The sequence below is a fragment of the Elaeis guineensis genome, chromosome 16, assembly GCF_000442705.2.
Source record: "Elaeis guineensis isolate ETL-2024a chromosome 16, EG11, whole genome shotgun sequence".
NCBI lineage: Eukaryota > Viridiplantae > Streptophyta > Magnoliopsida > Arecales > Arecaceae > Elaeis > Elaeis guineensis.
In genome coordinates this window covers 26,124,828-26,269,006 of record NC_026008.2, presented here as the reverse complement: position 1 = coordinate 26,269,006, position 144,179 = coordinate 26,124,828, and the positions used below count along the sequence as shown (strand labels likewise).

Genomic DNA, 144,179 nt, shown 5'->3' with positions numbered 1-144,179 from the left:
ACCTAGGTTTAGCTTAGTTTTCATATCTGTTCAAAATCTTCTGTATTTTACCTGGTGAATTCAAAGATCAATTTCTGCAGCGTAACCAAACTTCTTTCAATGAACTCGAGTGTATTTTCTTGGGACAAATTAAAAATATGCTGTTCAAATTTTGGGCGCTTAATTTGCATATTCTATTCGAGAGGGACTCAGCGATAGTTATCAAATGGTTTTAGCATTTCTCGTCTCCAGATGCTGATTCCCGTCTTTTGCCATTGGACTGCCTCCATTGAGTGAACACTCTTCCTTTAAGGCGACCCGCATTTCGAAGGAGAAAAATAGCGCGGTGGAATGGGCTGTGGCATGTGTGGCCGGTCATTTATGAACTTTTTTGCGGACTTCAACTTGCAGTTCCCACTAAGCTGTTGAACATTTTATGGCCAACCTTGGGATTGTATTTTTTCAAAGGTAATGCAATAAATATTCTCTTTTTTTAAATAAAAACTGCCGCCCAAGGATCCTAGACGCACAAAATGGTGGGCGCTCGCCAGTTGTAAGCGATAAAAAACCTCGAATTTAAACCATAGATCTCGAAGCGGCGATTGTGCAATCCAAAGGTTGATTCGCGCCAAGGAAGGTGAATCCTTCTTTCGCAGGAAAAAGAAACAAACCCTACTTCCCAAATACGGCCTCCCAAGAGCCTCCAAGGGGTCTCCATCCTAATAAAGAAATCATTGCTTTTTTCCTCAAAACCCAAATCCCAGCCCTATCTGAAGAGAGCAAGAAAGAAGTCTTGGTCTCTCCACTGCAAGAAGATGGTTCGCTGCGTTGCCAAACTCACGGACGATCTCGTGGCCGAGATCCTTTCTCGCCTACCGACCAGGTCCTTTTTCCGGTTCCAATGCATCTCCAAGTCGTGGCTCGCCCTTTCCTCTGATCCTTGCTATCAGAACAAGTTCCCTCGTGCTGCATCTGGCCTCTTCTTCAATGTCCCCGATGGAGGCTCGGCGCCCATTCACAGGGCGAGGAGAGGTATACAATATATTAGCCTCTCAAACAATGATGATGATCTTGCCATCGACACCACTCTCATTTCTTACCCAACATATGCAATATGGAGGTCCTCAGCTCCTGCAACGGGCTGCTCCTCTGCCGCTCGTGGGTTGCACAGAGCTGGGGTCTAACCCCTTGCGGCGTTAAGGCTCAATCCATCTATGTCTGCAATCCCGCCACTAGCGAGTGGGTCATTGTCCCTAAGGCAAATGACACATATAACTACCACTACCTAGCTTTGGGCTTCGATCCTCGTCTCTCCCCGCCACTACCATGTTCTCTGCTTCGACTTCTACAAGATCCTTAGGTTTATGATCTTTTCGAGTGAGACAAACGAGTGGGTCGTCAGCGAAGTCTTCGACGGCAAAACTATCACGAACCACAAGCTACTTTCTTCCACGGAATTTTCCACTTTACAAACGGTCTGAACCAAGTCTTGGGAGTTGATCCGGAGGGAAAGATCTGCCGCAGAATTGAGCTGCCTGAATCTGATGGGATAGAATGTCTTGGACTCTCAGGAGGTTATTTGCATTACATGCTGCAAAGCAAGGATGAGATAAAGGTCTGGATGCTCAAGGACTATTCTCATGTGGAATGGGTGTTGAAGTCTTGCATTAATATCAGAGCTATGTTACAGAACCATGGGATCTTTGAAACACAAAATGTTCATGGGATCTCTGAAACACAAAATATTCATATCTTGGAATTTCATCCAGATGTTGATGTTGTTTTCCTTCGAATAAAGCAGAAGATCTTCTCATATCACTTAAACAGCGGCAGATTGGAAGAAGTTGGCGACTTGTCCTATATATACGGTCCAGGATGTGCTGTTTATTCACCCCGCTTATCGAAGGGGTTTGGCGATGAGGTTGCCTAATGGGATGGACGAGGGACAGGTTATATGCATTGTTCTTGGCAACAGATCAAGACGTGTTAGAGGTCTGTAAAATTTACCATCTATTGTCTTGTGGTTTTCACCTACTTGAATCCTGCCTTCGTAGTTTAACTGTGAAGATATTCATCAATCGTGGAATATATGTTATTTGATGCGGAACCAGCGCACCTACATCATCATTATTGTTTTGTCCTGGAAAAGATGAATTATGTGACTTGGCATTCCATTCTATTATATGCTTCATTCTAATTAATCTCTTATGACACAACAAAAAAAAACTAATGAATAATATGTCAAACAGATAATGCCTTCCTATGGCTCTGTTGTCCTCTGTTATTTTGCTCTTTCCGTTATATATATAGACACACACATATATTACAAATTAGAATGTGGAATTGATCGAACTGTTGTATTAGATATAATTTGGGTTTGATAAGAGTGCTCCGTCATAGATTCGGAAACTCTATAAGTTCTTTAATCAGGGTCTGATTGGGTTCATTATTGTAGGAGTTTACTACAAATCTTATATTAAGTATCTTCAAGATATTCCTTATTACGCTAGTTGGTTATAATTTGGTTACATTTATTAGATCTAGACTTGCAGCATTAGACTTGCCCAGTCTCACCACTGCGAACTCCCTCATAATGACTCGAGCATTGGGCTGGAATCTTTTCATCCACGAGGGGTGAATGGGTCAAGAAGCGACCTGCTGGAGACCTGTTGCCAAATAGCATGGTACATCACACGCTATTCTCTTCGGTGGAATTTTCTGTGAGACAAATGGTTAAAGAAACTCTTGGGAGTCGATCTTAGGGAAAGATTCGTTGTGCAACCGTGCTGGCTGGATGACCTCATGAGAAAGAGCATGTTACGTATTCCAAGAGATTTTGCGTCACATTGTGCAGGTGAGGACCGTATGAAAGTTTGGATCCTGGAGGACTTCTAATACACCAAATGATTCCTAACATGATTTGTCATATCAATGCATACTAAACCATATTGATATTGAATCGGTACATGATAATGAGAGTGTACCGATTCTCAGTATGACTCTATATACTAGATGTACCAACATTTTAATAGAATGGTATTGAAATGGAACTCGATATCAAGATGGCGAATCTTAGCTTTTGGAGCATCATGTTGCTATCAAACATTTATTTTTATTTCCATTGGGAGCTGGTCTAACTAAGCAATCAAGCTAGCTAGTGTGTTAGAGGGCTCAATAGGGTGTTGTGCAAACTATAAGAGTTGGCCAAAGATCTCAATGGATAATGATTGCCAAGACTCGGATGTGACTGCTGCTAGGTCGATCGTGCCCGAGTGGTGGCTAAGGGAAAGAGATTGTGCTTAGACCTTCGCTCCAACGCCAGACCTTGTCCTGAAACACCATTGATGGAAGCTTTTTTATCGGACGGTGTCCGGGATGGGACTTTCTGCTGTCTAAGTCACATAAATTTTAGGAAAACAGCAGAGGTGTTGTAAGAGTGGCAAAGTGATGAGAACTTAAGCAATTAAGATGTAGAGTTTAGGATTTAGACTTTAGGCTTAGACGTAGACTTGTTTGAAGAGTCCCTTGGAGTATCTTATATGGGCAAGGGTCTGTACTGATCGCTATAGAATCTTAGGATGTGCGAATTGGCTAATTTGGATCATCATTCACATGTCTGAAAGATATCACATAGATGATTCATCTATGCACCAATTTTCATGCATCCTATGGTCATGGAAATTATTTGTGAGTGTAGAATGATTGTAGCTAAGTGGGGGGAGATCTAGGCATCTCCATGCGCCTTTCGACCGACCATGTGGTGGGAGTAGATTGGTTGGGGTGAAAGCTTCTTAGGGAGCTTGATTGATCGGTCTACAATGCAGGTGTAGCTAAGTGGGGGGAGATCTAGGCATCTCCATGCGCCTTTCGACCGACCATGTGGTGGGAGTAGATTGGTTGGGGTGAAAGCTTCTTAGGGAGCTTGATTGATCGGTCTACAATGCAGGTAGTGATCAATTCTAAAGTATATCACTTTCCCCATTTTTGAGTTAGATAATTAACTTATTGGCTCGGACAAAAAAAGTAGAATAGTTGATGAGGATGACTAGCTGACATGAGTCATGTACCCATTAGATACCTAAGAATTCTTTTCATAGCAAAATGATATGACCCCTTAGGATTAGCTTGATATCTTGCACACATACAAATACTAAACATTATATCAAGTCTACTAGTAGTAAGATAAAGTAAGGATTCAATGATGAAGATGACTAGCTGATGTAAGCCATAATCCTCTAGTTATTGCTTAATCCATAAGATTTCAGCACAATAATTTTTGACTGCAGTATACTCACCTCAGTAGTGGATAGTGCTATCGAATTTTATTTCTTGCTAAATCATGAGATTAAGTTCACACCTAATAATTGGCAAGTTTCACTTATATTTTTTTTATCTAATTTATATCAGCAAAGTCAGTATCAGAATATGCAATCAAATCAATTGAAGAATTTTTAGAGTACCATAAGCCTATTAGACACCTAAGAATTCTTTTGATAGCAAAAAGATGTGACTCCTTGATATTATATTGATATCTTGCACATATACAAATGCTTAACATTATATCAGATCTACTAGCGGTAATAAAGTAAGGATCCAATAATATCCCTATAAAGTTTGTGATCGATACTCTTACAGTTTTCATCTTTGTCAAGCTTACATGAAAGACTCATGGGCATACCAAGGGGCCTAGTATTCTCTATTCTAATTTTTTTGATTATTTTCTTAATGTATGTACTTTGGTTGATGAAGATTCCCTCCTTAATTTGCTTGATTTAGAGTCTGAGAAAGAAATTTAGTTCTCCCATCATTCTTAGCTCGAATTCTCCCTACATTAATTTTGAAAAATCTTGATAAAGAATTTCATTAGTAGCATAGAATATAACATCATTTACATATATTTAAATAATTAGCAAGTCTTCATTTCTTTTCTTCAAAAAAAGTATTGTATCTGCACTTTCTTTTTGTAAAACTATTTTCAAGTAGAAATTTATTCAACCTCTCATACCAAGCATGAGGTACTTAATTTAAATGATAGAAGACTTTATTTAGTTTAAAAATATGATTTGATAAAGTACGATTTTCAAAATCGAAAGATTGTTGAACATACACTTCCTCCAAAATAAAACTATTCAAAAATGCACTTTTAAAATCCATTTGATATAATTTGAAATCTATGAAAGATGTAAATATAAGCAATAATCTAATAATTTCTAGTCTAGCAACAGAGGCAAAAGTTTCATAAAATCAATATCCTCTTTTTAATTACATCCTTTAGCTACTAGCCTAGTCTTATTCTTTACGAGTAGTCCATTTTCATCGATCTCCTTATCTTCATCTCTTTCTTTCGAGTCTTCACTCTTATTATCTTCTTTGGCCATAGACTTGCGAGTGATGCTCTTTCGCTTCTTTGCCTCTCCTTCAATATTTTGCTTCATGATTAGCTCATAAGTCATGAGAAAACTAAGAAGTTCTTCAAGGAATAAGAGATTGAGATCCCTAGCTTCTTGAATTATTGTCACTTTAGCTTTCTAAGCTCTAGAAAGAGACTTGAAAATTTTTCGTACAAGCTCACCATTAGTATAAGATTTTTTTAAACTTTTAAGATCATTAATAATATCAGTAAAATGAGTAAATATTTTAGTTATGGATTTATTGGACTCTATTTTGAATAATTCATACTTATGTACCAGCATATTAATCTTGAATTTCTTAACTTGACAGCTACCATCATAGGTGACCTCAAGTCTGTCCCATATTTTTTTGATGAAAATATAGATAGAAATCTTATTAAATTCATTAGCATCAAGAGAGAGATAGAAAATATTCTTGGCTTTAGCATTTAATTGAGCTATTTTCTTTTCAAGATCATCCCAATCCTTTTCAAATTTGGGAGTGGTGATACCATCTACTATGTCAGTGGGTGTGTATGGCCCATTGATTATGATACTTCAAAGATCATAATCTAGTGCTTCTATGAATATGCATATGCATGCTTTCTAATACATATAGTTAGTACCATTAAATAAATGAGTCTATTTGTAAATTGTCCTTCGATAAGGGACACACCTTTAGATCGCTAAATCAATAACTGAAAGAGTACCAAGGCTCTGATACCACTTGTTACCTAATAAGACAATCTAAGAGAAGGGTGAATTAGGTTTTCTAAAAACTTTTACAAAATTAAAAGTAGATATGTGCTCAATTGAAATGAGCTATGTGAGAGTGTTGTGGAAACAATGAATATAATGAATGAATATGCAGAAGTAAATGAAGTGAAGTAGAAACAATCAAAACCATAAATAAAGAGAAGGTTTTTGTGGTTTGTGTCAAACTCAACACCAACATCCACTCTTCAAGTAATCTATTGAAAGTTTTACCTATTATCACCAAGATTACAGCTCAATTATTTTATCGAGATCATACTTAAATCCTGTTGACTTTTCTTAGCCATCCTAATCAAAATCTTTTCTTAAGCTATTTCTTTGTTTATACAAAATCTAATTCTAGACTTGGATGAGCCTGTCTCCTAAGTTTTAATCCTAATTGAAACTTATAATACTAGAAAATTGAATACAATATAAAGCATAAACAAAAAACTTCTTAATGAGCAAATAAAAAAATTGATGTAGCTCAAGTTGAAGAGATGAGAAGCTTTGCAATCAATGCACCCTTCTTCCTCTTAAAAATCACTTGAATGCATAAGAAGCAGGTCATTGGAATTGGACTTTTCTTCTTGATTGCTCACTAAATGCTAAAATTGAGTTTTGGCCCCTTTTTTTTTTTTTTCTGTTGGTGTTCAATGCACTTTTCTTTTATTCTAGTTTATTCTCTTTGTTACTTAGTACTTTTGGCACCCATATGTCCTTATTATAATATCCAAAAAAGAGTTTCTAGCTATTAGGAGATGATAACTAGCCATTGGAGAGCTTTTGTGCAAAACTGCAACTTCTGAAAAACTAGCTATTAGAGCTTGTCAGTCACAGTGGAGTCGATTTGAACAGTTCAAGAGTTGACTCAAGTTGTCTTCGAGTTAACTCGAAGTCTTTAGAAATCAACTCAAGGACTAATCATAGAAAGCATATCTTTTATCTTTCTTGAGAGAATCGACTCGAGTGCTTCTTAAAGTCAACTCGAGGTCTTCAAAGATCGACTCAAGAGTTGGTCATAAAAAAATTGCTGTCTAACCTTCTAAGGTAGTCAACTCGAGGTCTTCAAAGATCGACTTGAGAGTTGGTCATAAAAAATTGCTTTCTATCCTTCTAAGGGAGTCAACTTGAGCTTTTCTAGAATCTACTTGAGGCCTGTGTCACTAGATGTTTGCATGCCAGAGTTAGCTCTTTAAGTCTTGGAGTCAGCTTTTAACCTTCTTCACATGATTTTTCATGGTGTGGCATTCTTGACCCTTGCTTCTTTGGATTCAAGATGGGAACCATGGAATTCTTTGAAACATAGCTTTAGCTTTCTGAAACCTCTTTTCAAAAGCTTAAACAACTTAATATTAAATATATACTCAAATATTTTATTCCCATCAAAATCAATTATAGGGCTAACACCAAGCTCTGATATCACTTGTTATCCAAATAGACAACCCAAGAAGGAAAGATGAATTGGATTTTTCAAAAATTTAAAACTTACTATGCATGAAACTTAAACTAGGTGAAGCAATGTGTAGTGGGAGCTATGTAGTATAATAAAAGTATGAAGATACAAACAATAACTAATGAAGAGAAAAGATGACATAAGAAAATACAAAAATTTTATAGTGGTTCAATACGAAACCCATCACCTACATTCATTCTCCAAGCCACACTTGAAAATTCTACTATAATCTTTTTTAGATTACAACTTGATTATTTTTTCAGACTCATAATCAAAAGTCAGTTGGTTTTTTTAATGAAAATAAATCAAAACCACTCTCTTAAGCCACTCATAGGCTTACACAATAATCATACTCTAATTCAAGGCTTAGATAGGCCTATCTGCAAGTTTCAATCTCAATTGAAACTTGTTTAATATAGAAAATAGGAGTACAATGTAAAGCACAAAGAAAAGCTTCCAAAAGGACAAAAAGAATGCCGATGAAGCTCTTAAAAATTATGTCAAGAAAGCTTGATCATAAATGCACTCTTCTTTTTCTGCAAACTACTGAAGACTTCAAGATTTTGGTAGTTGAAAAGTTAAAGCTCTCTTCTTGTACATACACTTAATGTTCCTTAGGTTTTCTTTTTGTTTTTCTCTTTTCCTTTTTATCTCTGGCTTTCTTGTTGCTTCTTTTCATTTTTCTTGCTTCTTCAATAAGTTTGGTAGCCATTTAAGCTTCTTAAAACATTCAAAAGTGGGTTTCTAGCTGTTAGAGGAAAAAAAAAATGGTCATTATAGCCATTCTACAATGTCTAAAAAACTAGCTATTATAGCTATCATTACAATCGAGTCAACTCAGATCAAGTAGGATTCGACCCGAGGTGACTATGAGTTGGCTCAACAAAAATAGGGTTCGACTTGAGATCTAATCTGAAAAATATGCCTCTTTGTCTTTCTTGAGAGAGTAATTGACTTAATAACTAGGAGTTGGCCTAAAGTTGTTCAAGAGTCAAGTCGAGATCAGATTGAAAAATCTAATTCTCTATCCTGCCTGAGAGAGTCGACTTAGCAAAAGTAGAGGTTGACTCACTGACTATGCTATTTAAATTTTGTATGCCAAAATCGACTCTTTAAAGCTTGAAGTCAGCTCTTAACTTTTTCCACTTGATTTTTCAAGATATGACTTTTTTGATATACTTTCTTTGGTCCTTTAATTTAGCATTTACATGAGACTTCTTCGGAGTGAACTTGACTTTCCAAAACATTCTCCATATGAACTTCAACAAATCATTAGTACCAAAATTATATTTAAATATTTTATATTTATCAAAATCAATCTTTGAATCAACATCTAAGGGTATTACATATAGATTGAAATATTTGATGTACAATACTATTCACAGTTCTGATTTCATCATAATTTCTTAGTCTTTTGACAACATTCAAAAGTATTCTTGGATAATATAATTCACCAGAGCTAGGTTGTATATAAATAATTCTTTCAATTTGATTCTTTTATTTTCTTCTAATCCATATTTTATCTTTAGAGTTTCACACCCTTTTTATTGAGAATTTAGCATATGTCAAGTCTCTAGTATCTTCATATATTTTGTTAATTTGCATCCATTATGTGACCATCATTTTGCCTATATCCTTTTTGCCAAAAATAGTTGTTAAAATCTGATTTCCATGATAAGTCATAATGTTCATCAATAGAAGATGTAAAATCAGCCGTTCAACTATTAGTTCTCTAAATGATATCAAACTGAAATAATCTCCATGTAGCTTCATATATCAATAAATATCTATAGTCTAGATATATTTTTATATATTGCATCAACTTGTTCATACCTTTGATCTCTAGTGTCATCATCGATCGTCATATTTTCTATAATTAGAGCTGTGCTCTATTTCGCACCTTTATTGAATATTTAAATAAATATTTAATTATTTTTGATTTGTTGCACCATTCAATATTAACATGTGCTTGATAACGAATTAATAAACTTAAATTATAAGAAACAACATATCTATTATCAAGCTTAATGCCATTTTATAGAATATAGTGTCCATTATTTCTTCTTCTATAAATGGTAAATCCATTTTCATCGGTCATTGTTTCCATCTGAATTTTTTTGGAGAATATTTTGGACAATGTCCCTTCAACATGCATAGCAATTTTGGATTATCTAATCCATATGGTTTGTACATCACAAATTTGTAATTATTTCATTTGCTATTTGATCACTATTTTTGTTAGGTATTTCTACACAAATTATAGAATCAATATCTAATATTGTTGGATTTTTATATTTCGAATCTAGCCACAACAAGATATGAATATGCGGCAAACCTCATTTCTGAAACTCTATCATGTATAGAACTACAAATAAGAAAAAAGATTATTGAAGACTTAAGTATAAACAAATATTAACTATTTTTCTATAATAAACAGCAAAGCACCTGCAATTGATTTTCCAAAATGATGTTTCTTCATAATATCAGATATTAATTCTTTAAGTTTTATTTTAAAAACTCTACTGACAATATCTAGCCTATCTTCAAATTGCTAACTAGGAATAATATTCAAAGCTCCTTAAATTTTTGGCTATTATGCATTACAAGTAAATGTTATGAATAGATTAGGATGTTCATAACATTTACAAATAGCCATTGTATTATGATAATTTTGGATCATAGATCTTGGACTTCCAATAAAATTTGATGATAATATGATTCTCTTTCTAATTATATTTCTATCAACATCTCTTCTTACAATCGCATCCTTAATATCTCTATAAATTTTTGATCTTAAATCTTTTTGACTTCTTCTGATATATGTTAAGCTTTCTTCTTTAATATATGAAAAAGCATCTACTATATATTATTGCAATAATCTACCTCCTCTTATTAGTATTGTTCATCTATTCATTCTTCATTGTAATCTATAAATATAAAATTTTCTCATTATTACACATTAACTTGTAGTCGAATATTTTTGTGAACAACCTCCATATCTTATATCTGTTCTATAACCATCCTTAATGAATAGAAATAAAATTAGATAATGCATATACAAGATGCGAGGATGCAAATCACTAATATATTTTTATCCTTCTATTTGGTGCTTAACAACAATATCACATTGTCGATCAAACTTGTCAAAGATCACTAATTATTAAACCTACTATTTTAGAACATGAAGGCACACGGTGTTGTGTAGCATCTCCTCAACACCTTCCCATCATTTAAGCTATATTGGCAAAAATTTTGATTCCTTGAAATGATCTCTAGCCATTAGAAAAGCTTCAATAATTTGATTCTCTTGATCAAATATATTTATTAATTCTTCTATTATTTCAAGGTCAACAGCTGACATATTAGCATTAGAACTCAATAATCTAATTCTATTGCTGACTTTATTTTCTATATCATATACATATAATTATGCAAATTGAGATTTTCCCCATCAATCAGAAGCAATGAATCCATTTGATGATGATTTTGACCATTGACTCAAAACACATATGGTCCATGTTTAGTATTCATTTTATTATCGATCTTCACCCTTATTGACGTAAATGCCAATATTGAATTACACACTGATATTTTCAAAATTTCGAAGCTCTTTTTCCTCCATTATAATTCAATTCAATAAACTATCTAAGAAAGTAGGGTTTTCTTAAGCAATGGGATGTATATCCTTCCTCCTCAACAATATAAACTAAATATAGGTGTGGATGTGTCATGTGATTTGTTATGCATGCTTTATATCCAAATAAAGTCCCTCAATATTGACACATATTTAGGTTCTCCAATATCTAGTTGTCCATTATATCTACCTATATAGCAAAAAAGGTACAATCAAAGATATCCTAGACCAGATCATAAGAGGAAAAAGAATTATTATTAATCAATCACCCATTAGAATGTTTGGAGGAAGATGCTATAGAAATATTTGGTTTAATTATGCATATGTTGCCCAGCTATGCAACCAAGATGGGGGGTGAATTGGGTTTCTAAAAATTTAAGCTTAACTTATGACTTTGAAAAATGTTTGACAAAGCTAAATAGATAGGGTGAGTAGAATTAATTCAAGGCTAATAGCAAGAGCAAGAATGCAAGAGAATAATGAAGAGATAAAGAAGAGCAATTAGACACACACCAAACAAAAGGATTCATAGTGGTTGGTGCCAACCTTGCACCTACATCCACTCCCCAAGCTCCTACTTGGAAATTTAATCCACTAAACTTGTATTCAACTCGAATACAAACGTCGAAACTCCGACTCTAGCTATTCCAAGCTAGTCCACTTGTTTTTGGGTACAAGCCAACCCAATAACTCCGATTCTAGGTTCGGATCAACCTTCTCTTCTTTTGGAACCCTTCCAAAATAAAAACAATAACTCAAAATGAGAATAACAATCAATAGCACAAATAAGTACAAAGAAAGCTCCTTTAATGAGCGAATATGACTTTAAATACACTTTACTCAAGAGAAGAAGACCCTTTTTGGATTTTCTCAAGGTGGTTGGAGACTTGAATGTGCACTTGAGGAGTTGGTGAGCTTGGATTAAAGGCTTCTTGAAAGCTTTGAATGAGCTCTTACTTAGGGCTGAAAAGTTTGCTTGAAATCCCTTTTTCAAAATCTCTCTCGTTTAATCCTCTTTATGATTCCCATCTTTTTGTCCCTTTATAGCTTTAAGAAATAGAGAAAATCATTCTAGACTGAAAAAGAGCCGTTAGACTGCATTAAATGAGTATTAAAAATATTTAAAATAGGTTAAAAACTAGCCGTTGTAAAAAAATCCTGTCACAGAGGTCGACTCATGAGTCGACTCATGCCTGGAGGTCGACTCATGGGTCGACCTCTGTGGAAAATCGTCACAGAAGTGAACGGGATCCATGGTTCTGTAAAACTGGCAAAAAGACCCGCAGAGGTCGACTCATGAGTCGACTCATGCCTTGGGGGTTGACTCATGGGTCGACTCATAAGTTGTGCCAAGTCTGTGCCGGCCAGGAAATTCAGTGTGCCAGTCATCTCATGTGCCATGAGTCGACTCATGGGTCGACTCATGATTTTCAATCATGCATATCTTTCAAAATACAAGTCCAAAATCAATAAAATTTTCACCATTGGATCACAAATCTTTTGTTCTATCATTTGATACTATCAAATAGGGTTTTGGTAAAATTATAATTTTGCTCCTGAAGAGCAATAAGTCTTTTTCAAGTGAAAATCATTGGTACCCCTTCAACTGCTTTGTAATCATCAAAATCAATCTAAGGAGCAACAATCTCTCCTTTTTGATGATGACAAAATATTTGAACAAAAGCATTTATATGAATCAATGATCATGAATTTTAATGAAATGCATTATAGGTAGTTTGAAGATAAATAGGAAATTTACTACCAACTTATAAGTGTATTTGCTTGAAAAGAAGATTGATTCTTTTGGCATGTGATACATGTGCCCATTTGCATAAATAATTTGCCTATTGCTTAATGATTTGAAAATTTGCTCATTTGATTATGTGATTTTGGTATCAGAGTAGAAAATTTATTTTTGTTATCAGAGCAAAGCAGAATTTACATTAGGATTTGAAAATTGCGTGTTTGAAAATATCTCATTTGCTCATTTGCTTATTTTTTAAATTTCTTAGCATTTTAAAAATTCACTCATTCTCATTTGATTATTTAGTTTTAGTATCAGAGCATGTTTAACAATTAAGTGTATCAATGTATGTCTAAGAATTAATTTTAAAGCATGTCAGAGCATGTCAAATTTTAAGATGTATCAGAGCATGTCTAATTTTAAAGCATATCAGAGCATGTCTTAGAAATAATTTTAAAGGTTGCTCAATTGCTTTGTTCTTAGCAATTCACTCATTTTGTTATCAATCATATTTTGATATTTTAATTTCTCCCAATTCACTCATTTTATTTTTAAGTCTTTTATTTATCTTTCTTTTGATACTTTTGCTTAGCAATTCACTCATTGTATTTTTAAGTCATTTAATAATCTTACTTTTAATACTTTTCTTTAATTTCTCCCCCTTTTTGACATCATCAAACATTGTTAAATCCCCCTCTTTTTTGAATACATTTTCTCTTTAGTGTTTCTTCAAACTTCTTGTGCTAATCATTAATGTTTACTCCCCCTGAATACAGCAATCATAAAACAAAATATGCCATTGAGTACCATAGATATGAATTAGCAACAAAGAGAAGATATATAATCAAGAGATGATTGATACCATTACAAAGAGTAGATATATAATTAAAAGATGATTAAAACCATAGTTGTTTCAATACATATTTCATAATATAAAAGTCAACTAGTTAACATCATTACATGGCCCAAAAGATAGATCCTAGAAAGAACAACAGACAGGACTAACAACAAGGATCTAGTAGAGCTCATGACTCTATGGATCAGAATCAGATGTATCAGAGATGGGGTGGGGAGATGATGGATCACGACCAAGGACTCATCCTCTATCCCGTCTGCCTCTGCCACGAGTGGAGGTGCTGGCACGAGTAGGTGGGCGAGATGATCCTGAAGGCTGAGAATGTTCAGAGGCCAAAGACTGGACTGCAAGAGAGAGCCTGATGGAATCAAGAACGTTCAGAGCTCTCGAAACATACTGAAGCAGTGCAGTGAACTGTGTAGAAGCATGCTCACTAGAGCCTCTGATCTCTCTCCTCAAGAAATCAAGACCACCCTCCAATACACCTCTGAGTCTGCCAGCCTCCGCAGTTAGGTCTGTGACCTCAATAGTGCACTCCTGTGACTGAGGATGGGCCAAAGCTAATACTTGCCCCTGCAAGTCAAGCACTCTCCCAGTCAGTCTCAAAATGTAATCCTCGAGCTGCTGAATCCGAACTGACTGATCTGAGATCATCTGAAATACAGTGGAGATATGGAGGATCAAGGTCTGATCAGATGCATCTAATGATGTGGATCTCGGTGCAAATGCAGAAGTGCTCCACTGACGAGAAAGCAAGGAAGCCACACGCTGAGAAATCTGCTCAATCTGATCATCAGCCAATCTGAACTTTGAAGGAGGTGCTCTGCTGTCTGGCTGCTGAACTAGTGTGTACCTCCTGGTGGACTCTGAAGGGCCAGCCTCTGGATCTGAAACAAACTGGATATCTGGAGATGCTGCCCTGAAGTCATGGAGAGGTGATGAGGGACCTTTTTCCTCAGCTCTGTCCTCAACTCTGTCCTCAGCTCTCTCCTCAGCTCTTTCTTCTGTACCCTTGATCCAACCACCATTAATCCTAGTGAATCCTATGCGGTGCAGAGTGTGTTGGTTGATGGTGTCAGCGTGAGAAAGCTTAGCAGATGCCTCCCCCTCAAAACTGACTCCAAACCTCCTGAAAACCAGTGCGAGAGCCATACCAAAAGGCAGATGTGCCTTGGATCTATTCAGTGTTTCTCTCATGGACTCAATCATTAAAGCAGGAAGGTTTAAGGGGGTTTGGGTGATCACATGAAACATTATACATATGTCTCGGCCAGAAAGGAGGTCATGTCTACCACTTCTCGGGAAGAAAAGCTTTGTCACTAATTGATGTAGAATTCTCATTTCAATTGACAAGATTTTGGCTTCTAATTTATTTAGACTTCCCGAGTAAGTTCCTCCTAAAATTACATTGTTCCCTTCTTTCTTCACTCGGAGTTCCATGTTAGAATATCCCTCACAGGGCAAATGCAGAATCTCTCCCAAAATAATAGGATCTAAGCAGATATCAATTCCCTTAACAGTAGAAGTTACTGTTCCATTGCCATAGTGCAGATTCAGATAAAACTCTCTAACCAAGTCTACATATGTAACTTCCTTGAGAGAATAGTAAAATCCCCAACCTTGGTTTTTGATCTTTGACCCAAAGGAGAAACCTTCTTTTTCAAAGAATCTAAAGTCCACATTCTTGTCGGTTTCTACCTTTCTGTCAGAGAGAGGAATTTTGCTAGGGCTAAGAGGAGACTGAGAGGGACCTGGTGCAGATGCTGAAGCTGGAAGGGGAGCAGAGGAGGTCTGAGAAGCTTGCCTTTTCCTGCGGACGCCTTCTTCCAATGCACGGACTGATTTCCTTCTTTGAGGGAGTTTCATCTTTGGGGCCATTCTCACCACAAGAGCAAGCAAGGTGACTCGGAAGATCAAATGGGTGAGGAGAAGGAGGGTTACTAGAGGATGGAAAGGGATTTTGGCAGAGAGAAATGACGATTTTGAGAAGAACGGTGGAAGCTAGGGCACGCTCCAACCGCTTCAATCAAGGGAGAAAGATGCGAGAAGCTCCTTTCCCAAGGGGTGATTTGAGGTGGAGATGTGAAGAGAGAATGATCTTGGGCTAAATCCTTGGTTTTGGAAAGAACGAAGATGAGGACGACGAGTCTTGGAGGGAGGAAGATGAAGAAGGAGAAGGGGTCGGCTCATGAACGGGCTTTAAGTTAAAAAAGGAATGAACCCGTGGAAAGTTGGCCAAGAATTTCAAGTATGCCATTGGGTCGACTCTAGGGGGTCGACTCATGATTCACAAAATTTCAGAAAAAAAATGAATAAATTTCGAAAAAATTCAAAATTTTGAGAGAAAAAATTTTGCTCAATGACAGGTTGTGACAATGATAATCTTGAGCTTTTAGGTCCAAGAGAGATGATGAAAATTGAGCTCAAAAAAATTTTGACATCGATTCTTTAGAATTGGAGAAACATTTAGGCAAATGGATCAAAAATTCCTAGATTTCTCCTAATTTCATAGAATCTATCCTCACTAAGGGCCTTTGTAAAGATATCAGCTAATTGATTTTCAGTGCAAACATATTCAAGAATTATATCTTTATTTTGAACATGTTCTCTTATAAAATGATGTCTTATTTCAATATGTTTAGACCTTGAATGTTGAATTGGATTTTTAGTTAGATTTATGGCACTAGTGTTATCACATCTTATGGGTGTTTCATTAAGTTTGATACCAAAGTCTTCGAGTTGTTGCTTAATCCACAAGATTTGAGCACAACAACTTTCGACTGTAATGTATTCGGCCTCAGCCGTAGACAGTGCTACCGAATTTTGTTTCTTGCTAAACTAGGAGATTAGGTTAACTCCAAAAAATTGGCAAGTTCCACTAGTGCTCTTTCTGTCTAATCTACATCCAGCAAAATCAGCATCTGAATATCCTAATAAATCAATTAGTGAGTCCTTAGAGTACCATAATCCTAGAGTTTGAGTACCATTTAAATATCTAAGGATTCTTTTAACAGCATTCAAGTGAGACTCTTTAGGATTAGATTAAAATCTAGCACACAAACAAACACTAAACATGATATCAGGCCTACTTGCAGTTAAATATAATAGAGAGCCAATCATACCTCTATAGTATTTTAAGTCTACATATTTACCTTCTTCATCCTTGTCAAGCTTGCACGAGGGGCTCATGGGTGTGCCAATTGGTTGGGAGTTCTTCATTCTAAATCTTTTGAGTAATTCCTTGGTGTACTTGCTTTGGGTGATGGAGATTCCTTCCTTTGTTTGTTTGATTTGGAGTCCGAGGAAGAAAGTAATTTCTCCCATCATGCTCATCTCAAACTCTCCCTGCATGAGCTTAGCAAAGTCTTGACAAAGAGATTCGTTAGTAGACCCAAAAATAATATCATCAACATAAATTTGTATAACTAACATATCATTTTGATTTCTTTTAATAAAGAGGGTTGTGTCTACATTACTTCTTGAAAAATCATTATTTAGTAAAAATTTGCTTAGCCTATCATACCAAGCCCTAGGTGCTTGTTTTAATCCATATAGAGCTTTATTTAATTTAAAAACATGATTAGGAAAAGCATGATTTTCAAATCTTGGGTGTTGTTCTACATAGACTTCTTCAGCAATATATCCATTCAAAAATATACTTTTGACATCCATTTGAAATAATTTAAATTTCATAAAGCAAGCATATGCAAGTAGAAGTCTAATGGCCTCTAATCTAGCAACAGGTGCAAAAATCTCATCAAAATCAATTCCTTCTTCTTGATTATAACCTTTAGCAACCAATCTTGCTTTATTTCTTATTATATTTTCATGTTCATCTAATTTGTTCCTAAAGACCCAATTTGTGCCAATTATTGAATAATTTTTAGGTCTTGATACTAAAGTCCATACATTATTTCTTTCAAATTGATTAAGTTCCTCTTGCATTGCATTAATCCAATTATAATTATTTTCAGCTTCTTCAATAGTTTTTGGTTCAAGATGAGATACAAAAGCACAATGATTAAATACATCTCTAAGTAAAGAACGAGTTTTTACCCCATGCATAGGATCACCAATAATTAGCTCCTTAGGGTGATTGTGAACATACCTCCATTCTTTGGGTAGGTCATTTGTACCTTGAGGTTGTTCTTGATGTTCTTCACCTCCCTCTCCTGTTTGTCTTCATGTTCCTCATCCTCTTGAATTGTTGAATCTTTCAGAGTGATCTCCTTCATTCCTTCTATAAGAGGATCTACATCATCAACACCTTCATTCTTCCTTGAAGGAAGATCGTTAGATTCATCAAAGACAACATGTATGGACTCCTCTACTACTAAAGTTCTTTTGTTAAAAACTCTAAAAGCTTTACTAGTGGAGGAGTAACCAAGAAAGATTGCTTCATCTGATTTTGCATCAAATTTTTCAAGTCTTTCTTTACCATTATTTAACACAAAACATCGACAACCAAAAATATGAAAATAAGCAATATTAGGTTTTCTTTCTTTCCAAAGCTCATAGGGTGTTTTCTTTAAAATTTGTCTAATCAAAGCACGATTTAAAATGTAATATGCTGTGTTGATTGCTTCCGCCCAAAAATATCTTGGAAGGTTGTTTTCACAAAGCATGGTACGGGCCATTTCTTCTAAGATTCTATTTTTCCTTTCTACTACCCCATTTTGTTGGGGTGTCCTAGGAGCAGAGAAGTTATGGCCAATTCCCTTTTCATTACAAAAGTTTTCAAAGTCTTGATTTTCAAATTCAGTTCCATGATCGCTTCGAATATTTTGAATTGAAACTCATTTCTCATTAGTGACTTTTCGATAAAATTTAGTGAAAACATGAAAAGTTTCATCTTTGTGTGCTAAAAAGAAAACCCAAGTAAAACGAGAGTAATCATCTATAATTACAAAACCATATCGTTTTTCTCCTAGACTAGTGGTTCTAGTAGGTCCAAATAAGTCCATATGCAAAAGCTCCAAAGGTCTAGAGGTTGAAACAATATTTTTGAATTTAAATGAAACTCTTGTTTGTTTACCTAGTTGGCATGCATCATAAATTCTATCCTTTTCAAAATTTAATTTTGGCAAACCAAGAACTAATTCTTTCTTAATTAATTTTGAAAGAGAATGCATGCTAATGTGTGCAAGTCTGCGATGCCAAAGCCAACTAGTCTCATTAACTTTAGCATTCAAGGATACTAGGCATTGCATGTTTATTTTGGCTAAATCATTTAAATCTACCATATAAACATTACCATGTCTATGTCCAATAAATTTAACGCCATCATTAATAGGACTAGTTACAATGCAAACAGATGATTCAAAAATAACCTTATATCCTTTATCACAAAATTGACTAATGCTTAGTAAGTTATGCTTTAAACCATCTACTAACAAAATATTTTCAATATATTTGGAGGGAGTGATACCAATGTTACCTATACCGATGATCTTTCCTTTGCCATTGTCTCCAAAAGTGACCATCTCTCCATCCTTAGCATCAAGAGTGATGAATTGAGATTCATCACCAGTCATGTGTCTCGAGCATCCACTGTCAAGATACCATTTTCTGTTTCCTCCTTGGGATGCTAGACACACCTGCAAGCAAAAGTCAAGTTTTTATTTTAGGTACCCAAGCTTTCTTGGATCCTTTTTGGTTAGTCATAATGGTTCCTTTTGAAACTCATATTTTCTTTACAGTTGAGTTTGCAGACTTGTTAGAGAAGCAAGTGTATGACTTATGTCCTACTCTACCATATTTGAAGCAAGTAATATTAGAAGACTTGTTACTTAAAGAGTTTACATAAATATTTTTCAGATATTTTTGTTTCTTCAAGGGGTTATAGCCAAGTCCAGCCTTATCATACACGGCTTTTTGATTATCAAGAATCATATTGAGTTTATTTGAACTCAAGGTGAACTTTTCTACTATTGGTTTTAGCTTGACAATTTTATTCTTTAAGCTTTGATTTTCTTGAAGCGGGGTGGATTTTTTAATTGAAATATTTTCAGTTTGTTTCAATAAAGATTGATTTTTCAATTTTAGATCTTTGTTCTTCATCTCTAGTTTCTTTAATTCATCAACTAAATCATAGAATGCTTCATGTAATTCTTCAAATGTAAAGTCACTAGGAGTTTCAGAAATTATCTCATTTTCGTGTGCCATAAGGCACAGGTTGGCTTGTTCGGTTGAGTTTTCCTCGTCGGAGCTTGAGTCATCACTCGCACTCCAAGTGGCCATCATGACCTTCTTCTTGTACTTCTTGGGACCTTTCTTCAACTGAGGGCATTCGGATTTGAAGTGTCCCGGCTTCTTGCATTCGTAGCAGATAAGGGGTTGGTCTTTCTCTTTTTCTTTGCTCTGTTCTCCTTTTGTGAATGGCCTCTTCCTCATCCCCTGTTTCCTTTTTCTCAAAAATTTTTTGAATCTTCGGGTAATGAGTGCCATCTCTTCATCCTGTTCTTCGTCTTCAGTGTCATCAGTTTCTTCATCTGGTGGAGCTGTGGATTTGAGGGCAATTGTTCTTTTCTTTTTGACTTCTTCCTCTTGATGTTGCTTCATGCTCAGCTCATGAGTCATCAATGATCCAAGAAGCTCTTCCAAGGGTAGAATGTTAAGTCCTTAGCTTCTTAGATGGCAGTCACTTTGGCTTTCCAAGTTCTTGGTAAGGACCTGAGAATCTTTCTTACAAGCTCACTGTTAGTATAGGACTTGCCAAGACTCTTTAAACTATTAATAATATCAGTAAAGCGAGTAAATATTTCAGTTATGGACTCATCATGCTCCATTTTAAACAATTCATATTTATGCACAAGCATGTTGATTTTAGACTCCTTTACTTGATTGGTTCCCTCATGGGTTACTTCTAACCTATCCCATATTTCTTTAGCAGATGAGCAAGTAGAAATGCGATTAAATTCGTTAGCATCAAGAGCACAATAAAGAACATTCATTACTTTAGCATTTAATTGGGCCATCTTCTTATCAACCTCATCCCATTCTTTCTCGAGTTTGGCTGATTCTTCACCATCTATAATTTTAGTGGGTGTGTGAGGACCGTTCACTATGATACTCCACATATCATAGTCGAGTGCTTGAATGAATATTTTCATCCGAGCTTTTCAATAGGTGTAATTAGACCCATTGAAAAGTGGAGGTCGGTTGGTGGATTGCCCCTCGGCTAGAGAAGTGCCGACATGAGTTGCCATAGATCTTTGGCTCTTTGATTGTTTAGATCAAAGAAGGGCTAGAGCACCGGGCTCTGATACCACTTGTTGCCCAGCTATGCAACCCAAGAGGGAGGGTGAATTGGGTTTCTAAAAATTTTAAGCTTAACTTATGACTTGTGAGAAATTTTTGACAAAGCTAAATAGATAGGGTGAGTAGAATTAATTCAAGGCTAATAGCAAGAGCAAGAATGCAAGAGAATAATGAAGAGATAAAGAAGAGCAATTAGACACACACCAAACAAAAGGATTTATAGTGGTTCGGTGCCAACCTTGCACCTACATCCATTCCCCAAGCTCCTACTTGAGAATTTCAATCCACTAAACTTGTATTCAACCCGAATACAAATGTCGGAAACTCCGACTCTAGCTATTCCAAGCTAGTCCACTTATTTTTCGGATACAAGCCAATCTAATACACTCCGATTCTAGATTTGGATCAACATTCTCTTATTTTGGAACCCTTCCAAAACAAAAACAATAACTCAAAATGAGAATAACAATCAATAGCACAAATAAGTACAAAGAAAGCTTCTTTAATGAGCGAATATGACTTTAAATACACTTTACTTAAGAGAAGAAGACCCTTTTTGGATTTCCTCAAGGTGGTTGGAGACTTGAATGTGCACTTGAGGAGTTGGTGAGCTTGGATTAAAGGCTTCTTGAAAACTTTGAATGAGCTCTTGCTTAGGGCTGAAAAGTTTGCTTGAATTTTTTTTTTCAAAATCTCTCTCTTTTAATCCTCTTTATGATTCCCACCTTTTTATCCCTTTTATAGCTTTAAGAAATAGAGAAAATCATTCTAGACTGAAAAAGAGCCGTTAGACTGCATTAAATGAGCATTAAAAGTATTTAAAATGGGTTAAAAATTAGTCGTTGCGAAAAAATCCCGTCACAGGGGTCGACTCATGAGTCGACTCATGCCTGGGGGTCGACTCATGGGTCGACCTCTGTGAAAAATCATCACAGAAGTGAACAGAATCCATGGTTCTGTAAAACTGGCAAAAAGACCCGCAGAGGTCGACTCATGAGTCGACTCATGCCTTGAGGGTCGACTCATGGGTCGACTCACAGGTTGTGCCAAGTCTGTGTCGGCCAGGAAATTCAACGTGCCAGTCATCTCATGTGCCATGAGTCGACTCATGGGTCGACTCATGATTTTCAATCATGCATATCTTTCAAAATACAAGTCCAAAATCAATAAAATTTTCACCATTGGATCACAAATCTTTTGTTCTATCATTTGATACTATCAAAACAGGGTTTTGGTAAAATTATAATTTTGCTCCTGAAGAGCAATAAGTCTTTTTCAAGTGAAAATCATTGGTACCCCTTCAACTGCTTTGTAATCATCAAAATCAATCTAATGAGCAATAATTTTGAGTATTTTTCTTTTGTTTTGTTTCTTCTTTCTTCCTGCTGCATCGTGTGGTACTGAAAAGATCTTGGGAGGTGGTGTCCTGGCCAGACATCCACCCAACACCCTGATTGGCTCGCCAATGTTGTCATGGTGAAAAAGGCTAACGAGAGGTGGAGGATCTGCATCGACTATACCGACCTGAATCGTGCCTGCCCGAAGGACAGCTTTCCACTTCCAACAATCGACCAGCTGGTAGATGTGACGTCCGGCCATCGACTGCTCAGCTTCATGGACACCTTCGTCGGATACAATTAGATTCAGATGGCACCCGAAGACGAGGAGCATACAGCCTTCGTGACCGCAAGGGCCTTTACTGCTACAAAGTAATACCCTTCAGACTAAAAAATACCAGAGCCACCTACCAGCGACTCATCAATAAGATCTTCAAAGATCAAATCGGGCGCAACATAGAGGTGTACGTGGACGACATGCTGGTGAAGAGCGCGCAGACTTCAGATCATGTCCAAGATCTTGAAGAAACTTTTCGTACTCTTTGACAACACCGGATGAGGCTGAATCTGACTAAGTGCGCCTTCGGGGTGACTTCGAAGAAGTTTCTCGGGTTCCTCATTTCTCAACGAGGAATTGAGGCCAACCTCGAGAAGATAAAGGCGATCATCGACATGCTGCACCTGGATACTAAAAAAGAGGTACAACAGCTTAATGGAAGGATCATCGCGCTCAGTTGATTCATCTCTCGGTCGGCTGAGAGATGCCTCCCGTTCTTTAAAACCCTGAGGCAAGCGAAGGATTTCTCTTGGTCGGATGAGTGCCGGCAGGCCTTCGAGGACCTGAAGAGATATCTGGCCTCCCCGCCGCTGCTTGTGAAGCCAGAAGTTGGAGAAACGTTGTACCTCTACTTGGCAACCTCCTCAGAGGTGGTTAGCTTGGTGCTCGTCCGGGAGAACGAGAGCCGAATTCACCAGCCCATATACTACACCAGCAAAGTGCTCCACGAAGCTGAAGCTCGATATTCAAAGGCGAAGAAAATGATATTCGCCTTGATCGTGTTTGCACAATGACTTTGTCCGTATTTCCAAGCGCACGCTATCGTGGTCCTCACTGACCAGCCCCTGAAGGCGATCTTACGTCGCCCCGACACATTGGGACGACTGGCGAAATGGACGGTGAAGATGAGTGAGTTCGACATTCAGTACCGACCGCGACCTGCCTTGAAAGCCTAAATTTTGACTGACTTTATTGCGGAATGCCCGACAACCGACCAAAATCGGAAGTCGAGCACTCCAAAGAGGCTGCAACCTCTGAATGTGACCCCGGGTCTACCTGGGTGTTGCACATCGATGGAGCTTCCAATGCTCGAGGGAGCGGGGCCGGGTTCCTGCTCACCAACTTGGAAGGAGTGGTTACCGAGTACGCCCTCCGATTCGACTTCAAAGCCTCCAATAATCAAGCCGAGTATGAAGCACTCCTCGCTGGCTTGAGAGTAGTGAAGGAGCTCGGGATCGACAGCCTCAGAGTCTTATCTGACTCTCAGCTGATTGTGGGATAAGTCAAAGGTGAATTCGAGGCGCGAGACCCGACCATGGCAAAATATTTTCAGAAGGTGAGAGATCTCGTGGCACATCTCAAGTATTTCGAGATCTTCCACATTTCTAGGTCGAAGAACGCTCGGACCGACACACTCTTCAGGCTTGTGACATCAGCTTACGACACTTTAGGCCGGACATTTGTGGAGAGTCTCGAGCAACCGAGCATCGACAGGGCCGAGGAGGTGCTACAACTGGCGATCGAGCCGAGCTGGATGGATCCGATCGTTCAGTATCTGACCGACGGAACCAGCCTTGAAGACCCCACGGAGGCCAAACGACTCCGGTGGGCGGCCTCCCAATATGTCATGATGGACGGCTGACTCTACAAAAGGTCATTCTCCCTTCCCTTGCTGAGGTACCTAGGACCGACTGACGCGGACTACGCACTCAGAGAGGTGCACGAAGGGATCTGCAGAAATCACTTGGGGGGCAAATCCTTGGCCTACAAGGTCCTACGGCAGGGTTACTACTGGCCCACCATGAAAAAGGATGCGACTGAGTTGGTTCGGAAGTGTGAGCCGTGTCAGAGGTACGCTAACATACAACACTGACCCACCAACCAGATCACTCCCATAGTCGCCCCGTGGCCCTTCGCCCGGTGGGGAATCGACATACTTGGTCCTTTCCCTCCGGCATCTGGCCAAAGGAAGTTCATAGTCGTCACAATCGACTACTTCACTAAGTTAGTGAAAGCCGAACCTCTGGCGCAGATCACCGAGCGGAAGATGTAAGATTTCGTCCAGAAGTCCATCATCTTCAGGTTCGGACTACCGCACACTATTATCACCGACAATGGACGATAATTCGACAATCGAGACTTTCGAGAGTTCTGTGCGAGATTTCATATCGCGCACAGGCTGACCTCGATCGGGCATCCACAGTCCAACAGTGAGGTCGAAGTAACCAACTGAGCCATTCTGCATGGACTGAAGACCCGACTGAATGAAGCCAAAGGCCTCTGGGTTGAGGAATTGAATTCCGTCCTATGGGCGTACCGAACGACACCCCGTGTCTCGATCGGAGAATCTCCTTTCAGCTTGGCCTATGGGACAGAGGCGATGATCCCACTCGAGATCGGGCTACCATCGACTAGAGTTGAGCAGTACTGCGAGCTGGACAACTCCAAGTATCGGAGAGCCGATTTAGACCTCCTACCCGAACTCCGACACGAGGCTCAACTCCGCATGGCTTCTTACCAACAAAGAGTGGCCCGATACTATAATACTAAAGTCAAGCCGAAGTTTTTCAGACCCGGAGACCTGGTCTTAAGGAAGGCGGAACTTTCGAAGCCCCTGGACCAAGGAAAATTGTCCCCAAACTGGGAAGGACCCTACAAGATAGCGGACACCTACAAGCCGGGAGCCTACCGACTGGAGACTCTAGAAGGAATGGCCATTCCCTGGACTTGAAATGCCAACAACCTGAGATTGTACTACCAGTGAACTCTGTGTGCCCTTGTTCGGAATACAAACTCAGTTTCAAAACTTCGGAGTCTAAAATCTCAGCTCTCCAATTGTGCATCGGCGCTCACCAGTAGTACGAGCCCCGACGCCCCGACTTGGGCCCAACATTCCATTGGGAACCTGCGGCCCGATCGCCGATGATGCGTCAGACTCTTACGAGCTCCGATATATCTACGTTGGTGGAAGGCCGGCGATGGCGATGAAACCCCCCTAAGTTGAAGCCACGCTCCTTCCACAATCGACTCTCGAGCAAGATGACTGGCTAACTTGCCGACTCGGCCCCGGCCAAGAAAGGCAAAACGCCAATGCGAACGACATCGTGTTCGCAACATACTGACCAGGTCACGACCGGTCGAATGGTATTCGACTTACCACCGTTTATCACACGTCGCGACGTATACGCCCGACAAAGATCCAGGCAACGGATGACCGACTTGTCATCACCGAATGCATCGGACACTATTCGACTATCGGACTCTACAGAATGATCGGGTCAAAGAGCTACGCCCAAAGGTCGGTCGACACCCGACTCGACAAACACGTCTGACTCAGGTCTGGGCAACGGGCGCTCGACTTAGACTCTCGACTGTCGGGTCGTAGGATAGTCAGGACGTCGATCTAAAATTGGAGCTTGCTCTACCTTTACCATGGTGCGCGCTACCGACTATCTCAGCTAACTACTCGGGACCTTACCGAACGTCCTAACAAGATACGTCGGGCCTACGACTTATACGCTCAGGGGTGTTTCGGCGAACATACATTCCAAGATGCATTTCAAGATGCATAAAGAAAAAGAAAGTTGAAAATTTCTCAATTTTATTCAAGTATGAACTGAATTTATAAAATTGGACCGAAGTCCGATTACAAGTACGTTAAGTAAGAACAAAAATACAAGATGCTCCGACTACTCATCGGAGTCAACCTCTTCAATCGGGAGGAGTTTGGGGGCGATCGGCGTGGCCGCTCGGGCCGGAGTAGCATCAGGGTTCGGAGCTGCCTCACCTTCGATAACCTGATCCGAGACGGCTTCCTCCACGACAATGTCGGCCACCTCTCCCGACATCGGGTCGGCCACTTCTCCTGTGACTTGGCCCTCTGACCCTGGGGGAATGACGCTGCTGAGGTCAAGTTTCGGGTACAGACCCTGGACTGCATCCCGGGCATCCTTATACCCCACTCGGTATGAGGCGAAGCCACTCTCCAGGAGCTCCTCGCGATATTCGTCGGAGCCGCAGAAGTCCTCCACTGCCCGACCTAGAGCCTCTCTCGCCGACTCCGCCTCTGCCTTCGCTATGTCTGCGTCGGCTTGGGTGGTGGACAGGTTCTCTTCAGCCTTGACGAGATTCTCCAGGCTTACCCAAAGTTGCTCGTGCTCGGCCTCGAGCTCGGCGATGCAACCATCCCGCTCGCACTGCAGTCGGTGAGCGGTACGACCCTTACGCCTGGCTTCCTCACGGGCCGACTGAAGTTCGGCCCCCGAGGCAGCCAGGGCATCGGTGAGGCGAGAGATCTCATCCTCGAGCTGGGCCTCACGGTCGACTGACTGCTTCAGCTGCTCGACCATGGTCGCCTTCTCGGCCTCGACGATCTCTGCCTTCTTCTTCCAGGCCGCGAGAACATCGCCGAACCTCCGATACCCGACCTCCAGCTCGGACATGTTGTAAATCAGCTACGAATAACAGGCCGATTGTCAAAAGACCAAGCTGATAGAAAACAATAATTAAAAGTGAAGAAGAGGAGCTCACCTGGATCACAGTCGGGAAGAAGGAAGAAAGCATGTCGGACATCATCCGACTCTTCATGATCTCCTGATCGGCCGGGAGAATGGTTGTCTGGCACAACCTCCTGGCCAAATTATGGTTGGCCAGGGCCGACGCTCCTTCGAAAAGCTGGATGTCGGACGACGTGGCTCGGTCGGCCGACCTTGTGTCGTCACCTGATGCCATCGGGGCCTTCCCTCGTCCGGCCGTCCAGGACCGAAAGTCAGAGAGAGACGGGAAGCTCGAGCTCGACTGGGTCCCTCCTGAGCTCACAGCAGCAACCACTGCAGGTCCTTTGGGCTCACGTGCTTCGGCCCGAACCTCTTCCGTGGGTGGGGGAGCCGACGCTCCTTCGACTGCCCCCTCGGCCAACCCTTCCTCGGTCGGTGCCTCAGGTGGCACCGTCGAAGCCGACAGGGCGACGATCGGCTCGTAGCCCGACGCACGTTCGGCGTCGGGCTGCGTCCCCATCACCACAAGATCGGTCGGCGATGCTATCTGAGGCCTCTTAGGAGGCCGCGATGGTCCGGCCCCGATAGCCGGCCTCTTCCTTGCCGCATGTTGCCGAATCTCGATGTCCGTCAGTCTCATTCTCGATGGCGTACCTGCAATTTCAACAAAAAAGTTAGTACAAATTTGGAGATAGACGAAAAGTTAAGAAACAGCCAACAGGCCGAACTATACCTAGGCGGGGGACCAAGCTCAAGCCGGCGTCATATAGAGCTTGTTCGGTAAGAAGCTCTCTCTGCTTCGGTACCGACATATCTTTGAGTCGGTAAAAATCCTCCCGATCGTCTGCCTCCACTCGGCTATTCTCATTCGGCCGAGTCAGGGGGTCCCCCCAGGGGGAAGAGAACCCCCAGAGAAGTGAAGAGGAAGCAAAGAAAAATTGGTTCTTCATGAATTGACGATGGAAGACCAGTGATGAAGGAAAGACCCTTCCGAGGATTGAAAAACCACCACCCTCGGGCTTTAGAGCGGGGTCGGAGCACAAAGAATGCTCGAAAGAGGGAGATACGAGGATTAGTCGGCAAAAGCCGACACAACAAGGTGAAGCTGACTATCAGTCAGACTGAGTTCGGTGCCGGTTGCACCGGACAAAGTCCGTAATAGTCCAAGATGTTCCGGACAAACTCCGAAATCGAAAAATGAAGATCGGTCCGGAGGTCCTCGACATAGAAAGCCACCTGGCCTGGGGGCGGGTTGTTAACCCGACCGTCGGCCTCAGGAGCGAACAGCCGAAACTGCTCCGGGATGCAGTACTGTTCCCTGAGCCGATCGACGTTCGACCCCGAAAGTGAAGAAACCTCCACCTCCGAGGTCGACCGAGAATCGTCGGTCGGGTTCCCCGACGGACTTCCTTGAGGAGAGGTTCTGGCCATGATGCTAGTCCCAAAGAAGAAGGCTAAGGGAGAAGAAAGAAGAAAATGTCAAGGAAGCGAAAAACAAGGAGACAAAGACAAAGGCTTTCCAAGGAGGAAGGCAGGGACAACTACGTGAAACAAGGGGACCACTCGACCAGAGTCTCGGCAATGAAGCTGTGAAAAGTGGAGTTTTGGATGTAGGTGACCCTGTATATATAGTACCCCTCGACGGTCGGGATGAGAGCACGCCCAACGAGGATCTTTCAGATCTTGACACGTGGCAGCATCTGGATCTTCTCTCGGTTCGACGATTCGACGCACCTGCCCCAGATCAAGCCACGTAGCCCCCATCCGCTTGAACGAGTTCGGCCCAATGGCCCTTTGCCACATGGCGAAAAAAACTGCGTCCCAGGATTCACTAACCGATGGCGGTTTGCGTTCCCGAGGAGACGGCGGAAACGGCGGTTCCTGTTCCCAATGGGATGCCTGATACCAATGAGATGTCTGACGCCTGACCGTTCATCGATACGGTCGCCAGAGTCGGAGCATGATGTGATGGATATCCACTCCTTTCGTCCGAAGCCGTCGCCCACGCGAAAATGCTGGCCAGCGCGACATCCGACTCAGGAGTGGGGGGGACAACTGTTGGGATATACCGACTCACCCTCGGGCCTGTCCGACCGACGTCCGACTCTACCGACCGCACCGACCGACGACTGCCGACATTATCCGACTAAAGGAGTCTCGACCGGACAGACCCATTCTATTCCCGACTAGCCGAGCGGCGGAGCCCAGATTACCGACTCACCGTCGGGAGAGGATGGCAGCCGACGTCCGACTCCCGCAATGTGCCAGACCGGCCGACGGTGTTCTCGGACCTTCACCCGACGTCCCGCAATCGAATACCGACGTATGGTCGGTCAACTCCCCCAAACGTCGTACGACTGCTATGGGCCACTATCCTGACAAGGACATGCGGCATGGCCGCCCTTGGGATATCATCCTGCTAAGGATATGGGTCAACCCCAGTGATTTGACAGCCCACGGCGACTTGACAATCCGCGGCGATTCTGACAGCCTCCGGTGATTTGACAACTCTCCAGTTGTCTGCGCCATTAATGGCAGGACCACGCCGCGCCCTACTATAAAATGGAGAAGGCAACAGTGTCGAAGGAGAGATTCTTTCTAAGCTCCTGGACTCTCTCTCTCATTCTCTCTCTCGAGCTCTCTTCCGCTGAGCCCCTGATTCTTTTCTACTGTTGCCTAATCTCCTCTCTGACTTGACCGTCGGAGGATCTCTGCCGGAGGCATCTCCGATCAGTGTGGACTTCTCTTGCAGGTGCTCATTTCCGACGATTAAGCGATAAGGGGATTGATCGCAACAGGTACTATCATCCCAAACCACAGAGCATCACTCCAATTTTTTTATACAAAAACAACACTCCATTTCTATAATGTTTTTCCCCAACAACGTGCAAAATCTACTCTCTGTAACTTGAAATGTAATTTGAGAAATAATCTCTATCCGGCCATGTAAAGTTAGAAATAAGATCAAAATAAGGTAATATATACTTAAATGGACTAAGGAAATAACAATATTTTGTTAATTTTGTACTGAGGAGAGTTCATCACCAAGGGGAGAACGCCCAATTCAAACCTATCAAATTTTGGCTAGTATGCGGATTACTATCAGCTGAGGGAGAGAGAGAGACCTCTTGGGGGCTTCCTCCTTCGTCACCATTCGCGAGTCTGCACCTCCGCTGCAGCATGCTTAACGCGCACGGAATGGGCACGGAGAGAGACTCGACGCTCCGCGTAAGCCCAACACGCACGAGACAACTTCCCCTCGAAGCAGAAGGACCGACAGGCGGATGACCCCGCAACACCCGAACGTAATCCGAATCCATCTTTGGTTTGGTGCTTGGCTCTGACTACGCTTTCTCGAGTGGGATTCGGGTTCACGAAATCAGAAGGCTCATGTCATACACCCCCACCCACAGCCTGGGTCCATCTAATTGGCTTTCCCCCACACCTGATCCCCAGTTGGTTGTCCTTCCAAAGGAAACGCTACTGACACAACTCAAATTGAGTTTTTGTTCATGTCTCCAGATTTTATCCGAGCTTTGTGGTTGGAATACAGTTGGCTACGTGCTGGGCCAGGACTGTAACGTAAGCCGCGCTATCGCGTTTCGCGGCCGGCGACGACCAAACCGACCAAACAACGATCAGTGGAACAACAAGTCAAAAAGCGGTGTTTCCTAACGTTCAAGCTTTCCCTTTCCCGCATCCTTAACCACAAAGTTTCCTCGCTCATAAAGTCCCCTCCTTAGTCATCATCATCCCAAACCCCAACCCTGAATCCAGGAATAGGTAAAAGAAAAGAATGGCCGACGGCGAGATCATCGTGGTTCCCTTCCACGGCTCCGGCCACATCTTCCCGGCCATTGAGCTCTCCAACCGCCTCGCCTCCCATAACTACCGCATCGCCCTCCTCCTTCCCTCCAACCCCTCCGATGTGTCTCTCCACCCTCTGATCCGGATCGTGGAGTTCTCCATGCCCCACCCTCCCGGTTTTCCTCCGGGACCACCACAACCATCCTCCTCCACTTCTTCTCCTTCCGCCTCCCCATCTGGGACCCACTGGTCCTCCTTCGCTGATTTCCTCGCCAGGCGATTTGACAGCGATGATCCGTCGCCTCCCCCGATCTGTGCCATCGTGGACGTGATGATGAGCCAGCTCTTGGACATCTGCCGTGAATTCGAAATCCCGGCCGTCAGTTTCTTCACCTCCGGCGCCTGCACCACCGCTCTGGATCACGCCATGTCGAAGCTCTCAACGGAGGATTTAGGCCCCGATCGGACAGTCACCATCCCCGGCTTGCCGGAAGAGATGGCTCTTACCTCCCAAGATTTCAACAACCGACCGGGCCATCCGGGTGCTCCACCGCCGATGTTTGGACCAGACCATGGCGGTCCACCACCACATTCCGGCCCCGGCCGTGGCGTCGTACGCCCATTTGGTCCGCCTCCTCCGTTTGGACCCGGCCATTTTGGCGGTCCGCCGCCTCCGCTCCTACCGGGAGACGACATAGCTCCTCCACCGCCACCAGGCCCTGGCCACCATGGAGGCCCTCCGCTGTCACCAAGACGAGGACCGCCGCCGCAGCCTCCATTTGGACACGGGCACTGCGATGGACCTCCCGCACCGCCCACATCCGCCGGCAGTGGTCCACATCCGATGCCACAACTTCGACCGGGAGATGGAGGCGCTCCTCGACCGCCACCGCGGGAAGGCCATGACCACCATCCGCCGCCGGTGCCAGGACACGGGCACTTTGCTGGCCCTCCGCCACCTCCATTTGGACATGGCCACGGTTGCCGTCCTCCACCGCCAGACGTTGGTGCTCCTCCGCCTCCGCCGGATAGAATAGGCCCACGACACCGTGGAGGTCCCCCGGGTACGAGCCTCGCCGATATGGAGAGTGCGATCGCGTTTCTCTTCAACACCTGCGATGATCTGGAGCGTCCGTTCCTAGAGTACCTCAAGAAGGAAACTAAGAAGCCGGTGTGGGGCGTGGGCCCGCTCCTCCCGGCCGCGTTCTGGTCCGCGGCCGGCTCTCTCGTCCACGATGCGGAGGTCCGGCCCAAGCGCGACGACTCCACCGTCAGCGAGCGAGACGTGCTCGAGTGGCTGGACTCGAAGCCGCGTGGCTCGGTGATCTACGTGTCCTTCGGCTCTATCGTGGCCCCTAGCGAGGCGGAGCTGGCTGAGCTGGCGGCCGGTCTGGAGGAGTCGAACCGGCCTTTCATCTGGGCTGTCCAGCACCGTGCGTTGCGGCACGACCCCCGGGGGTTCCCGGTCCACACCGATGGAAGCTTCTCGGAGCTGGAGGGGCTGGCGAGCCGGGTCGGGGGGAGGGGTCTGGTGATCCGCGGGTGGGCGCCGCAGCTGCTTATCCTAAGCCACGGGGCAACGGGGGACTTCTTGACGCACTGCGGCTGGAACTCGACGGTAGAGGCGCTGGGTTGCGGGGTGCCCATGCTGACGTGGCCGGTGCACGGGGACCAACACCACAACGCGAGGCTGGTGACGCGGCGGCTCCAGGCGGGTATCGCTATCAAGTCCGGGTCGGAATCGGTGAGCAAGAACGACGTGGTGGGGGGGATCGAGCGGCTGATGGCGGGCGAGGAGGAGGTGAGGCAGCGGGCCGCCTCGGCGCGGGCGATCTTCGCCGGTGGGTTTCCTCGGACCTCCTCGGCATCCTTAGACGCCTTCCTCGATTTCATCCCGCCGTTATCTGATCCAAAGTCATGACCCTTCAGTCAAATAGTTAGCCTGCTTTAGCGTGTTGGATTTTGCTTTGACAAGTGCGCGGCATGGTAGAACAGCTTACATGTTATGTATTGTATTGGATGTGCATGTTAAGAGACGGTTAGCCTGTCTGTCTATGCTACTACATCGAATCTTGTTGCAAAACCTTGTACTAAGAATAAATATATAAATAAACAAACTTGTATAAATAGTTAGTGTAGCAAGTTGCCGAAGAATCATTCATTTTTTGAGTCCAGAGTTCCATTTACAATAACACAAGATACCATTCTAATGGTCACGTTTAGCATCAAATTATTTTGTTCAGAATTTTGAATGGATGCCGTACCCCTAGCATTTATCCAAACTTAGATGCTTTGTAGATATGCGACAGAAAGAAGCAGAAGCTGCAGCAATAAAGGTCTTCATATGCTTGCTCACAAAGCCACAGAGACTAGGACTTGCTTCAAAATAAAGGCCTCTAACTATGACATTAATAAACATAACCAACAACTTCCTATGCAGCCAAATCGCAATTCAATTTTGCATAAGAACAGCAAGCTTCCCATGTATCGTCAGCTGCCTTCAGGTACCCTTTTGAAGGGCCATCAAAGATACCAGTCAAATTTATAGACGAAAGCAGTAAAGGATGGTAAGCTGTACTTGATAGAGAAATAGGAAATAGATGCCTCTTCTATCATGGTATATGTGAGACAAGCAATGCCCCTTTGAATATTTAAGTAGATGAAAAACATAATGTATAGATGACTCTGCATAACATGAAGTAAAAATTTTATATCCAGATGGATATCGCAATGTTGTCCGCAAGCAGAAAAAGACGGGTGTTACTTCAACATATGTTACAAAATACCTTCATAGGTAAAAATAACCTGTTCAGTCAAACCTTGGACCTCTTATCTCACTAACAGTATAGGAAGTGAAGGACTTGCATGATCTTCAAAGTGCAACATAACATGTATAGATTATTTGGCAGGAGCCAAATTGCTGCATTGAATCTTTGCGTGGAGTCATGTATGCCATTACTAATGGCCCAGGAAAAAAAAGAATATCAGGTTGGGGGGGAGTCTATAATCAACTAATGAATTGAATCATCAGGACTATTGTCAAGCCCTGAAATCATCGCAGATGACAGCTCAAGATGTGACACTCTAACTGCACCAATAAGCTGCTCTGGAAGCTCTTCAGAAGTGTTTGCCTGTGGGTAATTTATAATTGGCAGATGGTTAATATTCTCAGACAGACATAATTAAAAGTTAATATCTTAAACAGGCATGCTAAGAATGATGCATAAATAATTGAAGGCCTTTTCTTTCCGATTCTTCTTGCGCATTGAATGTGAAGCCCTGAGGTCCCAACAAGTGGAGCAATTATACCCATTTTGCTACCTCCTAGTTACAAGTTCATTACATATTTTCATCTAGTATATATTGAAATGAACGCAGAGAGCATCAAGGAAGTATTTCAATAACAGCAAATGTATCTTTATCATATTCTGAACAGCCTTAGAAAAGTTAGCTCTGCACTGGCCCCACAACCCAGAATTCCTGGGATGCCACAGATCACCTATTGTAGGGACTGAACTATCCTGTATATGGGTTCAGCCAGATAACCCAACTCCACTACGTCAATAACTTCTTTCAACATATGATTCTTACTGCTGCTCCATTTGCTTATAGGATATCCTTCAGATATGACAGCTAGGCATTGAAATACCCCCAAAATAATGGGACAGTTGGAGTTGATTGCGTTAACTACACTTAATGGCTTCTCATATTTAAAGAAAGAAAGAAAATAATTTGCATGATTTAAAGAGTTTAAGTAAATTAGCCAAAGAAGCCTCAAGATGTATGGAAATGACAATGATGGGGAACCAAGATTGCGCCATGGTGCATAAAGTGCTGCAACTTAGGGATTTTTCTTGGATCTAATTTTAGTTGTCTCTGTATTTTCGTTTTATTTTAGTTATTTTTAGTTTTAGTGGATTGTTTGGATTAAGGATTGAGATTAAAAGATCTCAACTTTTACCTGTTAAGGCTAACTACGGGACTAGTACTGTTATTTATGATACAGTAACTGGGCTTCAGTGGGGTTATGGAATTTAGAGATAAAGTTGACAGTTAAGGTTTTTTATATATAGGATCTTAAGTTCTATCTGAACATTATGTTTTGGTTGAATGAAAAGAATCCTGAGAAATTTAAAGGCTGCTGAAGTTGCTACCCTGCATGATGCATGGATCTGGTGCGAGACCACCTCCTAGGTGTAATTACTAGGTCCCCAGAGTGAGTCCCAGTCCTATTCTAAACTATACCTTGAATCTTTTTTCGGATTTTTTGTGCCGCCTTCTTAGATTTTTTTTATTTCTTTCTACACCATATTTTTTCCCTTTGTTTTCTTGTTAAGTAATCACATCTCAATCCTATTTCTCTTGATCCTTATTTAGTTTGCCACCAAGCTTTAATCTTTGTTGCAAAAATGTGTTATATGACAGTTAATCAAAGCTCCAATAATGTCATTTTAAGTAGTAGTTCATCTCTAAATTCTAAATGCTTTAGATAGATTGTCTTTAGTAGAGTCCTCTACCTTGCAGACATTTCATCTTCGTAGTTCACTTAGCATGAAAAAACCAGATTTGATCTCTAAGTAATTAGATCTATTTCTACCCAGCTCCAAATCTCTTCATTCCTAATTGAACCATACCCAGCATCAGCATCATAATCAATTTTGCACTGGAATCCCAACTTTCATGGTTCAAATTTTGTTAAAACTCGTCTAAATTTGAAATTCCAGCAATCTATAAGTTTCATGCCTGCTTCCCTAGACCTATAGTCCATCATACCATATGCTCCCATATTAGGCAGCCCAAGAGAGATGGTCATGGCTTCTTGCCTATCAGTGGAAGATGAATGCATTTAATCTGTGCATCAATAACCTGTTCTTCCTACAAGGATGCCTTCCAAGTCCTTTAGGACCTCTAATTCCTCATCTATCAAGGATTAAAATACTGGTACTAATCCCCATACCAGTTCTGCTGTGCAATGAGACAGCATCAGGATGCTATTGTACCAACTCTTGAAATGGTCAAGCATCCCTATATCATATCAAGATGCCAGCTTTTTATTTTTCTAGCTTTTCATTTTTGAAATTTTTGTCATATTTTAGTGAATAACAATGCTTGTGAGTCGATGATGGGTGTATGGTATCATTACTGATACTAAACACTCATGGCTTGTATAAAATTAAAAACTTACCAATAGATATAATTGAAATATCACTTAACCTTGTCCATCACATATCATGTATAATAGAATAATGAGTTTAGATTAGATAATATCAAACTCACTTTGAATCGTGTTTACACCAAATCCTTGCTTGAATGGACATGTCGGAGACACCGAAATGGCATGTGGTAAAAAGAGAACAGGTATAACATGTCTCAGTAAAAGGCTTTAAGGGACAAGGCTGAATACATAACTGGATGAGCAGTTAAGTAAAAGCATCTCACTAGAGAATGAATATATGGAATGACCAAAAAGGAGGTTAATGAGTAGGCTAAATGGAGATATGACAAGAAATTCGGCCAATCAAAATTGTTGTCAATCTGATGGTTGGTGCAGAATGATCATGCTGGAGGACATGCTGAGTGGAAGGCAACTGGCAAGGAGGCAAACATGATTACAACTTTGAAGGGTGGGTAGTTACCATGTACTTGTCTACATATTAGAATTGCACCCTGTGTGAAGGACTGTTCAACAATAAATCTAATCAATCTTATCTGTACCGTTATCTCAATCATTTATCCAAAGAGTAGGCGCAACTTACCTTTCTACTATAAGCCAAGGCTACACCCTTACCATAGGTTAGCGCAACACCCTTCCATCATAGCCCAACGCTATACCCCCATCCATTTCCATCTTCAATTGATGGTGTAACAATGGTGAAAGTCATTAAAGGTCGAGGCACCCAAATCCATGTTGCTCTATAGCCCCCATTTGATCCACACATTTTCGGCTAGCCCAATGCTAGTGGTACAGCAACGCATGCATCTAGTCCTCACCCAATTAAGCTTGGTAGTGTAATAACCTGGCCCTAAAATTTTTCTCCTGTATGAATTTTAGGGCAAAAAACAAAAAAAATAATATATGATGAAGAAGACTCCCAATCTCAACAAAAAGGAAGCCAATTCCAGGGAGAATTCAGCCTCCCCTCTATTCTATAAATAAACCCCTCTCCCCCCTAAGGCTCTTCACTGGTGATCATTACGCCTCTCTCCCTCTTTTCTCCTATTGAAGCCATGGCCTCCCACGCTTATGCCCACCAGAAATCGAAGTTAAGAGCCCACTGGAGCTAAGATAAGGCTCCAATCCCACTTCCTCTCTCTCTTTCCCTTCTTCCCGTGGCATTTGGCACCGTCACCGACCATCGATTTCATCGAAAAATCAAGAAAAGAAAAACCCCTATTTTGTATCCCCTATTTTCTGACTTGTTTTGCTTCTTTTAGCTGCTGACATTGCTGTTCCTTGAAGCCGAACACTAGGCCTAGAAAGCCGGCCTCCTCATGACCCTCCATGATGGAATCTTGGCCGTCGATGAGCAACCAACGATTGAAAATCCTAAAAAGGTGGTTGGATCCCCTATTTTTCTTATTATTTCACGATTTTCATGACTAGCTGGTCACTGCCACTAGCTGTCCTTTGCTCCACTGCCATTGGCTGCTTGCTGCCGCCACCCCTCGCCGGTCCTCTGGTAACTAGCCACCACCCCCTTCCATCCCCTGTTCAGCAAAAGAAAGAAAGAAAAGAAGAAGAGAAGAAAAGAAAAAGAAAAAAAAAAGAAAAGAGTGAGAAGGATTTTTCTCTCTCTCCTTCTCTCTTATGTCTCTCTACTCTCTCTTTCTCTTTCTATCCGATCCATGATCCCTAATATGAACTTGAGACGATCTTTCCAAAGAGATCCGGAACACTTTGATATCCATGCAGCCAGTCGAATGGATTATCCCCACCATGTCGAGTATCTTTGAAAATTTATTATTGAACCCTGTTGATTGATCTTGGTCTTGATCCGATCTGTGCTTCATAATTCTTTGATTGAGTCACTTAGATTTGACACTCAGCTAGGAGGCCCTGAATTGCTCCAGTGCTCGGACAGCCTGTTGGACCGACCATCCAATCTATAGTCTCCTTTCTTTATGATTGAATTTATCGAATAAGGATTGATTATTGTTGCAGCCAACTCCCCATCGTCTGTCGCCGGGAATGAACACTTGCAAGACAACATCCGCACTGACCGAATTTGTGTCCTGCGGAGACCCTCCAATGCTTAATTAGGGAGGGAAGTTGGTGAACAGTAGATGTCAATATTCAGAGTAGCAGAATTCTGGCCAGAAGTGGCTTACCAGCCCTGTTTTTCTTACCCCCTTTTATAGACGAGGTTCTTGTAACCGTCGGACGTGGTCCCGTATTTTATGATGCTAAATCATCGGGCCATAATCACGTAGTGGGTCATTAATTTTTCAATTATGGCACCGTGATGTACGGTCGGTAACCGTTCGTGACGGTTAAAGTATATTGAGCAGATTAGCCGACTGTATGTCGGTAGTAGGCACGGTCATTAGTGGATGATTCTGCTGTATCATCGATCACTAGCCATAAGTTGGTGACATTTGTTCAATCGGTTGATGAGTCGGAGTCGTCAGTTCGATCAATGCTCCATCGAAGTTGCGCATTCGGTCGGTCGGCTATTGTCAAGTCGGAGTCGATCAGTCGGAGTCATACATTCGGTTGGTCTGCTATTGTCGAGTAAGAATCGTGAAGACCAAAGTCAGGGTCGGTGGGTTTACCCCAACAATTGCCCCCCATTCTCAAGTCTAAAGTGATCCAACATGTAAATTATCACGTGGTTTATCACATTAGACGAAGAGAGTTCTATCACATCGAGCCCCGATTTTGACGTCGATTCCTCCAAGATACGGGTGATCTGCTATTTTATCGTATTGGCAGGTACATTCGTCAGTTACACTGACCGGACAATTCGATATCAGTTGTCAGTGTCAGACGTCGTTTCGAAAAGTCGATTCGGTATCAAATGATATGATTCTGACAAGTAAATCTGTTCCACGTGTCCGGATGTTATTGGGTCAGAATTATTCATGCGAATAGGGGTGATGTAGTTTAATCTGGAACAGGTGCATCGAACCGTCTGACCAATGATCGGTCCAGATGTTGCCACATGTCGTCATCTGGTGGATCTTCGATTTGACCGCTCTCATCTCGATCGTTGAGGGATCCTATATATAGGGTCGCTCTCAGCCAAATTTTTACTTTTCACTATCTTTGATGGTGCTGGGACTCTGCCGGGTTGTTGCCCCAACGTCCAAGGTTATCGCTCCCACTCGGGAAGATCGGTCGGAGAATCCGACTGAGTCCCAGTTGAGTCCAGATGTGGAGTCTTCTTCACTTTCAGGACCGAATGTCGAATGGCTCTGGGAGCAGTTTTATATCCCGGAACAGTTTCAACTTTTCGCCCCTGGAGCCAATGGTCGGGTGAATAAGCTGTCATTATGTGCTTCATATCCTCGTCTAAGCCACGCAACCAAGGATGCTAATGACGGTGGATGAAAATTTAAAGCCCTCTTTATTTTCGTACGAGTGGGTCAGACTGTTATGTGGTTGACCAAGCGAGATGGTCAAAGAGTTGTGTCCAGATCTCGATTTGAGCGACATCATCCCTCCATGATCGGAAGATGGAGTTGCTGAAGAAGAAGCCGTTCCGATTCAAGAAGAAGCACCGACTGAGCCCGAAATCGTTCAAATCGGGGATACTACACCCGAACAAAGGAATGATGACGAAGCTTAGTCGGTGTATTTTGCTTTCTCTTTTTGTAATCTGACACTTGTAGTCGAACTTTAGTCCAATTTTGTAACTCTTTTTGATAATGAATGAAAGCATCTTCTTCCAAATTTTGTCTCTTGTTTTGCTTGTTAATAATGCCTACAATGTCTGCGATATAGAATAATCATCGAACATTAATCGATTGTCCGATCATTCGATAGGGCTTGTAGAATATCCGTTAGTCGCATAATCGTTTTGACGTACTTAACAAAATTAGGATAACGATTGTAGGTCGAATATCTCGTGCCCGATGTTTGGTTGGGTTTGTACGTCAAATTATCTGATATCGGTGGCAAGCCGAATATCTTTCAACTGGCTGTAGCCTAGTCGGTATAATTCCAATCTGACCTTGATCGTTTTGGTATTTTTCGTTCCGCTTAGTTGGGACTAAGTCGGCATATTAGTCTTTCGACTATAGTCAGCTTTTGCAATGGAAAGCCGACATTGAGAACTGAAATATAGTCGGCAATTCGATTTTTGTAGTGAAGCCTGTAATCGATGTCGGTTATTGCAGGAGAACCGAGATACAGTTGTCACTGAAGCAGTTGATTCTTTGTGTCTAAGTAAAGAAAACAACTCGGCTTTGGGAATGAAAGCCGACATTCAGTCGGTAGTTGATAAAACTTGTCAAAGACTTGTGATTCTGAAATTCTGATTGTATTTCAAATAATGTACATATCGACGATTTTATTGATAATACATATTCAAATTGTCGGCATTTCACGTTGAATCACCGACCCTTCGAGACTTTCCAACCGATATGCGTCCGGTCTAAGAGCCTTGGCTATTCTGTAAAGTCCTTCCCAATTCGAAGATAGTTTTTCTTGATCCAAAGGCTTTGATACTTCTGCTTTTCTTAAAATCAAATCTCCTGATCAGAAGACCTTCGGCTTGACTCTTGCATTATAATACCGGGCTATCCTTTGCCGATATACAGCCATCAGAATTTGAGCTTGCTGTCAGAGTTCTGGAAGAAAATCTAGATCGGCTCTCTGACATTCAGAGTTGCTCGGTTCACAGTATTGTTCGACTCTTGTTGATGGTAATCCGATCTCGAGTAGTATCATTGCTTCTGTTTCATAAGCTAAATTAAAGGGAGATTCTCCTGTCGGTATGTGGAGAGTTGTCCGATACGCCCATAAGATCGGATATAGCTCTTCCACCCAGAGATCTTTGGCTTCATTCAATCAGATTTTCAGCTCGTGCAGGATTGTTCGGTTGGTTACTTCCACTTCACCATTTGATTGCGGATAGCCGACCGAAGTGAGTTTGTGCGTGATATGAAATTTCGCACAAAACTCTTTGAAATTTTGATTGTCAAATTATCGATCATTGTCGATGATGATGGTGTGTGGCAAACCGAATCTATAAATGATGAATTTCTGAATGAAGTCTTTCATCTTGCTTTCGGTGATTTGTGCCAAAATTTCGGCTTCTACCCATTTGGTAAAGTAGTCGATGACGATCACTATGAATTTTCTCTGACCAGATGTCGGGAGAAAAGGACCAAGTATGTCAATCCCCCATTGTACGAAGGGCTATGGTGCTACAATCGATGTCAGCTGATTAGCCGGTTGATGTTGTATATTCGCATACTTTTGACATGGTTCACATCTTCGGATGAGTTCAGCTGCATCTTTTTTCATGGTGGACCGATAATATCCTTGTCGAAGGACTTTATAAGCTAGAGACTTGCCCCACAAATGATTTTCGCAAATCCCTTCGTGTACTTCTCTGAGTGCATAGTCGGCATCTGTAGGTCCCAAACACTTCAGCAAAGGAAGAGAGAAAGACCTTTTATATAGATAACCATTTATCATCACATATTGAGAGGCTGTCCATTGGAGTCATTTAGCCTCTAAAGAATCCACAGGAAGGGTCCCATCAGTCAGGTATTGGACGATCGGATCCATCCAACTTGATTTGATAATAAGCTGCAATACTTTCTCGACTTTGTCAATGCTCGGCTGCTTGAGACATTCGACAAATATTCGACCCAGCGAGTTGAAAGCAGTAGTAGCCAGTCGTGAAAGTATGTCGGCCCGAGCATTCTCGATTCTGGAGATGTGAAAGATCTCGAAGTGCTTCAAGCTTGCCATAACATCTTTCATCTTTTGAAGGTATTTCATCATAGTAGGATCTCGGGCTTTAAATTCACCCTTGACTTGTCCAGCAATCAGTTGTGAGTCAGTGAAGACCTTCAAACTGTCGATCTCGAGCTCTTTGGCTATCTTCAAGCTGGCCAAAAGTGCTTCATATTCGGCTTGGTTATTTAAGGCTTTAAAATTGAACTAAAGGGCGTATTCGGTGACTACCCCTTCGAAATTTATGAGTATAAGGCCGACTCCACTACCCTGTGCATTAGATGCTCCGTCAATGTGCAGCACCCAGGTCGACTCTAGGTCGGGGTCGGAAGTCGTATCCTCTTTTATTTTGTTGTCATCTGTGTTTTCTGGCTTATTGTCGGATATGGTACATTCGACAACAAAATCAGCTAGGACTTGTGCCTTCATGGACGGTCATGGACGATATTGAATGTCGAATTCACCAAGCTTTACTGCCCACTTTGCCATCCGACCTGACGTATCAGGTTGATATAAGATCGCCTTCAGCGGCTGATCTGTCAAAACTATAATTTGATGGGCTTGAAAGTACGGACGAAGTCGTTGTGCTGATATAATCAGGGCGTAGATCATTTTCTCTGTCCATGAGTATCGAACTTCGGCATTGTGAAGTACTTTGCTGGTGTAGTAGATTGGTCGATGAATTCGATTCTCATCCTCCTGGACGAGTATCGAACTACTGCTTCTGCTGAAGTTGTCAAGTAGAGATATAATGTCTCTCTGACCCTTGGTTTTGTTAGCAAGGATGGAGAAGCCAAGTATTGTTTCAAGTCTTCGAAAGATTGTCGGCATTCATCTGACCATGAGAAATCCTTCGTCTGCCGTAAAATTTTGAAGAATGACAAGCATCTCTCAGCCGACCTAGAAATAAATCGACTGAGTGCGGCAATCCTTCCACTGAGTTGCTGTATCTTTTTCTTTGAACTCGGATGCTTCATATCGATGATGGCTTTGATTTTTTTGAGATTAGCCTCGATCCCTCGTTGTGAAACAAGAAATCCGAGAAATTTCTCGAAGGTCACTCCAAATGCACATTTGGCCGGATTTAATTTCATCTGATGCCGTCGGAGTGTGCTGAAAGCTTCCTCCAGGTCCCAAACATGATCTAAAGTTTGGGGACTCTTCACCAGTATATCGTCCATATATACTTCCATGTTCCGTCCGATCTGCATCTTGAAGATCTTGTTGACAAGCCATTGATAGGTAGTGCCGGTATTTTTCAGACCGAAAGGTATTACTTTGTAGCAGTATATGCCTTTGTCGGTCACAAAAGTCATCCTCATCTTCTGGTGCCATACGGATTTGGTTATATCCGACAAAGGCATCCATAAAACTCAGAAGTCGGTGGTCGGAAGTCGCATCGACCAATTGGTCAATCTTTGACAAAAAAAAGCTGTCCTTCGGACAGACTACATTCAGATAAATATAGTCAATACAGATCTTCCACTTTCCATTAGCTTTTCTCACCATTACCACATTGGCAAGCCAGTCGGGATATGTAGCTTCTCTGATGAAGCCTGCTGCAAGGAGTTTGTCGACTTATTCATCAATGACCTTTTATCTTTCAGGAGCAAAAGGCCGTTTCTTCTTTCTCACCGGCTAATATTTGGGTTGATGTTAAGTCGGTGAGTTATTATTTCTGGAGGAATTCCGGGCATGTCGGTGGCCGACCAAGCAAAAATATCGGCATTGGCCCTGAGCAATTTTATTAGTTGTTGCCGCTCTGAGTCGGGCAATTGTGATCCAATTCGGACCGTTTTCTCAGGATCTTCTTCTTTTAATGGGATGAAAATCAGTTGTTCAGCCGGTTCACCCCTCTCCTGATTTTCTCTTTGGTCCAATTTGTCAACGGCAAAGAGTCTTCAGATTTGTTATTTTGAGTGGAGACAAGGAAGCAACATCGGGCGAGTTGTTGATCTCCACGTATTTTTCTGACTCAATGTCTTGTTGGAAATCGGACTAATAGATGGTATGTCGAAACCACTGCTCTTAGGGCATTAAGCCCGGGTCATCCGAGTATGGCGTTATAAGCTGAAGGTACCCGAACTACTGTGAACGTTATGAAAATAGTGCTCTATTGTAGTTCGATCCCAGCGGTTAAGAAGAGAGAGATTTCTCCTTCCACTGTGACAGCATCTCCTGTGAAGCCGACCAATGGTATTGAAACTCTTCTGAGTCGATCACTCGGCAGTCGCATTCGGGAGAAAATCGAATAAAATAAAACATCAATCGAGCTTCCATTATCTACAAGGATTCTTTTTACATCATAGTTTGTTATTGTTGCTGAAACAACAACAGCATCATCATGGGAAGTCTGAATTTTTCGAACATCTTCTTCCGAAAAAGTTATTATATTGTCGAGTCGTCGTCGCTTTGCCAACTCATCTTCGGAAGTTGCCCCCCTGTCCAATCGTTCGGAGACCATGTTGATCACCCCTGCGGTCGGTTGATTATTTATAGCCTCTCCAGTTTGCAGTTAAGGTCATCGATCAGCAGGAGATTGAGTCGGTGGATCTCTCCGGTATTTATCGAGGTAGCCTCGTCGAATCAGGGCTTCTATCTCATCCCTGAGCTGAATGCATTGTTCGGTATCGTGATCGTGATCACGATGGAATCGATAATATTTCTTCCGATCGTGGCCCTCGGCAATGCCTTCATCGATGGGGAGTGTTGTAGATATTCCGCTCCTTCGATCTCCATGAAGATCTACGCACGAGGAGCGAAAAAAAGAGTATAGGAGTCATACCTACCGTAACTCGACCTTGGACTCCGTCGTCGGGGTGAAGCCCGCTTATTGGATGGTGGTCGACTTGATTCGGTCGGAGCTCCTTCCTTCTTTTGCTTCTTCTTCTTCTGACTTTTGCCTTCTGTCTGGCGTTGGTTAGAAGCTCCTTCATCTGCGCGCATGTATTTGTATGCGCGCTCCAAAAGATCAGCATAAGTCCAAGGGAGAGTTTTGTCCAAAGAATATTTAAATCGAGATTCCCTCAGACCTCTTTTTCTGATCGAGATAGCCATGTTTTCATTGAGGTCTTTGACCTCAAGCGTGGCCGCATTAAAGCGAGCCATGAAATCCCGAAGTGTTTCAGTCTCTCCTTGTTTAATCGAGAAAAGACTATCAGAAGTGCGTGGCGACCTTCGACTAGTGCTGAAGTAAACCATGAAAGAATGTTCTAGCTGCTCAAAAGAATATATGCTTTCCGACTGAAGCCCGGAATACCAAGCTCGAGCAGCTTTTCGAAGAGTTACCGGGAAGCCGATGCATAAGAGCGCATCGGTGGCCCTCTGAATTATCATGAGAGCCTTGTAGCTCTCAAGGTGGTAGATTGGGTCGGTGGATCCGTCGTATGGCTCCACCTGAGGCATCTTGAACCGAGATGGGATCGGTTGGTCCAAGATGTGTCGAGAAAGCGGCTGGACGATGTGAAAGTCGTAGTCGTTGGAGGACTCCGATCTTTCACTTGAAGCTGAGCAAGTTGGCGATTGATCTATTGAAATTTACGTTCATAATCATCAAGTCGTCGTTGGAAAACTCCGGGGGTGGAACCTCTCGATGAGTAGAAGGAGAAGCAGACGGTGTTCGCGGTCGCTTCCCCTCCTTGCTCGATCCAACTGAGAAGAAGAGGGACGCCGTGAATGGTGGGTGGCGTGTCGAGAGTGCCGCGAGTGCCGTTACTCGTCCCAATGAGAGAGCTGAGATGGTCGCTCTGGTGAAGGAGATTGTGATCGCCGTGGATGACGGCGGCTGTGCCTGAATGGCACCGATTGCGCCACTGGTTGTTCTGCTGATGGCTGTGGTGACTGAGTCTGCTACTGCTGGAGGCTTCTGACCGCCTCCGTAAGAACAGTCATCTACTATACGAGTGCAGTGATCTGGACATCTGTGGTGACTACAAGACGTGAGGAACTAGGCTCTGCTACTGAAGGAGGAGGAATCTCTTCCCAACGGGAAGAGTGTCTCGTCGATCCGGTTGCAGTCGAATGTTGGGCTCTAATTTTTGCCATGATGAACATTGTCTCTCTCCCCCTACCTGGCGCGTCAATCTGTTGTAGCCAACTCTCCGTCGTCTGTCATCGGGAACGAACACTTGCAAGACAATGTCTGCACTGATCGGATTTGTGTCCGAAGAGGACCCTCCGATGCTTAAATTAGGGAGGAAAGTTGGTGAATAGTAGATGTCAATATTCAGAGTAGTAGAGTTCTGGCCAGAAGTGGCTTACCAGCCCTGTTTTTCTTACCCCCTTTTATAGACAAGGTTCTTGTAACCGTCGGACGTGGTCTAGTATTTTATGGCGCTAAATCATCGGGCCATAATCACATAATGGGTCATTAATTTCTCAATTATGGTGCTGTGATGTGCGGCCGGTAATTGTTCGTGACGGTTAAGGCATATTGAGCAGATTAGCCGATTGTATGTCGGTAGTAGGCACGGTCATTAGTGGATGACTCTACTACATCGTCGGTTATTGGCCATAAGTCGGTAACATTTGTTCAATCGATTGATGAAGAGTCGGAGTCGTCAGTTCAGTCAATGCTCCATCGAAGTTGTGCGTTCGATCGGTCAGTTATTGCCGAGTCGGAGTCAATCAGTCGGAGTCATACGTTCGGTCGGTCGGCTATTACCGAATCGGAGTCGTGGAGACCAAAGTCGGGGTTGGTGGGTTTACCCCAATAATTATATTTTAACATATTAAATAGGTTCGATAAACTCATCTAGCAAAGTTTGAAGGATTAGGATGGAAGAGGTAAGTAACATCGACACTTCTTATTTGTTTTCAAATCATCGGATACTTTCAATACTTAAGACTTTATGAAATATAAAAAGAATATTTGACATCAATGATTCTGTATTTTCTTAAATTAAGGATCACACATATGATATTATGCAAATCATGTATTATTATGAAAAATATGGTTTTATGGATATTCTAATAATAATAATTTTTTTGTGAACTATGAATCCTATATTCATGAAAATCTGTACACTTATTATAAAAGCACTAATTTCATGATTGTTTCACTTTATAGATTATAAACTTTGTAAAGTTGTTAAATATCTTTCAACTTATTTATTTATGATGTAAGAATATGTATTTTAACAAAATATGATTTAAGAAGTATGACTATGGGCTCTCAAATAACTATGTACGGCCCCACCAATGGGTTACAATAGTTAGCATACGGTCCTTGTCAGTAGGTTATAAATAGCTTGGCATACGACTCTCGTCAGTGGGTTATAGTAGCTCAACACACGGCCCTCACTAATAGATTATAGTAGCTCGATATACGGCCCTTGCTAGTAGGTTACAATAGCCTGGCATAGCCCTTGCCAACGGGTTATAGTAGCTTGGCATATGGCCCTCACTAGCATGTTATAGTAGTTGGCATGATTTGATTTTATCTTTGTCATGGATATATAGGATGACCATAGCATTTAGTTTGAAAAAATTATTAAGAATTATGATATGGCAAAATGAAATGATTTTTGATTTTATTTATAAAGTTAACATGATTAATAAATTTATTTATTTTATGCATTGAAAACTACGTTTATGTAAATTACATGATTTATGCATATGCAAGAGCATCATTGATTTATGATATACTATTATTATGAAAGTTTTATACTTTAATGATAATCATCTTTTCTAAATGATTTATTGATTCATGTATAAACTTATTTTTGATCCCATAAGATACTATAAGGTTTATTTATTAAGCTAGTGTAGCTCATTTCATATTTTTCCTTTATAGAGGAGTAAGGTTAGGAACGACAAATGATCTAGGCTTGGGGGTCTACGCTAGTTTGAAAATTATTAGATAATTATAGACTTGTCATCAACTATTTATGAATTTTGAGATATGGCTTTGGTATTTAATTTTAAATTTAGATGCTTTGAACTAATCTTGATTTAATTACTTGATGAATGATGGAATTGAAGGTTTTATCATAATTTATTTGTGATGGGTTTTAGCTAATTATGGTTGTTTGTTAGGCTTCGTGTATTGAGGACAGCATCCCTTGGTAACATGGCTGTGTTATGTCCCGGATTTGGGGCATGACATTTTATGATATCAGAGAAATAGATTTGATCATAGGTAGAACTTAAGTTTATGATTATGGTTAGTAGGGTTAGACAGACGGAGAGTATAGAAGAATTAATCTAGATTGGAATTGTACTGTAGAAATGTAGTGGAGTATTTGGTGAAGATTAAGTAATCCTATTTATTTAGAGAATAAAAATATGTTAAGCTTCGAGGATGAAACTCTTTTAAGGGAGATAGAATATAATAACCCGATCCTAAAATTTTTTCCTGCATGAATCTTAGGGCAAAAAAGAAAAAAATTAATATAGGATGAAGAAGACTCCTGCTGCAAGTCTTCTTCCACTCGATCTCAACGAAGAGGAAGCCGATTCCAGGGAGGATTCGACCTCCCCTCCATTCTATAAATAAACCCCTCTCCCCCTTAAGGCTCTCCACTAGTGATCATCGTGCCCCTCTCCCTCTTTTCTCCTATTGAAGCTGCAGCCTCCCGTGCTTATGCTCGCTAGAAATCAAAGCTAAGAGCCCACCAAAGCCAAGGTAAGGCTCCAATCCCACCTCCTCTCTCTTTCCCTTCTTCCCATGGCATTTGGCACTGTCACCGGCCATCGATTTCACCAAAAAAATAAGAAAAAGAAGAACCCCTATTTTGTATCCCCTATTTTCTAATATGCTTCACTTTTTCCAACTGCTAGCATTGTTGTTCCTTGAAGGCAAACTCTAGGCCGAGAAGTCCGGCCTCCCCACAACCCACCATGATGAAATCTTGGCCGCCGATGAGCAACCAACGATGAAAATCCTAGAAAGGGGGTCGGATCCCCGATCCTCTATTTTTCATATTTTTTCATGATTTTCTTGACCAACCGGTCACCATCTCCAGCCATCCTCTGCTCCACCATCGGCTGCTTGCTGTCGTCACTCATCGTCGATCCTCCTACGACTAGCCACCACCCCCTTCCATCCCTGTTCGGCCAAAGAAAGAAAAGAAGAAGAAGAGAAGAAAAGAAAAAGAAAAAAAAGAAAAGAGAGAGAAGGATTTTTCTCTCTCCTTCTATCTTATGTCTTTCTACTCTCTCTTTCTAATCCATGGTCCCTAATATGAACTTGAGATGATCATTCCAAAGAGATCTGGAACCGCTTTGATTTCTGTGCAACCAGTCGAACTGATCATCCCCACCATGTTGAGTATCTTTGAAAATCTATTATTGATGAACCCTATTGATTAATTTTGGTCTTGATTTGATATGTGCTACACGATTCCTTGATTGAGACACTTCGTTTTGACACTCAGTTAGGAGGCCCTGAATTGCTCTGGTGCTCGACTAGCCTATTGGACCAACCATGCAATTTACGGTCTTCTTTCCTTATAATTGAAAGAATTAATTATGTTTTAATATGTTAAATAGGTTCGATAAACTCATTTGGTGAAGTTTGAAGGACTATGACAAAAGAGGTAAGTAACCTTGACACTCCTTACTTGTTTTCGAATCAATGGATGCTTTCAATGCTTAAGACTTTACGAAATATAAAAAGAATATTTGACATTGATGATTATATATTTTCTTAAATTAAGGATCAAGCATATGATATTATGTAAATTATGCATTGTCATGAAAAGTATGGTTTTATGGATATTCTAATAATAACAGTTGTTTATAAACTATGAACCCTATATTTATGAAAATCTGTATAGTCATTATGAAAACACTGATTTCATGATTGTTTCACTTTATAGATTATGAACTCGGTAAAGTTGTTAAATATCTTTCAACTTATTTATTTACAATGTAAGAATATATATTTTAAGAAAATATGATTTAAGAAGTATGACTATGGGCTCTCAGATAGCTATATATGGCCCTCGCCAGTGGATTATAATAGCTTGGCATATGGCTCTCGTGAGCAGATTATAGTAGCTTAGCATACGGTCCTCGCCAGCGGGTTATAGGAGCTCGGCACACGGCTCTTACCAGCAGGTTATAGTAGCTCAGCATACGGCCCTCTCTAGTAGATTACAATAGCTCGGCATACGGTCCTTGCTAGTGGGTTACAATAGTTTGGCATGCGGCCCTTGCTAGTAGGTTATAGAAGTTGGCATAATTTGATTTTATCCTTGTCACAAGTATAAGGTGACCATAGCATTTAGTCTGAGAGAATTATTAATAATTATGATGTGGCAAAAATAAAATGATTAATGACTTTATTTACAAAGTTAACATGATTAATGAATTTGTTTATTTTATGTATTAGAAACTATGTTTATGTAAATTGCATGATTTATGCCTATGCAAGAGCATCATTGATTTATGATATACTATTATTATGAAAGTTTTCTACTTTAATGATAATCATCTTTTCTAAATGATTTATTGATCCATGTATAAACTTATGCTTGATCCAGTAAAATAGTGGAAGGTTTACTTATCGAGTTGGTGTAGCTCATTTTTCTTTTTATTTTATAAAGAAATAAGGTTAAAAACGACAGATGATGTAAGCTTGGGGATCTATACTAGCAAGCTTGAAAATTATTAGATAATTATGGACTTGTCGTTAACAATTTATGAATTTTGAGATATGGGTTTGGTATTTAATTTTAGATTTAGATGCTTTGAACCAATCTTGGTTTAATTACTTGATGAATGATGGAATTTAATCTTTTATCATAATTTATTTATGATGGATTTTAGCTAATTATGATTGTTAGGCTTCGTGTTATCGAGGGCAGCATCCCTTGGTAGCATGGCCATGCTATGTCCCAGATTTGAGGTGTGATAGGTAGGCTATCATCTACCTAGACCAACCAAGCTCTCCGAGAATTCCAAGTTCCTTAGCTCACCCAAAATGGGATGGAAAAGGCAATAACAAATTCCAAGTGGAGTGTCTATGGGTCTTGTATATGTCAGGATCTTGTTCGTAATCAAACCAGATCTGCCATGCTTCCTCTCCTTTCTCCTCTCCCTTCCTCTTTCTTTCTATCTTCTTCTCTCTCCCCATATTCATCTCTACCAACACACTTTCATGCCCATGCCTATGAGAAAAGAGAGCATGACCCCTTAGTTGCCGCTTTCCTCAAACTATTTTTCTTAAAAGGATAGAGAACTAGACAGGTAGCATTTCATATGTTAATCCCGACCAATTTTGGTTGGGACTAGTAGGATGTCTAATAAGCCCAAAACTAGTTTGATGTAGACCACACCCAGGTACCTATTCCTTGTCAAAATGGTATAATAGTGGTGGTAGTGGCCCATTCTGCCAAAACCTAAAACCTTGACATATTACTAATATATAATGCAAACTCTAGAGAAGGACGTTTGTGATCCTTCAAACTTTCAATTGTCTCACCCGATCTAATGAGAGATATGAAAAATTAAAATGAATAAAAGAAACCAACATTCTCCAACAAGAGAAAGGAATTTGGATGCATAAGTGGAGAAGAAAAAATAATAAAACTAAGTAGGTAGGAAAGGGAAAAACTGAACTCTGGATAATTTCTTTCTGTGGAGTCAAGATACAAATCCAATGAACTGAAACAGTCTAGCAAATCCTATCTCTATGAAAAGAAAGAAATTCGAATGCGCAGTATTAGAATAAAAGAAAATGTGAGGAAAAAATCTGGGTCCATGGGAAGATGAAAAAGAGACCATACTCTAGATAGACCTTTTCTTTAAGAGAGAGCTTTAGTTAGAACTTCAACTGGATAAAAACTCTGATGTGATCAAGATCTGACACAATCACTATGCCTCTCATCTATCGGATGAACACTATAATTTTGATCGACATATTCATTTATCCATCAAATGCTTGTCTTTCTTCGTAAATCATGTGCATGGTATGTGAAAATGTCTAGTATTTTGAATATGAAGCTTCCATAATTGAAATCAAGCAGATTAACAGATTGCCTGAACTGGAAACATTGGAGTAGATTACCTGTATAAGAAATGCCATATCAACTACCAATGATGTAACTACACCTAATACAAGCCCCAAAACTCCATTGGCTACTGTAGATGAACCAATGTCAACATCTATCTGCGAATTCCTACCAAAAGTCAGACATCTGGTATCTTCTCATGCTGCAAGTAACAAATTATTTTTGATAGTTCTGTTACCTCCAAGTACTTTGGTCTACGAATGTATGTACAATCAACTGCTTTCCCCAATAAACAGGGGGAGCTTCCAATGCTTTGGCGCACAATCCAGGAGCCCTGCATAAACAAGCTTCAGTCAAGAAAAGATGATACACAACCCTTTAATGGGTCATCATGTGTTATGCTGAGTATGAACTATAATAGGAAGGTGATGCAGACCTTCGGAACAGATGGAATGAGCTTGAACCTGCTATTACGAAATTCATCATCACCATCAACAAAACGCTGCAATAATGATTCTGGTACCAGTTGTTTCATTACAAAATAGAAGACCATACTATAATTGGTTGATCCTGGAATCTGCAAGACTACCAAGTTAATTTTTTTTGCTCATGGATTTGAAGTGCATGAATATATATATATATATATAGATAGATAGATAGATAGATAGATAGATAGATACATATGTGTATATATGTATGTATGTATGTATGCATGCATGCATGCATACAGATATATATACACATATATATCAGAAAAAGAAGATCTAGAAACACATTGATATGTTTGCAAGCTGTTGGAGCTTAAGCAGCTTAATTAACCGAAAGAAGTTTGGTTCAGTCATTTACAGAGACAGGGATTTAGTCAGGCTAGAAAGATATCATGAATAGGATTATTCCAGAGTCCAGATACTTGGATAAAAGACAATAAAGATGAACTCATCAGCAAAATATCCTACAACAGAACTTAAGGAGGTCGATGTTCTCTTTCAGTTCAATATGAATCCCATAAAATGCATATATGCATTATGGCTGAATGGAATAAGAAATAATCATTCTGCACTGACAGATATGCCCATTTGAGTGTTCTGCCAAGTTTTAACTCTACAGGAACAGATAAAACTCACGTTTCCTTGTGAGTACTTTATCTTGAACCAAGTAAGGTAACAGAAGAAGAATACCCATTTGCAAGTTAGGTGGAAGAAAGAAATAGATATCCAAAGATTAGCCAATGCAAAGCAGTTTAAGATTTATAACAGAAAAATCAAAAACTCACCTGTAGATTTATGATCAATGAGAATAGTCCTTTCTCAGAGGCAACCTACATCAGCAGAGAACTTTTATTGAGGGAAAAAAGATTACTTTGACATGCCATTTACTTCTATAGACACGCAGAAAACTGCTTATGCATAAAGCTATAACAATTAAGATAATTTTACACCAATTACAAATCACTAAAAACAGATATATATGATAAAAATTAGATGACAAGTTATTATGCTTGTAAACAATAACTGATGGGCAAAACATGTTGGTTAATATTCAAAACCATCAATTTGGCAGACAAGTTGATCAATCTTCACAAATTCAAAGCATGTCCTACCCCATACTAGATAGGCAAGATTTAACTCTACCATTTAGTACACATTAAAAAAACATGTGATTCTTAATGTAGTAAAGATGATAAATCATAAACACATATCTCAAATATCAAGCCAAAAAGAAGAATCATGATATATGATGCATGTATGTATGAAAATGAAAATCCCTGACGTGTTAGCCTTCGGGCATCATTCCGATCATCAGGCACCTTTCCACTTTGGATATACTCAATAAGAGAGCTGTCTAGCTCAGCTCCAAATCTACTTATATCACAAGACAGGAGACCAATACTTCGTTGGCCACCATGGCTGTTGGATAGCACAATCACGGCCTGCGACGTCGTGGGTGTGAAATAGGGGTGATCGCCCCTATTTCATAAGATTTTTTAAAAAATCTCAATCACAGTGAAACCAGCACACCCATTACCGGCTTCATTTTTTCTCCGATTTTTGTGCCGGCTTCACTGTTTCTCCGATTTTTTTTTAAAAAAAATCCTGAAATAGTGAAACCGGCAATGGATTTGCTGACTTCACTATTTATTATCATTTTTAAAAAACATGATGAACTGAACAGAGGCGATCATAAGAATGTCTTGATTATAATTTTTCTAGGTCATAGGACTAAAAGGATTATAAGAGGCATAGTATGTCTTGATTAAAATTTTTCTAGATTATAAGAATGTAAATTTCAAGAATGAAATTTAATTAGAGAAGGATGTTAAACCTGGCCCAGAATCATGGCCCAATTCCCCACCAACATTAAGGCCCACCAACAAGATGGTGCCTTCATTGATGTGGGAAGTATAAAGAGGGGCCATGTGCCCTTCCCTTCATGAGACCAAGGGACTGCTCTCTGTTAAAACAAAGCAACACCCTTATTCTTCTACTTTCCCCCATGCATCTAACCTCCCCTCCCACCACATCCAATGCCACTCTACCACTCTCCTCTCCTCATCATGCCTTCTAACCTGCCAATAAGTTTCCATCTTCTTCACTTCATCATTTTCTTCCCTTATAGGACCCTAAGAGGGATGGCACAAGATGCCCTATTTCACCATCCACAGGCCCTTCCTAGGTTCTTTTTCTTCCTCTTCTTAGCATTGGGAGGTAGGTCCACATGTGGTGACTAAGGGTTGGCCACCGGCATCCCCTCTCCCTCATTCTATTACACCCAAAGTTGAGCCTTGTTTCTACATAAGAAAAGAGAGGAGGGCACACTCTATTAAAATAGAGCGACACCCTTTTTCCATTATTCCATGCTACGCCACCCCATCATTCTCTCTCTCCTCTCATTCTCTCTCTCTCTCTCTCTTTTGTGAAACCAAAATAAAGGAAGAAATGTAGGGCCTTTCCTACCCTCTCTTCCTCCTCTTTGATCCCCTCTCCTTCTATCTCTCTCCCTTCTCTCATGTATGCATGTATGTGCATGGTAATGGAAGAAAAAGGGCTACTGTGCCCTCTTCCATCCCTCTTTCCATCCCATAATCTCTCTTTATCCCCTACTCCCTTCCACCATCCCTCACTTTCTCTCTATCTAACTGTCCTCCTTCGGGGGTGTGGGCATGGCTATATGGGTGTGTGTTGGTAGTCAAAGAGCAATCATACCTCTTTCCCATGACATTATCTCTCTTCCTTTGCATTTTCTCTCGGTTCTCCCCTCTATGCTCTATCGATTTGTGCATGTGTGAGATTTGTAGGTAAGGGGCCTAATGGTGCCACCTTCTGTTGCACTGTAATGTTGCAACAAGAAATCCTAACAACGTGATTAGATTGTCTAATTATTGCATCTGAGAGGCAAGTAACATCTACACTTTATAATAATTGTTCAAGAATAATTGTACATATCATTATCATGATTCCAAAATGCATTATATATGAAATTCTTCAATAATATGAGGTTCAATTTGTTATTGCAATTTTGCTAATTAAAATGTGTGATTAAATCACCATTATAGGATCAAGCATGAAAAATTATGTTGGTTGCAGATTCAGTTGTAAATTTGAAGTGATATGGTAAAAGAAAAGAAACACGGTTTATATATGATTGTGTATGTATCACCTGACTCATAGCCTGGCTGTGAGATGAGTCTGGAGTTAATTGTGATGATCCTCGAGCTGTAGGGGACAGAATGCAGGTCCATAAGAGTGATAATGGTGATACTCTACCACCGGGGCATATGTGGCGACCTCTCCACATGGGTGATCATGGTGATCACTAAGCCGCAGGAATAAAACTATGGGTCAACAAGTAAAATCGTGGTGATACCTAAGCTGTAGGGGTATAAATATGGTCGTAGTTTGGGCTGTAAAGCAAAAATGAATGGATACTTGGGTGTAGTTGTGTGTATCAATATATAAATATAAGCAGTGTATGATCACGAGACTTGGATAATCTATCCTATTCTAATTCCAAATATCGATTCATTATGTGTATATCATTAAAAAGATGAAATGTATCATTTTAGTGTGTAAATATTATTGGAACTATTTTTCATGAAATCATTGGTGCAAATGTATCATGTTTTGTATAACTTAATTAAATTGCATCATGCAACTTAGCTCGATTTGATTCTATAAAGTAGATTAATTTCTAACAGGGTTGTGAAGCTCATAATCTACACCTATATTTTTCAAATCCAAGGACCAAGAATGGGGGTATCGGCATTTTGGGGAAGTGTAATTAGAGGCAAAGATGTTTTGCTAGTTAGTATGCTTGGTTTTGATGGTGCATATTAAAGCATGGCCTAGAGTTACATATAAATACCTAGTTATTGAAACTTGAAAGTATGAGTTGAAATTTTGGAAATAGATTTCTGGTAATGGTTTAGAGTGGTATGCAAGGTTTTAAATCCTGTAGGATGGGGCTATCTTGATTTTCTCATGGAACAAGATGCACTGCCGTCCTGCCCCATCCTGACACTTAGGATAGAGATGTCCCAACCAGGATGTTAGAATGCCGGTGGGATGGCCCTGTCCCGATACATGGGATGGTACCCCATCCCAGTGTCCTATGGGACATCCCGCCGAGATCTAAAACCTTGGTGGTATGTATGACTTGATGCGATATTTCAGTTTAGTAGTTTAGTGGTTCTGATAATCACTACTGCCTGTATATAAATTATATGATTTCCATGTTATATTGATTCATTGATAGGTGAAATGTCATTGAAATGTGATTCCAGGGTCTGGGGTATAATAACAAGGGTTTAATTTCTGGAAAAATAGTTACTGACATAGTCTTTATTACGTTCCCCACTACTTATTATCAGTCTAGATACCATTGGAACAGCACTTGACAACCAGAAACTTTGTTGCATGCTTAAAAGACCATCAAAGCTGTCTTACAGAAACCAAACAAATAGACAACAATTTCATTTTTGAAAGTTTATAAAGTAATTTATTCAACTTACTTGGGCTACGCAGCCAACTCGTCTTGCAACATTGTCCATTCTTTTTGTGTCCTTCAACCAATCAACTGCTGCAAGTTCCATGAGATGCTTCCCTGCTGGTATCTGCGAATCAAATGTTTGGAATTATACTGACTCAAATATGTCTTTAATGCTATTCACTAAGGTCCAAATGCAATAAAACATATTGCGCTACGAAAAGGATCGAGCAACCTTGGACTTGTCCTGTAGAAAATTTTTGCTACGGACTTTAATGTTCTTCCCATCAGGTATACTCCAGCAGTCACGACTATTATCATGGTCATCCCGGCATAAATTGCCAGAAAAGCAGGATAAATCAATTTGATCCAAAGGCTCCTCATCCAAAACTTCAGTTTGCAAAGTATCCAGAAAAGGAAGGTAGTTCAGTTTCCTCTATGAGATTTCATGATATGATAGGAGCAGAAAAGTATACCACAAATACCTATTTGCTTAACATCATTTTCAGTCTTGATTGCATATGCCTGCAGATATAAAATATTCATACTTAGAAAATTACAGAACAGGAAAGCACAGCCAAAAAGCAGTCTACTCACCTCGGGTATAGCCTCAGGAATTTGATAGTCATCGTCATCATCAGAGTCTTCATCTAATAATATAGATTGTCTGCTACCAGCAAGTATTGGATCCAATGATGGGCCAGGGTGAACATTAATTTCCTGAGATTTCTGATCCTTCTTAGAAGAACTAGACCTAGTCATATTGACCATGACTGGAATCCTTGGGACTGTGTGTATTTGATCTGTTTGAGAAAAGAATTCACGCAACCCTGTCGTAGGCACAAAAATGGTAAATGCCCACCATGAAGCAGTTTAAATATAATAAAACAAAGAATCATATGGAATAAAGTATAACTGTGTATACCATTAAAGATTTAACAAAAATAACTGTTATCAGGCAAAAGAATATACAAGAATAACAAAAACAACTGCTTTTCAAATAGGATATCATTTAATTTTGGCCACGAAGAGCAGATTCTGCTCGGAGTCTAACTTTGAGAAAGAAATCTTATAGTACTTCTAAAAATCTACAAATGACAAAGGGTCTATGGCAAATACATTCCCCATAAAAGCATTTTAAGACTCTTTCACAGATGGAAAAACTTGAGCAAAAAAAGTTAAATGGATTGTGTGAACTACCACTATCTTTGTCAGTAGCAGTAGAAATCAAGGTTTTAAATCCCGTGGAACGGGGCTGTTCTGGTTTTTCCAATGAACGGGACACGCCGCCTTCGTGCCCCGTTTCGACACTTGAGATAGAGGATGTCCCAAGGCATCCCGATCGGGATGATGGGATGCTAGCGGGACGACCTGTCCTGACACATGGGATGGTACCCCATCCCGGTGTCTTATGGGATGTCCCGTTAGAACCTGAATCCTTGGTAGAAATTATAATTTACAATACAAATTCATCCCAAAAATGATCCTGTTTAGAAGTAGCATTCAATACCGACAAAAAAGACAATACATACTTTTATACTCTCATACAAACACAAAAAATAACAGTATATGGATGAGTGATGTGCTCTCAGAAAAACTGGAAAAGAGACTATTACCAGCAACACTACTCAACATCCGAAGTAAACAATGTTGCTGAAATGATGGAATGTAGCCCACACCCCAACCCTTAAGGTCAATTTGCATAAGATGCTGAACTTGACTTCGAGATCTCCCATTGCGAGATTTAAGGGGTGAAATCTTAAATCCACCACCTGAAATTTATTTTTTTTAATGAAAAGAAGATGATAATTATGACTTACATTCAGTAAAAATAAATCACAAAATCCTAAGCATAATTCAAAAGGAATATAATGAAATATACTCTCAATTTGAGCTCTCACAAATCCAGGCTGACGATCACAGTTAGCATGCTCTCTAGATTGAAGTAACACAACTGCATAGAGAAAACATGCATTCTTGTGTGATAGATAATGTGCCAGGAAAAAAATGGAAGTATCCAAGACACTCACCATAGCTTCCGTCATCATTACGTCGCCAATAACGCACATAACAAAGATCACGGGGCCACACAAACCTGCTTAAATACATAATTCAAGACATTTTGTGATCTACACAGTTAAGATGCCTTGACATGGTTACTTTCTTTGAAAAGAAACTTCTGACACAGCTTTGATATGACAGTGACACAGTAGATTTCCCCAATGATATGGCCCAAATACAAACATGTGTGTAGAGTGAAATTCCTCAATCTAAATATGATATACTTAATGACCTAACTGTTAATTGCTAAACTGAATTGTTAGAAGCTTCAGTAAGACTTATATTTTGCTTAGAGTGCATCACTACAACAGAATAATTCGACATTTATTAGAAGCATGTTATCTTAGAGTATTTAAACTTATCATGCAACATACAACTATAATGGTACAAAAATGTTAAAATACAATTGTCGTGGGTATCTTGTACTCACGGATTCCATATAGCACGTGAAATTATTAAAACAACTTGGAATCATGACCATTAAATAGAACAAGCAACAGTCAGAATTAATTTTATGCATCTATAATTATGAGTTAAAAAATATTACATTGGGAACCAGTCCAGCTGTAGTCTATGATACAGTATGGCAGTGTGTCCATCAACCTCCTCAACTAGGCTACCATACTGAAAAGTGCAATCCCACCTATATTAAGAGATGGTAAATGATAGGAAAGAAAAACCACAAGCCTAGATGAAAGATTCAATATACAAAAAAAGGTAAACACAAAGCTTACTCAAAGCGTGTTCCATCCATACTCATTACAAGCTCAAATATAGCTTCGCATGTGGCATCCACCACACCAACAGCCTTCATCGCCCTACTGAAGCTTCTTGGCTGAATACAACATATTACACATAACCACAACTAATTGTTACTCAACCTGAAGTTTCTAGCATTACCATGTACATATTGATATAAACAGGCAATACGAACATACAAGATAGTCAACTTCCAGAAGTTCTTCAAAAATGCGTAACCCTGATGAAACACATGGATATAGAAATGAATATTCATAGGGTACAAGGCATTTTCAAATTGCAGATTTCTACAAGCCTTTCTACTTCTTATAGCTCGGATTTACTAAACAATAATGAACGATTGCCATGTTAGTTGAGAAGGAAGGACATTGGGAGAAAAGAAAGAAAGAAAAAAAATGAAGAAGAAATCTTGCCATTCTGGCATCTGATTAATCGCCAATGCTTTCTAGAGAAAACTTGCTGGATGATATTCTGGTTGGAATGCCCTAGATCAGGCTCATGAATCCAGTCAACTATTGAATCAGAGGGACCTACCAGTAGAAAAGGCACAATCATGCTCTGCAAGATATGACACAAGACAGCATAGTAGCAAATTAGACTAAAAATGGTGGTCAGGTTTGTTATTTAACACCATTTCCTCTTGTCATTCTCCGTGCTAAACCACGATTGCCCTCATCTTCATCTTCCAGACTATTCCTACAAGAAACGTTCAGTTATAAAAGTAGAGGTCATAAGTTGTATATTTTAAATGCAACTCAATGTTGAGAATGAAATTGCAACATACAATCTAGCATGAAATATAACATAGTCAAGAGTCTGATGAACACATAAAACAACAAAAGTAATTCATTAAATAATTGGAACTCAGCATAGAGAACAAGTTCAGTACATGTCTCTTAGTTCAATAAGAAATAACACTATCATAAACAGTTAATGAGGTGTACAAGGTGAGCCTAACATTAGCATAAGCTATCGTCCGTTGTAATAGTAAGTTTATAAATAAGACATAGATGCATGATCAAGCACAAAAAGAATCATTTGAACTCAACCATGGTACATCAAGATTTGTTGAGGAACTAGTCTCTTGTTCACATTCAGTGATCGGTTATTTTAACAAATGCATCTTTTACATGTTTAGCAAATCAACATACACCACTTGGGTCCATCACCTTGTTTATAGGAAAGACTAATCCCACATGAGAATTGGTAGTATCCTTGTCAAGAACCAAGGCACCTAAAGCCACAAATAGTACCAGATAATCAACAATCACTTAAAAGTCTGACGGCAAATGTTCACTTAACCGTCCAAACCATCTGATTGGAGGCATACCATAATGAACTAACCAGAACTAGAATGGTTTGGACCAAGTTTTGCCATCTCAGTACCCAACCTCATATTGGTACCATCCTATTACAATGTCAGTATGTAGTTTGATATGGTATAAAAGTGTGGTACAATATGGTACAACATGCCGGTATGGTACGATATGCCCCATACTGAACAATACGGCAAACCATGGTTCGGACTTTTGAAATGGAGAACGAAGCTAACCAGTCCAATCAGAGCCAAAGCAGATCAAATTGACCTATTCAGCTTTAGACAGTATTGACTCAATTCTCTAGGGCGAAACAGACCCCTCCCAAAGGTTTTAAAGCCACTTCAACTCCTCTCCTCCTTGAAACCCCTAGTCCCTCTCTTCCCTACTGCCATTGCCTACTCCCTCCTCCCCTCTCTCCATTTCACCACTCATGGCAATGCCATCTCGTAGGATCTCAAATGCTGCCTCTCCCTCCTCCCATCTCCCCCTTTTACCGCTCACAATGACACCAAATCTCCAATGCTGTCACTTGCTCCTCCCATCTCACCTCTCTTACAAAGGATGCCTCCCTCGCCAGATCTAGTAGGCTGCTTCCTACTCCCCCCTCTTCCTCTCTCTCCCTCTCACTACCACAAACCCTCATTATCATGGTCTACAATCAAAAATAAAAATAAAAATAAAAGATAAAAATATATATATATATATATATTTGGCTGAATTGGCACCTGACTTATACATTGCTCTGTGCCTGTGTTAATACAATACAATATCTTACCATCCCATTTTGATACCTGACTAATTTGGGCCATGGTATCAGTTTAGCAAAGTCATCACATGAAGTCCTTGTCAATATGAGAAATTACATATTCATCTGCTTCAGCTGGAACTTTGCAACATATTGGTACATTTATAGGTCCTCATTCACTTGAAGAGAGCATGATACTAAGACATTAGTGCCTTAAGTGATCCAGGCAAAAAGGTATCTCATACAAAACCATAGAAAGTGAAGGCATGATGCATATTATTCAAGAAAATTACTTTTTTTATAGCAGAATTGGTATGTGAAATTTCTATAAGACAATGTCTACATGCCAATACCTATCATGGATTTGTCTTGTCCCCTCAAATTTCCCATGTTTCTTTAATAGTTTTTATGTTGTTTGAATTTCACAAAAAATCCTTCATGTCTAGGCATTTAATATGAGAGAGTAACCTGTTGTTTGTTATATTTAGGGACTATGGATAATTAATCTATAGAAGGATTAAGTTATGACGAAAGCCAAATTAGTAAATATTGAATTTAAGAATTAGTAAACTTTCTGCATGTTGTTAAGTGTCAGATAGGATGTTTCATGTAACATTCCAGCATACTTCTTGTTATGGTAAATTTGACAAACTATTTTGCTTCCTTGTATCCAATACAACATTTAACAAGACTGCTTGGTGTGAAGTGTGGACAGTTTGGTCATGCGCAACAAAGAATAGAGGAAAACAAGGTGGCTACATGGGAACAAAATTTGCATAGATTGGTGCAGAAAAATGAGGGAGCAGGCCTAGAAGATGGTAAATGAGAGTCATGCACAAAGTTTTTTTCTAACTGAATGTTTACACCATCAGGGATATTAATGGGAAAGAAGAACACATGAAGTTGATTTCATATGGATAAACCAGTGTTAGATGGAGGTATTTATGTCCAAGGTTTTACATCCTAACGGAACAGGGGGCATTCTGGCCGTTCTGTCCTATTCCTATAAGAAAACTGGATCGGGATGGGGTCGGGACTCTGAAACCCATCCATACAGGGAAAGAAGAGAAAGAGAAAAGAAAGAAAGGAAAATAAAAAAAGGAAAAAGTGAAAGGAAAAAAGAAGAAGAAAAATGAAAGAATGAAGGGAAGGGAGAAGAAAAAGAAAGGAAGGAAATAAGAAAGAAAGAAAAGAGAAAAAGAAGAAGAAGGAATAAAAGAAAGAAAGAAAAGGATGACAAAAAGAAGGAAAAAAAAAGAAAGAAGGTAGAAGAAAAGGAAAGAAAAGAAGGAAAAAAAAAAGAAAAAAAGAAAAAAAGAAAGAGAGAGAGATGGAGAATATCTACTGGGATGCATGACCGATACGGCTATCGGGATGAGATGGGACAGCGGGGCATCTTATTCCATGGAAATATTGGGACACATCTGTCCCAGACTCCCACAGGATTTAAAACCTTGTTTATGTCACCAATTAAGTTGGCATTCATTTATTGCAAAGTAGTCCAGATAATTGACGTTTGAAAATGTAATTTTAACGGAAAAGAAGAATAGATGAAGTTAACTTCATATGAATAAACCAGGGTTCGATGGGAGGTACTCAAGTCACCAGCTAACCTGACCATCATTTGTTGTAAAGCAGTCTCATTAATGCAATAGATAATTGAAACCATACTTTTCTTATTCTCAAAGTTAATTGGAACCTACATAGGAAAATGCTGCAAAACCATAATGATTTCTTATTAATCACAAGTAAATTAACTTTTAGAGTGAAATCATTTGGATTTTGCAAAGATACATATACCTATGACAGACACATGGCAAAAACACAACTAATAAATGCCCACTTTGGATCTCTTTCATACTCCAACTCTACTAAATATAACAGAAAGCAAGCCTAACCCAGCTATGGGAAGTCAGAAATTAGTCATGCAATATAGATATCCAAAGATCAGCCATCATAGCAGTACTGCTGAAGAATGCTTCATTTCAGATCAATCCCCAGACTACAAGATTAAGATTCTAATAACCAATAATGACTCCTGTTGATTGTAATCAAACCAAAGAGCTCCCCATTCAGTACTACTCTTTATTTGTTATTCTTAAGCTTAACACAACATGCCTCTAGTGAACATTCTTTAGCAATATTAGACAGAACCAATGACCACTCGATTTATTCATCAACATCCAAAACTTTCTTTCCTTAGCAAAAGAACAAAAACCAAAAATACAGCCCATGAAAATATAATGAACAGAGAATAAGTTGGGATTGTGCACCCAGCTAATGATTTAAGGAGATATTAAAAATTAACATTAAAAGGGTGTCCCAATGCACGAGACTCCTGCTACTAAGGGGTCTAGGGCAGATTGATTTACTGCCTTACCCCCATGTGCAAAGAGGCTATTTCCATATTTCGGGCCCATGACATCCAAGTCACAATGGAACAAACTTACCATTTTGCTGAGTATCATGGTCCCATATTGACTAATAAAAGGGGTGCCACATGAGTTTATTAGCCTAGGCTGGTCCTCTAAACAGCTTAAGCTTTTAGGCTGTGAGTACATGATAAATGGTATCAAAGCGAGGTCTGCTGTGCGTCACCACCTTTCTTAGTCATATGGACCCCTCACTGTAGGATACCGGGGTCGAGGAGGACCCAATAGGGTTGAGTAGGACCTGGGCTATGATAGCCCCCCCCCCCTCTCAAGTGGGAGACAATTGTGATGAGGGTGTCATGAGATTAAGTGGGGGAGATTGTCATAGTACCACATTGACTAATAAAAGAGGTGCCACATTGGTTTATTAGCTTGGACTAGTCCTCCCAACAGCTTAAGCTTTTGGGCTATCAATCTATGACACAAGGCCCACCCTTATATTAAAAATTAACATTAGACAAAGACAATATGAACCTTAAAATAGCACAAAAATTGGCCAGCAATATAAAACTTCCATCAATTAGTTTCATTTTATTCAATATTACAAAAAAGTTATGTAACTCTGCTACTTACACACTTTCTTGGTCAGAGGAAAAAGCATTCTTTCCACTGTCTACACCAGACTCGCATGAAGCAAGGGCTTTATTACCAGAAGCACTCAATGAATCATGTTGCTACAACAAAAAGACATGCAATTAATACACACATGTTACATGATAGAGCCATAACGCATATGCTGAAGCTTAAGCTATAGCCATAAAAAAGGCACTGCAGCAAAATGAGTAAAATGCTTTGGAACGTGATTCCAGTGAAGAGTGGTAAAGAGCATGAAACAAATACTTATGAACCAGAAAGGTGAAAAAGATAATTTCTAAGAAGTAAGAATTATAAGAAAAGAAAAAGCATGCGGCTGATGAAGTACATTATAGTTAAAACTGTTGGAAATAGCAGAAACATAAAAGCTCTAGTTTCAGCTTTATTTTGATATCAGAGGTGGAGAGAAGATGATTGATAGAAACAAACATTCTACTCTTTCCATCTCACTTCTTGATATTAAGCAAAAGATTTATTCTGTTAAGTCTTCAAATACCATTTGTAGAATCCTATACAACACCTCAAAAGATGGAAGTATTAATTACTCATATGAACTCTAGAAGACACTTCTTGAAAAGTCTAAATTCTAAAATATATTTATGAACACCCTACTTATTTTAATACATCTATTCAATTAATGCTTATAATAGATACTTCACTATTTGGCATTTTGGTTTCCTTTCCAATGCCCCTCGTTAAACCAAACTTTCTTCAATCACTTGCTGCTTCTTGAAAAATATCGGAATTGAGAGGCTTGAAAACTTGTTGCTCTTTTGGAAGAACAGTGCTTTTAGATATAATGATTTAAGGCCATCTGCTTTAATGTGAAGGGCTTGGGCAAGGTCTCTGTTTTCTTGTATAGCATGTTTAATTGAACAGGCCCATTCTAGATATGCACCATCAGTCTTTGACTCATAGAATTAAGTGAAGGGCTTGTTGCTTCCAGAAAATATTAGAATTAGGTGGGAAAACTTTGTTGCACTTTGTAACATCTAATATGCCTTTATTATAATGATATTGAGGACCATCTCCATTGATGTGAAGGGCTTGTCACATGTTTTGATTTTCTTGTATAATGTCATTAATTGGACACACCGATTCTTCCTTCTTCATGGTTGTTGAACTTTGCCTCTTCTTTATTCTCTTGATCAAGAAAAGTTTCCATGTTTATCCAACTTGCACCATTTAATGAAATTCACTAATTCAACATAAAATATTGAATTTTCCAAATCTTCAATCATTTTGCTTTCATATGTAACTAAATTTTCCCTTGAATTCCAAAGTCCATGACTTCAGTTTCTTTTTCTTTCTGTATATCTTTATATTCCCATCCAATCTGTCCCTCAAAACTTTTATCCTTACCACATTTTGCCTTCTGGAATTTTCTCTCATCACTTTCAATTTCCCCATCTTGTACCTTTTCAATTTATTCTGACTTTTGAATTATTGTTTTTTGACTTTCTCTAGTTTTCAATTTTTTTTTCTAGCTTTACAATTTATCTTCTAATTTTTTCTAGTTTTTCCACAAGTCTATCTTTGTTTCACATCCTTATGACCAAAATCTGCATTCCTAATTTATTCTTCTTCAAGTTCATTTTGATCAAAGATTTCTTTTAAAAAAGGGTTAATTACAGTTTCCCCACATAAGGTTAGGCCCGATTTCACTAAACCCCCTATAGTTTAAAAAGTAGCACTTAACCCACTTGAGGTCAGATCCATCAGATATCTCATTGCTCCATTACCCACCTTTATGGTAAAAAGGGTTTTAGGGTTGTTTTTCCTGTGTTTGAATGCCCTGTTCTTCCCCAAAATCCTCGATCCTTCGACTACTTTGCCAAATCGAGCAACTTTCCACCAAATCAAATCTTCCCTTCAGCTAACCGAAGAGAAAACACAAGCCAAAATTGAAAAAAATTGGTAAGTTGAATTTTTTTATGTATTTTTCATTCCCGTTTGGTATTTAGATTGGATAAATTTAGGTATTTAGATGTTTGTGTGATAGAAGCTCCATTATGGCAATGTTCTTAATTTCTTTTCTTCTAATGGCGGGCCCCTCATTTAGACATTTGGAATACTTTGAAGATTCAGCAGTGATCCCATTATATTTCTCTATTTCGATGACTTCCAATCATGCAACAGTGGTCTCAGTAATCGTTTAATGCATTGGTTTAGTCCCATTCAGCAATGTTTGGATTTGTTTAAATGATTATGCAGTGGTCCCAATAAACTTGAATATCTTTCTTGTAGTCCACAGTGTTTGGATTACTTAAAAGGATTATAAAATGATCACGTTATTACTCTTAGACCGTATAATAGGATTACTTTATAGTGTTTGAATTACTTTTTTATAGACTTACTTGTTGCTAAATAAGTACTGACAATTGTTTTATTTCACATGCAAATATGGCAGATGTTAGATTCTCTTTTAAGATCCACCATGGAGGAGTCCTATCAAAGGAAAAGAATGCAAAATATTCTGGAGGTAAAGTGGATCTCTATGATAATGTTGATCCTAACTTGATGAGTTTTTTTGAACTCCAAAGCATGTGTGTTGATCTGGGATGCCCATCCACCTGTAACATATACTTCTTGGTACCAATGGTAATCTTGAATATGGATTTAGGTTGTTAGAGACTAATGATGACATAATGTACATGTTGGAGTTACATTTAGAGTGGGGAGTCTTTTCTATTGTGATCTATGGAGAGTAGTATGCTGCCATTGAATATTAGAGGGGGCTCCACAGCTATCTAGGACGGTGAGTTTAGGACCCAAGAGTGCGAGGATGAGGTTGTAGGTACATAGAACATTGTGGAGTTTGTGGACTTAGCTACTAATGAGGGGGGCTGATGAATTTCCTAATGATAGAGCTGATAATGAAAATGATAGACAAGAACAGGAAGTCAAGCCTGATAATGAGAGGGATGCTGGCAATGATGGTTGGGCTGATGATGATGAAGCAGATGCTAGGGCAACAAATAAAGATGAAGATGACTCCACTTGGCTGAATAAGTGTCTTGAAGGTCCTAACGATAATGACATCTTCCATAATAGGACTTCTGACCCCGCTCATGAAGATTATTTATCTGTACCCCCTTCTAATCATTTTGATGTTGCAGGGCCATCGACAGAAGGGGAACACGTCTCCTTAGATGATTTTGCTGAGCACCCTCTATACAATGAGTTGAGAAGCGTGCATGGGTCTTCCAAAGATGAGAGTGAGCATGATCAAGAATTCAATGAAGAAGTGGACATGGCAAACCCAAACTTATAGTTGGAGATGAAATTTACAAATGCCATGGTGTTTAGAGCTGCATTAAGGGAATATGCAGTAAGGAGATCAATTGACATGAAGTTTAAGTTAAATGAAGGTCATAAAATATCAGCTATATGTAAGAATGAATGTGGGTGGCGAATATATGCTTCTAAGATTAGGGATGAACTCACATTTCAGATCAAGACATTCCATCCGACTTGTGTTTGCGGGAGAACATTTTCCAACTCCTAAGTAAAGTCTTGTTACCTAGCTAAGAATACTTGGATGAGTTCAGGACAAATCCAAAATGGGATGTTTTAGCTGTACAGGCTCATGTTAGAAAGGACATTGCTGTGGATGTCAGTAGGAGCCAGGTCTATAGAGCCAAAAGGAAAGCCAAGGAGATCATTGAAGGAGATGAAAGGCTGCAGTATGGGAAGCTGAGGGATTATGCAGAAATGATTAGGATGAGAAATGTTGGAAGTCATGTCATTTTGCATTGTGAAACTTCTCATGAGGGTTAGCAACCTGTTTTTAAGAGGATGTATATCAGGTATCATGCCCAAAAGATGGGCTTCTTGTCTGGATGCAGACCTATTACAAGTATAGATGGATGCTTTCTGAAGGCAAGATTTGGAGGACAATTGCTCTTAGTTGTAGGTAGAGATGGTAATGACAATGTCTTCCTAGTGACAATGGCTATTCTAGAGCAAGAAAATAAGGACTCATGGAGTTGGTTACTTCATATCTTTGCAGAGGATATGGTAGGCCAGATGACATTGGACTAGTATTTATTTCGGATAGACAGAAAGTATGTATTCCTTGCAACATCTCTTTGATATGTTCTACTTCATCTTTCTAATTTACTTACATATAAAAGTACTTACATTTCGGGGTTTGGTCCGTACAATTGAGGAGCTATTTCCTGGGGTGGAGCATAAATACTACATGAGACACATGTATACCAATTTTAGGGCATCTTTTAAGGGGAAGGAGTTGAAAGATGCGATGTGGAAAGCAGCATGTGCAACCACCCCATGAGAGTATGAAAGAAAAATGAAATATACCCGAAGAATTGACGAGAAATCTTAGGGGTGGCTTGAGAAGGTCCCCTCTCCCCAATGGTCCAAGGCTTTCTTCAGTAATAGGGCCAAGATTGATTGCCTCCTCAACAATCTAAATGAATCATTTAATGTCATGATCATGAACGTCAAGAACCTGCCTATTCTATCAATGTTTGAATGGATTGGAATTTGCCTGATGAAGAGATTCAACATCAAAAGACTAGGTATGGAGAGGTATGGTGGAAGGATTTGTCCAAAGATACAGGACCAACTAGAGATTTTAAAACTGGAATCTAGGGACTTTTGTGCTACACCTACAGGTAGATTGAATTATGAGGTGGACAATGGATATGAAAGACATGTAGTTGATTTGGTTAGAATGTCTTGCTCCTGCCGGATTTGGGAACTTACTAGAATCCCATGTAAGCATGGTGTGGCAGTCATTATCAAAAATTTGCAGCAGCCAGAGGACTTTATCCATTCATGTTACACCAAGGATATTTATCTGGCCACATATCAGGAGATAATTCATCCAATGCCAGGCCAAGATGATTGGATGGAATCTGGACTGCCTACTCCTACCCCTCCAGTTATACATAGGCCTCCTGGGAGACCCAAAAAATTAAGAAGAAGAGATCCAGAGGAGCTAAGAATTCCTCACAGGGTATCTAGAATGAATATAAGAGTAAGATGTGGAAAGAAAGGTTTTCAATCCCATGGAATGGGGCTGTCTCGATTTTCTCATGGAATGGAATGCGTCGCCATCCCATCCCATCCCGACACTTGGGATAGAGGATATCTCAAGACATTCCGATTGAGATGTGGGATGCTAAAGGGATGGCCCTGTCCCGACACATAGGATGGTACCAAGATTTTAAATACTGATATCGGATCCCGTGCTAGTTGTCGGTCAGTACGGTATCATGCAGTACCGTACTGGCCTGTACCAACAATAAAAAAATCAAAAAAAATCCCATCCAACGGCCAAAAAAAAAAGAAAATCAAACCGTACTAGACCAAATCGATAATATATCGTACCGTATCGGACCAAACCACGTGGTATCGGGATATTCAGGCCAATACTATATTGAACCGACTAGTTCGATCTGGTTCAGGCCATTTTTTGAAAAATCAGCCTAACCGAACCGGTTCTCTACTAGTACGGTACAGTACGAGGTGTACCAATTGGTTCAGATCGGTGTGGAATACTATGGATGGTACCCTATCTTAGTGTCCCACAGGACGTCCCGTTGGGACCTAAATCCTTGATGGAAAGTGCCATAAAGAAGGTCATAACTCTAGAGGATGTAAAGCAAGTGTGACTGGGGAAACTGCTTGGCAAAGGAGGATGAGGTTGCAACAAGAAAAGAATGCAAGATATCTTGTAATAGCTACATAGATCCACTTCTTCTAGGGTACAAGATCACTTATTCTATTCTGTTGTATGTACAATGTCACTAATATTTTATTGTCATTTTGTAGACATAAGGGCCTCCCAACAAACAAGCACCTCCCATCCCAACAGAGGGACCACACCACCTTCAGGATATAATCAAACTTATCTCTTTAGTGGTGATTTAACTACTATACACAATATTGATCAAATGGTAGTGACAATGCCCTAACCACGGTAGTGATTAATATTACAGCCTCCAAGGTCATATGGAATAGTAGCATGGTTTAGATCAAATGTACCTTAAGGAAGAGGCTATTCTGGAGGTCCCTCTGCAACAGGAAGAGGAGGTCATGGAGGCTCTACAAGAGGCTCTTTAAGAAGGAGTTCATCCACCAGAAGCTCTTCAGGAAGGAGTTCTGCTCAAATTGGACCCAATACAGGAAGTGGCAGAGGAGCTTCGGGAAGAGCTTTAGGAACTTCAGGAAGGGGAAGAAGTTTGGCCACTGAAGCTTCAGAAAGTAGTTTAGCAAGAGGTAGTTCAGGAATAGCCAGTATAGGAAGAGGTAGTTCAACAAGTGCCATAGGTAAACCACCAATGTTTGTACCAATTGGTGGAAAAGGAAAGAAAACATGGTGATATGTCGAATGTAATGTTGAAAGCAATGTTCCATGTTGAAAACACAGTGAATTATTTTGCTATGATGACTGGGGAAGAAGTTGTATTAGTTTTTTTTTGATAAGGAGTTGTATCAGTTGTTATTGTTGAAATGTTGACAGTGTAATATTGAAACTTGATGTAATAGATGAAGTGCTGGTTATGGACATATATCAGTTGTTATTGTTTCATTCCTTTCATGAATATGTGGTTAACTTATTTATGACAGTAATGTTCAGGAAACTATAATTTAAGACAGTTGTATTATCAAGAAATCGTACACTTAAGTTGATATAAGTTGTGCCTTGTTTGGAATAGATGAAATATGGTTATCAGTTGATATGTAGTTGATTATCAGGAAAATGTAATTAACCCCATCAATTAATATGAAAGTTGGTTATACAGTGATATGAAAGTTTGTAATCAGGAATTGGTTCACTTAATGTGTACCAAATTGGAATGAAATGCATTGTATCAGGAAATAACTTGTTTGGAATGAAATGCATTGTGCCAAATGGAGATGTGTGGTGCCAAATTGAAATATATTGTATCAAATTGGAATGTATTGTGCCAACTGGTAGTATGTTAAAGATATAGAAATACATTGCGCCAATAGATCAAATTGTATGTAACACATCAAACTATAGTATGTACCACTTGAATTGTCATAGCAACATTCTAAATAACAAATTATCATTACACAGGGTCATTATAGAATGCTATTCACAACAAATTGGTCTAATAATGACATTACATTATTTCATTATTAATTATTATTGCTGATTACAATGCCATTATAGATTTTGTGGAGCATCATTCGATGAATATGAGTCTGAGGTAAAAGATGAGCTTGAGGCGGTAGGTCCAAATTGTGTCGGGGCATGGGAAGTCCAATCTGGCTTGAAATCCACCCTTGGACAAATAGTAGAACATGGTGGATAGCCATCTTCGACATTACGAATAGAAACCGAAATTATGTACATCGCATCTCTGAGGGTCAAATTTATGGAGCGAGGGATGTCGTCCAGATTTTCACAAAAGATTGCAACTTCAAATACTATAAGATCTCTGCCTTCCATTATTCTGGGACTGACTTGATCAAGTTGGCCAAAATCAGAAATGATCTTCCTAATGGATTCGGTGTCCCAAGCAAAAGGTGGCACACCGTACAGATGCAGCAGTGCACGAATCTACAAATGATGAGGACTGACCCTAATTTTGTAGGATGAAGATCAAATAAAAAAAAAGAAAAATTCATGACGAATCGGACAGCCTACATTAGAATGATTTGGAATAGAAAGATGACCCAATAGGTATTATCACCTAGCTTAATTAGATCCCAATCAAATCCTAATGGTCCAAGCCGTCTCAAAGCTTGTGCAACTTCAGATGCATTAGGAAGGTAGCCCCCTTCACTTACAGGACGGATATGGACCACTCCACCACTATGGAGTTCCCAGTAGCGGTGCAAATGAACATCTTAAGTCGGCAAGAAAACTTTGAAGTTTTCTGACCTGCCTTCAACAATAAAATCTCCCACATTATCCATATTCTCCCTATCCAACAATGCAAATAAATCTCTGATTGTGCCAGGAAATTTATAATGCTTTGCAGCCATCCATTAGGAATATGTCTAGACTTTTTTGCAGCAACATCGCATCACTACACAAATCCAGGTATTTCTAGCAATGCTTCATCATGTCTTTAGCCATGAACTATCCCTTAACAGCCATTGCAACTACCTCAATGGCACCTTTTGGGATGAACCATCCTTGAATGGTCAGGAAGAGATTCAACACCACATTAAACAGCAACATTTAAATGAAAATAGAACATGATTAACCACAATGGTGGGGAAGAGATTCAACACCATATTAAACAATAATTGTTAAATGAAAACAGAACATGATTAACTAGCAAATGTGTCTGGATATAGTTGAATACATTTTTCAAAACCAAGAAATCTAGAAGACTAGGCTAACTAAGGCAAACATTTCTGGTTCCAATCCCCCCCGATCCCTCCAAACAATAGAGCACCACCAACAATAACAAATATCCAAGATCCAATTAACACATACTTGTAAAACTTCACCCTTCTCTGAGCTATTGCTTCTCTTTCCAAAGCAAGAACCTCCTTCGTATGAACAATTTCTTCCTTCTATTTTGCAACATCTATCACTTGTTGAAGCCTTCGGAATTTATCCAAAATCTTAGAAGCAATTTCAGTCCCGTGTCTGCATGTCGAAAGGTCAACCCACTCAAAGTAGCGGTAGTGGTCATCAATCTCCAAAAAAAAACCAAAAAAACATCTTCTGAAATTGAGGAACTTACACGATATGGAAATCAAGAAAAAAAAATCAGTGAACTTACACCGTATTTGGAGCAACCACAGAATCTTCTTCCAAAATTTTCTACTGTCCATGATGTTCTAATCATGGATCGTTCCCCATAATAACAACAAATCAGTCCAACACCATTGTTGCTTGAGGAAGATAACAACGATGATGACATGGAGGCTTCACTTCAGCGAAAAAGTGCTTGGTTTGGCAAAGTAGTCGAAGGATCAAGGATTTTAGGGAAGAACAGGGAATTCAAATGCGGGAAAAATAATCCTAAAATCCTTTTTACCATAAAGGTGGGTAACAGAGCAACAAGATGTCTGGCGGACCTAACCCCAGGTGGGTTAAGTGCTACTTTTTAAACCACAGGGGGCTTAGCGAAATCAGGCCTAACCTCAGGTGAGGAAACTATAATTAACCCTTTAAAAAAAATTGTCTTCATCAAAATTAATAGGCAATATTATTTGGGTAATCTTGATTTCTATCACAAGGACAAAAGAACTTAATCTTTTCCAATGCCTAGCTTGGAGATTTGAGTCTTTGACTTCTTGATGCCTTGCACTCTAGAAAATTTTCAAAGGTTTTTCCTCCTTCATTTGTCAAATTTTCTTTGATGTGCAACTTCGTGGATTCTTGATGACATCACATAAATCATCTCTCCTCTTTCTCCCTTTTTGTTTTTCTCTTCTTTTTTCTTCTCTCCTTAGTTTTACCCACCTCACCTTGCTGATGTTACTACTTTCACTTTTTTAAACTACTTGTTGGGTATAAAATACCCACAGCCGAAGTTCTCAGCGAGATTGACCCTCGCAGGCTCCGTCCCCGACTTCAACCACAGGAAGACTCCGTCACCAACTTCAACCGCCCGGACTCCTACGGGAGCCGGGCTCCGTCCACGACTTCGACCGTAAGGAGGACTCCGCCCGGACTCCTACGGGAGCCGGGCTCCGTCACCAACTTCAACCGTTGGTAAGCTCCGTCCGGACTCTTACAGGAGCCGGGCTCCGCCACCAACTTCAACCGCCCAGACTCTTACGGGAGCTGGGCTCCGCCACCAACTTCAACCGCCCGGACTCCTACGGGAGCCGGGCTCCGTCACCAACTTCAACCGCTGGTAAGCTCCGTCCGGACTCTTACGGGAGCCGGGCTCCGCCACCAACTTCAACCGCCCGGACTCTTATGGGAGCCGGGCTCCGCCACCAACTTCAACCGCCCGAACTCCTACGGGAGCCGGGCTCCGTCACCAACTTCAACCGCTGGTAAGCTCCGCCCGGACTCCTATGGGAGCCGGGCTCCGTCGCCAACTTCAACCGCTGGTAAGCTCCGCCCGGACTCCTACGGGAGCCGGGCTCCGTCGCCAACTTCAACTGCTAGTAAGCTCCGTCCGGACTCCTACGGGAGCCGGACTTCGCACCTGTCTTTAACTGCAGCAAGATTCCGCCCGGACTCCTACGGGAGCCGGGCTCCGTCGCCGACTTCAACCGCAAGGAAGATTCCGCCCGGACTCCTATGGGAGCCGGGCTCCGTCCCCGACTTCAACCGCAAGAAGGACTTCACCCGGACTCCTACGGGAGCCGGGCTCCGTCGCCAACTCCAACCGCCAGTAGACTCCGCCCGGACTCCTACGGGAGCCAGGCTCCGTTGCCAGCTTCAACTGCTGGTAAGCTCCGTCCGAACTCCTACGGGAGCCGGACTTCGCACCTGTCTTTAACTGCAGAAAGATTCCGCCCGGACTCCTACGGGAGCCGGGCTCCGTCGCCGACCTCAACCGCAAGGAAGATTCCCCCCGGACTCCTACGGGAGCCGGGCTCCGTCCCCGACTTCAACCGCAAGAAGGACTCCGCCCGGACTCCTACGGGAGCCGGGCTCCGTCGCCAACTCCAACCGCCGGTAGACTCCGCCCGGACTCCTACGGGAGCCGGGCTCCGCCACCAGCTTCAACTGCTGGTAAGCTCCGTCCGGACTCCTACGGGGGCCGGACTTCGCACCTGTCTTTAACTGCAGAAAGATTCCGTCCGGACTCCTACGGGAGCCGGGCTCCGTCCCCGACTTCAACCGCAAGAAGGACTCTGCTCGGACTCCTACGGGAGCCGGGCTCCGTCCCCGATTTCAACCGCAAGAAGGACTCCGCCCGGACTCCTACGGGAGCCGGGCTCCGTCGCCAGCTTCAACTGCTGGTAAGCTCCGTCCAGACTCCTACGGGAGCCGGACTTCGCACTTGTCTTTAACTGCAGGAAGATTCCGCCCGGACTCCTACGGGAGCCGGGCTCCATCCCCGACTTCAATCGCAAGAAGGACTCCGCCCGGACTCCTACGGGAGCCGGGCTCCGTCTCCGACTTCAACCGCAAGAAGGACTCCACCCGGACTCCTACGGGAGCCGGGCTCCGAGCTCCTCTTGGACAGATGGCTAACTACCTCTCTCCACCAGACACTCCAGCCGGACTTCAGCCGGCGGACCTCCAACCCCCGGCACGTTGCAGTAACGGCCGCGATTCTGCTCCATTCCCTACGGCAGATTCCACGCGGCTCCATCACCCCACGACCCTGCTCCACCTCCTGCGACAGATTCCACGCGGCTCCATCACTCCCTGGCAGGCCGTAATGATGGCCACGGCCCTGCTCCACTTCCTGTGACGGATACCGCGCAATTCTTCTATCCTCTGGCACGTCGCGACAACGGACGCCACTCCGCTTCTCGTGGCAAACTCCACGTGGCACGCCCCGGTAATAGCCACGGGTCCGCCCCACTACTCTCCGCAACAAACTTTTCCTGACTCTGGGCGGCCCACTGTCAGACGGTTACAGGCGTCACTATCAATTTGTTGCCCCCTCCGTCTATAAAAGGAGAACCCCAGATACGTTATTCTATAAGCTCTTGTTTTTACCTAGAAACTCTGCTAAAATTTTCGTTCGAGCGCTCCATTCTTGTTGAGGCAGAGAACTGACTTGAGCGTCGGAGGGTCTTGCCGGAGCAACCCCACCTCTGGTTTAGACTTCTTTTGCAGGTCCCGGCGGCGATCGCGACTCCCTCGACTCCAGCTTCTCTGGCGCAAGCGAATTTTTGCACCAACAGGATTGGCGCTAGAGGAAGGGGCCTGTGTCTTCTCAGTATCCTTGTTCTTAAAGGAGCGCTCAACGGGACCGCCCCGGGCGTTTCTTCCGACGTCCCCTCCTCCTTTCTCCACTCGATCCTTGCTCGATGCCTCCCCGCAAGGCATCCACGCGACGATCCACGGCCTCCGTGGCCAGATCTCAGGCTCCGCCTCACCCCCTGTTTCCCAGCCTCCTCCGACGACGACGACGGCGGTCGGCGCGGAGCAGTTTGATCTGCTAGCGCAGCAGGTCAGAGGCCTCACTGAAGCTGTGCAGGCTATGCAGCAGCAGCAGCCGCAGGCATCAGTGCGCCTGGAAAGGGTGTCGTCGGAACACTAGAATCCGGCGGCGGGGCGGGCCACTTGGGCCAGCCGTCCCGTCTTTCCTGGGAAAACGAACCTGAGGGTGGAGAGCCCTCAATCGGATCACGACTCCACCCCTGGAAGATCTCTGCCCCCATTCTGCCAGAGGATCCTCGAGACTCGAAGTCGAGAGGATTTCCTAGACCGGAGACTCCAAGAGATGAACCGGCGGATTGAAGAACTCCGTCATGCTCCCCCCGCTTATGGTGAAGATATTTGCACTGACCCTCCCTTTTCTCAAATGATCATGCAGGAACCGATCCCGCCAAACTTCAAGCTCCCCCAGTTCGAAAGCTACGACGGGACTTCGGACCCGGTTGATCATCTGGAAGCCTTCCGGACGATGATGCTGCTTCACGGCGCTCCCGACGCCATTCTATGTCGAGCCTTCCCATCCACCTTGAAGGGAGCGGCGAGAAACTGGTACTCGGCTCTGAAGCCGGGTACCATCTTTTCCTTCGATCAGATGAGCCACCAATTCGTGACCCATTTTGTCAGCAGCCGGCGCCCCCGGAAGGGTTCGGAGTCCCTCATCAATATCAAGCAGAGGGAAGGGGAGTTCATCCGGGCCTACATCAACCGTTTCAACGTCGCGGCGCTGGAGGTCCGGAACTTGGACCAATCAGTCGCAATGGCCGCTCTGAAGGGCGGCCTTCAGAAGAATGACCTTTTGTTCTCCCTGGAGAAGAAGTACCCAGGGATTTTGCTGATTTGTTGGCTCGGGCTGAAGGGTACGCCCGAGCGGAAGAAGCCTTCAAAATGAAGGATGAGGAGGCCGCGAGAGAGCAGCAGGCGGGAGACTCGAGTAAGCCCACAGTCGAAAAAAGGCCGAGGGAAGCTCGGCCACGTTCTCGGTCCCCTCCTGGGCACAAGCGTGCCCATACTCCGCCCAGGGTATGCAGGCAGAGGAGTCCGGATCGCGGGGTTCGGCGGGGCTCCCCACCGGGGAGGTTCCGCAACTACGCCCCCCTCAATGCCTCGAAGACCCAGGTACTGATGGAGGTCAGAGAGTAGCTCCCTAGGCCGGAGAGGATGCGCACACACCCCGGGAAGCACAACCCCAACAAGTTCTGTCTCTACCATCGCGACCACGGCCACGACACGGAGGAATGCATCCAGCTCCGAGACGAGATCGAGGAGCTCATCCGGCGAGGCCGACCTGAGGGTAGAGAAGATCGGCCAAGGGCCCTGCCGCAACCTGAACCGCCAAGAAGGGAGGAGAAGCCCGAAGATCGGCTTCCGATCGGGACCATCGACTCCATCGTCGGAGGGCCTCAAGGAGGAGCAGACCTTCGACAACCATGGAACTCGGGAAACCTGTAAATGTATCGCTTACAATTTCGCCTTGAATCTAAATTCCTTTCGACTTGGCATGCTCCTCCCATTTGGCATGGATTTGTCACGACTGGGTATAACCCCTTCAAACAATTAAAACAAAGTTATGTTAGGGACGAGAGGAGAACCTCATCCTAACATAACTAAAATGAAAGTCCGATTATCTTGAGATCGGATTGGGGGAGAGGCCTTACAACGCCCTAATGTGCCCCCACGGCCATGTCAGGAATAGGAGGAGAACCTCGTCCTGACATGAGCAAAGTCAAAGGTCCGGTTCTTTTAGACCGGATGGGGGAGAGGCCTTACAATGCCCTAATATGCCCCCACAGCCATGTCAGGAACAGGAGGAGAACCTCGTCCTGACATGAGCAAAGTCAAAGGCCCGGTTCTTTTAGACCGGAAGGGGGGAGGGCCTTACAACGCCCTAATGTGCCCCCACAGCCATGTCAGGAGCAGGAGGAGAACCTCGTCCTTACATGAGCAAAGTCGGAGGCCCGGTTCTTTTAGACCGGATGGAAGGAGAGACCCTTGCAATGGCCCTTATATGCCCCCACGGCCCCGTTGGGAACAGGAGAACCTCGTCCTGACGGTGGTGAAACCCGGCCGCCCGACAAGATCGGATGAAGGGGAAAGACCCCTCAGCGGCACCTTCACACTCCTACGCAACCCCGCAAAAAGCGAGGGGAGGGCCCTCACTCGGAAAAGAGGAGAGAAATTAAAGAGGAAGAGTGACGAGCTACGTCGGAAACAGATGAAGGACAAACCACACCAAAGACCTAAGAAACCTCGTCTCAACGAAGACAGGAAGTTCTTACCAAACACCCCCGGCCTCTAAGAAGGCTCTCGACACAGGTCAAGAAGACAGCGACGTCTCCAAAGTAATGCGGAGTTCGGACCACCAAGCTCGAGCCCGCGACCATGAACGACGAGGAAAGCAAACCAGTGTATCGACGACTGGGCGCCTCCCGACAACGTCAACGTCGGACAAGTCGAACGGCAAGAGAAGTTCGGCGGATGACAATTTCATACAATATGCGGACGAGCGCGTCCTGGAGCGCCCGACGAAGTCGCTGGCTCTCGGTCTCCGCCTCTCGACGCCTCTTTCTCAGGACCTCAGATTCCGCCTCCGCGTCCGTGACGGCCTGCTGCTCGTATGCCAGCTGAATCTTCAATTGCTGCAGCTCAGCCGTCCTTTCCCCAAGGACGACAGAGAGCCCTTCGACGGTTCCTCTCAGGGACTGGAGTTCATTAGAATCCCGGGTAGAAGTCAGCTGAGCCCTGTCAGCCAGCTGCCCCTGAAGACGGGCGACTTCGTCGGTCGCCACCCTGAGTCTCCCTTTATATTCCTCTACCTGCCTGCGTCAACTGGCCCGATGCACGTCGTAGCTCACCTCGGCGTCCTGAAGCTGCTGCCGAAGGTTGGAGACCTTCTTCGACCACTCCCGATCGCCGTCGGCCCGGGCCAAAAGCCGGGACGAACTTCCTCCCAGCTGGCCGATCTTCTCCATCGCAGCCGACAGTTCAACCCTAAGAGCGCTGATCTTGGCAGCTTGAGCCCAAATTCGGTCGCTGGCGCTCTTTTTGCATTCCTCGAGCTCCTTCGCGAAGTCTGCCTTCCTCCGGCTATACTTCATGATCCCCTTCACGTGGAGATTCCGAAAGCGGGTGGCCTCCGCGGTGGCTTCAGAATGACCCTCTCTCAATCTGCGAAGTTCGCCTTCCATCTTCTTTGACCTTTTTGTCAAGTGAAGGACTTCTTTCTTCAGCCGCTGGATCGTCGTCTTCAGCGAAATCCCCAGGGGCAGGGGAAGTGCTTCAACAGGGCACTGCCATTGGAAGGCAAAAGCGTCAAGACACGCCTCATCGCAAAAAGAAAAGCAGAGAGAAGAAAGGGAGGAGGGAGTAGCCACCCACGACAAAAAATTCAACTTTATTGATTGGATGATTTTTGAAGACAAAAAAGAAAAGAAAAATTACGGTAAAATAAAAATACAAGGTCGGAGGTCTCAGACCTCAGGGGCAGGGGTTGAAGAACTCGACGTCCCTGGAAGGGGGGCTGCGGCAGCAGTGGTAGCGGGTGAGGGACCGGCCTCGTCTTCAGACTCCTCACCCAGGAAGCTGAGGTCGAGCTCCGAGAATTTACTGGCCACCTTCTCCTGGCAGAGCTCGAACCCCTTGATGAACGCCTCCTGGCCGAATTGAACGTTCAGGTCCCTCATCTCCGCGGAGGTCTTGAATTCCTCTACCGCAAGGACCCTGGCCTCCGAGACCAGGACTGGAATCTGCTCAGCCAAGTTGGCGACCTCGACCTCCGCCTTTCTCACCGTCTCCTCCAAGGTCTGCTTCTCCTCCTCCCAGGCTTGTTTCTCTCTTTCCAGGGCCTCTTGGAGGGCGACTACTTCGGCTGCCTTTTCTTTAAGGCGAGTGGCCTCGGCCCGGCAGTGCTCCTCCACCTGGACGGCATCCCTCCTCGCCCGGTTCGTCGCCTCGATATTGGCGAGGAGCTGGTGCCCAATCTGCAAGGGCGACAAGGGGATCAGAACGGGGGCCGAATAGCCGGTTAAAAGAAGATTTGTTTACCTCGAGGAAGGATCCTAGGGAGTCCCAGACCCGCTGCTCAGGATCGACGCGGTCGATCCTCTCGACGACTTCGGGCAGGATGCAGCCGTCGATTAACCGCCTGATCAAGTCCCTGTCGTTAAAGGGATTCTCCGGCTCCTCTTCGAAACAGAGGGACTCGTCCGCGGTGGCACGGCGGCTACTCACCCTGCGGGCCACCGACTTCCTTCTCTTCCCCCTCTCGACTACGGGCACCTCCATGGGGCGGATCCCCGAAACGGGAGCCCCAATCGGTGGACTCCTCGAAAAAGCCCGGGGGGCCGTAGGTTCGGCGTCCGAGGGAATGTCGATCGCTGGAGCCGCCTGGACGGGTGCGGCCAAGCTCAACTCCTCCGCCCTGGCCCTCTTTGCCGATCCGGGGGCCGCGGCACCCTTTCTTTTGTGGGCTTTGAGGCCCCTAGCGAGCATCCGTGCTGCTTCGGCGTCCATTCATTAAAAAAAAAAAAAGAGAGAGAAAAAGAGGAGAGAGATCAGAAATCAGTAATAGAATGAAAAAGGAGTGGCACAAAAAAAAAAAAAAAGAGAAGGAAAGAGAGAAAGAAAAGAGAAAGAAGAAGGACAGGAGAAAAAGAAGAGAAAGGAAAAGATGAAGCACTCGCAGGATCCTGGGGGCTCAGGCCAATGTTGAACAAAAATTGCTCCCTCAGAAGGTTGGGAAGGGAAGGGGCGGAATAGGCGAGAAGCTTCCGGGCAGCTTGGAGGTCATCCTCCCCCAGGCTGGAGGCCCGGCGGACAGAATCCCTCAGAGAGCCCCAAGAGGGCAGGCCCAGCCTCAGGGTCGGGCAGTGGACGAAGAGGTATTTCTCCTTCCAGTTGTGGATTGAAGAGGGGGCACCTTTCAGCAACCCCTTCTTGCCGAACTGAGGGGAGAAATACCACCAGTCCTTCGTCGAAGGATGACGCTTGAAGGTATAGAAGTGCCTAAACAGAGAGAGGGACGGTTGGACCTCGACTACATGGCAAAGGGAGAGAAACCCTATCAAAAACCTAAAAGAATTCGGAGCAACAGAAGCCAAAGAGATGTCTAAGAAGCGGAAGAGGGCGACAACAAAGGACGGAAGCGGAAGCCAGAGTCCGGCACGGAATGCCTCCTGATACAGACAAAAATGACCGGGTGGGGGAGTGCTAGCCCGATCGGAGGGGCCAGGCAGCTCCAGGTCGTACTCCGGAGGAACTCCATATTGAACCCTTATCAGAAGGAGTTCATCCAGAGTCAGGGAGCATGGAATGGCGCCCGACGCAAAAATCGAGCGAAGTCCAGCCCCAGATGCGGGTGCATCTACAGAACGAGGGACCTGGGGGGTTGAGGCGGAAGAACTCCCGGAACCGTAGGGAGCGGAAGAGCCGGAAGACATTTCGAATAACTTCGAATGAAGACTCTAAAGATCTCGAAGAAGACGGACAGGACAGGGGACGGGAGGCCAGAGGAGACTAACTCAAAGGAATACAACAGAAAAAAAAAAAAAAAAAAAAAAAAAAAAAAACGGCAAAGAAAAGGCTCCTAAGTGGCGGGAAGAAAGATGAAGGTTCTAGGACTAACCTAGATCGCTCAGAGGGATGCAGAGGGGCGAGGACAGGGATGACTCGAAGGGCGCCTATGGCCCGAGAAGACGCCAACAGAAACAGGGCTCTCGAAGGAAGGGCAGATACTGGAAGAACTCTGGAGCGGAATAGGACCCCTAAAGGTGGAAGGACGGGTTTAAATAGATCCTGGGATCCGGCGCCATAATGATCGCAAATCCCCCCAGGCCGGCCCGCGCTCGACGCGTGTCCCACTCGCCGCTGCAGGCGGCTAAAAGCGGCTGACGGTTGGCAGGACCATTATTGCGCCGTACCTGGGCCAGTGTACCAGCGGAAATTTCGAGGGGTCCCTTCGTATCGCCCCGATTCGAAAAGACTCCAGCACGCGCACATTTAATGCCAAAATATCTGGGGGCGGTCATGCGCAGGATTCGAGGGGACAACTTCGGATATGCCAATCTCTCTGTACTTCCTTCATTCGAAATTCAAACTCGGAAGTAGGGGGACTGGTGTTGGGTATAAAATACCCACAGCCGAAGTTCTCAGCGGGATTGACCCTCGCAGGCTCCGTCCCCGACTTCAACCACAGGAAGACTCCGTCACCAACTTCAACCGCCCGGACTTCTACGGGAGCCGGGCTCCGTCACCAACTTCAACCGCTGGTAAGCTCCGTCCGGACTCTTACGGGAGCCGGGCTCCGCCACCAACTTCAACCGTCCGGACTCTTACGGGAGCCGGGCTCCGCCACCAACTTCAACCGTCCGGACTCCTACGGGAGCCGAGCTCCGTCACCAACTTCAACCGCTGGTAAGCTCCGTCCGGACTCTTACGGGAGCCGGGCTCCGCCACCAACTTCAACCGCCCGGACTCTTACGGGAGCCGGGCTCCGCCACCAACTTCAACCGCCCGGACTCCTACGGGAGCCGGGCTCCGTCACCAACTTCAACCGCTGGTAAGCTCCGCCCGAACTCCTACAGGAGCCGGGCTCCGTCGCCAACTTCAACCGCTGGTAAGCTCCGTCCGGACTCCTACGGGAGCCGGGCTCCATCGCCATCTTCAACTGCTGGTAAGCTCCGTCCGGACTCCTACGGGAGCCGGACTTCGCACCTGTCTTTAACTGTAGGAAGATTCCGCCCGAACTCCTACGGGAGCAGGGCTCCGTCGCCGACTTCAACCGTAAGGAAGATTCCGCCCGGACTCCTACGGGAGCCGGGCTCCGTCCCCGACTTCAACCGCAAGAAGGACTCCGCCCGGACTCCTACGGGAGCCGGGCTCCGTCGCCAACTCCAACCGCCGGTAGACTCCGCCCGGACTCCTACGGGAGCCGGGCTCCGTCGCCAGCTTCAACTGCTGGTAAGCTCCGTCCGGACTCCTACGGGAGCCAGACTTCGCACCTGTCTTTAACTGCAGGAAGATTTCGCCCGGACTCCTACGGGAGCCGGGCTCCGTCGCCGACTTCAACCGCAAGGAAGATTCCGCCCGGACTCCTACGGGAGCCGGGCTCCATCCCCGATTTCAACCGCAAGAAGGACTCCGCCCGGACTCCTACGGGAGCCGGGCTCCGTCGCCAACTCCAACCGCCGGTAGACTCCACCCGGACTCCTACGGGAGCCGGGCTCCGCCGCCAGCTTCAACTGCTGGTAAGCTCCGTCCGGACTCCTACGGGGGCCGGACTTCGCACCTGTCTTTAACTGCAGGAAGATTCCGCCCGGACTCCTACTGGAGCCGGGCTCCGTCCCCGACTTCAACCGCAAGAAGGACTCCGCCCGGACTCCTACGGGAGTCGGGCTCCGTCCCCGACTTCAACCGCAAGGACTCCGCCCGGACTCCTACGGGAGCCGGGCTCCGTCGCCAGCTTCAACTGCTGGTAAGCTCCGTCCGGACTCCTACGGGAGCCGGACTTCGCACCTGTCTTTAACTGCAGGAAGATTCCGCCCAGACTCCTACGGGAGCCGGGCTCCGTCCCCGACTTCAACCGCAAAAAGGACTCCGCCCGGACTCCTGCGGGAGCCGGGCTCCGTCTCCGACTTCAACCGCAAGAAGGACTCCGCCCGGACTCTTACGGGAGCCGGGCTCCGAGCTCCTCTTGGACATATGGCTAACTACCTCTCTCTGCCAGACACTCCAACCGGACTTCAGCCGGCGGACCTCCAACCCCCGGCACGTTGCAGTAACGGCCGCGATTCTGCTCCATTCCCCGCGGCAGATTCCACGCGGCTCCATCACCCCACGACCCTGCTCCACCTCCTGCGACGGATTCCACGCGGCTCCATCACTCCCTGACAGGCCGTAATGATGGCCACGGCCCTGCTCCACTTCCTGTGACGGATACCGCACGATTCTTCTATCCTCTGGCATGTCGCGACAACGGACGCCACTCCGCTTCTCATGGCAGACTCCACGTGGCACACCCCGGTAATAGCCACGGGTCTGCCCCACTACTCTCCGCAACAAGCTTTTCCTGACTCTGGGCGGCCCACTGCCAGACGGTTACAGGTGTCACTATCAATTTGTTGCCCCCTCCGTCTATAAAAGGGGAACCCCAGATACGTTATTCTATAAGCTCTTGTTTTTACCTAGAAACTCTGCTAAAATTTTCGTTTGAGCGCTCCATTCTTGTTGAGGCAGAGAACTGACTTGAGCGTCGGAGGATCTTGCCGGAGCAACCCCACCTCCGGTTTAGACTTCTTTTGCAGGTCCCGGTGGCGACCGCGACTCCCTCGACTCCAGCTTCTCCGACGCAAGCGGATTTTTGCACCAACACTACTCATTCTTCTCCTTAGCCATGATCCTAGCACTTGCAACCTCCTTGCTCTCAAACAACTTTTCTTTTATTGTCAATGTCAATAGATCATGATGCTTCGCTACTAGTTTGTTGTGGGCAATGGAAATGTAAATTTTAGTATCCTATTTTGACATGTACATGGTGAGGAGAGAATAGATGGAGAAACAAAATACTTTACTTTCTATTCATTTCACTTCTTCTTCAAGGTTTTGCTATGGTGCTCTTTTATAATATTTTATAAAAAGTTATGAGGTATCTGGACCATCGAATAAATTAAGGTGTTTCGGGAATTTTGTTCCCAAAAGGTTAGTAGCAATTTACCAGCTCCTCATTTTTTATTTTTTTGAAAAAATAATATTTTATTGGTATCCTCAATTTTTATTTTTCAAAATAAATAAAATAATATTTTTTCTCATAGTAGCTGGTGGTGGCAAAGAGGGAGGGGAGGAGTGGTGGTGATGGCTATGGTGGAGAGGGAGGGGAGTAGAGGTGCGATGGTGGTGACAGCATAGAGGGAGGGGAAGAGGAGTCGAGATGGTGGCGGCAGAAAAGAGGAAGGCACAGAGGAGTCAAATGGTGGAGAAAAGGGAGGGGAGGAGGAGTTGAGGTGGCAGCGACAGAGGAAAGGGAGGAGAGGAAGAATCGAGGTGATGGCGATGAAGGAGATGGAGAAAAGGAGTAGAGATGGCAGCGGCGAAGGAGGAGGGGAGGAGTTGAGGTGGCTACAGCAAAGGAGAGGGAGGGGAGGAGTCGAGGTGGTAGTCGCAGGGGTGGAGAGGGAGGGGAGGAGTCCAAGTGATAGCGACATTGGAGAGGGAGGGGAGCAAAGAGAGCCGGAGGGGAGCGGGTGAAGGGGGTGGCATTGTGGATGTTGGGGGAGCGCTTTTGAAAAGAGCCCATGTATTTCATATAATTACCTGACCTGCTATCCGATTCAATAAAAAATGATCTTGAGGTTTGAGTTATATATGGCACTAGCCACGCACAAGTCCTAATAGAATCGGTTGCCAATGAACAAATCAAAACCATCCATATTTAATCGGATGACCAAGAATAGAACATCAATAAAAGGACAAACATGCCCTTTGGAGCACCATAGCAAAACCCTCTTGTTCAAGTTACAAAATGACCCACCATGGAGGTTTATATAGTAATATACTAGCTCTTCAAATACCACTTAAACTACAGCATCCCATAAGACACAAGCATTAAATACTCACGAACTCTAGAAGACACTTCTTGAGAACTTCAAATGATATATTTGTGAACACTCTACAAATTAAAGCATTTATGCAATTAATACTTCTAAATTCTAATAAATAATTCAATAAAATCAGTTTAATTTTCAACACAATTAGGGCAGATCTACGTATTGGTCAGGATGGGCCATGGCCCCACGGGATTGGAAAAGTTCCTTTGGATATATTATGTGGCCCCTTTCAAGGTTTTAAATCCTATGGGATGGGGCCATCCTAGTTTTTCTATGAAACGGGATGCGCCACCATCCCCCCCATCTTGATACTTGGGATAGGGGATGTCTCAAGACGTCCCGATCGGGACATCAGGATGCTAGCGGGACGGCCATATCTCGCATACATGGGACGGTACCCCATCTCCCGTTGGGATCTGAATCCTTGGCTCCTTTGGGTCCCACTAATCATCCCCTCAAAATCATACCCACCTCAAATGTGCCCACCCTCCTTGCTTCAAGACTTCCTCTCCGACTCTATATGCTAGGCGTTGAAGTATTGGTATTTTCCTTTAAGACTCTTGCCAAGTAATTTGAGATAGTCTTAAAAAACAAACTCCCACTTAAAGCTTTTTAGCCAGTCTCCACTTCCCACAATAGCTTGATCCCTCTTATTCCTATCTCTTGGTGGCTGGGTAAAAGATTTTTACTTTGAAAAGTGATAACACAAACAAAACAAACTAAGAAAGGGAATGTGAAGTAGGACGATGCACTACTCACGAAACCAAATCTTGTGTCCCATCCTCCAAGAGATCTCTCTCAAAAAATTATACCATATCTTCTTCTCATTTATGGTCTGATTCAACAACAATGGCAGGATGCTATAAGGCTAAACTCCAAAAACCAAAGCATGATATCTCTTCATTCGAGTGTACGTTCATTCACAGATTATTGATGGCATCTCTCTCTCATAAGTCATTTTAAAAAAATTGCTATCATAATAATTTAGTTCTAAAATTTCAGATTTTTGATATACAAATGTTAAGATATGGGTATTATTTTAATAGCACTCATGTATTAGTAAAAGAATTTATTAATATTAGAGAATCACAATTAATGTACTTGTGGATTGTGGTATTGTGAACCAACTTGAATACTGATATGAATACTTGTTTTAAACAATTACTTACCCATATATGTAAAACATATTTTGTACTTGAGGTCAATGTGAATAGTGTATTTTAAACTATTTCTTAAAATTTATTAATATGAAATGAAAGAAATAAGAGAAAAGTACTTGGCCTCCTAATAGAAATCCTGGCTCTGCCCCTGAATGAAAAAATCCTCAGGCCATCTCTTCATGGAAATAGAGGCAAAGAGGAGAGAATAAACTGTTTTGAGAGTAACCTAAGAGTTTTTTCTCCAAGACAATTTTGCTAGGCACCCTAACAAGAGAACTGAGGAATAATCCATGAACAAAAGTAAAGGCATGAAGCTCACAAGCAAGATAGTTGGCCCAAAACAAGTTGAAATGCCTTAATCGGCAAAGAAGTATTTGTCCATGCACAAAACATAAGACATGATCCTTCTCTTAGTAAAATAAGGGAAGGGCCCAAAGGTCATAATGCACGAAACCAAAAGGAATCAATGAATCAACCACTATGAAGCAAAGAAAGAGCTAAAATGTTTGGCAAAATGATGGTACATCCAAGAAGAGAAGTTTGAAGAAGAAACAGAACTATCTCAACAAATACAAACCAAGAAGCAGAGCCTCGAACAAAAATACTCTCCATGCCCATGAAAAGAATAAAGGGCAGACACACTCATTAACTGAAGTGAAATTAGAAAAAGAGAATTTATGTTCCATGGTAAAATTACTGTCTACTGATTGCATAAAAAACTTTGCAATTACTGCACCTGATCAATGACAAGCTCAATCTTTTCTTTCCACATCAAAGCCTCCTGGATGTTGAATGCTGCCATCTGATTTACAAATAAACCCAACATAGTGGAATATTATCAGCAAGAAGATCAACACATGCATCCGGAACATCTTAAGAAGCGAAAATAACTTCCATCCATGGGGATAAGTAACATATGACATGATAAAATTTCTATAGGAAATTAAGCAGATAGGTTTTATTGTGACATGATAGTAGCTGCTGAGTTTCCTATCCAAAACAAACCCAACAAGAATTTAATATGCTTGCTGCTATTTTCCTTTCAGGAAAGGAATACTTCCTAGTTCCTAACCTTGTTTAGATTTAGCAGGCTAGATTTTGTTTGTACATTATATTAAAGATCATGGATGATCTCATATTCAAAAATCTGCACATGACTAAATTTTATTGCTTCCTGCTCATGTTTACCTAATCTTCATTGAACAAGATTCATTTGTCATTTAGATTGTTGAATCTGTACTTGGACATCTTGGTTCCAAAACAAAATTTCCTTACTTAGTATTACCTTCGACTTGTTTGCTACTTATGGGGCAGGCTGAGAAGTATTATCACATTTCATTGTGCCATAAGATAAAAAAAACTGAATAACCTACATCTTTACAGCTCATCCAGATAAACTGAAACAATGCAAAATTTGATGTAAAAAGATTATGGAAATTCATTTATTCAGTCTGGAGGGGGAAAAGGAAATGCTTAACATATAGGTTCGAATAAGAAATTTTAAAAGATTAGAATTATTTCTTTAGGAAATTTTCACAAATTTCTCTATATGCTTTAAGGTAATTTTCAAGCTGTTCTCAATATGGTTCCATGGGGCTAAAATTTTACTCATTTTTAAAAGTCTTCCAATTAGGAAAGGTTTCAATGTGTCTTAACATGGTCCTTAGATTTAGTCAATGTTCTTATAGAAGGTCCAAACCTTCCCCCACCCCCTTCATGCGCAAAAAAAAAAAAAAAAAAAAAAAAAGGAAAAAAGAACATCCCTCAGGTGCCTCACATCCTAAGCAACCTTAAGCAGTCCAATCAGCTTAGGTTGACCAAGGAGGTGTAAGGGGTCAAGTACCCAATAACATGAAACTTGACCCACTAAGTCCCACATATTAAACCCTTCACACACACACCATCCCACATTCATGCCCTCAACCCAGGAGAGAGAAGCAGAGGGTAAAAGGAAGGGATTGCATTGGCTATGTTATGCAGTGGCAGTTGTGACAGCAAAAATGACAGTAAAACTTGACCCAAGTTCAAGACACCCCCCCCCCAAACAAAAAAAAAAAAAAAAGGAAGTCAAAACCCCCTTTCTTTCCTCCTCCTACTCCTACTTTTTTCTTCTCATTGTTGTGACCATTGCATTTGGCAGCAGCTGCCAGTGTGCCACCTATAGTATTTTAAAACAGTTACCAATTTAAGTTCTATTTTATAAAAAGAGTAGGAAAAAGAGGATGCAACCCCTGTTTTGGAAAATAATGATGGTAGTTGTCTTCTCTCTCTCCTTTTATTCCATCTCTCTCATCTTTGACCTTTTGGGATCGGCCCCTGATTGTGTATATAATGGCTCTAAGCCTATTTTTGTTTTCCTATGCAGATTTTCTATATGTAAAAATGAAAATATTGGCCAACTTTAAAATTATTTTTATCTGATCTTTTCAGACTCAAGTCTCCTTTAAATTCAATGTTTTGGATTGGATCTATTATATTGCTCTCTCTCCTTTTATACCAACAAATCATTGTCTCTACGCAACCGTTATGCTATCATGTGTGCTAATTTGGAAAAATAGAAAGCATTTGATGCATTAAAGTAATTGTTTTTCAATTTCCAGGTTTAATAGCGGATCCCAATGAAGCACATCCATAATTAATTCCAGCATTAAGTTGGCAAAGTCTATTGGTCAGTCTCCATGAACTTATAGACAAACATCATTTCTACATTGACATATATAAGTCAATCAGCTTTGACCAAATGGAGAGTTTGGGGCCATAAAACTTCTAAAGCAGTGTTTTAGCTACACTGACCAACAAAGGAACTAATGCAATATGTCATCCCATGATTATTTAGGGAATCAAGATTTTCCTTTTTTGTGGATAAAAAATGTGCAAAATGATGAAGAAAGAAATGGGTAGTAATATAAAGAGACGAGAAAAATTTACCACGCACCGTGAGTTGATGATACTTATCTTTTTTGTTGTAAACACATAAAACATAAACCATCTGTCAAAAGAATTATCATAGTAAAAAAGTGTGCTACAATCACTTATGGGGACAACGAAATAAAGAGGTGCATAGTTAAAAGCATGTCACATGCATGACATAAAACTCATGGAACTGGAGGAAGATGACATGACATTCTTTTTATATGTGAGCATACATGAAATAATATTTTCTCAAAAAAACATAAAAAGAAGAAAAGAAAGGGGGTTCAAAAGAAGTAAAGAAACCAAGTATAGTGTTCTTAGTGTCTAAAATTAATAAATGCATAAATAAATCTTTAACTGCCAACATGCATCTAACAGAACATCTATTCTAATATTAAACACAAACTTATGAAAGCCATTCATCCATGCATCTCCGTAGTTGTCCATCCCTATATTTCTATGACCTCTCCCATCTGAAACAGATATATCCCACTTACTTCAATTCTTACTCTATGGAGGAGAAACAAGTGCACCTCCTAAATTTTGCATTTATCAAATTGCATAAATAATTAAAAATATTTAATCAGATCCATACCACCTTTTCATGTACTGCATGTGCAAAACTCCACTTTTATGCAAATTCCTAACCAGACGGATGTCACTTGTCGGATTTGACATTCACTACATTTACTTTCTACATGTTTATGGGAACTTCTAAATAATATATTCGCTGCTTTTACTTCTTGCACTCGCTAAGAGTGATGAACAACCTTGTCAATCAAAAAGAGTGAAATTAACAAGTTATATTGAAAATAGATATTCTTTATTTAATCAATTGGCAATCACAAAAATCCATGCTGCCATCTCATGTATTGCATGTTCCTAATGCTAGTTCTTGAAAAAACTCTTGGAGCTAATGTATCAATTATATGTTTTGAGCACCAAATCATACCCTACAAATAATATAAGTGAAATATGAAAGGAAGTTATTTCTCACAAAGGAGAATACTAGTGGAAGCCATTGTTGTCTCAAGATAAAAGTCCAACCTAAGAACTCAAGTTGATAGGTAGACGAGCCAATGAGTATTTAAACATCACAAGGGTACGTACCACTTCCAATATAGGAATATTTGTCAACATGCCTTCTCACATATAAAGGATGGAACCTGGACAGAACTTAGAGGGATGGAACCCAAAGTAAGAGGTGACGTATGGATTAAAGTGAGGGTATGCAAGTATCGGAAGGTAAGAGGGATCATGGGCTTAAATACCATGATAAATCCAATTGAAAAACTCAAATTGATAGGTGTACAGGCCCATGAGTACTTAAACAGCAAAAGAGTTCCGCTTTTGATATTGGAGTATTCCCCCCCACAAAGATGAATGATAAAACATTTTTACAAGTATTCCTCAACTGCAATGCTTAGTTTGCAACATGCCACTTCTAACTCCTTATCTGATTTTTTAACTTGGCTTCATTACTTTTAAGATAAATAAAAGGTTAACTGACTTGTTGGACCCAAAAGCTTATGATGATAGGGAATGGGTCAGCATGGTATATAAAAATTAACACCCACTCCCCCTCCCTCACGTGCTGTTGAAACCAAATACATTGAAGTATGAACAAGTCTAGATGCAAGATAAGACAACAACTAAGATGAGTCAAATGACAACCATGTGAATTAAATTACACTCACCTGGAGGTAAGATTTGAACCAATAAGTCATGACCTCGTATAACGTGAGTTATAGTACCATGTAAGTAATCACCTGACAAGCAAAGGCTTAAGCTGATATGGTATTGGTCAACAATGTATATGATGATCTCCACCTACTCTCAAATACCTAAGATTAGTCGAAGTTGCAGTACTAAAAGTCATTCTGAAATCATCCATCATAGAAATAAAACTCTCTGCAGTTCCAATCATAGGCTAGACAAAATGCTGGAAATAAGATAGAGACTTAGAAAATGCTCATGGTGTTGACAACTAATGCCATCTGAAACCCCCAGGTTATGCCATATCTTGGGATAGCCTTCATTGTGTTGTGCAATTTTCCCAGGTCGTGGAAACTCGAGAACACCAGCAAACCACACACGAAAGAGGTGGCACTAGGATTTTGCTTGAGAAGGGAATGCCTCTTTTCTTTCAACATTTGGAGGTGGTGGCTAGGGTTTGCTCCCCTCCTATGAATTATGATGGCATGCAACCAGAGAGAAAAGAGAAAACGAGGATTTCGAGAGAAAAGGATTCTATTCATTCTACAATGTTACAGGTTACATATATATAGCCTATACAATGGGTCAAAAATCCAAACCTAAAAAATTCCCTAGACTAACCCAAATGCACTCACCCAAATCCATGTATGCCGATGGTCTGATCAAGCACTCACCCCTTGAGTTAGTCCTCTTAAGACCCATCAAATCAGACCTTAAGACCCAGGATCAAAATCCGATCCGAGACCCAAACAGAAATCACGCATATCTGTTTTCGCGACTCGAGTTGACTCGATCAGAGCTCGAGTCGACTTGACCATACTCGAGTCGGCTCGATCGAACCCCGAGTCGGCTCAACTGTCGTGCCACTAGTGTGTCACAAAATGTTGCTCTCTGTTTGGATTTCGAGCCGGCTCTCTCAGAGGTCTGAGCCAGCTCGACCTGATCCGAGTCGACTCCTCCTGATGTCGAGTCGACTCCTCTACTGGCAGAAGCCCTTTGCTTGGTTCCTTGCTCCATCTTGCGTCCCAAATATCTAGAGTCTTAACCAAACTCCTCGAAGTCCTCACCAGCTCGAACCTCGAGCCCATGGAAGCTGTGCTCCACCTCCACCCTAGGACCACTTCCGTCTTAGCAAACCTAGAGTCTATCGCACTGGCACCACCTGTGGTCACCTCCAAAGCTATAGGGGCATCATAAAATCCCTACAATCTCCATCTTGGTGCCCTCGAAGCCTTGGCGAGCACCACTCTTCACCAAGCTCCGATCTTCTGTACGACCTGGCCAATGAGGAGTCAAACCAACTGTGCAGACTTCCTCGCCACCGTAATATATCTCAGCCCTGAAGCTATTCGGAAGACTGCCACCACCTCCCTTATGGCTGAAGCTCTCGTCCTATGTCCGGACATCTCTCCTATAGGTCTTGTCATCAACGGCTATGCCCACCACTGATCCAGTAGCTGTTCCCGCTATTGCCTCCACAACTCCACCTATCGTGCCACCAGCTACTCCACCTATGACTCCCAATCGTTGTAGCTCCAGCGACTCTACTCGTCGCTACTCTAATGGCTTTAGTCACCACTGGCCCAACGGCTCTGACTGTCGCTGCTCCTGCGACATACTTCGCCACAACATCAGAAAATCCTAAAGTGACCGCAGCTCTACTCCCCTGCCTCCGACCCACCTATGGTCCGTGCTGGTGGAAGTCTCTCATAGGTCTATGAGTCCTCTGTGCATCCTATCGCCACCATAGCATCTATCCCCGATGTATACGCCTCTAGGCCCTCTCCTGGTGCCCACTCACTATTGTCCGAGTGCCTGGGAGACTCCACCTCCCTCTGCACCTCCTTGCCTAAAGATCGTGCTATGGCCATGGTCTTCATCATCACTCGTAAAGGAACCTCTCTCTGGTGCTCCTCCTCCATATATGGACGCATCTGTCCTCGGTGCTCCACCTCCCTATGATCCGATGATCCCGCAATAGGCAGCTCTAATAAACATACCATCAACTATCCAATCTGCACTAACTGGACCTCCGACTGATCCTCCATGGCTGAAGCAATCACCTCGACCTTCCTGGACACAACAGATCCCTCCATCTGGTATAAACAACTCCTCAACCTCCTCCCTCTCATTACAATCCTGTTACCCTTGGAGACATTTGGCACCCCTGAATTGCTTCTAAAAATGAAGCCATTTTCCTCCAAGTATCCAAGTGATACTATGCTCCTCCTGAGATCCGAGACATGATGCACATCTGTCAAGGTCCGCACCCTACCGTCATACATCCTCAACCTGATGGAACCTACTCCTGCTACACCACAAGAGCTCCCATCTCCTAGTATCACTCATTGCCCCTCACCCATCTGTGTATAAGAAGTGAATCACGTCTGGTGAGGTGTACAGTGATAAGAGCTAGTAGAGTCCAGTACCCACCGATCTGCCTCCTCTCTGTGTCCAGCCGATAACATCAGAAGATCATCTGATATATCGCTTTCAACCACTACACTAGATGACTCCGATCTGGAATCTTCTCCTTTTCCTTTCTTCCTCTGAGGACAATCTCTCTTCATGTGCCCTAGCTGCCGGCACATATAACACCTTACCTCCCTGATACTCTTTGGAAAATTCTGCCTCACCACTGCCTCGTGTCTATCCTTTCCCCTCCAAGATCTTTCACCGACCACCATGGCATCCTGGGGAAGCTTCGTACTACACCTCACCATCCACTCCCTATATTCATTCGTCCAAAGGACCGATACTATTTCTTCATAGACTAGTATCTCCTTTTCATACAACAAAGTCGTCACCAGTGGATCGAAACTCTCAGATAGCGAGCACAGCAATATCAGGGACTTGTCCTCCTCCTCCATAGCCATATCCAAATTAAGTAGATCCGTACTCAACTGGTCGAACCGCTAAATATATCCCAACACATCTCCACCTTCTTCCATTCGAAGGCTGCAGAGTTGTTTTATTAGCATAAACTTGTTGCATATATTCCTTCTCATGTACAGGGAGTGCAACCTTGATCATAAATCTTTGGGTGTCTTCTCTTCCAACACCCATATAGCACCTTGTCCGTCAAACATTACCTGATCAGCAAACAAGCCCTCTTCTCCAAAGAACTCCAAGCCCAATCTATCATCCCCTCTAGCTTTTTCTCCAAAGTCACATCCAGTTCCTGCTGAACCAACAGATCTTCCACCCTTATCCTCCACATCGAGAAGTTTTTCTTCCCATCAAACTTCTCAAAATCAATCTTCAGCCTACTACTCATGATGTCTCAACACCACAACCATAAATAACACAGATCTGATTGAGAAAAAAATACTTTTGACAGGAAATTTCAGATCCTGGCATCTCCTTCCTTCTCGACGCTCAACCTGACTCTGATATCAATTGTTGTGCAATTTTTTCAGATCGTGAAAACTCGAGAACACCAGCAAACCACACACGAAAGAGGTGGCACTAAGGTTTTACTTGAGAAGAGAATGCCTCCCTTCTTTCAACCTTTGGAGGTGGCTGCTAGGGTTTACTCCCCTCCTATGATGGCGTGCAACCAGAGAGAAAAAAGAAAATGAGGGTTTTAAAAGAAAAAGATTCGATTTATTCCATAATGTTATAGGTTACATATATATAGCATATACAAAGGGTCAAAAACTCAAACCTGAAAGACTCCCTGGACTAACCCAAATGCACTCATCCAAATCCATGTACATCCATGGTCTGATCATGCATTCACCCCTTGAGTTAGTCCCTTTAAAACCCATCAAACCAAGCCTTAAGACCCTAGGATCAAAATCCGATCCCAAATCCAAACAGAAATCCCACACATCTATTTTCGTGACTCAAGTCGACTTGATCAGAGCTCGAGTCGACTCGACCATACTCGAGTTGGCTCGATCGAACCCTGAGTCGGCTCGTTTGCCGTGCCACTAGCGTGCCACGAAACGCTACTCTCTGTTTGGATTTCGAGCCGACTCTCTTAGGGATCTAAGCTGGCTCGACTTGATCTGAGTCGACTCCTCCTAGTGCCGAGTCGACTCCTCTATTGGCAGAAGCCCTTTGCTTGGTTCCTTACTCTACCTTATGTCCCAAGTATCCAAAGCCCCAACTAAGCTCCTCGAAGTCCTCACCAATCCAAACCTCGAGCCCATGGAAGCTGTGCTCCACCTCCACCCTAGGACCACTCTCGTCTTAGCGAACCTGGAGTCTATCGCACCGACTCCATCTGTGGTCACCTCCAAAGCTATAGGGGCACCACAGAATCCCTACACATTGCACCTCTCTTTGTGGAAATGCATCATTTCTACCAACTCTACCACAATGGATCAAAAGAAAGATTTGCACCTGCTTTCATTCTTCCAACCTCATGATTACTTAATCACCACTATCATTAGTCTTGTAGCAACACCCGCTTATTTGTTAATCAACAAGCAAATGCCATCTTAAAGAGGTAGCAAACATGGCTTTACATATCACCACACAGCAATATTAGTGTTACCACATGATTCTTCAGGACAACAAACTGCAACTTAGGAATACATATTGCATGAGAAGAAAGGTCAAGAGGAACAATTACATCCAACGGAAACATGGCAAGATGTTAAGACTTAAAAGTTTTATGATGCCATTTCAACTAGGACTAGGATTTTGCAAAGTGCAATAACAAAAGGAATAGTCATTACAGCATCCATCCATAACTTTAACTAAGATGATAAAAAGAATTACTCAAAAAAAAAAAATGATAAAAGAAAATCACTGAGCTTCCAAAAACCAAAGCAATATATGTCATGTTTAATTGCAGAAACCAAAGCAAGGAAAACTTACATGCCCATGATGTGTTTTAAGGCCCCTGTCCTCAACCCTGCAATTCGCATCTATAACTAGAGTCTTGAGTGGCACCTGCACATCCCACAAGAAGAAATTAAGCTCTAGTTCCGATCTTTCAATTCTGGGTTTAATTTTGAAATAAAATTCAAATTTTTAGTGGATTGGAACAAATTCTCTTGATACATGATTGGAATGGACATAAAAATGAACATGGAAAGAAACAAAAAAAATTGATGGAGCCACTGGATAGCAAACAAGAAGATCAACTAGCCAGCATGGATTAACAAATGATTTGGAAAGAATAGTGTTTAAAAAAAAAAAAAGCACAGGATCGCGCACCATGTTATCTTGGGGCTTCCTCTTGTAATAGGCAAGAAGCCTGGGCTCAAGAACGAAGTATCGCATGTGGAGATAAGATTTCCCGATCTTTCTACGCCCATATCGAACCATCCATCCCTCATATATCGCCTTCGCCTTCTCTTTTTTTCTCTTCATCATATCGCCTTCTCCCTTAATTCTTGATCCCATATCTCGATTCATGTCCCCCTCTGCCTTACGCCTTGATCCCAAATCTCGATTCATATCCCCCTCTGCCTTACGTCTCGATCCCAAATCTCGATTCACATCCCCTTCTTCCTTACGTCTGGATCCAAATTCTCGATTCATCTCCCCCTCCCCCTTACGTCTTGATCCAAATTCCCGATTCATCGTTCTATATCGCAACCTACCACCGTATTGCTCAAGAAAAAATAAATCATTCTATATCGCAACCCCTCTCCTACCCCAGCTCATTGCTGCTTTCATCCAGCGAATCCCTCGTTTCAAATGAAAGAATGAGAAAGAATCCAAGAAGCTAGGGTTTTCGCTTTCGCTCCCCCAAAGAACAATGGGTACCAAACAATACCAGATCGGCCGGCCTCGAAATCCGACGATGGCACGCCGTTCACCGGGAGGCCACGAGCAAGAATCGGGGAGGGATCGATGAACCGCTGGGCAGAGCAGAGGTATTGCCGCTATCGCCTCTCGAAGAGATGAGGAGGAGGAGGAAGAAACTGGCGCAGAGGACGCCAGGTGGAGTTTGAATGAGAGGAAATTGCGCGCTTACCTTTTTTTCAGCGTGCAGGAAAGTTGCGAAGAGGAAATAAATATTTTTTAGTTAATTATTTATCGCGAGCTGGGCCTGGGTCTCGATGGGAGAGTGCCGGGAAGGGCAGGTGCCCCAACTCCTAAGCCGTTTGAAGGAAGCAAATGCAAGATACGTACTTATTTCATACCATAAATATGCGAGTGCTTGATCTACCGTCGGTTTCTTCCGACTTTCTCCCGGGAGGTGCGATGAACTGTCAGATCAACGGTGGGAAGTTTATATGCAGAGAATCTGTGGATCTTGAGTTTTGGTAGGGAGCTGAGCCTAAGGTGCCGGGTCCCTCGCTGCCGTGGAGCAACTGTGATTAGTTCTCGCGGGGAGAAACGCAATGAAAGGTTTCCGGTTGTATCTTTCGCGCGAAGGGATGGTTCACGAAGCCAATCGTTGGAATGCATATCGCACCGATGGCAACGCACTCTAACCTTCCTCTTGTCTCGGTTTGTACAGATCTCAAAGCAATCAGTGCATGAGTCAATGATGGAAGGTGCGAAAAAAGATGAATCATCCTTTCGGATGAAAGATACGACCCAAACCATCAATAAAATGCCACCTAGTAGTACTTTACTATGGCTATATTTTTTTTTTTCTCCAAAGGAGTTGATATTAAGGTGCTGCCATCAACTATTTGTTGAGGCAGAGCCCCCACCATCTATCAAATGAGAAGCCAGCATGGACTAACTTTATTATTTAAATGCCCTAGGGTGCAGTATTTTTCCCCCTTTTTAGTTGAGTAAGAAACACGAAATATACAAGGATCAGAGAAAATGCCAATAACTATAGCCAATCGAATCGGTTTGCAGCAACAAGGCAAACCCTGGATGCAAAACATATCCCATAGCTAGGCCCAAGTTCATATTGCTTCCTGCTAGCCAATCAGCAATAAAGTTAGCTTCCCTAAATACATGAATGACATTGAAGTAATCAAGGTTAGATGTGAGTTGAAGGGTATCTTTAAGTAATGGATTAGACGGCCTTTAGTTAGCATTCTCACTATCCTGTTCATTGGTGGGAACAGAGGTGGTTGAAAAACATCTTTAGCATTTAAGTATCTTTAAGTAATGGATTAGACGGCCTTGAGTTAGCATTCTCACTATCCTGTTCATTGGTGGGAACAGAGGTAGATGAAAAACATCTTTAGCATTTAAGAAGTACCCCAATATAATGCGTTAGCATTTAAGAAGTACCCCAATATAATGGTTTCTAACTGTTGTGGATTTGTACTTCGGCCTCGATTGCCACATCCTCGGCTCTGGCCGAGCTATGAAAGATAGATGCCTATCAGATTACAGATATATGACAGATATGAAGATCGTCAGATATGACCCATGGAGTTAGCAGCGGTTCTCGTTACTCGGCTCATGTCTAATTCACCTCGGCCTAGGACGATCTACTATAACTCGTACATGACCGACTAATCCTAGATCACCTGAGGTCAATGCGTGCTCTACGATCTCCAGAACCTCGACCATGGACGAGCTATAACGATCTATTATAGCTCATCCGTAGCCGAGCTAAGCTCCTGGACACTAGATTCGCATCTCTCTATCCCAAATTGGGAAAGTCCAGATAAAAAAAGAATTTCTCCACAATTGAGTCTCCCGTAAAAGGAAATAACTTCTCCGAGTCATCTACATGCCAAATCCAAAAAGCTATCCAAATTCTGAGATGGATACGACTGGAACTCCTTTCTTATAAATAAAAGGGCTCTAGAACCCTCAAAGTAAGTTCTCTACTTCTTGCTCTCTCCCTCTCATTATTCTCCATCTCTGACTTGAGCGTCGGAGGATTTTCACAAGAAAATACCTCGATGAGGATTTTTTGTAGGTATTCGAGTGGAGCTCTAGCAGTGATCTTATCTCGGCCATCTCCACCTCGGCAACCGACCTCAGGCGGAGAGATCAAGAGTAACACTTGGCACTAAAGGAAGAGACTCTCGACTAATTTTGAGATCCTATTTTAAGAGGAGAGAGCTCGCCACTAGTCATCAAGAAGACATGAAGGAGTGCATCAAACACATCGCAACACTCTAATGGATGATAGGCCAATAACGCCCCACCAACAAATACACCACCATCATCGATCCAGGAGAATCCCCCACCAGCAACACCAGCAGTCTCTCAGGATCAATAAAACAGCCTCATACAATAGGTGTAGGCACTTTTGGCTACAGTGAGAGGGATGCAGCAGAATATTGAGCCTCATCCCACCCTAGAAAACCCACATCCAGCTAGAGATAGATCGGCAGACCGACCTCCCCATAGCCCGAGGGTGGCAGCTAGTTATCTTAGCCACCATGACAGCCCACCTCGGCATAGGCATAGGTGCTCACCAACATCAAGCCATCCTTCTCCTCATCACTAATCAACTCGTGAGGGTGATCTGGAAAGGAGGCTTTGGGAGATGTAGCAATGGATTGATATGCTGCAGACTCCACAGCGGCAAGATATTGATTTGGGTTTCAATACCGACCCGCCACTCACCCAAAAAATTATGAACGAGTCCCTGCCACCTCAGTTCAAGATGTCGCAGATGGAACCGTACGATGGGACCGCCGACCCAGTAGACTATCTAAAAAATTTCAAATCTCTCATGCTCTTACAAGGGGCTAATGATGTGACTCTTCGTTAAGCTTTCCCTTTGACTCTGAGGAAGGTGGCTCACAACTGATATTCAAATCTACAACCAAATACTGTGGACTCCTTCCATCAGCTAAGTTGGATGTTTGTAGCGCATTTCATCAGCAGTCGTCGCTAGCACCATAACTCAAACTTTCTCGTCAGTATAAAGCAGAGGGAGAATGAATCTCTTCGAGATTACATTAATCGTTTCAACGTTGTGACCCTAGAAGTGTAGAATTTGGATCAACCTATGGCGATGACTGCACTGAAGGCTGGGCTTCTTCAAAACGACCTCCTCTTCTTACTCAATTTAAATTATTTGAAGGACTTTACCAAAATATTGGAGTGGACAGAGAGGTATGCTCAAGCAAAGGAAGCTTAGGATCAACAAGGGGAGAACTTTGGTGGTGGATCACATCCAAACATCGGGCAAGAAAAGAAGAAAGACTACCGGTGTGCATCGACGTATTGAACAAAGGCCTCGTCATTCTCGAACTCCACCTTAAAAAAATCGAGCTAGATCTCCCGCCACACAATGCCGATCTAGAACTCTACCATGGAGATTTCACTACTTCACTCCGTTGAACACCTCTCAGGCCCAGATACTTATGGAGATAGAGCGCCAAGAAGAACTTCTCCGGTTGAGGAAGATGGTTGCTCCAGTGCAGGCAAAGAATCCAAGGAAGTATTATAGGTACCATCAGGATCATGGGCATGATACAGAAGAATGTTGGCAACTTATGGAGGAGATAGAAGCACTCATCTGATGCGGATGTCTCCAACCCTATGTTGACGAGCAATGAATCTTGGGGAACCCGCATAATGAGCCTCCTTGATAAGAAGACCCCAACAAAGATCAACCAATAGCAGGAGAGATCCGTGTGATCCTTGGGGGGCAGTTCAACCACTGTATCTTTAAATCGAGCCGAGCTGAAGAAAAAGAGCCGAAGAAGAGAAAGACTAACAATGAAATCACTTTCTCTGAAGCCGACCTGAAAGAAATAAAGTATCCACATGATGGCTCTATAGTTATATCTTTAAATATTTTTAATTATGATGTACATCGAGTCTTAGTTGATCAAAGTTCAGTAGATGTTTTATTTTATGATGCATTTGTTCGTATGAACTTGAATTCTAAGCTGCTAGTGAAGAGGAACACACCTCTGATTGGATTTTCAGATAGTACGATCTCCATAGAAGGAACAAGCTTCCTCACTACGATAGCTGGATGAGCTCCAAGATAGGCCGTTGTTGAAATAAACTACTTCATAGTAAAAAGCTGTCCATATATAATGTAATCTTAGGTCGGCCTGGATTGAACATCCTTCGAGCTATAATGTCGACCTACTATTTGACGGTGAAATTTTTCACTCCTCACGGGGTCGGTGAGCTCCAAAGAAATCAACAACTTGCAAGGAAATGTTATATGGCGACCTTACACGGAGTGTCACCAGTGGAGCATTGATGGACAAGCTTGACGTGCAGGATGAGCTGACTGAATAGAGAGGCCACATGGTGGAAGATCTCATCCCAGTGCCAATCGACGAGGATCCAAGCAAAGTTGTCAAGATCGACTCGAACCTATGTGAGGAGGATCGTCGGCACCTCACCTCTTTTTTCCAAGCCAATGTAGACATATTTGCTTGGTCGGCTTCTAACATGCCAGGCATCGATCTGGAGGTCATTATTCATCAGCTCAATGTGGATCCAAAGCATCGTTCGATCAAACAAAAGAAATGCAGCTTTGCTCCCAAGCAACAGAAGACCATAAAGAAAGAGGTGGTCAAGCTTCTAAAGGTGGGGTTCTTCTGAGAACTCTACTATTCAGAGTGGTTGGCCAATGTTCTCCTAATCAAGAAGGCCAATGGCAAGTGGCATGCATACATCGACTATACCGACCTCAACAAAGCGTGTTCCAAGGATAGCTATCCTCTACCTCGGATTGATCAATTGGTGAACGCGACCTTGGGACATCAGCTCTTATCTTTCATGGACACGTTCTCCGAATACAACCAGATTCGGATGGCCCTCGAAGATGAGGAGAAGACCTTATTTGTTACTAAGCAAGGTCTTTTTTGCTATAAGATCATGTCACTCGACTTAAAGAATGCAGGTGCGATGTACTAATGACTCATCAACAAGATCTTCAAAGAGCAGATCGGCAGAAACATGAAAGTATATATGGATGATATGCTCATTAAAAGCAAAGCCATCGAGCATCACATCATTGACTTCGAGGAGATGTTCGCCATGCTATGGCACTTTTAAATGAAGCTTAACCCCAGCAAATGCACGTTTGACATCACCTCCGATAAATTTTTGGACTTCATGGTGTCGCAATGGGGGATTGAGGTGAACCCTGAAAAGATTTAAGCTCTCCAAGAAATGAAGCCTCCGAGCATGATTAAAGAAATACAGTGCCTAATAGGGAGAATTGTGGCTCTAAATAGATTTCTCACAAGGTCAGTAGAAAGGAGTCTTTCTTTCTTCAAAACTCTCAAATAGGCGAAGAACTTCTAATGATCGGATGAGTGTCAAGCTGTATTTGATGAGCTAAAAAGATATCTTAGCTCACCTCTCCTTTTAAGCAAACCAGAGCTTAGAGAAGTGTTGTACCTATACCTTACAGCTTCACCCTCGACGATCAATTCGATCCTCGTCTGGCAAAAGGCTAAGGTGCAAAAGCTGGTCTATTATGTCAGTCGAGTTCTCCATGATGCTGAGACTAGATATATGAGACTCAAGAAGGTGGTCTATGCTCTTGTGATTATTAGATGTATGTCCTAAAAGTCAATATGGCTGACACATTGTAATAACTCTAAGACATAATTTTATACTTAATACATTGATTTGATCAATAAAAGGGCAAATTTATTCTTTATTCAAGTATGATGTATCTTTGAATCATCTATGAAATTAGTTTTGATATATATTCTTAAGATATTGAAAATTAGAGATTTATATTTAATTCTTAAATACTCTCGATCATAGGATCATTATGAGGAGATGATCGATCCAGATAGACTGATGCACAAATCGCTTTCTTCAGGATAGATGATTCTCTGATCTATAGTGTAGAGACACTAAGCGACGAGTATGGATAGTTGTTAGAGAATAATTAGTACTGAACGTGATCATACGAGAGATCACTTGAATTTCTACTCGATCGTCGGTGATCATCTCGATGTTGTAGTTGTGTGACTGATTCTTTGACCTAAGATGGCACTGCTGCTCGTAGTGAGGCTGCTGAAATTTGATTGATACATAAATATGGATCTCAATGAGCCCTTGTAGTGGATATTAGTGACAGTTGATCCACTATAGAAGCAGAGTGTGCATCAAGACGGGATCTATCAACCTTGGTAGAAAGAAGTAGTCCTATAAGATTTGAGAAGCTAAGCCCGAGAATCTGTGGCTACAGTAGTGTGGTTGATGAAAAAGAGTTTTTATAAAAATCACAACTGGACTTGAGCTAATCGAATATATCATATGACTGATGTTGAGGTTTGATAATTTATTCATAATCTGCCATCTAGTCGGAACTCATGATAGAGAGACTGAATCACACATTAACTACATCTAGAAGTTTATTTCAGTTCTACTGAGTTATCACTACATACTGCTAGATGTCACTGGTAGATTGTGAGATCTCACTAGGATTATTTTGAATCGACAATCTTTGATGAGTTAGAGTAGAATTATTCCAATCCATTGAAAAGATTTCAATGATACTTTGATAGAGATCATTGTATATCTTACTACTAGATAGAATTAAACTTATGGTGTCACACAATAAAGAGATTAGGTCTGAAATTAGCAATAGAGCTTATGAAGTATCAATTGAATTTAGAAAAATCTGATTGGGTTCAAGGTAACCTTGCTAGCACATGGTTGGACCTAATTCCTCTTTCCATTTGAATTTCTTATTTGATAAGATAATTCAAACTTAATTATCTACTAATAACCTACATGAATTAGATTCATAAAACTCTAATTATTGGATGTCTAAAATTTTGGATCATATAAATTAAAGGTACAAGTCCTTTATTAATTTTTTTGATAGTTATTCTTGGGTGCCACCTTGATTTGATCAAGTTGGGCATGTGATTAGAGGACCTCTTGATCTTATATGGGGCATCTCTTGGGTGTATTTTAGGGTATAAAATAATGGGTGCAAGGGCTCCAAGAGTTGGCACCTAATAAGATTCCTAATATAAGTTAAATAACTTAAGTTATTAGGAAACCTAATGCAAGTAGGACTTGTATTATGAGATTGAATAGGATTTAATCCTCATGCCTATTTAAAAGAACCTCTCCTAAGATTTCTAGAGCATCCAATCAGTAGCCCCATGCCACCTTTGGAGATCCCCATGCCCTCTCTTCCTCTCCCTTTCTCTTCTCCCCTTGGCATCCTACACGCCCCATATTTTGGGATGTCCCAAGCTCTTCCATGCCAAGGCTTTGGGCACCTTCTCCTTTGCTGGTTTTTGATGTCTAGAAGTAACACAAAGTAAGGAGAAAAAGTTACAAAAGAGGAGAAGAAGAAGATCAAGAAAAGAGATCAAGTGTTGATCGCTATCCAGGCTTCATTCAGATTCAGCAGGTTGAATTTTCTTAGAAAAAAAATTTAATTTTTAAAAATCTATTCCAGACTGATCCTAAGTGGATACCCATAGAGGTCAGATACTTGTACGCTAGAATTTTTTTTTTTCTTTTAGATCTAGATTCGAAGAAAAAGATTGCAAAATAGATATGTGAATTGATCACAATCTGAATTTCAGCATATGAACTAGATCTTTGCGGTTTTATACTTTTATGCATGTATGATTCAGATTAAAAGTATTTAAATATTATATTCCACTATGATATTTAGAAAATAAAATTTTGAAATATACATGCATGTCCCGAACCTCAAATTCCAACAGTGGTATCAGAGCCACGAGTTTCATATTACTGAAATTATCATACATATTTTAAAAAAAATTTAAAATCTAATTTTTTCTTGATATATGAGATGTATAAATAAATTTTAGAATCTAAAATTTAATTTTAGATTTGATTTTAGAATATATAATTGATATGTGAAAGCATGCATAGATCTAAATTTTGATTTAGAAAGAGTTCTAGTTCATGTTTATATGATACATAGATGCATGCATGAAATCTAAAATTTTATATGATCTAAATTTTTGATTCATATATATATTATATGATTATATATTTAGATCATAAATTTACTTTTGATATGATCCATAATTAGTATATGAGATATATGATATCATGTAGTAGATTTGAATTTTACATACATATATGTGATATATGTTTATATGTTAAATTTAAAAATTATTTTCATGATTTAAAATTTACTTTCATGCAAAAAATTTAGATCTAAAATTTGATTTTAGAATCTAAAATTTATCTTTGTGCATGAGGATTTTGGTTATGAAAAAATCATAAATTAGGTCATGTAATAGGATTGCATCTAAGATTTTTGATTTGAGTTATATGAGTCTAATTTGATTAAGTAATTGATCAAACCAAGTCAAGTGTTGATTAGGATCAAATCAATTAAGTTAAATGATTATGCAATTATTGTTGATCAAATCATTTGAGTCCCATATATAGAATCGATTAACCTAGAGACCTAATTTGGCTTGTTGGTTTGAGCTCGATTCGTTTGAGTTAACCTATTTGGACCAATTGACCTATTGGCATCTAAGATAAGTTAATGAGATATGGTTATTTAATTGATTCTGTTTGCTTACCTGATCAATTTATTGGTGTCTAAGAAAAGCAATGGGGGGACCCCCACTGATCTCCACTTACTTGGCCAATTTGGAAGATTGGGTCCTAAATTGAGTTGCTTAGCGATTTGGTTTAGCCCATGCCAATTAGATCGATCATATGATGACTGATTAGATGAGACCTAAACCTAAACCTTTTCATAAATATTAAGTCCATAGATCTTCCATCATTGTAGATGTGCCAGCGTGCTACTGACGTTAATTATTCTCGACTGGTCACAGTGATTCAGTTGCATCGAAAATACGCAACCACTTTATTAGCAAAGAGTTGCTCCAGGATAAGGATGGACTTGGACCCAATAACTGTTAGATAAGGGATCCAATGACAGCCTTGCACCTGCTTGTGAATAGTGGGTCGGGCTTAACTAAAAAGTATGGGCAATAACTGTTAGGTGAGCCCACATGACTTAGAGACCAAGTCGCTACAACATGTTTAGAAAAGTATCTGGGCAAAAAGTTGCCTATGCATCGGTGTGCATATTACCAATAACTATTAGGTGAGGTGCATGTCATCAGTGGGACCACAGCATCCACTAGGAATCCTTTATCGTGTTAGGGTTTTCGTTTCTTTTTCAGAGAGTGGAGGGATCCGATAAATTAATGGGAGTCATTGTTTGCATCCTAAAGTCTCTAGAAGTAAATATAATAATTAAGTATAAAAATCTAACTTGAATCTCTACTCTCATAGTTAAATAATGTCAGCCTCAAATTCTCTAGTCTGCATCCTTAAAATCAATCGTTTGACCAGTACCAATTATAAAAACTGGCTCAGAAATCTCAAGATTATCCTGACTTCCAAAAAACTAGATCATGTACTCAATCAAGAACCCATAGTGCTACCAAACCGTCCTATTGCTAAGCAAAGGATTGCTTTTGAGAAGTGGATGGATGAAGATAGTCAGGTTAAGTGTTACATGCTGGCGTCTATGTCAAACGAGTTGCAAGACTAGCATGAGCATATGCCTACTGCCAGGGTTATGATCACTCATCTGCAAGAGTTGTATGATGAGTAGAGCCACACAGCGTGCTTCGAGGTATCTAAAAGACTTTTCAATCTGAAGATGCATGAAGGACAGTCAGTTCATGACCACTGTATGATCGTAATTAAGGACATTGAGGAGCTTGAGAAGCTCGATCTTGAAATACAAAAGAAATTACAGATGGATTTGATCCTTCAATCCCTTACAAGTTCATGTAGTCAATTTATTATAAATTTTTATATAAACAAGCTCGATTACACTATACTCGAACTGGTCAACATGTTGGTCACTACGGAGAAAACTTTAAAAAATTCAAGGGGTACTGTTCTCGTTGTAGAATAGACTTCTTCCAAGAGAAAGTCTATTGAGAAGAAGAAGGTAAAATTTGCTAAGAAGCAGAAAAAAAAAACAGACCAAAGAAAGAAGTTTCTAATAAAGCTGAAGTAAAGAAAAAATATTTTCACTGTCATGCTGAAGGCCACTGGAGGAAGAATTGTCCAAAATACTTGGAGAGCCTAAAGACCAAAAAGGATAATAAACCTTCCGAAAGTATACTCATAATTGAATCTAACCTTACGGTTTTTTCTACTTCTAGTTGGGTATTAGACTCTGGCTTGAGTGCTCATATATATACCTCAATGCAGGATCTGATAGAAAGTAGGAGGTTGAGGAAAGGTGACATGATCTTTCGGATCCACAATGGAGCAAAGATTACTGCAGAGGCCATTGGCACTTATCCTCTTTGATTACTGTCTGGCGTTAGATTAGATTTAAAGGACTGTTATTATGTTCCTGTAGCTAGTCAAAATTTGATTTTCATATCTGTGCTAGCATAGGAAGGTTTTGAAATTAGTTTCAATAAAGACTTTTGTTTCATTTATTTATGAAATAAATTAGTTGCACGAGATCTTTTAATTGACAGTCTTTATTACTTGCATGTTGATGCGAATATAAACTTAAACGAGCAAGTAGTGAGTGCAGTAGGCCAAAAGAGATCCAGAGATGAAATTAACCAGAAGTACTTGTGGCACCATAGACTAGGCCATATTGGAGAGGACAGGATAAACAGACTAGAGAAAGATGGGATCCTTGACTCTCTTAACCTAGAGTCATATCCAGCTTGTGAATCCTACCTTCGAGAAAAAATGGCCAAGTTACCCTTTATAGGATATAGGGAGAGGGCCACTTAGTTACTTGCCTTGGTACACACCGATGTGTGTGGGCCATTTGATGTGCAGATCAGATGTGATTATATCTACTTCATTATCTTTACCGATGATCTGTCTAGGTACGGATATATGTATCTAATAAAATACAAGTCTGAGATCTTTGAAAGGTTCAAAAAATTTAGACATGAAGTAGAAAAATAAACAGATAAACTCGTTAAGGTTCTTCGATCTGATCAAGGAAGTGAATACCTTAGTTTGAAATTTCTGAGATATCTTAAGAACAATAACATAGTCTCTTAATGGATGCCTCCTGAAACATCTCAGCTCAATGGGATATCCAAAAGGAGGAACAAGACCCTATTGGATATGATCAGGTCCATGATGAGCTTCACTGATCTACCCTTATAGCTTTGAGGACATACCTTGTTAACTGCTATTCATGTGTTGAATAGGGTTCCATCAAAGTCCGTTCCTACCACACCGTACGAGATATGATTCAGTAAGAAGCCGAGTCTAGGTTATTTTAAGACTTGGGGATATCCGGCTTATGTTAAGAGACAGATGGCGGATAAATTAGAGGATAGATCTATTATAGCTCGCTTTATAGGGTATCCCAAAGAATTCATGGGATACTACTTCTACTTTTCACAAGATCACAATGTGATTGTGAGTCGAAACATCGTTGTTGGTGCAAAAATCTACTTGCGCCGGAGAAGCTGGAGTCGGGGAAGCTGCGGTCGCCGTCGGGACCTGCAAAGGAAGTCTAAACCGGAGGTGGGGTTGCTTCTGCAAGACCCTCCGATGCTCAAGTCAGTTCTCTACCTCAACAAGAATGGAGTGCTCGAACGGAGAATTTAGCAGAGTTTTGAGATAAGAAATGAGCTTAGAGAATAACGTATCTGGATCCCCTCTTTTTATAGGCGGAGGAGGTAACGGATCGATGGCGACATCTGTAACCGTTTGATCGTGGGCCGCCCGTAGTCAGAGAAAATTTATTGTGAGAGGTAGTGGAGCGGAATCGTGGCCATCACCGCAGCTCGCCATGTGGAATCTGTTGCAAGGAGTGGAGCAACGTTCGTTGTCGTGACTTGCCAGCGGATGGGAGAATCGCCCGGTATCCATCGCAGGAGGTGGAGCAGGTTCGTGACCGTTATGGTGGCCTGCCAGGGGGTAGTGGAGCTGTGCGGAATCCGCCACAGGGAGTGGAGCAGAGCTGCGATGGTTACTGCGGCCTGTCAGGGAATGATGGAGCTGCGCGGAATCCGCCACAGGAAGTGGAGCAGGATCGTGGCCGTTATGGTGGCCTGCCAGGGGGCGCGGATCTGTTGATTGAAGCTCGGCAGCGGTCGGAGCCCGGCCTCTGTAGAGGTCTGGGAGAGGTCCTCCTGGCGGTTGGGGTCGTGGGTGGAGTCTGACTTCCGTGGGAGTCCGGGCGGAACCCTCTCGGAGCTGAAGTTGCGGGCGAAACCCGGCTTCCGTAGGAGTCCGGGCGGAGTCCTCTGCAAACAAAGTTAAAGGTGAAGTCCAGCTCCCGTAGGAGTCCGGACGGAGCTCTCTCGGAGCTGAAGTTGCGGGCGGAACCCGGCTCCCGTAGGAGTCCGGGCGGAGTCCTCTGCAAACAAAGTTAAAGGTGAAGTCCGGCTCCCGTAGGAGTCCGGACGGAGCTTACCAGCAGTTGACACTGAGAGCGGAGCCCGGCTCCCGTAGGAGTCCGGGTGGAGCTGTGCTGTAGTTGATGTCAAAGGCGGAGCCCGGCTCCCGTAGGAGTCCGGGCGGAGCGGTGCTGTAGTTGATGTCGGAGGCGGAGCCCGGCTCTCGCAGGAGTCCGGGCAGAGCGGTGCTGTAGTTGATGTCGGAGGCGGAGCCCGGCTCCCGCAGGAGTCCGGGCGGGGCTGTGTTGTAGTCGATGTCGGAGGCGGAGCCCGGCTTCCGTAGGAGTCCGGGCGGAGCTGTGCTGTAGTCGATGTCGGAGGCGGAGCCCGGCTCCCGTAGGAGTCCGGGCGGAGCTGTGTTGTAGTCGATGTCGGAGGCGGAGCCCGGCTCCCGTAGGAGTCCAGGCGGAGCTGTGCTATAGTCGATGTCGGAGGCGGAGCCCGGCTCCCGTAGGAGTCCGGGCGGAGCTGTGTTGTAGTCGATGTCGGAGGCGGAGCCCGACTCCCGTAGGAGTCCGTGCGGAGCTGTGCTGTAGTTGATGTCGGCGGCGGAGCCCGGCTCCCGTAGGAGTCCGGGCGGAGCCGTGCTGTTTCATCGTCGATTCCGCTGAGGGTTTCGGCTGTGGATATTTTATACCCAACACCAGTCCCCCTACTTTCGAGTTTGAATTTCAAATGAAGGAAGTACAGAGAGAGAGATGGGTACAACCGGAACCGTCCTTCGAATCCTACGCACTGCCGCCTCCAGATATTTTGGCATTAAATGAGCGCATGCCGGAGTCTTTTCGAATTGGAGCGGTACGAGGGGACGCTTTGAAAATCCCACAGGTACACTGGCCTAGGTACGATGCAATTATGATCCTGCCAACCGTCAGCCGCTTTTAGCCGTCTGCCAGGGGGAGTGGGACACGTGTTGGATGCGGACTGGCCTGGGGGATTCGCGATCATTATGGTGCCGGATCCCAGGGTCTATTTAAACCCGTCCTCCCTCCTTTAGGCGTTCTACTCCATTCCTGAGTTTTTGCTGGTGTCTGTCCTCTCTTCGAGAGCCCTGCTTTAGTGAGCGTCTTCTCGAGCCGTAGGCGCCTCCTGTTTCTCGTCCCCCAGGTCCCTCAGAGTAACATAGGTTAGTGCCAACCTTCCTCTCACCGCCTAGGGGCTTCTCCTCTCATCATTACTTTTGTGCCTCCCTCCGAGTTAGCCTCTCATTCTCCTTTCGGTCCGTCTTTTTAGGGTCCTTTAGATCCCCCCTTCGAAACTCAAAATGTCCTCTGGCTCTTCTGCTCCCGGCAGTTCTGAGAGTTCTTCTGCTTCAAACCCCCAGGTCCCTGTCTCCGCGGATGAACCCGCATTCGGGGCTGGGCCTCGCCCGGTTTTCGCGCCGGGCGCTATTCCATGTTCGTCGACCTCGGATGAACTCCTTCTGACAAGGGTTCGGTATGGGGTTCCTCCAGAGTACGACCTGGAGCTACCTGGCCCCTCTGATCGGGCCAGCACTCCCCCTCCCGATCGCTTCTGTTTGTATCAGGAAGCGTCCCGTGCCGGACTCCGGCTTCCGCTTCCTGTCTTTGTCGCTGCCTTCTTCCGCTTCTTGGACATTTCTCTCACTTCCATGGCCCCGAATTCCTTTAGGTTTTTGATAGGGTTTCTCTCCCTCTGCCACATAGCCGAGGTTCAGCCGTCCCTCTCCTTGTTTAGGCATTTTTATACCTTCAAATGCCATCCTTCGGCGAAGGACTGGTGATACTTCTCCCCCCAGTTTGGTAAGAAGGGGTTACTAAAGGGCGCCCCTTCTTCGATTCACAATTGGAAGGAGAAATTCCTCTTCGTCCACTGCCCGACCTTGGAACTGGGCCTGCCCCCTTGGGGTTCTCTGAGGGATTCCGTTCGTCGGGCTCCCAGCCTGGGGGAGGATGACCTCCAGGCCGTCCAGAAGCTTCTAACTTATCCCGCTCCTTCTCTTCCTAATCTTCTGAGGGAGCAGCTTCTTTTCAACATCGGCCTGAGCCCTCAGGATCCAGCGAGTATTCATCTTACCTCTTCTTTTCTTGTCTTCCTCTTCTTCTTCTCTTTACCTCTTTTTCCTTCCCATTCTTTTCTTTTTCTTTCTTTCTTCTTCTTCTTTTCTTTTTTTTTTTTTTTTTTGACTCTTGATTGATCGGTGTTGCTTCTTTTTCCCTTTTTCCTTCTTCCTTCTCCTTTTCTCATCATTTCATTTTTTTTTTAAGCAATGGACGCCGAAGCGACGCGGATGCTCGTTAAAGGCATGAGAGCTCAGAAGAGAAAGGGCGTGGCGACCTCTGGATCGGCGAAGAGGGCCAGGGCGGAGGAGACGAGCTTGGCTGCGCCCGCCCAGGCGGCCCCGGCCATCGACATTTCTTCAGATGCCGAGCCAGCGGCCCCCCGGGCTTCCTCGAGGAGCCCGCCGACTGGGGCCCCCACTCCGGGGGTTCGCCCCACGGAGGCGCCCGCCGTGGGGAGGAGGAGGAAATCGGTGGCTCGCAGGGCGAGTGGCCATCGAGCTGCTGCAGACGAGTCCGTCTGCTCCGAGGGGGGATCAGAGAATCCTTTCAACGATAGGGACTTGATCAGGCGGCTGCTCGACGGCTGCATCCTGTCCAACATCGTGGAGAGGATCGACCGCGCCGACCCTGAGCAGCGGGCTTGGGACTCTTTGGGGTCCTTCCTCGAGGTAAGCGGATGTTTATTTACACGGTCACCCGATCTTTGTCGTAATTCTCTATCCGTCCTTGCAGATTGGGCACCAGCTCTTCGCTTATGTTGGGGCGGCGAGCCGCATGAGGAGGGACCTCCTTCAGGCGGAGGAACGCTACCAAGCCGAGGTTGCTCACCTCCAAGCGAAGACGGCCGAAGTAGTCGCCCTCCAAGAGGCCCTGAAAACAGAGAGGCAAGCCCGGGAAGAGGAGAGACAAGCCCGGGAAGAGGAGAGACGGATCTTGGAGGAGTCGGCGAGGAAGGCGGAGGCCGAGGTCGCCCATTTGGTCGAGCAAACTCCGATTCTGGTCTCGGAGGCCAGGGCCCTTGCGGTGGAGAAATTCAAGGCCTCTGCGGAGATGAGGGTCCTGAATGTCCAGTTCGGCCAGGAGGCGTTCACCAAGGGGTTCGAGCTCTGCCAAGAGAAGGTGGCCAGCAAATTCCCCGAACTAGACCTCGGCTTTCTTGAGGAGTCTGAAGACGAGGCCGGCCCTTCATCCGCCGTCACCGCAGTCGCACCCCCCGCACCGAGTTCTCCACCTCCTGCCCCTGAGGTCTGAGACCTCTGATCTTGTGCCCTTATTTTGTCGTCATATTTCCTTTCTGTTTGTCTTCAAAATTATTCAATCAATAAAGTCGAATTTCTTGTTGTGGATGGCTTCTCCTTCCCCCCCTCCTTCTTTCTGCTTCTCTTCTTGTAATGAGTCGATCTTTGATGCTTGCATCTTCCGATGGCAGTGCCCTGCTGAAGCACTCCCCTTGCCCCTGGGGGTCCCGCTGAAATCGACAATCCAGCGGTTGAAAAAGGAGGTCCTTCACCTGATGAAGAAGTTGAAGAAGTCAGAAGGCGAGCTCCGCAAATCGAGAGAAGGCCATTCTGAAGCCGCCGCCGAGGCCGCCCACTTTCGGAGTCTCCATGTGAAGGCGATCATGGATTACAGCCGGAGGAAGGCGAACTTCACAAAGAAGCTCGAGGAATGCAAGAAGAGCACCAGCGACCGAATTTGGGCTCAAGAGGCCAGGATCAGCGCCCTTAAGGTGGAGCTGTCAGCTGCTAAGAGGAAGATCGGCCAGCTGGAAGGAAACTCATCCCGGCTCTTGGCCTGGGTTGATGATGGATAGAAGTGGTCGCAGAAGGTCTCCGACCTTTAGAAGCAGCTTCAAGACGCCGAGATGAGCCACGACGTGCAGTGGGCCAGCTGGCGCCGGCAAGTGGAAGAGTATAAAGGGAGATTCCGGACGGCGGCTGACGAAGTCGTTCGTCTCCAGAGACAGCTGGCTAATAGGGCGCAGCTTACTTCCGCCCAAGATTCCGAAGAGCTCCAGGCCCTGAGAGGCACTGTTGAAGAGATTTCTGTCTCCCTCGGGGAGAAGACGGCCGAGCTGCAACAAGTGAAGATCCAACTGGCACTTGAGCGGAAGGCCATCGCAGACGCGGAGGCAGAGTCCAAAGTTTTACGGAAGTGGCATCGAGAAGCAGAGGCTGAGAGCCAGCAACTTCGTCGGGCGCTCCAGGATGCGCTGCGGAAGAGGGAAGAACTAGAAGAAGCAATAGAGAACCTGAGGCAGTCCTGGTTGAGGGATGGAGTAGATAACCCTAGGTCGGAGGGAGCAGGACCTCCTTAGAGCTCTTTTGTCTTTCTGTCTTATCATGCAGTTATTTTCTTTTTGTCGTTTTGTCCTTCTTTCCTTGGCCGTCCTGGCTTTGTAGTGTGTATATATCAGAAATGAAATGAAAAGAGTATTTTGCGTTACCTCGTCCGCGCGCTGCGCTAATATTATTGTCTGCAGAACTTTTCTTGACGTTTGACTTGTCTGATGTAGACATCGTCGGGGGGGGGCTTTTTCTTTTCATCCGATCTTGTTAGGCGGCCGAGTTTTGTCGCCATTAACCCTTGCCGCAGAAGTCGCGGATGGGGCCCGGCTCCCGTAGGAGTCCGGGCGAAGTCTTCCTTATAGGTGGAACCCGGCTCCCGTAGGAGTCTGGGTGAAGTCTTCCCTGGCGTTGGAACCCGGCTCCCGTGGGAGTCCGGGTGAAGTCTGCCTTGGCGTTGGAACCCGGCTCCCGTAGGAGTCCGGACGAGGTCTTCCTTGGCGTTGGAACCCGGCTCCCGTGGGAGTCCGGGTGAAGTCTACCTTGGCGTTGGAACCCGGCTCCCATAGGAGTCCGGACGAGGTCTTCCCTGGCGTTGGAACCCGGCTCCCGTAGGAGTCCGGGCCTTCCATTTTACTCGAACCGGCGTGAGGTTCTCCTCGCGTTACCAGCCTGGCTTGTGGGGGCGCGTTAGGGCACTGTGAGGCCTCTCCCCCATCCGGTCTAAAAGAACTGGGCCTTCGACTTTGCTCATGTCAGGACGAGGTTCTCCTCCTGTTCCTGACATGGCTGTGGGGGTACATTAGGGTGTTGTAAGGCCTCTCCCCCCATCCGGTCTAAAAGAACCGGGCCTTTGACTTTGCTCAAGTTAGGGCGAGGTTCTCCTCCTGTCCCTAACAGGGCTGTGGGGGCACATTAGGATATTGCAAGGCCTCTCCCTCCATCCGATCTAAAAGAACCGGACCTTTGACTTTGCTCAAGTTAGGGCGAGATTTTTCTCCTGTCCTTAACAAGGCTGTGGGGGCACATTAGGACGTTGTAAGGCCTCTCCCCCCATCCGGTCTAAAAGAACCGGGCCTTTGACTTTGCTCATGTCAGGATGAGGTTCTCCTCCTGTTCCTGACATGGCTGTGTTTTTGGAGGGATCATATCCAGTCATAATACATCCACGCTAGGTGGGAGGGGCACGTTAGGTAGAAAGAAAAGTAGATTCAAGGCGAAATAGTAAGTGATACATTTACAGTTTTTCCGCTCCTCCTTGAGGCCCTCCGGTGATGGAGTCGATGGTCCCGATGGAAGGCCGGTCCCCGGGCTGCTCCTCCCTTTTCTGCGGTTCAGGCGGTGGGAGGGCTCTTGGCCGGTCTCCTCTACCCTCAGGCCTGCGGCGGATGAATCTGTCGAGTCGACCTCGCCGAATGAGCTCCTCGATCTCATCCTGGAGCTGGATGCATTCTTCGGTGTCATGGCCGTGGTCGCGGTGGTAGAGGTAGAACTTGTTGGGGTTGCGCTTCTCGAGATGTGCGCGCATCCTCTCCGACCTAGGGAGCTGCTCCCTGACCTCCATTAATACTTGGGCCTTCGAGGCGTTGAGGGGGGCGTAGTTGCGAAATCTCCCTGGTGGGGAGCCCCGCCGAACCCCGCAGTTCGGGCTTCTCTGCCTGCGTGCTCGGGGTGGAGTATGGGCGCGCTTATGTCTAGGAGGGGATCGGGAACGCGGCCGGGCTTCCTTGGGCCTTTTCTCAACTGCGGGCTTACTCGAATCTCCCGCTTGACGCTCTCTCGCTGTCTCTTCGTCCTTCATTTTGAAAGCTTCTTTCGCTCGGGCGTATCCTTCAGCCCGAGCCAGTAAATCGGCAAAATCCCTGGGGTACTTCTTCTCCAGGGAGTACAAAAGATCGTTCTTCTGAAGGCCACCTTTCAGGGCGGCCATGGCAACTGATTGGTCCAAGTTCCGGACCTCCAACGTCGCAATGTTAAAGCGGTTGACGTAGGCCCGTATGGACTCCCCTTCCCTCTGCTTGATGTTGATGAGGGACTCCGAACCCTTCCAGGGATGCCGGCTGCTGACAAAATGGGCCACAAATTGGTGGCTCATTTGATCGAAGAAAAAGATGGTACCCGGCTTCAGAGCCGAGTACCAGTTCCTCGCTGCTCCCTTCAAAGTAGACGGGAAAGCCCGGCATAAGATGGCGTCAGGAGTGCCGTGAAGCAGCATCATCGTTCGGAAGGCCTCCAGATGATCAACCGGGTCTGACGTCCCATCGTAGCTTTCGAACTGGGGAAGCTTGAAGTTCGGCGGGATCGGTTCCTGCATAATCATTTGGGAGAAGGGATGGTCAGTGCAAATATCCTCACCATAAGCGGGGGGCGCGTGGCGGAGTTCTTCAATCCGTCGGTTCATCTCCTGGAGCCTCCGGTCCAGGAAATCCTCTCGACTTCGAGTCTCGAGGGTCCTTTGGCAGAACGGGGGCAGGGATCTTCCAGGGGTGGAGTTGTGATCCGATTGAGGGCTCTCTACCCTCGGATTTGCCTTCCCGAGAAGGATGGGGCGGCTGGCCCAGGTGGCCCGCCCCGCCATCGGGTTCTGGCATTCCGGAGATGCCCCCTCCAGATGCGCCGATGCCTGTGGTTGCTGATGCTGCATTGCTTGTACGGCTTCGACGAGGCCTTTGACCTGCTGCGCCAGCAAGTCAAACTGCTCCGCGCCGACCACCGCCGCTGGAGGGGGAGGAGGAGGAGGCTGAGAAACTGGAGGGGAGGCCGGAGCCTGAGATCTGGCCGCAGAGGCCGTAGACCGCCGGGTGGATGCCTTGCATGGAGGCATCGAGTGTCGATCTCACGAAGGGAGATTAGGAGTGGATGACGGAGAGACGGTCGGAGACGGCTCCGTTGAACACTCCTTTAAGAACAAGGGTGCTGCGAAGACAGCCCCTTCCTCTAGCGCCAATCCTGTTGGTGCAAAAATCTGCTTGCACCGGAGAAGCTGGAGTCGGGGAAGCCGCGGTCGCCGCCGGGACCTGCAAAGGAAGTCTAAACCGGAGGTGGGGTTGTTCCGGCAAGACCCTCCGACGCTCAAGTCAGTTCTCTGCCTCAACAAGAATGGAGTGCTCGAATGGAGAATTTAGCAGAGTTTTGAGATAAGAAATGAGCTTAGAGAATAACGTATCTGGATCCCCCCTTTTTATAGGCGGAGGAGGTAACGGATCGATGGCGACGTCTGTAACCATTTGATCGTAGGCCGCCCATAGTCAGGGGGAATTTATTGCGAGAGGTAGTGGAGCAGAATCGTGGCCATCACCGCAGCTCGCCACGTGGAATCTGTTGCAAGGAGTGGAGCAGCGTCCGTTGTCGTGACTTGCCAGCGGATGGGAGAATCGCCCGGTATCCATCGCAGAAGGTGCTGAAGAGGTTCAGCGTGAAAAACTCCAAAAGAGAATTTTTATCTCTTAGGCATGGTATTAATCTTTCCAAGACGATGTGTCCGACCACATCTGAGAAAATACAGTACATGAGTAGGATTCTTTATGCCTCAACAATAGAGAGCCTCATGTATGCCGTGCTATGTACTCGACCTGATGTTGTCCTTACTGTGAGTGTCACGAGCAGGTATCAATCGAATCCAAACAAGAAGCACTGGATAGCTGTGAAGAACATCCTTAAGTACTTAAGAAAGATTAAGGATTTGTTCTTGATCTTTGGAATAGATCCTGATTTACGAGTTGAGGGGTATACTGACTCAGACTTCATGTCTAATCCTGATGATAGAAAGTCTATGTTAGGATATGTGTTCGTTTGCAATGGTGGCGTAGTTAAATAGAAGAGTTTCAAGCAACCCATTATAGCGGACTCGACCATAAAGATTGAGTATGTCGCTACTTCGGATGTGCAAAGGAAGGCTTCTGGCTCAAGAAGTTCATCGCGATACTTGAGGTTATGCATCGGATGCCATACCACTCTACTGTAACAACAATGGAGCCATAGCACTTGCTAAGGAGTCGAGGTCTCATCAAAAATCGAAGTACATCGAGCGACGGTATCACATCATACATGACTATCTCGAAAAGAAACATATCGAGATGTGAAGAGTAGACTCCACAGATAATGTGGCAAATCCGCTGACTAAGTAGTTGAGCCAACCAAAAATGAAAGTCCACCTTGAGAAGATGGGACTTAGATTTGTGGCCAATTGATTTTAGTCTAAATAGAAGATTGTTAGATGTATGTTCTAGAAGCCAATATGGCTGATACATTATAATAATTTTAGGATATAATTTTATACTTAATACATTGATTTGATCAATAAAAGGATAAATTTATTCTTTATTCAAGTATGATGTGTCTTTGAATCGCCCATGAAATTAGTTTTGATACATATTTTCAAGGTGTTGAGAATTAGAGATATGCATTTAATTCCTAAATACTCCTAGTCATAAGATCATCATGAGGATGGTGATCGATTCGGATAGACTGATGCATAGATTGCTTTCTTCGAAATAGATGAGTTTTTGATCTACAGTGTAGAGACACTGGACGACGAGTGCTTATAGTTGTTAGAGAACAACTAGTACTGAGTGTGATCATACAAGAGATCATTTGGATTTCTACTCAATCGTCCGTGATCATCTCGATGCTGTAGTTGTGTGATTGATCTTTTGACCTGATATGGCACTGCTGCTCGCAGTGAGGCTGCTAGAGTTTGATTGATATATAAATATGGATCTCAATGAGCCCTTGTAGTAGATATTGACAATAGTTGATCCACTGTAGGAGTGGGGTGTACATCAAGATGAGATCTATTAACCTTAGTAGAAAAGAGTAGTCCTTTAAGATTTGAGAAGCTAAGCTCGAGAATCTGTGGCCACAGTAGTGTGATTGATGAAAAAGAATTTTCATAGAAGTCACAACTAAATTTTAGCTAATCGAATCTATCATATGACTAATGTTGAGGTTTGACGATTTATCCATGACCTGCCATCTAGTCGGAACCACGATAGAGGGACTGAATCACACGTTAACTACATCTAGAAGTTTATTTTAGTTCTACTGAGTTGTCACTACATACTACTAGGTGTTACTGGTGAATTGAGAGAGCTCACTAGGATTGTTCTGGATCGACAATTCTTGATGAGTTAGAGTGGAATTATTCTGATCCATTAAAAAAAATTTCAATGATACTTTGATAGAGATCATTGTATATCTCACTATCAGATAGAATTGAATCTATGTGGTCACACAACAAAAGGATTAGGCCTGAAATTAGTAATTGAGCTTATGATGTGTCAATTGGGTTTAGAGAAACCTGATTTAGTTTAAGATAACCTTGCTAGCACATGATTGGATCTAATTTCTCTTTTCGTTTGAATTTCTTATTTGATAAGATAATTCAAATTTAATTACCTACTAATAACCTATATAAATTAGATTCATGAAACTCCAGTTATTGGATGTCTAAGATTTTGGATCATATGAATTAAGGGTGCAAGTCTTTTATTAATTTTTTTGATAGTTATTCTTGGGGGCCATCTTAATTTGATCAAGTTGGGCGTGTCTTATGATTAGAGGGCCTCTTGATCTTATATGGGGCATCCCTTGGGTGTATTTTGGGATGTGAAATAATAGGTGCAAGGGCTCTAAGAGTTGGCACCTAATAGGATTCCTAATGTAAGTTAAATAACTTAAGTTATTAGGAAACCTAATGCAAGTAGGACTTGTATTATGAGATTGAATAGGATTCAATCCTCATGTCTATTTAAAAAGACCTCTCCTAAGGTCTCTAGAGCATCCAACCAGCAGCCCCATACCACCTTTAGAGATCCCCACGCTCTCTCTTCCTCTCCCTTTCTCTTCTCCCCTTGGCATCCTACATGTCCCATATTTTGGGACGTCCCGAGCTCTTCCACACCAAGGCTTTCGGCATCTTCTCCTTTGTTGGTTTTTGGTGTCTACCAGCAGCACAAAGCAAGGAGAAAAAGTTAGAGAAGAAAAAAAAAAGAAGATCAAGGAAAAAGATCAAGTGTTGATCGTGATCCAGGCTTCGTTCGATTCAGCAGGTTGAATTTTTTTAGAGAAAAAAATTTAATTTTTAGAGGACTGTTCCAGACTGATCCCGAGTGGATACCCATAAAGGTTGGATAATTATGTGGCTAGAAGAAAATCTCTTCTCTTTTAGATCTAGATTCGAAGAAAAGGATTGCAAAACAGGTATGTGAATTGATCACAACATGAATTTTTGCATATGTCAATTTCAGCACATGAATTAGATTCTTATAGTTTTATATTTTTATACATATATGATTCAGATTAAAAGTATTTTAATATTATATTTTATTATGATATTTAGAAAATAAAATTTTGAAACATACATGCATGCCCCAAACTTCGAATTCCAACATGATATCCTCTAAGAAGCTATGCCCATATTTTTAGGCCCACACAATTGTTGTTCTCACTGACCAATCTATCAGGTCCATACTTTATGAACCTGATACTTCGGGGTGGCTGGCTAAGTGGGCCATTGAGCTAGCAACTCAGACATTGGTCAATTTTATCTTGGAATGCACCATTTCGGATGAAGAACAGAAAGATGGAGAGACAGCTCCTACACCCGAGGAATGTCGAGTTCTTCATGTGAATGGTTCTTCAAATACCATGGACTTAGGAGCTGGACTGATTTTAACTAGTCCAGATGGAGTGGTCATAGAATACGTACTATGATTTGAATTTTTTACCTCCAATAATGAAGTCAAGTACAAGGTGCTAGTGATCGATCTGAGGATGGCAAAGGAATTGGGAGTTCGACATCTTAGGGTTCATAGTGACTCTCAGCTCATCGTCGGCTAGATTCAGAGAGAATATGAAGCACGAGAGCCAAATATGATAAAATATCTATAAAAGGTCAGGGATCTTGCCTCCAACTTCACCACCATGAACATCCAATAAATATCGAGATCGAAAAATATGCAGGTTGACTTCTTATCCAAGTTTGCAAAACTCAGCACTGCTGACCTAAAAAGAAGCTCACACTTAGAAACCCTCGAGAAATCGAACATTAAGGAGTCCCTCATGATGCAGATAGATCCTGAGCCGAGTTGGATAGATTCAATCTTCCAATACTTATGAGATGGGGTGTTGTCGTCCGATCAAGATGAAGCTAAGAGGCTGAGACATTTCACACCTCAATACCTCATATACAACAAGAGACTATACAAAAGGCCCTTCACTCTCCCCTTACTTTGGTATCTATGTCCCTCAAAAGTAGAATATGCCTTACGAGAGGTTCATGAGGAGATTTGTGGCAATCACTTTGGGGGCAAAGCTCTTGTCCACAAGATGCTACAACAAGGATACTTCTGGCCGACTATGCAGAAGAATGCTGTCAACCCAGTGACCAAGTGCGACCATACTAGAGGAGCTCAAATATCCAGCATCGACCTTCCACCCCTCAGGCTCCAATCACCATGCCCTGGCCCTTCACCTAATGGGAGATAGATATCCTTGGACCTTTCCTCATCGCGGCAGCATAGAAGAAGTTTCTACTCATCACAATCGACTATTTTATCAAATGGATAGAAGCGGAGGCATTGGCAACCATTATTGAGGCTAAAGTTCATGACTTTATGTAGAAATCAATCATTTGTCGATTCAACTTACCCCGAGCTATCATCATCGACAACGGGTGCCAGTTTGATAACATGAAGTTCATGGGATTCTATGAAGGGCTTGGCATCTCTCATAGGCTGACTCCGATAGCTCATCCCTAAAGCAATGGCGAAGCTGAGATGACAAATAGAACCTTACTACAAGGACTCAAAGCCAGCTTAGGCCGAGTTAAAAGATTATTAGTTGAAGAACTGTACCATGTGCTTTGGGCATATCGCATGACTTAATAGGTTCCAACCAAAGAGATCCTCTTCAAACTGGCTTTAGGGACTGAGGCCATTATACCTCTTAAGATCAGCTTGCCCATGCTACGAGTGAAAAAATTCGATAAGGATAGCAACTCTATTAGGCTGAGAGCAAATTTGGACCTACTGGAGGAAATTCGAGAGCGAGCATGGATTCAGATGGCCAACTACCAATAAAGAATAGCTTGATACTACAACTCACGAGTCAAAGAAAAATCTTTTCTAGTTGCAGAACTAGTTCTTCATCGAGTTGAAGTTTCACGCTCGACTGAATAATCAAAGCTCGCACCGAACTAGGAAGGTCCATACCATGTTGATGAAGTAGTTCAACTGGGGGTTTATCATTTTCGCCAGCTGGATGGAACTCCAATCTCCAAGACTTGGAACTCTGACAATTTGCATATTTATCATCCCTAAATTATAATTTTTATTGAATTAAATAATAAAGAACAATTGTTTATCATCTCTAATGTGCGCTCCTTAGCCACGGTCGAGAAGCAAAATGCATCTCCAAGCGGATCTCCAATGCATGCTCCTCGACCATGACCAAGGAGTGGAATGCGTCTCCAGATGGGTCTCCGACGCACGCTCCTCGACCATGATCAAGGAGTGGAATGCATCTCCAAATAGTCTCCAATGCATGCTCCTCAACCATGGTCGAGGAGTGGAATGCGTCTCTATGCTGATCTCCAATGCGCGCTCCTTGATCATGGCCAAGAAGTGAAATGCATCTCCATGCGGGTCTTCAATGCGTACTTCTCGACCATGATTGAGAAACAGAATGCATCTCCATGTGGATCTCCAATGCGCTCTCCTCAGCCATGGGCGATCTGAGGGGAGCATGTCTCTATGATCTCCTACAAGTTTCTCATCTTCCTACGAGCTAAATGATCCATCTAGAATAACCCGATCTTTTACCTACCTAAGTGTGATAGATTAAAAGGGTCTGTTTGGAAATGTCATCAGTTTCTACTCTTCTCCACTAGGAAGATGACCTAAAGGTGATAGGCGCAATTCTAACTAATGACTACCTATGGCTAGCTACGTCTAACTAAGGTCGAATACCGAACTCCATTATGTTTCATCAGCTGATCCCCACAACTTGACATCATGATATGCGAAGAAAGAAACTTCATTGAAGAAAAATTTTTTACAAAAGTTTGGTCGATCTAGTGCAAAATACCTCGACAAAAGCTGAGGTTCACAAAAATGACCGACCAATGATTAAGCCTGGACATGCCCGAGCTAAGGTACAATATTTTAAGCTCCCCTAGGAGCACAGGATTCGTTGGCATCACCATGGTCAGAGAGCATGATGATCATGGGAGGCAGAACTGATGCTGCATTCTCGATTGCTTGATCTTCACAGATCAGGCTGAAGAGGTCCTCGACTTGCACCTCATCGTTCCCGACCTCTCCGACTTCCTCTTCCTCACCGTTCAATTCCAGAGGCTTGAGGTTGAGGTCATAAAAATGATTCCTGACCTTCTCCTTGAAGTCCTCGATCCCCTACAGATACGAGGTTGAGCCAAACTCCACCTGGATGTCCAAGAACTTGTTCGAGGAATGGAAGGCTTCGACTGCGGCAACCTCAGCGGCCTCCAACTTCTCATTCCATTTATTATTTTCTGTGGATAGTCAAGCTTCCGCATCACTTCAGGACTTGGCAAGTTTAGATTCAAGCCACTTCACCTCAACCTTCAATGACCTAGCCTCATCCTTGGCCTTCAGTCTTGAGAGTTGGGCATCATCCGCCCTTCAGGTGGCCTGAGCAGCCTTCTCCTCGATCTCCTTGGAGATCCACCGAGCTTCCTTGATCATCTCGGCAAAATGGTCCACATGATGGATAAGCTAAAAAAAAAGAAGAGGAGGAGAAAGAGAGATCAACAAGTATTAGACGACAAGATCGAAAGAGCCAAGAATCGGTGGAAGATCATCCCTTACCCGGAGCAGAGACTTGTACGAGTCATGGACTTGGAAGATGCCGCCTTCAGTGTCAAAGGCCTCGATGTCGGTAGGTAATATTGCTAACTTGAGTAAAGATCGGGCAACCTGATAATCGTCGATGCCCTTCCTATAGTCTTGGGCCTCGGCATCAGATGGGGCTCCCATCAGAGCAGCAATTTTAGCTAGTAGGTTGGTTGGGCGCGATGACATTCGCACTGAAATCTATAGAGTATCCGAACTCTGCTGCGACGATGAAGCTAAAGGATGGGGGACTGCATCCCTTGGGATGGCGGACCTGAGGGGCTGCACATCCCTCATCATTGAGGACTCCTTCCTTGGAGGCATGCCACTTGGCCTCGAGGAACCACCAGTCGCGGGCTGGGTGAGCACGGCCTCAGTTCGACAGTGCTTAGGAGCTGGGACCATACTTGCCTTCTTTCTTTTGACAGCTCAATAAAGAGCTTCGATCTCCTCAGTCCTCATTGCTACACAGAAGATGAGGTTAGTCAAAAAAAAAAGATGCCGAATTGAAGAAGATACAAAGATGCTTACTTGCAGTATCGGCCAGGCTCAACCCGACCTTGAACAAGTTCTCCTCGACAAAGAGCTTGGATAATAGAGGGGGAGTGAGGCTAAAGATGTGTGCCATTATCTCCTCCTCGACATCCAAAAGCATTGGAGCTTTGATCGCCGACCTATGAGGTCAACCCCATGATGTGTTGAAGTCCCAGGGTTGCTCAGTCGAGACAAAAGAAAACTACTACTTCCAGTTATAGATCAAGGAAGGAGCATCTCAGAAGAGACGTCATCCTTTCTGAGGAGAGGTGTACCACCACCCGACCTCCATAGGATGCTCCTTCAATATGAAGCAGGCTCTGAAGAGATGGAAGGTCGGTTCGACCCCGAGAAGAAGACAGTGAATGAAGAAACCTAAGATCTGATGCTATGAGTTCGGCGTTATGCTACAGGGACTCACTTGGTATAAGTTAAGTAGCTCTACAACTAAGAAACAAAAGGATAGCCTAAGTCTAGCCTTTAATGATTCCTTATAAAGGCCAACCCGACCTCGGCATGGAAGAGCTATGCGCTCCCCAGGAATGGTGACCTCCAACTTAAATTCGATCGAGATCTGATACTTTATCATAATGACCTCTAAGTCCTCTGGGGTGAGGATGGAGTTCACCCTAAATGGACCAAAATCCAATACCTCATTCACTTCGGGTCTACTCGAAGAGCAAGCTACATTAGATTTAGGATCTGCTACTCTTAGGTTGTCACCTGAACTCCAGGTGGATGGAGATGAACTCGGCACACTCATAGTGAAGATAGGGGACTGACCTATGGGGATGATGCGGTCGAGCAAGAAAAGAAACAGTAAGATTGATGGTAACTCGGCTTCGATTGAGCGGAATCTCCAAGAGCCAAGTACCAAAGTTCCCCCTCTGAGTAGCAACAATATTAAAAATCAAGTTATAGCGGTCTCTATTTATAGGAGACCTGGACGGGCCCGATCTACTATCGACTTACCTCCCTCCATCAATGTTTGCCAAATGGCAACCTGAATTGATCAGGATATGGCTCCCACTGATCCGACGAATCAACAGTTCAGATTTGAAGATGATTCACCTTAGAAAATCGATCTTCGATATGTGTCAACAGAAGATAGTTTGATGAAATTAGCCTCGACCTTGGACTAATACTCCCTTCGACCGACCTTATATAAGTTCGGCCTCAAGAGTGGGGGGCATCTATTATGGATTTATACCTTGACCTCGGTTGCCACATCCTCGATTTTGGCTGAGCTATGGAAGATAGATGCATGTCAGATCACGGATATATGATAGATATGAAGATCGCCAGATACGACCCATGGGGTTAGTAGTGGTTTTCATTCCTCAGCCTGTGTCTAGTTCATCTCGACCTAGGATGACCTATTATAGCTCGTACATGGCTGACTAATCCCAGATCACCTGAGGTCAATGCGTGCTCCACGATCTCCAGAACCTTGGCCACAAACGATCTATTAAAGCTTATCCATAGCCGAGCTAAGCTCCTTGCTACCAGATCCACCTCTCTCTGTCCCAAATTGAAAAAGTCCAAATAAAGAAGAATTCCTCCATGATTGAGTCTCCCACAAAAAGAAATAACGAGTCAATCTACATACCAAATCCAGAAAGCTATCCAGACTTCGAGTCAGATACGACTCCAACTCCTCTCTTATAAATAAAGGGGCTCCAGGATTCTCAAAATAAATTCTCCACTTCTCGCTCTCTCCCTTTCATTGTTCTCTATCTCCTAACTTAAGCGTCGGAGGGTCTTCACCAGAGAATATCCTAGTGAAAACTTTTTACAGATATTCGGATGAAGCTCCAGCAGCGGTCTCACCTTGGTTATCTCCACCTTGACGGCTGATCTCAGATGGAGAGATCAGGAGCAAGACAAACTATAAGTCCAGCACCACCTTGGTTGTCTTTGAGCGAACCACTAAAATTGAGTGATCTTGAAAAGGTAATGTTATGGGTAGATAGGGCTAGAAGTGGGTAGGTCGGACCGGACCATATCCTTACCCGAGCCTTATTCGAGCCCGTCCCAAAATTTCTTTTGGGATTCAAGCTGGGCGTAGGCCCAAAAATATTTAAAAGACTAAGGCTCGAGTCTGGCTTGAGCCCAGGCCCGAACTCGATTGGGCCAGCCCACAACCCACACTCTCTCTTAATTTTTTTTTTTTTAAAAATCCTAAGTTACTTTCATAGTTCTGAATACCTAAATAGACTCTCACTATTTATTTGATTCAATTGATATCATAAATCAAATAAATATTAGAATAAATCACTAATCCATTTTGTTGGACAGCAATGATGATGACGTGCCTACTAGGTCTCCGACGATGACACAACCTCCTGGCTCCTGAAGCTCGAGCTTGGCCTGGTCAGCACTGACGATTTTGACAAAGATAATGCCAGGCTCAAGGGTGTGGGCGTGGGTGGCGAGGAGATAGGCTGTAGCAGCTACGATCGAGACCGGCTAAGGCCTCATCAACATCATTGAAGAGCTCATCAGACTCTCGAAGAGCTCGAGGTGGTAGGTCCATTTTGCCGACTGCCAGACTGGACAATGGGGATGGCTTGCAGTGGTGGTCTAGGGGGAGACTGCAGCTTGGGAGCGGTGGTCGAGGGAGACTGCAGCTTGGGAGCAATGATTGAGGCATGAGGGAGCGGCGGTCAGGGGGAGACAGGGGCTTGAGAGTGGCGCTACGATGATTGAGGCCCATGGAAGATTGGGGCTCATACGTGCTCATTCGGTTGGGGCAAATATCGGAGCATATGCACTATTGATAGCACATAATTGGGAAATACAAAGGGTAATGTGGCGTGTTATGCACCGTGGGATCTATCCTAAGGGTTAGATATAAACTATTAGATGGATCGAGCTGGATTTCGAGCTCGGACCGAATCCCGACTGAGCCAAAGGTCTATCCGAGCCCGATCTAAAAGACAAACAAGCTTTATAATTAAGCCCAAGCCTAATTTGAACTGGTTCGGGCTTAGCCTGAAGCTCGACCAGAAGTTGGGCCAGCCTGATAGGCCTCGGGCCGGCCCGAGCCCAGTTCTAGCCCTATGGGCAAAATTCAAATGCCCGATCCGAAGATATGGAGAAGCTTTGGTCGCAGCTACCGCACATTAGCTACCGACCTATACATAGATTTTTAACCTCCTGCTAGCTCCCTTATTCATAAGTCGTCAATCTACACTTAAGCTGCCAACCCCAGTGTTGGCAGTTGAGCCTGCCTCCAGGTACCTTGGATTGCTGACCCTTATGCCGCATATCATCAGCATGAGCCCCAAACATCTGATACCGATTCAGGATGAGTCCTGCCCCTAATGCTATCTCTGACCAAGGGACCTACTGCTGACTGCCATGTTTGGAAAGGTTGACAAGGGACCCCCCACATGGTCCCATCAAGTCACACCCTCGATGTCAAATCATGCCACTCTTGAGAGCGATTGACTACGCACCGGATGAGGTCTTGTCAAATCTTTCCACTCCTGAGAGCAGCTAGCTGCACACCAGATAAGATAATATATATTACTAAAAGCTAGACCGGACATCTAGGAGTGGTATGGTCAAAGAAGCCGGGATGGCCTCATAGAACTCATCCCCCCTCATGGCTCTAATGTTGATATATAAATACAGACAATCAGGGGACCCCCGAAGGTATGCAACTCTTGCACGCTCTCCCAACCATCTATTTCAGATTTCTAACTTGAACATCGAAGGATTTTCATCGGAACCAATTTCGATTAGAAACTTCTTTTGCAGATCTAGCCATCGTTGCCCCTAACGGAAGAGACCACACTTTAGCAACTCCAGTCCGAGCTGAAAATCTACAGTAATAGATTGGCGTTAGAAGAAGGATCATGTACTTATTTTTTGGGAAGAAGTATGCGATCTATAATAATGTCGTAGCGAAGAACATCCTCAAGGTGTTCAAATGCTACAATGTGTTGGCTAGCCAAAAATTTGATCAAGAACCATATTTTGGCTCAGTAGTTGGAGGCACCTCCACAGCCCCCCCACCGACCGTAGGGGTAAATCAAGACTAGTTTAATATTCTGCTTACCTAGTTGCAGGCATTGACTGCAGTGGTCAACACTATGCAGCAGCTGAATCTGGTGTAGGACTGCTCTTGCAGCAACCTGCACAAAGCCCAGATCAAGGTAGGCAAACATGGCTGAGCAAGCCAGAGAGCCACGAATGAAGGAGGCACTTATCAACCTCACTCTCCGATAAGGGATCCACTCTGGGCCGATCCCTATCATGCCACATAGAGGTCTTCATGTTGTCAGGATCAAATCTCTCCTTACTAATCGTAGATCGTAGAAGTAGCAACAAGGATGGCAGAAAAATCTTGATGCAGATCAGATAGGGCCTAAAAGAACCCTAGACATGAGGAAGAAGAGAGGAGGAACATGAGAGAGGAAGAAAGAGAGCAATTAGAGAGAAAATGCTTCTATTCTAATTCCATCTCATCAAAACCATATACAAAATTATATATATACATGATCAATTTGATCCAAATCAAAAACTCCCCCCAAACTAACCTAACTTGGAATAATTCTGAAGCCCATGTACACCCATATCTCGCCTTGTATATCCATTAGACTAAACCCCTAGTCTAATCCTTGGATTAGCTCCTTAAGACCTCCCAAACCAAAGTTTTAAGTCACTAGAATTAAATCTAATTCTAGCTCAAAACAAAATCCTGTAAGCCTTCTGTTCGTGCCATCGAGCTGGCTCTGTCAGGATCTGAGCTGGCTCTGGCACACCTTCCCATAGCATGCCAAAAAATATTGTTTTCTGTTCTCCTGTCAGAGCCGGCTCTCTCAAGGTTCAAACTGGCTTGACTTGGATCCGAGTCAGCTCGACCTATAGTCGAGCTAGCTCGACAGCTATGTCATCCACTGGTGTTAGAAATATAGCTCTCTGTCTACTATCCAAGCTAGCTCTCTCAGAGCTCGAGCTGACTCGATCGCTGGTTGATGCTCCTGTTGCTTCCTTCATACTTTATCCTTTGTTTATCAGTTTTCAAGGCTTGAAAGCACCACACCTGAGCTCATAATCTCCACCTTAGTGCTTCCAAATCCTTGTAAACTCAGTCTTATCCACCAGCCCCATCGGTGCCACACAATAGCGAAAGCTATCTCGTGAAAATACCTTCGTGAATACATCAAATGGATTCTCCTTGGTGTGAACCTTCACCAGCTCCACTTCATCATCTTTCACAAGCTCCCTGATCCGATGGTCTCTGATGTCAATGTGCTTTATCCTTGAATGATAAATAGAGTTTTGTGCAAGCAACAAAGCACTCTGACTGTCAGAATACACTCTGGCTACCTCCTATGGGAAGCCCAGTTCCAAAGCTAAGCCCTTCAACCATAGGGCTTCCTTCGCTGCCTTTGTGATGCCAATGTACTTCTTTTCTGTAGTATATAAGGCTGTTATAGGTTACAAGCAACATCTCCATGAGATTGGACCTCCATATAGGTCGAACACAAAATTTGTCGTTGAGCATCGAGTGTACACATCTCTACCAAAATTTGCATCTATAAACTCTTCTATAAACCTCTGAGCCTCCTTGGACATGTTGGAGTGTCCATCAGTACCTCCTTGCTGACCATAGCAAAAACCAACTCCAATCATATCAGCCAAATATTTGAAAATATCTTTCAGTGCTCTCTGCCAGGCTGCGCCATAAATCTTTTCACCTGACTCACTATATGGGCTTTATCCGACCTACAACACACCATAGAGTACATAACACTCTCCACACCAGAGGCTTATGATACTCTCTCCATCTCTTGAGCCTCCATCTCAGTCTTTGGTGATATAGTCTTCGAGAGTCTGAAGTGCCCGACAAGTGGTTGCTTTGTCGATTTCGCATTTTTCATCCCATATCTCTCCAAGACCTTCCTTATATAGCCTCCCTGAGATAAGTGCAACAATCCCTTGCCTCTGTTGATCTTCATACTTAGGATCTTCCATGCAGGCTCCAATTCTTTCATCTCAAACTCCCGAGACAAAGCTTCTTTTAACTCCTGCACAGCTTCTTTACTCTTGCATGCAATCAACATATCATCTATATATAAAAGTAAACATATCCTAGATCCATCATCCAGAGATTGAACATACACTTATGGGTTATAATTATACTTGAAAAGGTCAATGCTCCTCACATAAGTGTCAAATCATTTGTACCACTATTTAGGAGACTGCTTCAATCCGTACAGTGATTTCTTCTACAAACAAATCATTCCATCTAATCCAGATTCTCTGAACCCCTTTGGTTGCTCCATATAAATGCTCTCCTCCAAATGACTATGAAGGAATACTGTCTTCATATCCAACTACTCCAATTCCAGATCTTATACTATTATTATGCTCAATAGCACCTGATAGATGTATATCTGACAATCGGAGAGAATATCTCTATATAATCAACTCCTTCTCTCTGTGAGTATCCTCTGGCTACAAGCCTAGCCTTGTACCTCACTCCATCTTGCTTTGAAGGTGCCTTCTTTCTGGTATAAATCCATTTGGAGCCAATGGGTTGAGCATCCTTCGATAGATCCACCAACTAGCATGTCTGATTCTTCCTGAGAGACTCCATCTCCTCCATTATGGCTTGCATCCATGAATCCCGATCTGGACTCTTCATGGCCTCCTCAAAAGTCTCTGGATCACCATTAGTAGTGATGAGAGCATAGAAAATTATCTCATCAATACCATACCTGATCAGTTTATGAATAGTGTGCTTCAACTTGTGTAGTGCCACTCTCTTTGCTGTATCCTACAAGTCTGCTGTCTATGGCTGCCTCTGTACTTTCTCCTAGACAATATCCTTTTCTTACTGATCCTCCATAGATATATGACCATGCCTTCCCAACTCCACCTCAAACTGAACACGTTTCGAGGTTGAAGTTGATGGCAAATTATCTGACTGCGAGTGCTGTTCACTGCTGTCCTGAGTTGTCTTTCCTGCTCTATCTGTACTTTCTGACTTCCTCAAGATTTTTTTCATCAAAGATCACATTCCTGCTGATGACATACTTCTAAAAATATAGATCCCATAGCAAGTAACCCTTCACACCTGTAGGATACTCGATGAAGATCATCTTTTGTGACTTTAAGTCCAACTTGCTCCATTCAGCTTCCTCAACCAAAGCATAAGCTGGACAGCCGAATACTTTCAGATGGCCAAGCTACACCTTCTTTCTACTCCAGACTACCTCTGAAAGTCCTCCATTGAGTGATCTATGGGAAGACCTGTTAACAAGAAAACAAGCAAGTGTTAGAGCATCACCCCAAAAAGACTTGAACAGTGATGCGTGCAGCCTTAAGCTCCTGGTCTTCTCAGTTAGTGTCCGATTCATCCTCTCCATGACACCTTTCTACTAAGGGATCAACCTCACTAGGTAATAGTGCTTGATGCCATTTTCCTCATAGTATCTCCTGAACTCCAGGCTTTTATACTTTCCTCAATTATCAGACCTTAAATACTTCACTAGTTGTTCTGTCTCCTTCTCCACCTCAGCTCTCCAGATCTTAAATCAGGCAAACACCTCTAATTTTTTCTGAATCAGATACACCCAAACTCTTCTGGAGAAGTCATTTATAAAGATGACAAAGTATCTAGCTCCGCCCTAAGCTACAATAGGTGTCGGTCCCCATACGTCTGAGTGAACAAGCTCCAAAAGAGCTTCACTCCACTTGAAACTACTAGCAAACTTCATCCTATGCTGTTTGCCAAGATACAAGGCTCGCAAAGGTCATCACCCTCCTTCTTAAGTGCTGGAATCAATTCTCTTCTACTCAATTTTGTGAGCTCTTGGTCACTCATGTGACCCATATGATAGTGCCACAGCTGGTAAGCAAGCTGCTCTTTCTATACTACTGTAGAAGCCTCCACACTATCGATAACCACTAAACCTTCCATCCTATATAGGTTATTGCTCAGTTTTCTCCCTTTTATCACCACCAAAGCACCTTTGGAGATCTTCAAACAGACACTCTTCGGCTGACAACTGAAAGCATATCCTTGCTTTTTCAAGTAACTCAAGGATGTCAAATTCTTTTTCAGTTCTGACACATGCTTCACATTGGTAAGTTCCATATGACTTCATCATACATCCTCACCCTGATAGCACCAACACCACCAATTTTATATAGATGATCATCTCTAAGAGTCACACTACCACCATTTGATTTCTCATAGGAGGCAAACCAATCATGATATGCAGTGTAGTGGTGGAAACATGCTGCATCAAGTGTCCAATAGCTATCAAACTCTGTTACCCCATCTAATACTATCAGTACATCATCTCCACTATCTTTAGATGATAGAGCACTACTCCCATTGGTCGATCCAACCTTGCCCTTCCCCTTCTCATTCTTAAGAAGTGGGCAATTCCTCCTTAGATGACCAGACTGACGACACTTATAGCACTTCACAATCTTTAAATTTTCTGGAGACCTCGATCTACCCTTAGACTTATCTTGAGTCCTATCTTTAGATCTCTCTTGCCTCTCATTCACAGCAAGCATCTTTGAGTTGGGGCTACCTTTACATAGCTTCTCTCGCTGCTCATTTGACCTAAGAACTCCAACCACTTTCTCAAAATTCAGGGTCTCTTTTTCATAAGAAACTGGTAATGGACATAACAATAAGAGAGCTCTATCCTTTCCATCTATCTTTATATCAAGGCTCATGACATCCAAGCAAACTTGATTGAATTTTTGGATATGGACAATTAGTTCTCCTCCTTCGGACATCCTCAAATTATATAGTTGCTTCTTCAACCATAACTTATTTTTCATGTTCTTGCCCATGTATGTATTCTCAAGCTTCTTCCAGAGCCCTTTTGATGTGATCTCTATGCTAATCTCAGGCAAAATCTCATCAACAAGGCACATTCTAATTGTACTAAAAGCTATTTCCTCCAATTTCTTCCGATCTTCAACAGAAATCTTTTTAAGCCTATCTCTAATTATGACCTTATAAATTCTATTCTGAACTAACAGATCCTTCATCCTTTGCTGTCAAAGAATGAAATTTTTCTTGCCATCAAATTTTTCAAAATTTGCCTTAAGGGTACTTGATGCCATTCTACATAGATTTTAATTCCATACAAGGAATACTCATAAATCTATGTAATTCTGGATAAAATAGGATAGATTACTCAAGATCAAGGTAGATCCTTACACAAAACAAGCATTCAAGATCTTTTCTCCATCAGATCTAGCTCCAAAGCTCTGATATCAATTGTTGCCCAGATCAGATCTTTCCTTGCTGATCATAGATCATGGAAGCAGCAGCAAGGATGGGAGGAAAACCTTGATGGTGGGTCAGATTGGGCCTAAAAGAACACTAGGCATGAGGAAGAAGAGAGGAGGAACATGAGAGAGGGAGAAAAAGAGAGCAATTAGGGAGAAAAGGCTTCTATGCTAATTCCATCTTATCAAAACCATATACAAAATTGTATATATATATGATCAATTTGATCCAAACCAAAAACTCTCCCCCCAGGTAACCCAATTTGGTATAATTCTCAAGCCCATGTACACCTATGTCTTGCCTTGTACACCCATCATACTTAACACCTAGTCTAATCCTTGGATTAGCTCCTTAAGACCTCTCAAACCAAGGTCTTAAGTCACTAGAATTAAATCCAATACTAGCTCAAAATAGAATCCCGTAAGCCTTCTATCCATGCCGTTGAGCCGGCTCTGTTAGGGTCCGAGCCGGCTCTGGCATGCCTTCCTACAGCGTGCCAAAAATGCTGCTTTCTATTCTCCTGTCAGAGCTGACTCTCTTAAGATTCGAGACGGCTCAACCTAGATTCGAGTCAGCTCGACAGCTGTGTTTTCTACTAGTATCAGAAATATAGCTTTCTATCTGCTATCTAAGCCAGCTTTCTCAGAGCTTGAGCCGACTCAATTGCTGGCTGATGCTCCTGTTGCTTCCTTCACACCTTATCCTTTCTTCATCAATTTTCAAGGCTTGAAAGCACTACATCTAAGCTCACACTTCATCATCTGAGATCTTGATATAGACCGTAGACTTTAAGAGATGAACCAATGGATTAAGGCATTGCAGTGTCAAGCCATGGATCGATCGATCAAGTCATCTTCCACATTGATTCACCTTTCAATGATAAAATTATGTAAGAATCGCTACCTAACAATTTCAAAGTGCCTCAGTTAGAAAGCTATGATGGGTCGACCAACCCAGTGGACCATCTGGAGAGCTTTAAAGCTCTGATGCTCCTCCATAGGGTAAGTGATGCAATTTTGTACCGGGCTTTCCCTTCTACCCTCAAGAAGGTGGCTCAAGATTGGTATTCAAATCTGAAGGTTCTATCTACTCATTCAACCAGATGAGCCGATCGTTTGTCTCCCACTTTGTGACCATTAAAAGACAATGCTGGCAATCTAGCTGTCTGGTGAAAATCAAATAGAGGGAAGAAGAACCCCTCCATGATTACATGAACCGCTTCAATGCAGTCACTCTAAAAGTATGCGACCTCGACTAGTCGATCGCCATGACTGTCTTCAAGGGTAGACTCTGAAAGAATTTCCTCCTCTATTCTCTAGAGAAAAAATATTCGAAAGACTTTATCGAGATGTTGGATCGGGCTGAGAAGTATGTCCGAGCTGATGAAGTGATGCATGCAAATCTATCGCTATGGCATGTGCACCATTTGATCAAATAATATAGTGTATATGTAGAGTATTGTCCCACGAGGATTGAAAAATAAGTACCAAAAAGTACTTTCCTATACTTTATTTAGAAAATTGATTTATACGAAGATTATGAAAATAAAGCAAATAAAATAAAGAAAGTAAAGAAATAATTAATAAAAATCTACAAGAAAATTAAAGGATGTGGTGTTTAGGATTGAAACCAAGATCAGAGAAACACTAAGACAATCAGTTGACCAACTCAATCAATACAATATTTAAATAATCATGCAAACTAGATCAATTCTATTTTATGTGATGGTGGAGTCTTCTAAGATATTCACTATCCTTTGATCCAGGCATAGCAAAACCATCTCTACTTATTAATTACACTTTGATCCAGATGTAATTTAAATAAGTATTGATGCATTAATTTCTATGAAACCCTCTAATTAAAATATGCTATATCCAAAGCATATTAAAATTACCGTATGTATAAGAACCTTAATCTGATTCAAACACAAGGTATACAAATCAAGAAGCTTTGACATAGAATCACTTGTTCCATATCATCTATGCCCATCAAAATAATTAGAAGATGGCCAGTGATCTAAAAGTATCAAGAATAGAATTGTGTACTCCTCATGAACAGAAATAAATCTAGAATCTAATCATACTGAATATTATATTAAAAGAGTGGCTACACCTTAGCCTTAGCAAAATAAATTTAGTTTATGATGAAAATAATAAAAATAGTAAATAAAATAAAAAATATTGTAAACTCAAAATAAAGTGGCTGCATGTTGCTGAATCTACTATCAATCCTTGCTCTTAGCATGAAAAAAATTGATGGAAGGAAGGCCGGACGTGAAGATGAATAGAGATGGGAAAAGAAGAGAAGATGGCATCCTTTATTCTCTGATGGTTCTCTCCATTTGTCCCAGATTGTCCCCTCTTTATAGCTGCAAATTTCCCCCAAGTTTGGATGTTTACATAGTCTCAATTCTCATCAAAATCATATCCAAAATGTGTGTCTCAGGCAAAATAGATTTCTGTCTATTGGATTGAGTTTAAATGCCCTAGATTTGCTTGATTTTCTCTTTATCTTAGTCAGGAATGATATCAGTCGTTGGATCAAGCCTGAGAGTGGATTTGAACCATCGGATTACGCAAATTGGCTTCTTTCTATTTAGTTCTCCCATTAACATCAACCAAGACCATCTGATCAAGCATGAGATCGATTTTCATCCATTGGATTACGCAAACCCATCGCTCGCCTGATTCCGCTCCCATGCACCATGATAAAAAACCAGCACCACTATTCCCCTACATCGTGTGTAGACCCAGGATGCATCAGTCTATGGACCGCGTATAGACCGCGCTCTATTCTTATGAACAACTAGTGGACTGAGCGGCTGGTCCATCATACACCGAAGGCTATTTTGGGTTGATTTTTGGATCAATTTTGCTTGATTTTTACTTCTTTTTCATTTCTTTTTGGAATACAAAAAATACCCACATTAAAGTATAATTTTTAGTAAAATAAATCAAAAATAAATCAAAACTTAGTAAATAAGGATAAGAAAATATAGTATAAATATGGGCTTATCATGAAGCCTTCAAAAAATATAATACCTTGGTCGATCCTGTGATCGAAGAGAAAAAGAGAGATCTCAATCTCTCCCCGACCCGAGAGGATCCCCCAAGGGACTGGCCACAGTCCAAGACTCCACCTCATCAACAAAGATCCAAAACCCCTCCTGGAGACAACAACCTAGAAGCCCCCAAAAACAGCATTGCCAATCGCCAAGGTGTCGGTCCCCAGGGAAGGTTTGAACGTCTCCAAAGCTCGAGTGCTCATATAGATCAAAGAGTAGCTGTCCAGCCTAAAAAAAATGATGTCCCAACCAAAAAATTGCACGTGAAAGAGGTATTATCTCTACCACCATGACCATGGCCATGACACCAAGGATTGCATCCAACTCAAAGATGAGATCGAGTAGCTTATTCGGTAGGGCCGTTTGGATCGTTTTCTCCACCACAGAAGGGAAGGATCCATCGAGCCACCAAGAGCACCTCAACATTTGGAGTGGCCTCGATAGGAGCACCTGATGAAAAATTGATCCATGGCTAGTATGATTAATACCATTGCCAGAGGGCACAATGGAATGGGGCCTGAAGAATCGACCAAAAGGCAGAAATTGGAGGAAGCGATCACTTTCTCCAAGTAGGATGCAGAGGGAGTCCAGTTCTTACACAACGATGTAGTGGTTGTATCTCTTAATATTGCAAATTATGATGTTTGTTGTATCCTAATAAATAATAGAAGCTTAACCAACATTCTATTTTTTGATGCATTCTCCAAAATGGGTATCCCTCCAGAATGGCTGGGTAGACTCGATTCTCCTCTTATGGGCTTCATTGGAATGTAATACTGGTTGAAGGGGTCATTACCTTGTCAGTCATAGCTGGATGAGAACCCTGACAGTCCACAACAAACATCAACTTCCTGGTCATTAGGGCACCCTCTGCATATAACGCCATCCTAGGGTGACCAAGGCTGAATGCCTTTAAAGCCATAATATCGACCCACCACTTGCTAATGAAGTTTTTCATTAAACATGGGGTCAAGGAGGTTCATGGAGATCAGGCGTTAGCTCGACACTGCTATAGGATCATCCTCCAAGAGATAAAGTCACCTACTATCCTTCCTATTGAGGGACTAGACATTTGCGATGAGCTGATCAAAGAATGAGTGGAGCTGGTGGAAGATCTCATGATGATCCCCCTAAATGATAGGAATGGACACATAGTTCAAATAGGGTCAAATCTAAACAAGATAACCCAAAACCAACTAACATCCTTTTTGCAGGAGAACATGGACGTCTTCACTTGGTCGATAGCAGACATGCCCAAAATTGATTCGAAAATAATGATGCATCGACTGAACCTAGACCCTCTGCACCGACCCATCAGGTAGAAGGAGCAGAGTTTTGCACCAGAACGACAAAAAGCCATCATCGAAGAAGTGGATAAGTTGGTCACCACTGTTTTGTCAGGAAAGTGATCTATCCTGAATCACTAGTGAATGTGATCCTCATGAAGAAGGCAAATGGAAAGTGGTGGATTTGCATAAACTACACCGACCTTAACAAAGCCTGCCCAAAGAATAGCTATCCTCTACCTCAAATCGATCAATTGGTGGATGCCACATCATGATAATTTTTAGATTCATCATGATGATTTTAGGCACGTCATGATGATTTACGAGTGCATCATGATGATTTTCGAATGTATCATGATGATCTTTGGGTGCATCATGACGTTTTTCGAATGCGTCACGATGATTTCTGAGCATGTCATGATGATTCCCAGGCACATTACTATGATTTCTAGGCACATCATGATAATTTTTGGGTGCATCATGATGATTTTTGGGTGCATCACAATGCTTTTCAGGCACAGTACAATAGCCTTCTAGCACTTCGTCATCCTAGCGAGTATGGCGGTGATGATTCTCGAGTACTCCATCACCAAGGCGAGCATGACCACAAGGGCTTCCCCAAATCACTTCATCTCCAAACAGCCATGGGGATCCCCCATGATCATGACAACCAAGAGGTTGGCTAGGCTTCGAAGATTGGAAATGTAGTGGGATGCCCTTGGATCTCATAACTACACCCAAATCTAGGAGTCAAGTCATTCATAAAAAGTTCATGCTAAAGCATCCATATGACCGCCTGAGCAATGTGAAGCAACAAGATCGACCAATAAATGCAAAAGATAATGTGAAAATTAGCCATAGAAATAGGAGACAAGGATATCATAAAGTCAAAAAAAGCAATTCATTGATTCTAGCTGTTAGAGTAGCCAACCGCAATAATTACAAGATTACTGAAAGAATAGTACCCTACAAGCCAATCACATAAATGATGTGATGGGACTATTCTATATTATCTTCCTACTCATTTGTATGACATCAAGGATGGCAATCAGGTTAGGTCAGATATAAATGGGTCGGGTCAGATATGGGTTGAATCAAAAAAAATACAACCTGAACCTGACCTGTTTATTAAACAGGTCAGATTTTAAAATCCGAACCTGACCTGTTTAATAAATAGGTTATCTAACCCGACCTCTTTATAACCCGTTTAACAAGTCAGGTCAAAAAGCAATGGTCCAACCCATTTCCAACCTGGTTAAAAAATTTAAAAAATAAAAAGCTACCTCTTAGAGGGGGGCCAGGAGCCACCGCATGGGGGGGTTGACGACTGAGGGGAGGGAGGGCTCTGATGAGTCTGGTGATGGGCTAGTGATGAGTATTGAAAATATATCAATAAAAGTATTAATTTATACAATAATTTATATTTATTTATTAAAAATTAATATTTTTATTTATTTTTTATAGAAAATATGATCGTCAATAAAAAAAGCTCAATTTGTAGGTTAAAATGAATAAAATTTGAAATAAATCAGACTTAAAACGGATTCAGAATCAAGATCCAAAGACAAGCTAAAAATGAGCTCAAAATCAATTCAAACTGACTCGAACCTAACCCAATTAAACTGCTTAGTGCATGATGGACCGACCGACCGGTCCATGAAATCAGGGGCGCGGTCCATAGCATAGTAACGCTAGTCTTTATCACGGTCCGTGGGAGAGTGGCTCAGTTTTGCATGATCGGATGGCTGGGATTGATTTTTGCATGTGATCGGATGGTTCAGGATGCACTATCCCATATCCAGTGGTGGTGACCCACATCCTTTACACGATCCAATGGCTCCAAGCAATTCTGAGGTGAGATCGAATGGCTGTGGTTGGTTGCTGGTGGGAGAACTAAATAGAAAGAGTTTTTTTGATGCCATCCGATGGTCCAAAACCATCCATAGATGCGATCCGATGGCTGACATTGAATTTGACTGAGATCAGGCATTAGGCGGTGATTTTTGATGAGATCTCGTGCATCCAAACATGATCTGACAGTCATAAATGTAAGACATGGGTTGGACATATTTTGGAGGGCTTTTGGGACTCCATTTTCTACCAGAAAAAGAAAAAAAAATCATCTATAAAAGGAGAGTCCAGGAACAGTAGAGGTAGCAAAAAAATAATAGAAAAAATAAAAAAATAAGAAAAAAATAGAAGTATAGGGATCCAAAGAAAAGAAGGAGAGAAGTTCGGTTCGCTCTATAAAGTACGAAGAAAGGAGGAGAGGTTATTAACCATCTTTCTGATGAGGCTGCATCGATCAACTTCAGATCTTTATTATAGTTAATTTTATTTTTATTATTTTTTTTTAATTTTTTATAATTAAATTTTAGTTTCAATTAATATAAAATTTATTTTATTGCACTTTTAAATTTTTGCTCTTTATTTTTATTATAAGTAGATGCTAAGATCTAGTTAGTAGATCTTAGTATTAACTTATTTTTATACTCTTTAAATTTTTATTCTTTATTTTTATTGCAAGTAGAAGCTAAGATCTAAATAGTAGATCCTAGTGCCAAGTTTATTTTTCTGTATTGTTTAATTTCTATCTTCTGTTTATAATTCTATTTTCAAAATCTTTCTTTTTCTTTTTATAAAAGCCACTAGCAGTGCATGAAGGCTGGGGTGACTGATGGGAGGAAAGGAGCACATGAAAAAGCTTGGGATGGGGGAGGGGGGATGCGCCACAGACTGGAAGCCAGGAGGGGGTGACCGATGGGAGGAGGGGAGTGCACGAAGGAGCCTGGGATGGAGGGAGGGGGGATGCACCACGGACTGAAAGCTGGGAGGGGGGCAGGGGTAACCGACGGGAGGAGGGGAGCATGCGAAAAAGCTCGGGATAGAGGGAGGGGGGATGCATCGTAGATTGAAAGTTGGGAGGAGGGCAAGGGTGATGGACGGGAGGAGGGGAGCACGTGAAAAAGCCCGGGATGAGTTAGTGCATGGAGGTGTTGGCTTCGGTGGTGGCATTGTGGCAAGTGTTGAGAGAAAGAAAAAAGAAGGGTAATACCCAGCATAATGAACCCCCCCCCCAAAAAAAAAGAGGCCATGGCCCCCATTCCACCCCCCTGCTGCCCAGTCATGTGGATGAAATGACAATTGATAGAGCATTTAAATTCAAATGGCTCATTGGTGGAAATTGAACCCCTAAAGCCCTTAAACCTTAAAGGTTTATCATAGGTTAAACGGGTTTACAATCCGACCCAACCCGACCCGACCTGATCCAACTTATTTATGAAACGGGTTAAACAGATCAGTTGTTTGAAATCTAAACTCAATCTGATTATTAAACAGATTAAACAAGTCAATCCATTTATGACTCGAACCTATTTAATCTAAATCCAAATTTGTTTAAGGTGGGTCGAATGCAGGTCGAATTGGTAGGTTGGATCAATTTTTACCACTCCTACATGACATTGATTATTTTATATATTTATTAGGCATTGTGTTTCATCATTTGCTGTATCATATTATTATAATTATGATGAACCTCTTAGATTAGAGCAACGGTTTTAGGGCCATGATGAGATCATCCCAATAAGACCTAAAATCTTGATAGTCTCAGTCTAACATATTTTTAATCATAGGATCATCGAGTCAAAAATTAATGGTGCTGGTAAGATTGGTACATTCTTTGTATGCTCAACAGAAAGGATGATTGATCTCACAATCATTTGTATAGTGACACTAATACAAAGATGTAGGTACTAATTTGAGAATGAGTTCACAGAACTGATCTACAGAGAGAACATCTGATGGAGCCTTATCAACATGTTAAAAGATAATTCTCCAATGGGAATGATGCAAGTGCTCCTTAGACCTGAGATCACTATAGTACCTTGTGTATATAGATCCAAACTTTGGTTCATTCTCTAGTATGACTTTTTGAGACATGTGGGATGTTCTGGGTATAATGAAGTGTGCATGGAGGTTGTGAGTGATCAACAAAAAATCGATCATTCTTGGTAAGAGAAGAGAACATCCTATGTGATCTCATAGGATGATAACTCAGAGAGTCTGTGGCTAGAGCAAGGATGAATATTAGAAAAATTTTTTATTGATTCAACAATCGAGTCATCATCATTAGATCGATATACATATAGATAGATATTTGGGCTTGACATAATTCCATACCCATAGTCTGTTTGGGATGTTGTGTGATTGAAGGATTGAATTATATGGTAACTCACCATGAAAGTATTAGATGTATATCCTAGAAGCCAATATGGCGACACATTGTAATAAGTCTAGGACATAATTTTGTACTTAATATATGGATTTGATAGATAAAAGGATAAGTTTAATTTTTATTCAAGTGTGATGTGTCTTTGAATCGTCCATAAAATTAATATTTTGATACATATTCTTAAAGTGTTGAGAATTAGAGACATGTATATAATTTCTAAATGCTCCCGATCATAGTATCATCATAAGGATGGAGATCGATCCGGATAGATCGACGCATAGATCACTTTCTTTGGGGCAGATGAGTCTCTGGTTTACAGTATAGAGATACTGAGTGCAGATAGTTATTAGAGAATAACTAGTACTGAGCATGATCATACGAGAGATCACTTGAATTTCTACTTGATCATCAGTAATTATCTCAATACTGTAGTTGTGTGAATGATCTTTTGACCTGCAATGGTATGACTGCTCACAGTGAGGCTGCTGAAGTTTGACTGATATATAAACATGGTCTCAATGAGCTCTTATAGTGGATATTGGTGATAGTTGGTCCACTGTAGGAGTAGGATGCGCATCAAGATGGAATCTATTGACCTTGATAGAGGGAGTAGTCCTATGAGATTTGAGAAACTAAATCTGAGAGTCTGTGGCCACAGCAGTGTGATTGGTGAAAAAAAATTTTATAAGGATCACAATTGGACTTGAGCTGATCAAATCTATCATATGACTGATGATGAGGTTTGATGATTTATCCATGACTTGCCATCTAGTTGAGATTCACGATAGAGGGACTGAATCACACGTGAACTACATCTTGAGATTCTTTTTCGATTCTATTAGGTTGCCACTATATATTGTTAAGTATCATTGGTGGTTGTGAGAGCTCATTAAGGTTGCTCAGGATCGATAATCCTTGATGAGTTAGAGTGAAATTATTCCGGTCTATTGAAAAGAGTTTCAATGATACTATGATAGAGATCATTGTATATCTCACTACCAGATAGAATTGAATCTATGGGATCACACAACAAAGAGATTAGATCTGAACTAAGTAATTAAACTTATGAAGTCTCAATTGGGTTTAGAAAAATCCTATTGGGTTCAGGGTAACTTTGTTAGCACATGGTTGGACTCAATTTTTTTTTATATTTATATTTCTTATTTGATAAGATTCATTCAAATTTAATTATCTACTAATAATCTAAATAAATTAAATTTATTAGGCTCCA

General features: G+C 42.8%; 2 protein-coding genes and 2 pseudogenes across 5 annotated transcripts; 3 read left to right on the top strand and 1 right to left on the bottom strand.

Moving 5' to 3' along the window:
- The first annotated feature begins 645 nt into the window (after positions 1-645).
- LOC105057989 (F-box protein At5g49610-like) lies at positions 646-2,146 on the top strand (annotated as a pseudogene).
- A 27,990-nt stretch (positions 2,147-30,136) lies between these two features.
- On the top strand, positions 30,137-33,116 carry LOC105059277 (uncharacterized). The gene has a single exon (XM_010942520.4). The coding sequence runs from the start codon at positions 30,979-30,981 to the stop codon at positions 32,908-32,910; it is 1,932 nt and encodes a 643-aa protein (XP_010940822.1). The 5' UTR covers positions 30,137-30,978; the 3' UTR covers positions 32,911-33,116.
- Positions 33,117-33,616: 500 nt separating this feature from the next.
- On the bottom strand, positions 33,617-98,179 carry LOC105059276 (protein ENHANCED DISEASE RESISTANCE 2). 4 transcript variants are annotated; one of them, XM_073249707.1, is made up of 22 exons: positions 97,345-98,177; positions 97,003-97,077; positions 90,479-90,532; positions 88,280-88,345; positions 64,727-64,827; positions 60,289-60,347; positions 60,071-60,187; positions 59,837-59,877; positions 59,633-59,733; positions 59,446-59,541; positions 58,868-58,935; positions 58,720-58,791; positions 58,454-58,609; positions 57,435-57,667; positions 57,323-57,362; positions 57,073-57,227; positions 56,863-56,964; positions 53,128-53,172; positions 52,291-52,431; positions 52,093-52,188; positions 51,911-52,012; positions 33,617-34,120 (listed from the first exon to the last, which is right to left on the bottom strand). In XM_073249707.1, exons 1-22 carry the CDS (start codon positions 97,711-97,713, stop codon positions 34,001-34,003), a joined length of 2,409 nt encoding a protein of 802 aa, XP_073105808.1. In that variant the 5' UTR covers positions 97,714-98,177; the 3' UTR covers positions 33,617-34,000. The 4 variants fall into 4 exon arrangements, with proteins under 4 accessions (XP_073105808.1, XP_073105807.1, XP_010940820.1 ...); XM_073249706.1 differs by having other exon boundaries at positions 60,289-60,353; positions 97,345-98,176; XM_010942518.4 differs by having other exon boundaries at positions 58,868-58,932; positions 60,289-60,353; positions 97,345-98,174.
- On the top strand, positions 68,046-69,926 carry LOC140854359 (uncharacterized; annotated as a pseudogene).
- Positions 98,180-144,179: the final 46,000 nt, after the last annotated feature.

What these genes read in the sequence shown, in the direction of transcription:
- LOC105059277 (XM_010942520.4), top strand. Translation starts at nt 30,979, where the DNA reads ATGGCCGACGGCGAGATCATCGTGGTTCCCTTCCACGGCTCCGGCCAC.
- LOC105059276 (XM_073249706.1), bottom strand. Translation starts at nt 97,713, where the DNA reads ATGAATCGGGAATTTGGATCAAGACGTAAGGGGGAGGGGGAGATGAAT. An exon ending in CATTGATCATAAATCTACAG is followed by an intron (nt 52,432 to 53,127) that starts GTGAGTTTTTGA and finishes GTAGTCTTGCAG; the next exon opens with ATTCCAGGATCAACCAATTA. An exon ending in GTAGACCAAAGTACTTGGAG is followed by an intron (nt 52,013 to 52,092) that starts GTAACAGAACTA and finishes AGGAATTCGCAG; the next exon opens with ATAGATGTTGACATTGGTTC.